The sequence below is a fragment of the Sarcophilus harrisii genome, chromosome 1, assembly GCF_902635505.1.
Source record: "Sarcophilus harrisii chromosome 1, mSarHar1.11, whole genome shotgun sequence".
Lineage (NCBI taxonomy): Eukaryota > Metazoa > Chordata > Mammalia > Dasyuromorphia > Dasyuridae > Sarcophilus > Sarcophilus harrisii.
In genome coordinates this window covers 296,515,180-296,659,358 of record NC_045426.1, presented here as the reverse complement: position 1 = coordinate 296,659,358, position 144,179 = coordinate 296,515,180, and the positions used below count along the sequence as shown (strand labels likewise).

The 144,179-nt window shown below is 34.6% G+C and overlaps 1 protein-coding gene and 1 pseudogene across 2 annotated transcripts; both read right to left on the bottom strand.

Annotated features, from left to right (window-relative positions):
• Positions 1-34,832: 34,832 nt before the first annotated feature.
• VLDLR (very low density lipoprotein receptor) lies at positions 34,833-73,477 on the bottom strand. Of its 2 annotated transcripts, XM_031944027.1 has the most exons (18): positions 73,143-73,477; positions 55,296-55,415; positions 50,958-51,080; positions 48,630-48,752; positions 45,360-45,731; positions 45,111-45,233; positions 44,871-44,993; positions 44,040-44,159; positions 43,801-43,926; positions 42,915-43,086; positions 41,879-42,103; positions 40,545-40,663; positions 39,961-40,100; positions 39,344-39,485; positions 38,866-39,012; positions 36,946-37,026; positions 36,546-36,715; positions 34,833-35,716 (listed from the first exon to the last, which is right to left on the bottom strand). In XM_031944027.1, the coding sequence occupies exons 1-18, from the start codon at positions 73,219-73,221 to the stop codon at positions 35,681-35,683; spliced, it is 2,541 nt and encodes an 846-aa protein (XP_031799887.1). In that variant the 5' UTR covers positions 73,222-73,477; the 3' UTR covers positions 34,833-35,680. The 2 variants fall into 2 exon arrangements, with proteins under 2 accessions (XP_031799887.1, XP_031799879.1); XM_031944019.1 differs by lacking the exon at positions 48,630-48,752 and having other exon boundaries at positions 73,143-73,379.
• Positions 73,414-127,559, bottom strand: LOC116420453 (annotated as a pseudogene).
• Between the last annotated feature and the right edge of the window lie 16,620 nt (positions 127,560-144,179).

The window sequence follows — 144,179 nt, the reverse complement described above, 5'->3', positions numbered from 1 at the left end:
GAGGGGTAAAGGGAAAAGGAAAGAGAAAAGCATAATTTGGGGATAATAAAATGGCAGGAAACACAGAATTAGTAGTTTTAACCATAAATGTGAATGGGGTAAACTCCCTCATAAAGCAGAGGTGGATAGCAGACTGGATTAAAAGTCAGAATCCTACAATATGTTGTTTACAGAAAACACACTTGAAGCAGGATGAAACATACAGAGTAAAGGTAAAAGGCTGGAGCAGAATCTACTGTGCTTCAGGTGAAGTCAAAAAAGTAGGGGTAGTCATCCTGATCTCAGATCAAGCAAAAGCAAAAAGTGATCTAATTAAAAGAGATAAAGAAGGGAACTATATCTTGCTAAAGGGTAGTATAGTTAATGAAGCAATATCAATAATAAACATATATGTACCAAGTGGTATAGCATCTAAATTTCTAAAGGAGAAGTTAAGAGAATTGCAAGAAGAAATAGGCAGCAAAACTATAAAAGTGGGAGAACTCAACCTTGCACTCTCAGAACTAGATAAATTAAAACACAAAATAAATAAGAAAGAAATTAAAGAGGTAAAGAGAACACTAGAAAAGTTAGGTATAATAGATCTTTGGAGAAAACTGAATGGAGACAGAAAGGAGTACACTTTCTTCTCAGCAGTTCATGGAACCTATACAAAAACTGAGTATACATTAGGACATAAAAACCTCAAATTCAAATGCACAAAGGCAGAAATAGTAAATGCATCCTTCTCAGATCACAATGCAATAAAAAATACAGTCAATAAAAAGCCAGGGGAAAATAGACCAAAAAGTAATTGGAAACTAAATCTCATCCTAAAGAATGAATGGGTGAAACAGCAAATCATAGACACAATTAATAATTTCACCCAAAAGAATGACAATAATGAGATGTCATACCAAAATGTATGGGATGCAGCCAAGGTGGTAATAAGGGGAAATTTTATATATCTAGAGGCTTACTTGAATAGAGAAAGAAAAGATCAATGAATTAGGCTTGCAACTAAAAAAGCTAGAAAAAGAGCAAATTAAAAACTCCCAATCAAACACTAAACTTGAAATTCTAAAAATAAAAGGAGAGATTAATAAAATTGAAAGTAAAAAAAAAAAAACTATTGAATTAATAAATAAAACTAAGAGTTGGTTTATGAAAAAAACTAACCAAATAGATAAACATTTGGTAAATTTGATTAGAAAAAGAAAAGAGGAAATCAAATTGTTAGTCTTAAAAATGAAAAGGGAGAAATTTCCACTAATGAAGAGGAAATTAGAGCAAAAATTAGGAGTTACTTTGTCCAATTTTATGCCAATATATTCGATAATTTAAATGAAATGGATGAATACCTTCAAAAATATAGGTTGCCCAGATTAACAGAGGAAGAATTAAATTGTTTAAATAGTCCCACTTTAGAAAAAAGAAATAGAACAAGCTATTAATCAACTCCCTAAAAAAAAAAAAAGTTCCCAGGACCAGATGGATTTACATGTGAATTCTATCAAACATTTAAAGAACAATTAACTCCAATGCTATATAAACTATTTGAAAAAATAGGGAATGAAGCAGTCCTACCAAATTCTTTTTATGACACAGACATTGTACTGATATCTAAACTAGGTAGGTTGAAAACAGAGAAAGGCAATTATAGGCCATTCTCCCTAATGAACATTGATGCAAAAAACTTAAATATAAAATATTAGTAAAAAGATTATAGAAAAGCATTTCCTAGATTATACACCATGACCAAGTAGGATTTATACCAGGAATGCAGGGCTGGTTCAATATTAGGAAAACTATTAGCATAATTGACTATATCAATAACCAAATTAACAAAAACCATATGATCATCTTAATAGATGCAGAAAGAGCATTTGATAAAATCCAACTCCCATTCCTGTTAAAAACACTAGAGAGTATAGGAATAAATGGACTTTTCCTTAAAATAGTCAGTAGCATCTATTTAAAACCCATCAGTAAGCATCATATGTAATGGTGATAAACTGGAACCATTCTCAATAAAATCAGGAATGAAACAAGATTGCCCACTATCATCATTACTATCCAATATTATAATAGAAATGCTAGCTTCAGCAATAAGAGATGAAAAAGAAATTAAAGGAATTAGAGTAGGTAATGAGGAAACCAAATTATTACTCTTTGCAGATGATATGATGATATACTTAGAAAACCTCAGAGATTCTACTAAAAAGCTTTTAGACATAATCCACAACTTTAGCAAAGTTGCAGGATACAAAATAAATCCTCATAAATCATCAGCATTTTTATACATCACTAATAAAATCCAACAGCAAGATATACAAAGAGAAATTCCATTTAAAATAAACTGTTGATAGTATAAAATATTTGGGAATCTATCTGCCAAGGGAAATCAGGAAGTATATGAGCAAAACTACAAAACACTTTCCACACAAATAAAGTCAGATCTAAACAACTGGAAAAATATTAAGTGCTCCTGGACAGGTCCAGCAAATATAATAAAGATGACAATACTCCCTAAATTAATCTATTTATTTAGGGCTATACCAACCAGACTCCAAAGAAACTATTTTAATGACCCAGAAAAAAATCACAACAAAATTCATCTGGAAGAACAAAAGGTCAGGAATTTCAAGGGAACTAAGGAAAAAAAAAATGAAGGTGGCCTAGCTCTACCTGATCTAAAACTATATTATAAAAGCAGCCATCACCAAAACCATATGGTATTGGCTAAGAAATAAACTTGTTGATCAAGTTAGGTTCACAGGACAAAGTAGTCAATAACTATAGCAATCTAGTGTTTGACAAACCCAAAGACCCAGCTTTTGGGATAAGAATTCATTATTTGACAAAAATTGCTGGGAAAATTGGAAATTAGTATGACCCAAACATTGACCCATACTTAATACCACGCACCAAGATAAATCAAAATGAGTTCATGATCTAGGCATAAAGAATGAGATTGTAAATTAGAAGAACATAGGATCGTTTACCTCTCAGACCTGTGGAGGAGGAAGGAATTTGTGACCAAAGAAGAACTAGAGGTCATTATTTATCACAAAATAGAAAATTCTGATTATATTAAATTTACCTTCTTTCTAAATCTGATCTTTCGTGTACAACAAGATAACTGTATAAATATGTATACATATATTGTATTTAACATAAACTTTAACATATTTAACACATATGGGACTACCTGCCATCTAGGGGTGTGAGTGGAAGGAAGGAGGAGAAAAGTTGAAACAGAAGTTTTTGCAAGAGTCAATGTTGAAAAATTACCCATACATATGTTTTGTATATAAAATGCTATAATAAATTTTTTAAAAAAATATTTTATTTCCCTCAATTTATTATTTATTTACATAATTTAATTTTTTTTCAGAGGTCTGAATTCTCTTCCTCCTACCCATTGTGAAGGTAAGACATATGATATCAAGAATATATGTGAGATCATGCAAAATATATTTCAACATTAACTAGAAAAATAAAGAAAAAATATGCTTCAATCTGTAATCAGACTCTATCAGTTCTTTTTCTGGAGATGCTCTGGTGGTGTTTTTCATCATAAACATTTTGGAATTGTTTTAGATCACTGTATTGCTCAAAATAGCTAATTTATTTACCATTTATTAATATGCAGTGTTGCTATTACTGTTCTCCTGGTTCTAATCACTTTACTTTGCAACAGTTCATATCAGTCTTTCTAGGTTTTTCTGAAACCAAAGGATATAGATCTTGGCCCAAGGTCAGGAAAATGAAGATAATATGGTGAGAAGAACAATTAATATATTGATTGACTAAATATATATATATATGTATATATATATATATATACATATATATATATTTTAAAACATCCTATGTATTCTTGTATGTATGCATAATGAAGAAATCCAAGGGAAATAATTTGCAAAATTTCTATTTCCATTGGAAAACCTTACTACTAAGTATTTCTAAAAAGAAATACCAAGTAAATATTGACCTGTTTCATTGGAGTCTCCATGGGCTTTTTTCTTTCTTCTTTCTTTGACATCACGTCAACTATCTAGCCTAGAACTCAACAATAATTCTTACATTTTACCGGATGTGAAGAATTGAATCCTAGCTCTGGCTACTTACTATGTGCCTTCTAGATTTTAGGTTTTTGTCTTTTTTCAGGTTTTTTCATATATAAAATGAGGAGGTTGAACTAGCTAATCCTACTGATGCAGTAGAGTGCTAGGCCTAGTGTCAGAAAGACCTGAATTCAAATCCAGCCTTAGATGCTTACTGGTGGTATGATTTTGGGCAATTCACTTTGCTTAGATTTGCCTTAATTTCCTCAACTATATAATAGAGTTCTTAATAGCACCTATTTCCCAGGCTTATTGTAAAGATTAAATACGATATTTATAGATGCCCTTAGCACAGTGACTGGCATATAGAAAATACTATATAAATGTATAATCTCCTTTTCCTACTAACCCATTCTGAATCTAAGTCTACAACCCTGAGAAAAATGTATTGGCATATTTTGTTTTGATACAATAAATGTTTCCCGGCAACTTCACAATATATATTTACCCTTAAACCAAATGTTAACAGTAAGTAGGAATGTGCCCTTAACTTCAATAGCAGGGTACTAATATTGGCCATTTTAACTGACCAGAATTTCGTTGCCTTTGTGTATTGAATTTATGTTGTTGTAATTGTTATAAATAAAAATTCTTATATAACATATGGTAAGCCATTAGATTTTGATTAGGACCTTATAGGTCATATAATCTAATTCCCTCAGTTTGGAGAGAAATTTGAATGAAATCAATGATCTGGACCAAAAATTAGATATAAATTTTCTATTTGAGTTCAACTGGATGAATTTAAAAAGTTGCAAGCCTTTGTTAAGACTTTTGATTGCATCTTTCTGTAGAGGATGAACATGTCTATTTGCATCTTGTTGAGAAGACATCTAATTAAGACTTAGTTGCTGGGGCTGTCCTCAGGATGAATTAATAATTTGGTCTGTTACTTGGGACCTCCTAAAAGATGTGTTTCACTGATAGGATCTGTCATCAAGATAAATTATTTGACACAAACTCTTGGGAGTGTGGTCATTAATGTGCATCTCTTATCAAAGGAGTCACCCCTTTGTGCTGTCCTAGTAAAAGGGCCTTCCTCAAAGACTCATTCATTATTTTCAGCTGTTCTCCTCCTGAATTTCTTCTGAATAGATTCCTAGAATGGGACAAGTACAATGTTGTTCTGTCCCTTTGGGAGAGCTATTAAAAGTGGATTTGTCAGAAGATATAGCAGAGGTAGACATATGCTTACCTATATGTCCAAGAAAGAGTTCCTGTATATTGCTGTTCCTGAACCTCATTTCCCTTATTTATAGGTGTAATGGTAGAAAGGAATTCCCTAGGGAACATGATCCCAGAATCTGACCTGCAAGTCAGCAAAGGTAGATTTCTTGGGTAATCCCTCTTGAGGGTAATCTTACCCTCAAGAATAATTTTAAGTCCAAGACTTTGAGGATCTGTCCTAACCATAAAAGGGAAATTTATTGAACCATATACCTCTTGGAAAGAGAAAAGAATCACCCATATACCCTTACTCAGATATTACACCACAGATTGAGGATCAAAACTAAAACCTGGGAGAAAGAGACCTGAACTTCACTCTTTTGCTCTGCGTTTTCCAGGTAAAGAAGTTTCCTGTCTCATTATATACTTCATCGATACTGTATGAGGATGTATTCTGATGGAAGTGCATTTCTTCGACAAAGAGAAGATCTAACTCAGTTTCAGTTGATCAATGATGGACAGAAGCAGCTACACCCAAAGAAAGAACACTGGGAAATGAATGTAAACTGTTTGCATTTTTGTTTCTCTTCCTGGGTTATTTTTACCTTCTGAATCCAATTCTCCCTGTGCAACAAGAGAACTGTTTGGTTCTGCACACATATATTGTATCTAGGGTATACTGTGACATATTTAACATGTATAGGACTGCTTGCCATCTGGATGAGGGGGTAGAGGGAGGGAGGGGAAAAGTCGGAACAGAAGTGAGTGCAAGGGATAATGTAAAAAATTATCCAGGCATGGATTCTGTCAATAAAAAGTTATAATTATGGAAAAAAAAGTTTCTTGCCTATTAAACCCAAAATGGAGTCCTTTCTGGGGGAAAGGAAATTCAAATTATACTCACTGCTAATTTGGAAGATTTTTGTGATATTGCAGAAAAGTGGGATCCATCTGAAAAGGAGGGTTGTTGTAGTGGTTGTTTATGAGCTATTGCAGTCCCTTTGCATGCTTCCTACATTTGTTTATGAGTTTTTGTAAGTCTTTTAAAATTTTCTGTATTATCTCCAGGATGAAATAAATGTGTTATTATTGCTATATTTGGTGTTTGTATGAGATCTAGAGGGACTCTTATATCAACATCTGTGGAGACCTAGACATGAGCTGTATGCTAATATTTTCTCAGATTAAACTCTTCGATGGGTGGTATATGAGCCAAAGAGAGAATGATTTGGGGAAGACTTCTCCAATATTAGACCCAATCTACAGAACATAGGATGTAATGATCCTGGAAGATAGGTTATATGAATGCATACACATATACATATGCAAGTATATATAGATATCGATATGAAAACACATATATTACTATATTAACTCAAACTAAGTAATAAAGATTTTTTCCATTAACTTCAGTTTTTCAGCATTTGGTGTTTGATAATAGAAACCAAGCCATTATGGCAGTTTTCTCATGTAAGTCTCAGGAACTTGGATTTGATGATATTTCTGCTACTGAAAATTTGTGATGGTATAGACTGAAGAGGCCTAACTCTTTACTTCAGATCATGCTTGCAGATATTCTCTGTTTCTTGTTCACTTACTACATAATGAAGAATATGAGGGATGTTTTGGGACTAGTTTTTAACAGTTCTTAAGAGTCACTTATTAAATTTTTCAGTGTATTGAAACTTGGAAGGCTATAAATCAAAGTTTGATTTATTTTTTAATTGCCAGCAAAAAAGTGATGCAGATAAACTGGGAAAACATTTCTACATTCAAAAGTTCTGATAAAGGCCTCATTTCTGAAATCTATAGAGAATTGACTCAAATTTAGAAGAATTCAAGCCATTCTCCAATTCAAAGCATATGAACAGACAATTTTCAGATGAAGAAATTGAAACCATTTCTAGTCATATGAAAAGGTGCTCTAAATTACTATTGATCAGAGAAATGCAAATTAAGACAACTCTGAGATAACACTATATACCTGTCAGATTGGCTAAGATGACAGGAAAAGATAATAACGAATGTTGGAGGGGATCCAGGAAAACTGGAACACTAATTCATTATTGTTGAAATTGTGGATGGATCAAACCATTCTGAACAACAATTTGGAACTATGCCCAAAGGATTATCAAACTGTGTATACTCTTTGATCCAGAAGTATTTCTACAACTGAAAATTGAGTGGATGCCCATCAATTGGAGAATGGTTGAAAATTTTTTTTTTAATGATCAAACATTTATCAGAATACAACTATGTTTTTTCCTCAGTGTAGTATCTCACTCTCCTTCCTTTCTGGAGGCCACTAGTTGAAAAGACAACTCTCAGAAAGGTCTTCAGATTACGACTTCCAGTTAGTAAGGTACTACCTATCCCTCTCTCCATTGAGTAAATGGCTTCCTAGGCAAGCCTTTGCCTGGGACAGAAGTCATGTCCTATTTTAATCTTTCCTCTGTTACAGAGCCTTATTTCTCTGTTTGTTCTCTACCCCTTTTCCATATCTTGTGATCAGCAAGAAGGAAAAAGAACAAGTTTCTTCACTGGAGACATTTGTCCTTACTCTCAGTTCCAGCTCAACAACAAACAAAAACCTTATTCTTAGTAGGAAGCAAATAGACTTGAAATAGAGAATAACTATGCATTGTCTGAAGTGGGGAGGCAGTTCCCTTCCTCCCACTTCATCATGAAATTTCAGAAACAGGTTCTCCAAATTCATTAAGGACTTGGTCTTTATTAGTGAGTTCCCCCTTTCGACTTAATACCTTGATTACTTCCATCAAGATACTATATAGATATGTCTTTGTTAGGACCAATTTGTATAAACATATTTATAGTAGCTCCTTTTTGTGGGGGCTAAAAATTGGAAATCAAAGAGATGCTTATCAATTGAGGAATGGCTAAACAAGTAGAGGTACATGATTATGATGGAATACTACTTTGCTATAAGAAATCACAAACAAAAATTTTAGAAAAATCTTGAAAGACCTACATGCACCAATGCAAAGTGAAGTGAGAAGAACCAGGAGGTGGTTGTGTATACTAACAACAATATATGATGGAGAGTTGTGAATAACTTAGCTATTCTCAGCAATACAAAGATCTGAGACAATTCCAGAGAACTAATGATGAAGCATTCTACTGCTATTTTTTGAAAATGGACTGAAGCATGCTATTTTTCACTTTCTTTTTAAAAGTTATCTTCTTACACAAAATGATTAAAATGAAAATGTTTAAAATGATTGCACATTTATAATCTATATCTGATTGCTTTATCATCTCAGGGAATGGAGAAGGTCAGGAGAAAGGGAAGGATAGGATTTGAAACTTTAAAAAAGCTCAAATGTTAAAAATTGTTTTAATATATAATTGGGGAGAAATAAAATAGGTATATTTTAAAAAAATATGTATCTTGTGAGTTTAGTGCTCTTTATTTATAATATCCCAAATTTGTGAGCCTCGTTCAGAGATGAAATTAGTAAAAATACAGAAATAAGTTAGAGCTCTGTTCACAGACTCCATAGATGGCATTCTAGTACAGGATAATCAGAGTCATCAAGACTAGATGGAGGGGATTTTAGGTCCTTGGATCCAAGACAAGATAAAGAATGGCAGAAAATGGAAAAAAAGTTTTAAAGGATGTTTTCTGTTTTTTGGAGTTTAGGAAAGTTGGATTATCATTTGATGAAAACCTACATGTATGGTCTTGAGCTATATTTTCCCATGATTTTTGACATATATGTTTGTTGTCTGAGTTGAGAGACATTCCTAAGCATATAACTTATTATATATAAGCATATATAACATATATGAGACTACAGTTGACAACAGGACACAGGGAAGAATTTTCCATAAAACTTCCTCCATAGTAGTGGGGAACTTATTATTATTCCACTTGACTTTTGGGTGGTTAATTCAATTTAATGTTATCTTAAGTTGAATTCATAGAAATCTAAAATGATCAAGGTGATAGACCAACTATATTTTATCTTGATCAGAACATATCTAAGCATTGTGTCCAGTTCTGGGGATCATTTCTAAGGAAAGGCATCGTTAAAGCTGGAGAGTACCCAGAAGAAGGCAGGCAAGGGAACTTGAAAAAAAGCAAGTGAGAGAAAAATTACTTAAAGGAACTGGGGACATTTTTAGCTTGGAGATAAGAAGATTGAAGGGTGGGGTTGGGTTTCTTCTTTGGGAATTACTTATCTTAAGTTATTTGTGATCCTATGATCTATTTATATATTGTTGACACCTCATGAATATTTGTTGATTGATTTCTTTTTCAAATATTTATTAAGTACTTGCTTTGAACAGAAAATTACTACTAGTTGCTAAGGGAAACACAAAGTTTAGATATGACAGAATCCTAGATTCCTTGGAATTTACACAGATTGCTTTAGTATATGAGTATATAAATATAACACTATAATACACTAGAGAATTGGGTAGGATATGTAAAAAGTGTTATTTGAGTTTTGAGACAGAGAGAGAGAGAGTTTCAGAGAGGCAGAGGGAAGGGAGGGAAGGAGAGGGGGAGGAGAGGGGAAAAGAGGGAGAGAGAGAGAGAATATGTGTGCAACTATTATTAATTCAGGTATCAGGAAAGGCTTTGTGACTTTTCATATTCATTTTGAATTTTGTATGTCAACGTCACCAAAATATTACATATATTTATTTTATTTGGCAAATTGTAGAAACTTAAAAAGGGCAGGAAGGAGGAAGGGAAGAAGAAATATTGAGGTATCTATTTAATATTTTCTATATCACTATAATAACAAATCTAACTTTTTCCAGAATTACTTCATGTTTTGAAAAACATTGTCATCCCTAATTTTTTTTCCTAGAGTCATGAGTTCACAACACAAATTCAAACACAACTGGAGGAGAGAAAGAGCTAGCTTGCCCAATGAATGTGACACAAATAGTAAGTAGAAAAGTTAAGATTTGCTATGCAGTGTACTAAAAAAGCAGAGTTATTACCTTGCCAATAAAGGTCTGAATAGACAAAACTATGGTTGTGAGATTTGGATTGTAAGGAAAGCTAAGCACCATAGAATCAGTGCTTTTGGATTGTGCTGAAGAAAGCTCTTAAGAATTCCTTGGATAGCAAGGAGATCAAATCATTCAATACTTACAGAAATTAATTCAGGCTATTTACTGGAAAGTCAAAAACTGAAGCCAAACTTTAAATATTTTGGCCACAGAATGAGACAATGGAACTCAGTGGAAAAGACACTGATGTAGAGAAAGATTAAAGGCAAAAAGAAAAGGGGATGACAGGGGATGAAATGGATACCTAGTATCATGTAAACATCAAACATGAAGTTGGGCAGACTTTGAAAGATAGTGAAGGATAGAAGAGCCTGGCAAGCTATGGTCCATAGGATCACAAAGAGTCAGACAGGACAGAATGAATTTGAACCAAGACCTTCTGACCACTCACATGCAGAGCCTTTCCACTATTTCATGATGGCATAATTCTTTAATATTACATATATTTATAGAGTAATAGATATAACCAATGCTTCTCACCCACTCTCAAGTCTATCCACTGGAAAACAATATATAGTATCAAATATGTCAAAAATCACAATCTAACTGCATTTTTATATTTTGACCTTGAGGCTAAAATGGAGTAAGAAATGAGGAAGAACTATATGGCAACTAATTCATCCAAGTAGCATTCTTTCCTTGAGATTGTTTAAAATTTTCTCCCTCTTGACCAATTCCTTATGCAAGGAGCTAAGTACAAGTCAGTCATCAATTCAACTTTAGTGATATGATGATGCAATATATAGTGATTTAATGGTGTATTGTGGACTATAAAATTACAGTTTTTCTCAGTTTTGTGTTTTGACTAGTATCCTAGACTTTTTAAAGTTTTTATTTATTTATTTATTTTTTCCTGAGGCAATTGGGATTAAGTGACTTGCCCTTGGTCACACAGCTAGGAAGTATTACCATGTTTCCCTGATAATAAGACACTGTCTTATTATTTTTTTTGGACAGAAAAACACCAGAGGGCTTATTTTCAGGGGAGGGCTTATTTTAATGAACATTGACAGCACAACCAAGGCCTTTGCTCTCCTGTCAGCAATCCATTCACCAATGAGGATCTCCAAGTCAGGATATAAGGGTTGCTGACCTGATCCAGACCTGTGCTTTTTCCCTTTTCCCTCATCCACCTGTTGAGGTTATTATAATCTTCATTTTCTGACCATTCGAAGATCCAAAAGTTTTTCTTTACAGAAAACTGTAAGATTTTTACCATGTGACTCCTCTACAATTGCTTTCTTGTACTCAGCAGTATAGCTCTTCCTTTTTGTACTCATGTCTGGGGGTCAAAACAGACAGAATAATAAAATTATGACCATCAGTCCTTCTTTTCACTCCATAATGCCCCTCAATAATGTTTTAACCCCATCATGCTCCCTGAGTGCTCCTTCTATCCTCCATGATGCCTCCTGAGTTCTTCTTTTATCCTCCATCATGCCCCTTTTATCTTCCATCATGCCCCCTCACTCCCACTTACATATCGGGGTTTTTATGTTGTCCTGCCTCAGCTCTCCTCCGTGGCACTGTTCTCAATGGCGCCAGCAAGCAAATCACTGGGGAAGAACAGGATGACGCGCTCACTGCTGCAGCTCTGATGGGATGCAGCTTGGGAGCGTGGTGTGGGTTTCAGGGGGAGAGGGGGAGACAGTGCATACAGAGGGTACCATAATGTAGCATGTAGTGCAGGGGATCACCTTCACTACAGTAGCAATCTCAATAGGGCTTATTTTCGGGGGAGGGCTTATTTTAGAGGAATCTTACACAATAAGGGGAGGGCTTATTTTCAGGATAGGTCTTATTATCGGGGAAACACGGTAAGTGTCTGAGAGCAGATTTCATTCAACTCAGGTCCTCCTGACTTCACTGCGCCATTTAGCTGCCCCTAATATCGTATACTTTAGCATTATGGTATATAAAATAACACATCCTGTTTTCTTGGGCTCCCTTAGAAGCCAAAGTAAATTAACAACATTTTTTTTTTTCAGGTTTTTCATTAGCATATTGGAATTCAGAGGAGGGGGTGACTATATAATTATATAAAATGTATTAGCTAAGAAGAAATTTCATTACTAATAGACATCTCATTGATGTAATTCAAATGGAAGGCACCTGGTGGTATGGTGGATAGAGTGCCTGTATTCAGGAAGACCTGTCTGGCCCCTATCTTCCAGGGTTGTTGTGGGGATCAAATGTGATAATTGTAGTTATTAGTATACTGTCTTCTTGTTGAGTCATTTTTCAGTTGTGTCCTACTCTTGGTGACCTCATTTGGTATTTTCTTGGCAAAGACCTGTTTGACACTTTCTTCTTCAGCTAATTTTTACAGATGAGGAACTGAGACAAATTGGGTAAGTGACTTGCACAGGGTCACACAACTAGTATCTGAGCCCAGGTATGAACTTAGGAAGATAAAGCCCCAGCACTCTAGGTACTGTGCCACCCCCTGCCTAGTACATAGTGAATGCTATATAAATGTTAGCTACTATATACAGTATATCTGGTACATAATCACATTACCCCGAGTATGTCATTTAGAATCTCAGCTTCTAAAAGATCAAATTGGCAACATTTCTTCCATCCTGAAATAAATTTTTGTAAAGCTATGCTTCAGTATCCCTTAACTGTGCATCTACTTCATCCTTTATGTCAGAAATTTTGCATAGAGTCCAAGCATGAATAATACAAGTCAGGACCTTGGACTCGAAATTTGAGGGTTCTGGCACCATCTTTCTGAAATATAATAAACCTAATGTAGTAGCCCTGGAAAACTTGTTACCCATTCAATCAAGTAATTATTTATTGAGTGCCCACAATAGTCCTGGCACTAAATAAGTGTGACCCAACTTTTCAGTGGGTGAGATTCAGAAGATTAATTAATCAGGAGAACAACAGAACAGAGTCTCCCCATGAATTAACAAATCAAACTTTTAGAAAGATTTTTGAGATCAGGATTTCCATAGCAACATGATTCAGCATCTACTATTGAACACATTGAGGATGATCTTTTCTATACTTAGCTAAACTGTTGTTCAGAAAGTAGACTTAGTTTGCCTCTGGATCCATACTTGAAGACATTCTGTCTTGGCAGATCTTTACATCCTCAGTCAATACTGTGGCATCTAATATCATAGAGAAAACTTTCTGAATCCCCTATTAATTAACTTTGAGTAAAGTAGGAAACATCCCACTCCTATAATCTCACTTTCCTTAAATCAAGACCAAGTCAGGTGGCACAGTACATAGATCACTTGACATAAAGTGAAGAAAATGATGTTTTCCATTTGTTGAAGTTGTGTGGGGCAAGCAATGTGGTTTCTCAGAAACTGCCTGCTAAAGTAAGAGAATTCTTAGGCCTCAGTTTTGCTTTCTTAGAAATCATGTGACCTTGAAGAAACAAAACTTTTTATGTAGTTACCTCATCTCTAGTAAACCCATTATCACCCCACCGGCCATATAAGGGAAAAGTAACTGCAAGAGCCCATCTAGACTAAAAGCTTTGCATAAGAGGATTTTTGGGAGGGGTTGCTTGCTTATTTAACTGAGCCCTCTCTTCTGTGAAATTGTCTTTCCTCGTTCTATACTTCCCAGGAGTCAGGACTGCCCGCTTCTCTTGAGATTCTAATAAAAACTTTCTACCTTCATTTTGAGAGGTGTTTGAGTAGTCAATTTTGGGTTAGGGTCTTTATACCCCACAAAAGTTGTATTCAACTCTCTGTAATCCTATTTGAGATTTTCTTGACAAAGAGACTGGAATGATTTGCCATTCCCTTCTCCAGTTCATTTGACAGATGAGGAAACTGAGGCAAACAGGGTTAAATGACTTGCCCAGGGTCACATAGCTAATAGATGTCTCGAGACCAAATTTGAACTGAAAAGTTTTTCTGAGTCCAACCTTGGCTCTCTGACCATTGCCCAGCATCAGGAAGACCTGAATTAAAAATTAACCTCAGGCAGTTACTAGCAATTTTTTGTTTGCCTCAATTTCCCTAACTGTAAAATGGGGATAATAATAGTGTCTCTATCCCAGCGTTGCTGTGAGGATCAAATGAGATAATATTTATAAAGTGCTTAGCACAGTGCCTGGCACATAATAGGTATTGTATAAATGTTAAATATTACTATTAGAAACAAGTTACATGCTCAAGGAGTCCCAAAGAAAAGACTTAAAAATAAGAGAGATAATAGATGTGGCCCTTTTATATGATTAAATTCTTCTCAGAACCTAAATGCAAGAAAGAACCAAGTTCTTTGGACTTGGAACCATGTCCCAACATGAGTACTTTTTCCCTCATTTTTCTTTTCAGATTTCTTATATATATATATATTTTTTTTTTTTTTTTTCCCATTAGAATATAAGTTTCTTGAGTGCAGTAATTGTCTTTCTTTTTGCTTCTCTCTGCATCCTCAGCATTTATCTCAGATTAACTAGCTCCCCAAACACCAGCCTGGAACCAAAAAAGAAAGGAACATTTCTAACACACATCTCAGATGGGAATTTTCTTATGCAAATAGGGAAAAAAAATCAGGCAGTATTTTTGGAGGTGTCTTTTTACCCCAATTTGGACATAGATTTGGAGAGCCATAGAATCCCACTTCTATCTCTATCTAGTTCTAAAAACTCTCCTTTAATAAATCTCCTTTGCATTTGTAAGTTTTATTCCTGGGTCTCCTTCCCTCTGCTGTAAAGCATTATCATATAATTACTCATTTGAAGTGGCACCCACCGCCAAATGAAGGAACTGAAATGAAGAGGAGAACTGAGCATATCTCCTCACTTTTGAATCCCTAAAACTCAGAGAGCCCTCATTCCTATTGAGGCAATGGGAAGCCCTAATTTACCTGCCTATGGAGCCACTATGTTAAGAAAAATGACTTAACAAGGTGATAGAGAAAGAACAAAATCAGAAGAAGGGGAACATAAGAAAATCGTATTGGGATAATACCTGACTCCTGCGTAGGATAAGTAAACTTGTGTCCATCATGTCTAGGGGTACTTGCATCCACATCTAGTAGAATAAAGGAGGATACTTAGTAAAACAGATATAGTTACTCAATATAAATCTCTATTTAAGGGCTCTATAAATGCAAATTATAATTTTGGATATATTTTGAGAACATTTTCTAAGCAAAAATCAGCACCCATGCTCATTCCCTGAAAAGGCAGTCATTAGGAATGCTTCTTTCATATTGGTTGTTTCAGCATTTTTGTTTACAAAAAAACAGCTCTCCTTTTTATGACTACACTTAGTACATAAGTATACTTAGTCCAGCTTGCAAATTACATATATGTTATAGATATCATAGGTATATCACATGATATTATAGATGTAGATCTCACTCATCTATAGTCTTGTCAGGCCACTCTGCTCAAAGATATATTTCAGTGAAGGTATGGTATGAATCTATCTTCTCTCATTAATGATACATTTACTGGCACATAATAAGGTATAACTTTTGAGGCCTTCAGAGCCACACTTCAGCTTGCTTTGGAACAAGCTTTTGGGTCTCCAGTGATCATCTAAGAGAAATATGATCAACCTGGGAGAAACATAATGAATACATTCCAGGAAGTGGACATTTTGATATTTGAGAGAGGGAAGGTTCAATCTCTACATGAAACTGAGGAATTGGAGTTTGGCTAAAAGAAGAGGTAATGAAAATAAAACAAAACAAAAATACAGACTGCATGAGTGATGTTTTTTCAGAACACCCAGATCCCTAGAAACTGATATAAAAAGGAAACTAAACTAGTTACTGGAATTGAGGTTCACAACAGTATTGATTCAGTTCAATTCCATTCAGCAAACATTTAGTGCTTCCACTTAAAGGCACTGTGCTAGATGACTATGAAATTTTTTTTTTTAAATAGTCCCTATCTTCAAGGAGCTTATATTTTATATTTTATATTGAAGTAAGATGTTATGGGCCAGATTGAAACAAAGATTCTTACAAGGTGTTAAGTAAGTGGAATTGATAAAGACAATGGTTATCTAGTTTAGCATAGTGCTTAATAGTTCTCTAAATTCAGTATGATTGATTTAATCTTACAACAAATAATGGTTTCCTAGTGATATAGTGATTGGTTTAATGTAGAGCATATAAACTAGGGGAGACACAGAGAAAGATTCATCCCATCTCACACCCCCTTGGTGGCAGGGCTATCCTCCTTCACTTCTCCACTGAAACCAAGACTCCAGAAGGCCTCTAAGAAAGCTAGCTGAGCACCAGGCTAAAGAGACAATAAAGACTTTTGCACTTTAACACCTGGCTATCCTTGTGGTGATTAATCTGTTGAAAAGAAGGCTGCTCCAAGATCTCCAGAAAACCACAAAGAACCTTACAGTAAGAAGTTGAATATCACAGAACAGTTTCAGGCTTTTGGTTGTAGCCATTTGAATTTCTTGTTCTGTCATTCCTGTATGATCATTTCATAATGAGATAATTCAATTATTGATTTTGTATTGGCACATTAGGAAAGAGCTCAGATTATCATGCATCAGCTGCCTTCTCTCCTTGTGGCCCTTTTATCCCATGAGTGAATTCTTCTCAGAACCTCCACTATGAGGAAGAACCAAGTTCTTTGGATTTGAAACCATGCTCCAACATGAGTACCTCATTTCACTTTTCAGGTCTCTTATGTATTTTCTTTCATCATTAGAATGTAAGTTTCTTGAGAACAGTAACTTTCTTTTTGCTTCTCTTTGCATCCTCAGCAATTAACTCAGAAAGGTTAAATAATTTTTCCAAAGTCCCAGTTCATAAGTGGCAATACCAGAGTTCAAACTCAGATTACTTCAGATTAGTTATCTGAATTCAATTCCATGGCTCCTTTTACTACAAAGCACTCTACCAAGGGTATGATAAAAGACAGAGTAGGTAAGAGTATGAGTTCCCAAAGTTTCTGCAAACAAAAAGATTAATTTTCTAAGATTATCTAAGGAGAGAAAGAAGAGATGACTCAAGGATGGGGGAATAAGAGTTCTGTGAAAGTTTTCTGGTAAAAGGAGTCCCTTGTTGGAGGACAAAGTTTCCCCTTTTGACTCTGCTTTCTAAGACTGGGAGCAAAGTGCTCACACCCCCACTAAAGATATGATTGTCAGAAGGGAAAGTCATTGTCTGGGAATCAGGTTTAGTTCTAAAGAAAGGGCAACCAGAGATGCCAAGGAATACAAGCTCCTTGATGAGGTCAATTTCTTTCAATAATAGGTTATAATAATGGGGACCAATTCAATTTTCAAATTTTACTGAAAAAATAAAAGAGAATCATGGAAGAGAGGGGAGATGGGAAGAAGGGGGAAAGGGGACCCAATATACAAGTTAGACATATACATATTATCATAGAATAATACTGAGGTAAGTGTGGCATTGCATTGGGAAACACAGGAAACTGGGTCCATTCAGGTGAGAAATCTTGGCCCTATGAGAACAGCATGCTTCCAAGAGATAGGGAAGGGAGAGAGACTCTACAATACCCTTCTGAGAGTGAGATGCATATATATTGACCCTGGTAGCTGCCTGGAGCTGGACAATTTGCATGTCAAGTTTAGAGTACATGGGGGACTTTTGAGGTACACACATATGAGGAGGAAAGAAAAACTGATAGTTGGCAAGATATTATTTTGGAACATACAACTATATTGACCTTAAAATGTTACTGTCAGTATTTTTTTGTCTAATCTTATAGCTCCACTTTTCATGTATAGATTCTATAAATTACAGCCTCTCTCTCTCTTTTTTTTTTTTAATAGCCTTTTATTTATAGGATATATACATGGGTAACTTTACAGCATTAACAATTGCCATACCTCTTGTTCCAATTTTTCACCTCTTACCCCCCTCACCCCCTCCCCTAGATGGCAGGATGACCAGTAGATGTTAAATATATTAAAATATAAATTAGATACACAATAAGTATACCTGACCAAAATGTTATTTTGCTGTACAAAAAGAACCAGACTCTGAAATATTGTACAATTAGCTTGTGAAGGAAATCAAAAATGCAGGTGTGCATAAATATAGGGATTGGGAATTCAATGTAATGGTTTTTAGTCATCTCCCAGAGTTCTTTTTCTGGGCATAGCTAGTTCAGTTCATTACTGCTCCATTAGAAATGATTTGGTTGATCTCGTTGCTGAGGATGGCCTGGTCCATCAGAACTGGTCATCGTATAGTATTGTTGTTGAAGTATATAATGATCTCCTGGTCCTGCTCATTTCACTCAGCATCAGTTCGTGTAAGTCTCTCCAGGCCTTTCTGAAATCATCCTGTTGGTCATTTCTTACAGAACAGTAATATTCCATAATTTTCATATACCACAATTTATTCAGCCATTCTCCAACTGATGGACATCCATTCAGTTTCCAGTTTTTAGCCACTACAAAAAGGGCTGCCACAAACATTCGTGCACATACAGGTCCCTTTCCCTTCTTTATAATCTCTTTGGGATATAATCCCAGTAGTAACACTGCTGGATCAAAGGGTATGCACAGTTTGATAACTTTTTGAGCATAGTTCCAAACTACTCTCCAAAATGGTTGGATTCGTTCACAACTCCACCAACAATGCATCAATGTCCCAGTTTTCCCGCATCCCCTCCAACAATCATCATTATTTTTTCCTGTCATCTTAGCCAATCTGACAGGTGTGTAGTGGTATCTTAGAGTTGTCTTAATTTGCATTTCTCTGATTAATAATGACTTGGAGCATCTTTTCATATGACTAGAAATAGTTTCAATTTCTTCATCTGAGAATTGTCTGTTCATATCCTTTGACCATTTTTCAATTGGAGAATGGCTTGATTTTTTATAAATTAGAGTTAATTCTCTATATATTTTGGAAATGAGGCCTTTATCAGAACCTTTGACTGTAAAAATATTTTCCCAGTTTATTGCTTCCCTTCTAATCTTGTCTGCATTAGTTTTGTTTGTACAAAAACTTTTCAGTTTGGTATAATTGAAATTTTCTATTTTGTGATCAGTAATGATCTCTAGTTCTGCTTTGGTCATAAAGACTTCCCCTTCCACAGGTCTGAGAGGTAAACTATCCTATGTTCCTCTAATTTATTAATAATTTCATTCTTTATGCCTAGGTCATGAACCCATTTTGACCTTATCTTGGTGTACGGCATTAAGTATGGATCAATGCCTAGTTTCTGCCATATTAGTTTCCAATTTTCCCAGCAATTTTTATCAAACAGTAAGTTCTTATGCCAAAAGCTGGGATTTGTCAAAGACTAGGTTGCTATATTTGTTGACAATTACAGCCTCTCTTAAGGGAAGACTTGTTATGGTGGTCTCAAGACCACTAGACTTTTTCTTACAGCAAACCAGTATCTGTCACATTGTAAATGCCTAATAAATACTTGTGGATTTGTTGGCTTGGTGATTTTAATTGACCCCTTCAGATTTAGTAGGACTTTTAGCTGGTGTAAAGAGAACTTGGTGCAGATATATGTTTCAGAACTATACAGGAAATTAAAAAGCACCATTCTGTTAGTTTGGTTTGTAATTCAAGGTTACTTTGGCATCATATTTTCTCAGTTTCTTGAAAATACTTTTCAGTTTTTTTTTCTAATTCAATTCTCCAGGTCTTCAACCAGTAGATCAGAATTCATTGTGATAGATTTCAAAGGTGGTTGCCATGAGAGAGCCTGGTAGACTAGGATTTACCTGGTAGATCTTCAAGCTGGTTGCCATGACCATGTCCTGTTCTTTATAATGCTTTATTCTGGGAGATTTGCTTAGATTTCTAATAGGAAGGAGTGTATTCTCTCCATTATTCTGAAGGAGGACTTTAATAGCATTAAGACATTTCCCACTGTTTGCTTCACTCCGACTGCCAAGTAAACACTTCAATCCCTATGTCCCAATTCCTGAATCATCTTCCCTTTTCCTTTCCTTAGACAATCTTAGGAAATCATTTTTTTGTTTGTTTGTTTACAGAAACTTTGGGACCTCATATTCTCTCTATCTATTATCACACCCTTGTTAGAGAGTGTTTTGTAATAGAAAAAGCCATAGATTTGAATTCAAATTTGGGTTTGAGTTCGGGCATTGCCACTGACGAGCTAAGACTTTGAGAAAACTATTTAACCTTTCTGAGCTAGTTGAGAAATAGGAGTCATGATATCTATGCTAGCTACCTCATAGAGTTGTTATAAGAACTATGGAATCTCAAAAATTGGAAGGAATTTAAAATGTCCACAGGATCATAGCTCTAGAGCTAAAAGGAACCTCAGAAGTAATTTATTCCAACTTCCTTATTTTACAAATAAAGAAACTAAGGCTAAGAGAGATTATATAATTTGGTCAAGGTTGCACAGGTAAGAGGCCAGATTTGAAAAAAGGTCCTCTGATTCTAGAATCAAGTCACTTTCCATATGCTATTCTCTCAGCATCAAGTGAGATTCTATAAAAATTTATTTGTAAGATATATACTTATAGAATAATAGTATTACAGAGTTGGAAGGGATCCCTAAATTTGCCTGATTTAGCCCAAACTCTACACTGTATTTGAAAAGTAGCCATCCAGCTTCTACTTGCAGATTTCTAGTGAAGGGGAATTCACTATATCTAAAGGAAGTCAAATCCATTTTTAGATAACTCTGATTGTTAGCAACCATTTCCTCATGTCAAGCTAGTTGTCTTTGCAACTTCTACCTATTTTTATTACCCATTTTTTCTTAAGGGTCAAGCAAAAACAAGTCCAAGGTCTCTTCCAGATGACAATCCTTCAAAAGTAGTTTGTCCATGGCACAGTCCAGAATAACTATCACTTCCCTAGTTCTAGACATTATACATCTCTTAATGAAGTCTAGGATTGCCTTAACTTTCCAGGTTGTCATATCACCCTGCTGACTCACATTGAGCTTGCAATCCACACTTTCCCCTCAGGAACTTCTTCCCCTAGATAAATGGCTAACTACCCAAATCCTTCTTGTGAAATTGCTTTCTTTACCCTAAGGGTAAGAATCTGTATTTATCCTTATTGGACTGTTATGTTTGCTGTATTCTAGGCTTCTATTTTCTATAGCTTTTAAGAGATAACTTGGTTTTTTTCTCATTTTTTTCCTTTCACCATTTGATCTGATTTTTCTTGTGCACATGATGAATATTGAGATACGTTTAGAAGAATTGCACATGTTTAAGCTATTTTGGATTGTTTGCTGTTTGTGGGAGGGGATGCAGAGAAGGGGGGAGAAAAACTTGGAATACAAGATTTTGTAAAGGTGAATGTTGAAAATTACCTTTGTATGTATTGGGAAAAATAAAAAGCTATTAAAATTATTTTTTTTAATAAAGAGAGGCAAAAATAGATACTGACAGATGTCAGTTCCTCCAGTGTGAAGACCGCGTATTTTAAAATCAGCCGGAGTCAGGAATTCAGGTTAGGGGAAAATCGTCAGTCTTTATTCTCAGTGAAGAAAGATCGGAGGTGGAAGGGAATCGGCAATAGCAATCGGTGCAGCTGAGTCAAGGAGCTAGCTAGACCAGAAGCCACACGACTAGCAGCTGGGAGTATGGAACCAAGGTCAATCTCTCTCAGCTTCTCTTCCTGTCTCTCTCTCTGCCTCCACCCACCAAAATCGTCATTTCCTATACAACACATCAGGACTTGCACAGAGAGTGGGCAGGGACCATTCTTTATCCAATCGTGTATATTAATAGAGTATAGCCCAATTACTATTTAGCCTCACGTGCTTGGGACCTCAGTGCATCAACTCAAACCTCAGCCCATTACACTCCAGCACCCAAGATGTTAATTCATCTAGGCCTAATGATATGAACTCATAGGGACAGTTAGGTGCTCTCTTTATCTCTTTGGGGAACAACTCACCCATTTTTAAATTCTATTCTTTTCAGTCTAAAAATTAGTCTATTTGACTAGCCAAAAGAAAGATCAGTTATTAGGGCAGCTCCACAGTATATCCATTATTGGTTATGATCATTCCAACTATCCAGAATAATTATTACTACTGCTTCAATACATCAAAATAGTTATGATTTTATGCTGTGGATGTTCCTGCCATGGACATAGGTTGAAGCTTTCATAGCCATTAAATGATTTTCAGGGAGTTTAAAAAGATTGCTTACTGACCAGCTTTCATCATCACCAAACAGTGGCTTATTAGGCCAATTCTCTAAGCCAGTGGTTCTCAAACTCTTTTTCTCAGTATCTTTATGATATTAACAACTATTGAGAATATGTCCAAAGAGTTTTTGTTTCTACGGGTTACATAATAGATATTTATCATAAATAGAAAAAAAAAAACTAATTTTAAAGTTGTAGAGCCTCTGAAAGGATTTCAGAGACCCTCCAGGATTCACTGCACCACACTGCTAAACCTTTATTGCTTAGGGATGAACTCTGCGCCACACAGATAAGTATTTGGAACCTGTTGCTTTTTTCTTACATCGTTTGAGCCACTCTCACGAGTGTTCTTTTCCACTCTGAAATTATAACTTGGCACCGGATGACAGATGACTGGTGACAGAGCTTCCAGCTATCACCCAGTTCTTCTACTACAAGTGTAGGAATCTCCTAGGATCTCTTTCTACCATGGTGCTTTTTGTCTTAGGGAAGTTCAGTTGCAGTATCATTATGATTCTTAGGAGCTAGAATGCTCTCTGACTCACTGCCACAGTGGGCAATACAATGCCTTCCTGGCCAATCCCCATCTCATTGTCCAGTGACTCTCAAGCTACTGAAATTGCCTTGAGCTGGGGGAAAAAAGCAACAACAAAAATGACTCCCTGTGACTTTTACTAGGCTTTACTTGCCTGTTATATTTTCTAGATTTGTTGTGGAGGGGTATGCTGGGGGAAAAAAACCTGTCATTCTACCTTCATAATTCCTAGCCCTTATTAAAAATTCTCTATTGTCAGAAATCTAGTTTTGTTATTCAAAATGAGATGATTAGACTTTGGGAAATGAATTCAAACTAACAACTCATAACAAAATCTAACCCCCAGCATATTTGTTTAATTTATAAGGGATGTATTGGGAACATATCCATTATATGTAATGCTATTGTAACAGAAGAATGGGATTCCATGGCATGTTAATTATCCTTCTAGTAAGGAATAACACTCAAAAGATCAATTGGCATTCATTTTGTTGTTTGTCCTTCGTTTTCAAATCATCCCATGACATTACAGAGTGATATCTTGACTCGTGTGAATTGCACTTAAATGAGGCAGAGTTGCACAAAATTGTCAGCTTTACTCTCTTCCAAAGTCATCAAAATCCAGTGGCAAGACAAAAATCAATATGACTGGCTGGCATGTAATTCAATGGATGACTTTGGTATCTCTGATGCCTGATCAAACTCTGAGGGCCCCACAACACCTGCTTCAGTCACTTTCATGGGTGTTACAATAAATTGTTCTCATTAAGCCTTTCCCCCAGGGAAAATCTTCTCAGGATTAGGGTAGACACCTCCCTAACTCATTTGACAGATGATTTACCCTCAACCTGTGTGTTAGCCCATCTGTTGAAATGGTTTATTAGGGTGTTACCACTGCTCATGCTATAGCTTTTTGACTCCACAAGTGAGTATTGAATGACAGCAACGGTAAATGAGCAGCTCTGAAAAACACCCAGAGGTATTAGTCATTCTTGACACCCTATACATTTATGTAGAAGAATCATAATATCATAGATTTAGAGATGAAAGGCACCTTGGAGGTCTAGTCAAACATCCATATTTTATAGACGAGAAAACTGAGGCACATTGAATTCAAGTGACTAGCTCTGCACTACACAAATATAAAGCACTAACCCTTCAAGCTCCTCAGCTATTAAGTGGAAGCAGGATTTGATTCCAGATTCTCTGACTCCAAGTCCAAAATTTTGTAAATGTATTCTTGGAGATTACAAATTCAATATAAGGAGAATTAGCGTTTTCTTTGACAATATTTTCATAGTAGAGTTGTTTGGCAAGTTGCCTTTTTCTGTTTTATATTCTGTTTTATTTCTCTAAGGGTCAGTGGTATTGATTGCTTAAAATCAAAATGCCCATTCTTCTAGACAATGCTAGAGAAATACTAAAAATAATTATCCTTTTGGGTTTTTTTGGTGGAGGCAATCAGGGTTAAATGGCTTGCCCAAGATCACATGACTAATAAGTGTCTACAGGCAGATTTTTTTCTCTCCCATGAACATATCTATTGGAGACTTAATATAGGACAGGCTAAGCACTGGGAATTCAAGAAGAACAAAAACACTCTCCTTGTCCTCAAAAAGTTCCAAGTCTAAAGAGGGAAGATTACATGTCAATAAAAAGGTACATACAGAGTAAATGGGAAGTGATTCAGAAGGAAAACCCTTCTGCAAAAAAGTTTGTAAATTACTTTGTAGATAGTATTATTTCACTTGAGCCTTAGAATAACTTCAGAATAAATATGAAAAGAATTTTGATGTTCCCATTTTACAGATAACAAAACTGTAGTTTCACAGAGTTTAATTGACCCACACAGGGTCACATAGCTATTAGCACAGTATTTGAACATTGATTGTCCTATCTCTTAAATCCTATACTATCCAAAACAATGCTACTTCCCCATTCCTGGCCCATCCTGATTTTTCTTTCCTACATCCCTCAGGAGTTTAGGAGATGGATTCATGCCAGCAAGTTATAATGATAATAGCATTTATATAAGACTTTAAAGTTTGCAAAGTACAATTCATGTCATCCCATTGGATTATAGCCTAGAGATATTAAAGGCAGGGCTTAAGGTGCTAACATCGTCTACATTATAGGAGCTAGCTAGGGTTGGTGGGAGATTGGAGAGAGATGTATTTAGAATCAATCATATGTTAGAGCAGGGAAAATTCTTAGAACTCATTTGATCCAAACTCCTTGTCTTACAGTTGGAGAATATAAGGCCCAGAGAGGGCAAATAACTTGCTTAAAATTGCACAGCTTGTTAGTGTCTATTATTGTCAGGGCTGGAATCCCCCTGACTCTGTTTTTCTTTCTATTACCCTTCAGTTACGTATAGTTCAATGATAGACAGATTATAATTAATCAGATTTGGGGAGGGGATTGGTGGTAGACAGAGCCGTGATTTCATTATTTCCAGTAAGTGGAAAACAATGTGGTACAGTGGAAAATCAAACAAACAAAAAATGGCTTTGGAGTCAAAAGATCTGTGTTCAAATTCTACCCATGTAATCCCAGGCACCTCATTTTCTTTGACTAGAAAATGAGGGAATTGCATAAGATGGCTGCTGATGTCCCTTCTAGTTTTGAGTCTTTAATCCAATGATTTCGGTGTGGAAAATCCCTACATTGATACATACCAACAACTCCTTTGGAATCTAAAGTTGCAGAGAGGTACCTAAAAGGTCCTGAGGGATTAGATAACATGCCCATCCATAGTCATGATATTAGCTGATGTCAGAGCTTTTGAACCTGCTAGGTCATTCTGACATTGAGATTGGCTCCTCTCCGACTCTTGTAATGTTGTAATCAACTTGTAGATAGGCAGTCACAGCTTCTTTTTTATGTTAGATGTCAAATCTGGCTTGATTTATTTAATGAAGTGTTACCATAGGAATTGGTTTAGAGTAGTTCTTAACCTAAGGTCAATTAATTTGTTTTCACAAAATCTTAATAGCTATATTTCAGTACCATTGGGTTTTCTTTGTAATTCTGTGTATTTTATTGTGTATATTTTAACCATTATTCTGAGAAAGTGTTCAGAAGCTTTACTATAATGCCAAAGGTCTTGATGACACAAAAAGTTAAGAACCCTTAGCTTGGGATATTTCATGTAAGAGTCAAAATTGGAGTGGGGGGGGGGAATGGGAAGGATTGAGGGAAGAGGAAATGATTAGTCTTTCTTTTCTTCACATGTTGGAAAAGTCATATGATACAGTTGAGTGATACTATGTAACAGCCCAACAGAATCTTTCTTAAGCCAAATTCCTTCTCCAGTTCTCTGTTCTAACCTACTTCCTCCTGTTCAAAAAATAAATAAACAGTATACTTCCCTTGCAATTTGATCCAGCTGATTGCAATGGTAACTTTCCAGTACTTTCACTTGATTGCATCAGCCCCTGTAATGGGATGATAGCCAAACCACAAGTAAAAGTGCTCCAACTGCTAAAAATCTGTACAAAAAGTCTCAGTTTCCTTATCTGCAAAATGAAGGACCAGTTCTAGAGGTCCCTCCCAACACTTCATGTACAATTTTTCTGAACTTAGGAATTTGTTCCAGTGCTCCAGGGCTCATGTTAGAGGCTCTACTATTGTGGAGAAACTTATTGATTTCTAGAAGTATAACTCCTAAATTTTTTCTCCCATTTAACAGACCTCCCTTTCTGCATAGGGACTTTAGTAATGTTGCCTAGAAAGCAGGTATGGTTTTGTAATGCAAACCACTTTTGGGAGATGTAACAGCATCTAAGGCAGAGAAAAAGGGGTTGGGGGAGGAGGGAGGAAGAAGGGATGACATTTCACTTGGCATTTGTATGAACATCTTAGCATTGACAATTTTTGTGGCATGATTTTAAACAGAGAACATTGTGCACAGTGATTTTCATTGTAAACCAAATCCCATGACATCAAACTTCCAAAATCATTTTCTAGGAAGTGAACTTGCAAATCCCTGGGAAAAGCCTGTTCCTGTAGTAGCTATTCTAGCTCTCTTTTGTATGGCTTATGTAGAACAGCTTAAATATGTGAGGGTGGTAGAGTCCTGTTATAATGCATTATGGTCTAGATTTACATGTCTCATGGAATCATGAGAAAAGAATTGGGAGACACAAGATTCAGGATCAAATCCTACTTTTACCGTATACTATCTGTATGATGTTGAACAAATTATCTGAGTCTCAGCTTCCTTGTAAAATTAAAAAAAAAAAAAAATGGATTACAGTAGATAGCTTCTACAATCCCTCTCATCTCCATAATTCTGGATCCATGAAAGCTTGATATACCAAAGATTGCCTATAAGAAGGTTATTTTCTTTTAACACTATGGTAATTAATGATATCCCCAACATTTTAAAACTTCTTTGTAGCTGACTTGCCTTCTTTTTGGATTGTGATGGCACTGCTTTCTTGGTTCTCCTCTGCCTGATTCCTCTCAGTCTCTTTAGCTTATTAATCTTTCTTTGCATATCCTCTAATCTCATTTTTTCTTTTTCTACTCTCATTTAATGATTTCATTTAATCTCATAGGTTTCATTATAATTTCTTTGCAAATATCTCTTTAGTCTATAGATTATATAGTCCTATTTTATTTGCTTAGCTCCAGTAATGAGTACTTCCAAAGACCTATTGAGCATTATTATTATTGAACTCCCCCAAACACAACCTGCTTCTAAACTTTCCTGTTTGTCAAGGGCATCACCATCTTTTTAGTTACGTAGGTTCACAACCAAATCATTGTCCTTGATTCATCATTCCCTCTCACCAGGAGTAACCAATTGATTGCTAAATCTTGGCTCTTTTACTCCCACAACATCAGTCCAACAGTTAGGGACGTGTGTGTGTGTGTGTGTGTGTGTGTGTGTGTGTGTAGGGATGTATGTGTGTTATGCTAAGGATTGAGAAATAGGAAGAAATGATAGTTCCTGCCCTCAAGAGACTTATGTTGTATAAGTTACTTCAGTAGTGTGGGAGGATTGAAAACAATGTGTCCCTCAAAATTCTGGAGACCACATAGTTCTACACTAGCTATAGCTCTGATGGTGCATAATAGATGATGATATTGCTATTATTCAGAAATTTCAAACTCTTTGTAATCCCTTTTGAAGTTTTCTTGGGAAAAGTACTGAAGTGATGTGCCATTTGCTTTTCAATGAAAAAAACAAAATGAAAGGGTTAAGTGATTTGTCCAGGTTAACATGGTTAGTAAGTTTCTGAGGCCGAACTGAACTCCAAAAGATGATTCTTCCAGACTCCAGATATGGCGTTAAATGCATTGTACCATCTAGCACATGCTAGGTCCTTGTTAAAGTACTAAATAAACCTAAAGCACATATCGGGGAAAGCATGCTTGATTTCACCTCATGAATCTAACAATTTGCTGAATTTGAAGCCTTGAGAACCTCTGGGTTTCTTAGTACTTTGGTGACCTGAATAGTAAGCTACTTTTGATTAACTAGCATTGTAGGATAAACCCACTGAAATCTTATCTCTCTCATTAGGAAGGCAGTTCACAGAGTGCCAAGAACACAGTGTCTGCCATGGGGGAGGAAGACGTGATGGACAATGGCACATAGTCTCTTCATTCCAACTCAATCTTTCTTAGGACTTTACTAAAAGCAATTAAGTATTTCAGTTTGTGTTTACTAAAAATTGAGAAATAGGTAGGGCAGGAGCTTAACTTCTGAAAAAATCTCATTTCAAAATCTATGCTCAGCTAGTATTTGGGGAACAGACTATAAAGAACTATAAAGAACTGCTTTTGACATTTTTGAGAATTCTTCCCACCTTTCTTCACCACTCAAGACAGCTTTCTTCCTCACTTTTCCTTAATTCTACTGGGGTTCTTAGTTATGGAAGATCTCAGGGTAACACTGAACCAACCAAGGGACACTAGGTAAAGTGGTAGGAAAAAGGGTTTGAATGACATTTTGGAGAAGTATGACAGAGAATGGTGATAAAGAAAGGGGTAAGAGGAGAATTCCTCGGAACTGTGATAGCTGATAAAAAGGGTGTTTCAATAATTCTTAATGATCATAAAAAGGTTTTATACTGCCTTCCTGAAAAGCTTCCTCTTTAGTCAAGCAAGTCACATCAGGCTAGGCTATGGTTTAAAAAAAAAAAAATCACAAAAGAAAAGTTTTGGGAGATTCTTAAAAATTGTTTAACATTCCCCCTTCTTCTCCCCCCCCCCCCACAATTACCAGGAAAGGGATGTAATACACCAATTTATACTGGCAATCTCAGAGGAGCAGATGGACTTCAAAGCTAGGCAGTGAATAGAAAAACCTCACTTCTTTCTTTTTGGGTAGAATTACAAAAAGCAGGTTTCTACTGGCCCTAGCTGTGGATGATTTAATTAGTATTCAATGAATGAACGACTTAGTCAAAAGACATTAAGGAGGAAGTATTTTTATTTCTACACCTCTATCTTCAGAATTAGCAATAAAGGGAGAGACTTATGACAAGGTTTTTGAAAAATAGATTTTTATTTAATCATCAGGGTGATTAAAAGGGTTAGAGACTAAAAGCTCTTATCTACAGATCAGCAGCCTATACGTTTCCCAAGTGGGACTATCTAAAGGTCCCAATGTGTGACAACATGGTTTTCTTAGACTGGACTTTGTTTCCAAAAAGCATTGTAGGATTTAGATATCCTAGGATATATTTTCAAGGGGCTATATTTTATTTTTCAACATTTTAATAACTATTTTAACAATTGGTTGCCTTTTTAATCCTATTTATTTTACACACTTAAAAACGTCTTCTGATAAGAAGCCCAAATGTTTAATGAGACTGACAAGGGGATTCATAACAGAAAAAAATGTTAAGAATCTCTGGACTAAAAGATTAATGTTATACGCTATGAATTAGATGATTTTTCTTCTGCAGATGTAGACTGCACATATTCGTAGATGTCATGGCTAAGTTTCAATACAAAAATATGCAGATGAGGGTCCATTCTGAATCATCACATCTGTTATACTAGAACACAATGGTTCATTTGCTATTACTGCTTTCCTACAAAAATCTCCCCAACCCCCAAACTCCCAGACTTGTATGCCATATGGCTAGTTTTTTTTTTTTTTTTTTTTTTTTTTTTTTTTATGATCAATTCCTGTGGTAAATTCATGAGTAAATATACAAGATAGAATTTTATAGCTGGATGAAACTTCAGAGATCATCTAATCATTTCTCAAAATCTACCTTTGGGGAAATTTTATTTTTAAAATTTTCATCTAATAACTTGCTTATTCTATATGGAATCCCCCAAACAGCCAGTTAAAATAACATCTTCCAGGTGTGAAACCTTATTAGCTCAACAAAAATCTAAAAAGTGAACATGTCATTATTGATGTTACAGTCTTTGAGTGTTGCCATATTTGGAAGTAAATTTGGAGACAATCAAGGTTTGCTAAACATGAAACATTCTAACATAACATTACAAATTCACAACTTATATACCCCAAAGCAAAAAGGCATAAAGCAGAGTTTGACTATAAGTACCAAAATATCTGTTAATCACCCTGAGTCATTATTCACAACTTAAGTTTTTATGTTCATCAGTAACAAAGTTAAGCAACATGGGCTATCAAATGTTTTACACCTTGGCTATTCAGATACCAATAAGTAGATACTGTCTATGATTGGAGAAAATAGATAGTTCAGGCAAAGATTTAGAGAAAATGAAGGTTTGATTTTTCTTCTGCAAAATTCTATCTAAAACTCCATTTCAAAAACACTTAGCAAGTGGTCCCCACCAGATCCCCAAACTACCTTTTGTCTTCAACTTGATCCTTTCCAAACATAGCAGAACTGCTACTCAATACTTTTAAGAGTTTTCAAAAAAAGAAGCAAACTAGAGTCAAAGCAATTTATTCTAGCCAGTTGTGATGTCTACGTACATCTATTTCCCCTCTAATAAACCCCTTCCTTCAAATTCCAGTGTTTGGCTTCTGACACTTCCTATGATAAAAAATTAAAAAGAGAATGGGACTCCTTTTGAGATTGATATCACATTCTCATTTAAACAAAGACCCAGAGAGAAAAGATAACTTGCCTTATGTCACCTTGTAAGTCGGTGACAGTGCCAACATTAGAACTGAGGTCTTTAGACTCCAGTTTAAGGTTCTTTCAAATAATTTTGAAAGATCATTTGTGATATGTACTTAGAAACTGAACATTATCTCAAAGAATTTTGTACCAAGGAAAAGTAATGTGTTTGATTTACATTCTATTTTGTGTCTGTAACAGGCATCATGGACAGACAGGAAGGAAATGCAAGGCAACAAAACATAAAATGGGAACTCCACGTTAGATTTGTCCACATCTTTTATTATTGATTCCTTATTGTGAATGGATTCCAGAATAGCATGAGCCAAGATCCTTCTCTCTCTCACACACACACACACACACACACACACACACACACACACACGCCCCTTACTCACTACTTGAGGGAAGAAATTACCTAGTTCCTCAACATGACTTTATTGGTCCCTTTGACTCACTATGGGTCAGGTTGATCCAAGATATAATAATCTTCCTCCTAACTCAGTTATGAGTGTTGAACAGTTGGCTACCACTTGCTTTATCTGCAGCAACTGTGGGGTGATCAAACAGAGGAGTACTTTGCTGCACAGCATTCTAAACTCTCTTCTACCTCTATGCCCTAAAGTAATCTATTTTCTTTATATCAATATATACTTCCATTTAAAAAAGAAACTTGAGACCTTATATACTAGGGATACCTAAAATTTGAAGAAAATAAATAATGAATTTGCAAGTCATGATGCTGAATAGTAATCAAGAAATTCATTACCTTAGAATAATGGTTCTTAAATTTTTGTTCTTGGTATCCTTTATACTACTAAAAACTGAGGAACTGTCCAAAGAGTTTTTGTTTATATGGATTGTATTTATATATTTACCACATTGGAAATAAAAACTAATTTTGAATTTGTAGGCCCCTCTGAAAGGGTTTCAGAGATCCCAGGATTCTTTGGACCACACTTTGAGAACCACTGTCTCAGAACAGTAAGTTGACTCTTTTCAAACTTGGAGATTGCAATTGCAATCAATCTCTCTGGGTGTATACATACATACATATGTGAGATATATTAGTGCTACATATAGCAAGACAGTTAGCTAAAAGTCTGAAGACTTTAGCTTCAGAATAAAGTGAAATTATTAGCTAAGAGTTTCCACTGTTAGCTTTTCAAGTTATATTTTTCTGCCTTTCAAAACTCTGGAAGGCATCACTGGCTACATATGTTTCCCTTCAGGTTGCTTAGTAGAATGAAGGGAACTAAACTGACCTCCTGACTTTCTATTCCTTTCCTAAAGCCTTTTTAGTGTTTATTTTAAATGTTTAAACATTTAATTGCATTCTTTTGCTTGCTGGTTCTTAGTGGGAACTTGCTATTTCTGATAATTACTGAAAAGACATTTAAAAAAAAATTGTATAGAGATTTTCCTTAAGACCAGAGAATGTTAACTTGACAACTAGAGTTAGTAAAGAATGGCCATATAAATGTTTTAAATTTTCTAAGCACATAAATTCAGGTGAACTAGTAGAAGATAAGAGATTGAAAGTAATTTTTTAGAATAAACTTTAAAACAAGTTCCTGTTAATTTGATCCCTTAAGGGAGAAGACAATCAAATTCAGCCCACTCATTTTTGTATGGCCTCATAGTTAAAAATATTTTAATTTTTTTGAAATAAACCTTTATTGTATTTAAAAATATAAAAGTCATTTTTAGCTACAACCTGTATTTGGCCACAGAGCCATGGTAGGATAATCCCTGTTAGTTCAAAGGCAAGCCAATAAGGAACTTAGATCCTTGATCAGGTAATTCTTAATCATTTGCTCAATATATTATGAGCAGCTCTTACCATTTCTTTTGGGTCTGAACTTGAAAGAACAAGGAACATTAAAAATCATAAATAATTCAACACGTATAATTATAACTCAAGAAACTTAGGTTTTCAGTTAGGAAAAAAAAAACCCTTAAGCAGGGCTTAACAGTTTTGTAGGACTTAAAGTTATTTATAAACTGTGCTCAGTTTTATCTTCTTCATTATATCTATACATGTGTGTATATGCAGACAGTATTAACTTGATATAAATTTACAATGCAATCTAAATTAAAACAAATTGTTTTGGGTTAGTACCAATGTTCACTTCCATTAAATGTGGGTAATGCCATCTGACTATTATTTATGGTATATGCCAACAAGAGAGCAACATGGAACATTTGAAAGGTTTTGTAGAACAATGCTCTCCCCAAAATCTTAATTTCAAAATATGTATGCTATGGCAAAAAGCTCAGTTTACCTATCTTTTCAGCTATGAGGCACAACAACAATAAAATCTAGTAAGACTAGAAATATAACCTAAAATAACCCAAAGTGTATGTAGGACCTTGACATGAATATAACATTTTTCAGACATTAGTTGTTCAGTGTCAATCCTTTTCATTAGGTGGCAGTAAGGGTAATTTACCCCACTTTCTCATTCTTTTTATAATCTGGTAACAAATGAGGTATATTAGTAGATTGTAATAGATAAAATGGTAGCCTTTAACCATAACAAATTAGCTACATTGTTCAGTAAAATTTTGTATTCATTCATGCTCATAGTTGAAAAAATACATTTTTTAAGCCTTTTGGGAAATTATCCAAAGTTTTTATTAAGTTTTATAAGAATTTTAATTTTATTAAGAATTACCCAAATTTACAATATTGATTACCTTATATGAAGGTTAGAGTCTGAGAAGAGACTAAACCTAATTGTTCATTTTCTTCTCAATGTTTAAGCATTATATCATGACCCTTAAACAATTCAAGACTATTTCATTACTGCATCTTTTATCTTTACACATTTGACAAGTTTTCTGACAATTTCATCTCCATTTCCCTAAGATTAGTGTCACACTGTCAAATAAATAAAGGTATTTAGTATCAACAAGCTTTTTCTCTAGTCTCAAGAAAAAGCTAATAATTCCTTCTTAGGTCCTTCATTGCCAGGTTTTTAGTCTATTCTGAATTTCTCCAATACTATATACGATGACAATCCATTTTAAAAAAGATACCCAATGTAGTTCTATTCCTTATCTACCTCTCTGGTTCATGATTTTTATTATGACTCTAGGAAAGAGTCTTCTCCTCCAATAGACACATGGATTCCATGCAAAATTAATTGTGTATTTGAAATTAAGCCTCTTAGGATAAGGTAGATTATGTATAAATAAAGACAGGAGGAGACTTCATATAGCAATACAAGAAACTTCTCATCACTTGTCTTTCATGACTGAGAGAATAGACTGACTTCCACTCTTCTGGCCTTGTTTCTCCCAATCATATACTTGAGGAAACCCTCCAATACATCCTGATCACTAGTGACTCCCTAATTAGTCACTGCTAAAATGAAATCCTACTTCTGTAAAGCTTCAGAAAACCAAACTGCTCACCTTGTCCAAGTTGATCAAATAATTTCTGTAATTCTTATCTCATGGATAAAGTAGTTCCTTCACCCCCATGCAAAATAACTCATTTTGACTCCAAAGTTTAAGCATGTGGAAAAATATAACCATTTCCAGGAAATGAGAACAAGTTTTATCACATATTACTAATGAAAAATGGATTAAAAAAAGTACTCCAGAGAGAGTACTAATGAAAACTATTGGCCGATAGTATAAAGAATTCACTTTTTGGTACCGCAGATAAAACTTTAAAGCCAAATTCTCTAGTCTTAAAATGTAAAGAGGCCAAAATCACTTCCAAGAAGAATTTGATCATTTTTTGATAGTTTAACTTCTACTCCTCTCTCTCTCTCTCTCTCTCTCTATTCTACCAGTCATGATTTTTTTTTTTTTTTTAATAAAAGCTTTATACTAACTATATTCAATCCAGGACCATAAGACCTTAAAGTCTATAGACTATTGCGTCTCACAGTAACTAAGCCTTAAAGCTTTGTTTATGCTTTGCCAAATAGACTAAACCCAAGTAATGTCACTTGAAGTGCTAAAATGCACTCCCACCCTACAGGAATAGGCACAAGCCATTGTTAAGCTTCTTGGTTTAATTTTTAGCACTTGAAAAAACAATTGTACAGTGGTTTACTGAACACTGATCCTCTGAAAGCCTCCATGGAGGCCACAAAGATTTCATTCACACATACAAAATTAGTTTACAAATTTTTTTTTGGCAATTTCATTTTAGTAACCCGTTTTCTCCTATTGCCATTGCCCCAACCATTGAAAAAAAGTTTACAATAATTTACATAGAAATATTTTCAAAGTGCTTAAGAATAATGATTGTTCTTCGGGATATTTACAGATGGCCTATACAAGTTATGTACAGGTTGTATACTATAGTACAAGTTTCATTGCTGGAATATGGCTTTCTATGGAAAGTGCATATTTGGCCATTGATGGCAATACTGTCTAAAAAAATTCAAGGGTTACAAATATTTGGTAACCACATCCAGAGCTGAACTAAACTGTGGACAAGAATATTTACAAAAAAGTGGAATATAAAAAGTAGAGTACACAAACTTGTTCCACACAGATATGATCAAAATCTTCCAGATGGTAGGAAGGGAATTGTTTTTCAGCCATTGGTTTGGTTACCATCAAAAAGAAAAAGTCTAAAACTTAGTGTAGATTGAAAGGGCTGTCTCTTGTCCAAGTATTCAAGCTAGGTCATCATCTGTACTTACAACTGATATCTGAAAGGAAAGAGAAAAACGATTACTTATTGAGTATCATAATAAGTCTACATATTATAGACAGCATTTTGTTTGTGAAAAACTTGCTTTCTCCTTTCTCCAGGAAAAATAAATCAGAGAAGGAACAGATGAAACAAGCAAATGTTTAAAAGTACCCTGAGGATACCTGAGGCAAACTAAGCATTATGAAAAAATAGCAAATTAACCATAGTTTCTAATAGAAATGGGACCTAATGCTAACTCTTTGCTACCTATATGGTAATCAACTAGTTATAAAACAGCATATGGTAATTACTTAAGTCATGCTAGAATTCTCCACTAAGCCATTCTGAAGGATGGATCAGATTATCAACCACATTTAATCATGAAAATAGACACACACACACGCTATAGCATACCAATTATATGTATATTATTATGTGATAATATTATTATGTGATGATACATAATGTGTATCATATATATGTATACACATAAATATTTTCATCTAGGTTGAAATACTTAAAAATGACTTGTTCTTACTTTAAAAGAGTATTGAGTGGGGCAGTTAGGTGGTGCAGACATTAGAACACCAGCTCTGAAGTCAGAAGGACCAGAGTTTAAATCTGGTCTCAGACACTTAACATTTCTTAGCTGTGTGACCCTAGGCAATTCACTTAACCCCAATTGCTTCAGAAAGAAAAAAAAAAAAAAAAGAGCATTGAGAGAATATTGCCATACTTATATGCGTATGATATACATGTATAGAGGGAGGCAGAGAAGATGGGAAGCTCACTTTGTGAGCTATAGCTTTTAGGCACATTTAGGAAACAGCTTCAGGTTTACTCACCGCTGGATAAGTGTGACCAACGGAAGTACTATGTCTCCCAATATCTATCGTGAGATCTTCTTCTGTGGTTTTCAAGTAGACCGGATTGTCAAAATTCATGCTTTTCATGTTCTTGTGTTGCCAGTTCCTCCACATAAAGTAACCACCAGTGGCAGCCATAGCCAAAAGCACTAGAAACACAATAATAGTAGCTTAATAAGTGCGAGAAGGAAATATGCATTTATACAGCACCTATTTTGTGTCAGGCACAGTACTACATATTACATGTATGAATATATGCATACATACACATTAACAGGTCAGTGACATTTTTAGTACAAAAACCACTCATTTAAAAAAATTACTTTTAAAATACTCAAATCATACTGTATTTGTTGTATATGTTGGTCATGTTACTTACAGACAGGAAGGATGGCCCAGGCAGCTGAAGTTCCTCCTGGAGAAGCATTTACTTCTGATATTGCAGTAGTCACATTGATTCCTAGAAAAGAAAATACTATGTATGATGTCAATTCAGATGATTTGAGACTTTTGTGCACTAAACAGAAGGTAATTCAGAGACTGATTTGAGAAATAAAAACAATTGAGATAAGTCTATCATTTCTTATATAAAGAAAACTATTAAAACTTTAATATTACAAATGTCAGTCAATACTTATATTAAAGCACCTCTTTTATGCCAAGTACTGTGCTAAGTGCCGGAGAAATAAAGACAAGCAAAAATATCCTTGATTTCACATGTACTTTCCTTTAGACCAGTAATTTTCTTCAGCACTCTCAAGAGGCTCAAGGTCTTATATGTACTAGGGTCTATTTAAGTAGGAAAAAAAAACAAAAAACAAAACTTCATCCTTTATGTCTTACCAATTGGCTTTTAGTTAATATTTGTCAAATTTTTAAAATGAAGCTTCTGTGTACATTATATATAGTTAGGCTTTCTGCAAAGGTTTATAGCCATTAGCCATTAAAATAGGAGAAAGATTGATTTTTATCAATAGAGAATAGTAATTTCTAGGAAGGGTGGTAAAAAAAAAAAAAAGTCATACTTTGTAGTTATTTCTATATGTCTTAGAATTAGGATCATTTTGAGTTACTCAACCCAAAACTTTCAGTATCAGTCTGCAAGTTCATGACTTCTGTTGTAGTGGGGAGCTTTGGTCTCATTCTATTTCAATGCTTCAGTCATAAACTTGATTTACCCAGATCTTAAGATGATGTAATATTGGACAAGCAAGTTGTTTTTCCACTTTTTGGCATGAATTTCATTTTACTTCTTGAGGAGAAGATCAAAACAATCAAATCATACAATAGCATCTAGTCATCAACTATTTAAAAATATACATTATTCATTGAGGCTAAAGTCTAAGAGATCCAGGATACTTCATTGAGAGGAAAACCTAACACCAAACAAATTCAAGAAATTAAGACTTTGCTTACTAGGTAGTTAAATGAAGTATAAACATACTTCATATTCCACTGCAAGCATATCTAAGAAAAGATCCTTAGCATAATCAGTTTATGTCTACAAAAAATTAGCATTATACTCCTTGATTCTACTTATTGGCCATGAGGTATAACTGTGACTAGGTTATAAGTAACTCTCTGACAAATGAAGATTTTTATTAGTGTGTTCAAGTGAACTTAATCTGTGGAATTGTCCAGGCATAAACAAAGATGCATTATTAGATTTTGCTCCAGCAGTAAAACAGTTATGTTAATACTGTATTATTTCTCTAACAATAGTCCACTTGAAATCTGAGCTGACTTGAAAGCTTTAAATCAGTCTGAGATAAAGTTATTCACTGAGATACCAATATGGTTGTGCTAAGAATTTAGGTGAATCAGGATAAGATCAATCCTTTATTATGTTATGCTTAACTCTTGTTTAGAAACCTAGAGCTTAGAAAATATTTATATAAATTATGATGCACCAAAATGATAAATTTAAAGAAGCTGTATACTTGATGCTGGATTTCAGAGCCAAATTCCCCATAAAAGATGCTAATGGATATTTATATAGGGCTTTTACTGTTTATAAAGTACTTATTATATGGGTCTCACCTGAATCTCATACAACAGGTAATATTTATGAAATGGTATGGGTCCTAAGACAAAGGCTCTTAAATATTGTGTACTTTTTATTTTTAATGATTTCAGGTTTCACTTTATATCTATGTCCCAGTAAATTCCCTGAAAACTTGAACATTATGTGAAACTTTTTGTTGTTATTTTTCAGTGAGGGAGCAGAGTAGGGTAGGACAGTTATAGCATGTATTCATCTGAGAAGAAACACTAATTTTGAAATAAAAGGAAAACTCACTTTTACATGCCCTGCCATCACCTTCCAGATAATACCCATTGGGACAGGAACAGGCATATTTTGGAGAATGATCATTAATCTGTGGTGCTGGTAGACAGAGGTACTCACAGCCTCCATTTTCAGTATCTTCTTCACACCAGTTTTTACCTATCAGAAAACAAGATAATCCTTTTAAGTTGTTACCTCTAAGAAATTTAACAGTTTAATTTTTACATCTTAAATCTACCAACAAATTTACAGTAATTACCTTAACACTATTATATTAATTAATATATGCTGTTAATTTAACTTTCTGGAAAAAAATACTTCAAACTTATCAGAACATTAATTTTTGCATGACATAAAAGAATGGCATAATGCATGGAAAGTCTATTTGGGTGTCAAAATTAGAAGACAAACTTCTGATCTGCTTACAAGATCAAATTATCCTGAGTGGTTTTATGGTGGTCATTAAAAGACATAACTTATCTAGAGTTACCTGCTGGTTGTATGAGTTCATGGTATACAATTATATCTTGAGCATCATTTAGGTTGTTAACCAGAGTAGCCAATTCGGACCCTGTAAACTTGTTGGCACCATACACTGCTTCATTTTCACCATCTATCCAATAGACACGGTCCTAGAATAGAATTTTTTTTTAAATTGGTATTATCTGTAAAATTGCATAGAATAATTAAAAATTTAAAAGATGCTAAGTGCTAGAGATATAAAAAAACTTTATTCACAATCAGAATTAACTGAATTTTGATAAAAATAGAGCTATAGAAGAAAAAATTTTTTAATACATCACACTGTGGCAAGTCTGTACTACTGAAATAGATATTAATTCAAGGAAAGACTAGCACTTGAATGAAAATTTTGAGGCATATCAATTTAGGCATATATTAATGTTAGTTCAACTTTTATAAAGACTAGATGAGATTAATATTCTTTTGAATTAAAGTTGATTTATTCCAAGATTTCAAAGAAGTAAAAAAAAAAAAAAAAAGTCTTAAAGAAACTGTGCTTCCCCCTCCAACCCCAATATCATTAAGAATAGGAATAAAAAACAGAAATAACTTGTGAGTCTAGAGTTGAAATACTTTGAGTCCTACCTCAAATATTGTGACAGCAAGAGGATGTGCTAGGAACTCAAGAGACTTGAGTACTATTCTACGATCTTGACCATTCAAATCCACACTGGACAGCATGTGTAGTTTAGAATCGAGCCAATAGAGACGACTTTTTACAAGGTCTAAGTAGGAAAAATGAGTTATATTGTTTGCTGATGCATTCAACATAAGATGAGCCTGGATTACATACATTCATCTGAAGTGTACATATATCTAAATGGTTTCTTCTAGAATGCTTTTTTATAATTTTGAACAACAACAACAACAACAACAAAAAAAAACCCATTAAATGAAACCATTTATTTTACCATTTATATTTGGAAAAGTAGAGTGCCAATATATTATGGAAGCTATGCTACTATTTCCAGTATTTCTAACTTTCAGTATAAAATCTAAAATGATTGTGACAGATTTTGAGTTTATACAACTGTCAACATTCTATCTCTAAAGAGATTATATGAATAAATATCTTTAACATCTTTATAAGGACAAATCTGTTTTGGTGTGATGTGCCTTTGTTTTAGTATCTTGAATCAAAAAGTTAAACAAAAACCCAAGAGACATACCAAGTGTAATTCCATTAGGCCATTGAATATCTACAGTCACCAGTGGCCGCCTGTCAAGTCCATTCATTCCTGCTTTTTCTATTTTAGCTGGTTCTCCCCAGTCTGACCAGTAAACAAAGCTGTAAAGAAAACATTAATCATAAACATCACTGGTTTAGTAAACAGAATTTATGATACTAAGCCTGTAAAGTATCAGCTAACAGTTTTGTATATTATAGGTTATTAGATTGATTTTTGAAAAGTTGATAATTTAATTTCAGTGAATAAGTCCTTTATTTCTATAATATGGAGATGTTTATATTATATATTTGGGCACCCAAGACAATGAAATATAAAATAATGTTCAAAAATATAAAAATTAGTAAATGTACATAAATCATCTAAATATATTAAAATCCATCAGGATTAGACACAAAGGAAATATAATCAATGGAATTTTTCAGATCAAGTATTATTTTAAAAAAAAACACACTTAAAAATATTATGTAGATACTCCTTTCCCAGTTGATTATTCATCTTAAGAGGTTAAAAAATCTGGGTTAAGATATCATCAACTATATGACTTTTGAGGAAGACATCTCTGGCCCTGTCTCTGCAGGCAGATGTTGATCCATGGTAAGGGGCAAAAATTACACACCTTAAAGGTGACTTGTCAAAATTCTAACAGCAAGAACTCTAAAAGTTGTCCAGGTTGATAATTATACGTTATTAATGCTACAAAATGCCAATTCTAAAACTATGGGAAATTATCTTAAGAGTTTACATTCTGGTATTATTACGAGACTTTAGCTGGTATTTTCAGTTTACATATGAAGCAAGAAGAGGTCATTGATGACTCACAATAAATCAGTCAACTTCTACCTATGATATACTCAAGGTATTAATTTTATGCTTTCAAAAGACTAAATGATAAAGTAAAAGAGGTGTTTAAATTGGGAAGTTGTAGGTGACCTTAAGTTGCTGGGGGGAAGATACTTTTTAACATCTTTTAATAAAAGGAACCAAAGTAATATGTGGCTCAAGTCAGTTTTAAAATGAAATTGTTGCTGTACATCTGAAATAAATCACTTGCTAAGAATACCACAATTCAGCTTTGTTATACCAAAAATGAGCATATTTCCAGCCAATGTTAACTTATTAACTTCCAGCTTAGTCCAATGCCTTTCCTGGTTTACCTTTGAAGACTTAGATACTTGCTATTAAACTCATTAGGAAAAAAATTGGTTGTGAGTTACATAGGCCCATGGAGGAACTATGAAATTACTGGTTGTCACCATAATTTACTTTTATAGTGTAGTGTCTAAATAATTTAACAAAAATGCCTAGAAACTAACCCAGACAATGGGTCCACAGCTATGGAGGCAGGCTCTCGCAAATCAGAATTAAATAGAATCTTCCTCTTGGTTCCATCTAAAGTAGCCACTGAAATAGTCTTGGAAGCCACATCAGTCCAGTAGATATTCTTGTAGACCCAGTCAACAGCAATGGCTGCAGGATTATAGACATTGTCGATCATTTTAACATGTCTACCAACTTTGTCACGAGCATCAATTGTGGCACTGAAACAGAACAGGGTCACATGAGATTTGAGAATTGACAAATGAGGACATTTATGCCTCCAGATGGTTAAAAAGTTCATAAAATAGAAGGTAGTATTATATTTTTGCCTGAATTTAACTAGATTAACCATGTTGTAGGGTAGATTTTGGCATGACAACATCTGTTGCTAGAAGCTAACACACTAATTCATTTGACAAGCTATGATTTTCATTAGTAATAATTTGAATCAAATTTTATGATGCAATTTTCAGATAATGACTGAAAAAGCATTATTGAAAAGCTTGATATTACAAATCAAAACATTGTTACTGTAAAATTAGAATGGTTAGTGAGAGTAAGGAATATAAGTTAGTCTTATTGGCAGGGGTGTGCTGATAAATGTTAAAACTGGCTCTTCAGGGGAAAAAAGGATATGCTTACACTTTAAAGTATAATCTTCATTACTAACACAATTGCTTTCTTAAGTTTGGACAATCAATAAAAAAATGTATCAAGTCTTGACTGTAGTATTTGCAAATTTCTGAAGTATAAATGCTCACAGTGAAAACTTTGCCTTTACCTCTCACAAGCCAGTTCAATCTGGTCTAGCACATGCCAACATATCAGTCATTTTAAACTATATCTTTCCTGATTCTATTCTCTGCAACCAAAATTGGGTCCCGTTTTATAGCCAAATATCGAACATATCATATGAATGCCAAAAAGTTTTAAAATCAACAATTTTATTTGGCAGTATCTTACCAACAATCCCAACAGTGATAGAATAACCCATTCATTCAAATACAGTCAAATGAGCACAGGGCAAATTACCTGAAGATTGCTTTTTGGCTTAGATCAGCCCAAAATAACTTCTGAGCAGCTATGTCAGCATCTAGTGCTATGGTATTTCTTAGTTGCTCTACAAGTTGAATGTATTCTTTCCTTTCCAGGCCAATTTTTCTGATGTCCCTACGATTAGTGAAGATTAAACTCGGTTCCTTTCCTGAAAGCAAAAAGTTATGCTTTAGTCTCACTGTGAGAACCTCTTTTCTACAGGGCAATACTAAGCCAAAATACAATCAAAAACATTAAGTACTACCTTCTACTTCAGTCCAAGCTTCAGTTCTAAGTACTTCCTATTTATTTATTTTTAAGAATAAAAGCACTATGGTTTTCCCATTTGAGTGAAATAGAAACAATGCCAACTAGTCAAGATCGAACCTTTAATTCTTCCTTCAATTTGAATTGAATCAAGACTCACATCAAGAAAACACACACACACACAAGATACCTGAAAGAGAAATGACTTTTTTGTAGACCTACCGTATCTGTATATGACAACATTTTCATGTGTTGCTAGGAATAAAACACCAAAACATTTTCCAGCTTACTGATAAAGAAATACTCCATATTCTTGTACCCCAGAACCATTCTATAAACCTTTCCAAGTTCATGAAATATGATAAAGTTTAGACTTTGGTGGCATAAACTGGAAGAATCCAGGCTCTCCTCCATGACACGATTGAAATATCATGCTATTTTTATAGCAAAACCTTAGTTTATGATTCTCCCACCCCATTTGAAGCTAGTTACTGCTTTCAAATAAAATTGCAAAGCAAAATGTCAAGCTAAGACTTTTATATGCTAATTGTACCTATTGAAAGCACTTGCTTACAGAGGCAATCTATGTTAAAACACTACATTGAATTTCATTTACCTACTGCCTTGCACACTCCAGTGGCAAGATCCATTTGATAGCCACGACTACATTCACATTTGTAACCGCCTTTTAAGTTGATACAAATTTGACTGCAGATTCCAGGATTTTGGCATTCATCAATATCTAGGAGGGAAATTTAGAGTTAGTCTTGCTATTTCTATTCCTTACCAGTTATATCTTGATTTTTTTCCCCTTTCAAGTTCCCCACAAAAATAGATTTTTTTTTGGAAGCTTACCACCACATGTCTTCCTATCTATCAGTTCAAATCCAGCAGCACAGTCACATTCATAACCTATAATTAGGTCTTTGCAGATATGGGAGCATCCACCATTGTTAATCAAGCATTCATTTATATCTAGAGAGAAAAACAAACAAACAAGAATTTGGGCTTTACTGCTTGTGGCTACTGATTAATTAATCACTGATCTAAGCATTTATTTGAAAAACCAAATTTGTTCTAATGATCAGTCTAAATTTCTTCATGAAAATAATTAAGTGGCCTCTTCCAGAGGGCCATTTAAGATTTTAAACATCTTAAAGGCAGGATTTTTTTTTTTTTTTTTTTTTTAAGTTTACTGGAGGTATGGCTAAAGATAATGTACAAACTAGAACATGGGGAAAAAAAAAAAAAGTAAAAATGTATGGGCACTGAGAAGTCTTCATTTCTCCTTGTGATTTGCCCTTACAATGATATAAATAGGAATATGTATTTCTTTAATGAAAGATTGTGTCTTTAGGTACACCATGGCAATTAGTGGCAGCCAAGAGACATTTCTAGCAAAGGGAGAATGGAAGGGGAAAGAAAAAGAAACCAGGAATTTGATCTCTATTTTACATAAAATCTATGAAAACCAACCATTGGCTAATGGAACCAAGAATTTACTAACCTAGTATATAAGTGGACTTTCTATCAGACTCTTGGAAAAGTAGGATTCAGCACCAAACAGAAGCAATAAAAGTTGTTATAGGTCTCTCCTGAGAAATTTTAGGAAGACTTGCTCCAAAGCTAATCAACTTTAAAATTTCTCTGCACTTCCATATAGATTCTTAAATTATTTTCACTTACTGCACTCTTTTAGAGGTTCATCACTCCAGTCCTTGCAGTCTTGTTGCTGGTTGCACACTTTGCTGATGTCTATACATTCCCCACTTCTGCACTTGAATTTTCCAGGTCCAGAGCACTGATTGGCTATACATGATCCAGAGAACAGAGAGAGGAAAATACCCATTAGGAGGGTACTGCTGCCACTGTAGCATCCCTCCCACCCCCAATTTTACCCAGCTGTAAAAGAATGATGATGCTTACCATTTTTGCAATTGAGTTCATCTGTACCATCTATACAATCTCTGACCCCATTGCACTGTCTGCTGCCATGAATACAGTTGCCATCTTCACATTCAAACTGGTCAGGACGACATGTTCGTGAAGCTAAGGAAAAGGAAAGAAATGCCTCTAGATGACATACTATCCCACCAGATTAGATTAGTGAAATCATTCCATTAACTTCGATTTTAAGGTAGACATGTTGAAAGCCAAAATAAAGAAACTACTTACGACAGTTTATCTCATCACTTCCATCTTTGCAGTCAGGGTCACCATCACAGCGCCACTTCATATGGATACACTCCCCTGAACCACATTGGATCTCACTGGCTGGGCACTTTTCATGAGGCACAGGTTGGCGTCCACACTGCTCAAGGGACTCATCAGACTGGTCAGAGCAATCAGCATCATCATCACAGACCCAACTAATGGGGATACAGGAAGAAGTGCTACACTGGAACTCATGGGCACCACATGTAGGAGGAGCACAATCCAACTCATCACTCCCATCACTACAATCATCCTGACCATTGCAGACAAAGTTTTTAGAGATGCATCGGCCACTGGAACAAGTGAATTCTTCTGGACTACAAGTTACATTGCCTAAGAGAAAAATGGAATGATCTCTTATCAACATTCGAACTTTATCATCACCCTAACAGCATTATAAACACTAAGGTCTACAGTCATATCAGAATTCAAAAGCTAGAATAATTTATGTTTATTACTAAAAAAAAATTCACAAATTTCTATAGCACTAATCAACAGAAATAAGTGTCAGGAAAACTTCTAAAAATGTAGTTGAAATGAGAAATGAACTGAGGCAAGGTGAAAAGACATAATAAATCCATGTATTATCACAAGCTACCATTTTCTTTCCAAGATAAGAAGGCATTAAATTGTTAAATTATAGAGGCTTATCAACAAGCACAAGGTTTATCTCTGTGGCTAGATCTTCTCTTCACAGTCAACTCCTTATATAGTCATGAATGCCATGTGCCTATAATACCATTTTATTAGAAGAAAAAAAAGTTTCTCTAAAATAACATATCCATCAAGTTGTCAAATACAAAAAGAGGGAAATGACAATTGTTGGGGAGTTACAAGAAAACAGGCACACTAATTCATCATTGGTGGTACTATGAATTATTCTAGTCATTCTGGAAAGCAATTTGTAACTATGCCCCCAGATCAATAACTATGCACATAAAGTGTATCTCAAATGGCGACTCCTCAATAACATTACTAAGTCTATATTCCCAAAAAGATCAAAGAAAGAAGAATCTGCATTTAAAGAAATATTTATAACAGTTCTTTGTCACAGAAAACAACTAGAACCTAATTGGTACCCATCATTTAGTGAATGGAAGAACTATAGTATATAAATATAATGGAATAGTATTGTGCCATAAGAAATACTAAAAATGGATGGTTTCAGAGAAACCTGGGAAAGTCTGATTGAATTGATGCAGAATGAAGTGAGGAGAAAAAAAAAAAAAAAAAAAAAAAACAGCCTTGAAAGTCTTAAACCCAATCCACCACAATTTTAGGGGACTGACCAACTTGACAAAATGAGACAATATTTTTGGATGTGGTCAATGCAGGCATTTTATCTTTTTGACTATTATCTGGTTTTCTTTATTTGAAGGAAGGAAAGAAAATGAATATTTAATTTAAAAAGATAATATTGAAAATAAGTTTATCTGCATTGTGATGTAGCTTTTAGAGTTGGACAGAACTAATAAAATATCAGACATGACATTTAAATTTATGTGATTAGTATAAGTCACTTCACTGGCCCTCAGTGTCTTATAAAATAAATGGATTAGGCTAGATGGCCTCTGAGGTCCCTTACAGCTTCAAATCTATGAACCTAAATTTATAGGGCAGCATATTATTGAAAAGCACTGAAATTAAGAGTGAGAAATGCGTTAAAGTTTCAGATATGATGTTTATTATTTATTCAGAGAAGCAAGTCAACTTGACCTCTTAGTCTCTCATCTTTTATCAAGTAAGACTACTTATACTATTGCAACATGAGAATATTGAGGTAAAGAGTTTGAAAAGTGAAATGTTAAACAAATATGAGCTATTTGGTCAATCTCTTATTTAAATGAGGGCAAAGTAGAGAGTAGGATGATCACTTATATTCCCTTCCTACTCTTTAGATTTTATTATTAGGCCAGGAAGCAAGTACTAACATATAACTCTTTCAAATTTTAGAAACCCAACGTTAGCAGACTCGAGGATTAGAATATAATCTTAGACTCCCCACCCCTCCCCACCCCCCAAAAAGGCATATTAATCCTGGTTACAAGTCTAGTTCATTTTGCAGGAACTTAAGCCAGATAAAAATGAAAGTGTTTAAGTTTTTGTTTTATATAATCATAAGAAATAGGGTGAAAACCACTGCTCTCTTGGGAAGCAATGTCTATTTTTTCAAAAGGGAAACATCTGGCAACTTTGTGGCTTTCAATATGAATTCAGAATGAACCATTAAACTTGACCCCAGGAATGAATTGGAGAAGAAACTCATTAGACTAGGTGCAGTTGCTTTAACCCCAGAAATCTCATTATGTACTTTAAAAAAAAAAAAAAAAAAAAAAAAAAAAGATTAGTATTCCTATTACGAATACTTAGGATTTGTATGCCTATAGCCATAATTAAAAGTTCTCTTAGATTTGTATTGTAACTGAAGAGCTTGGGATCCTACTTACAAGGGGAATCAAAGTTGACTAAGAACTGTTTATTCAACCTAAAGTTTCCTTCATAGCCTCATTTTTAACATATAGTATGTCACTATACATTTTTCAGAGGCAGAAGGTAAAAGAGCAAGAGAAGCTAGGCAAATGAATGAGAACTCAATGAAAAGCCTCTAAGAAAGGAACCTGAAAAAGTGGGGGCCAGGGGCCTGGAAGATGATGGTACTCAAAGTTAGTTTGTTCTGGTTGCCTGCATTAAGGAAACAGGTTTACCATCATACTCTGTGCCAGGCAAGCAAGAGAATGAAGTCAGAGATAGAGATTCTCTTAGAAAAGCAAAAACTAAGACTAACTTGGCAAATTTTAATAGTCAGGTCCAGAAGTGGAAACTTTCATATTTGGAATAGGAAAGAAATTTTGCTTTCTCAACCCCCAATTCTGCCTTGACTGGATTTGGGTCAGGAGTGCACAGTTATTTTGTCAATAGGATAGGCAAGACAGTTTGCTTTCCCAACTTGCTAATGGTCTACCTCAGATATATTTCTTTATTGCTTTTTTTCCTGACTCTAGAAGTATTGGAAATGTATTAGTTGATAGATCTTGGAAATTTCTTAATAAGAGGTTTTAGAAAGGGGCTGTTAAAATCGCTACTCAAAAAAATTTGAATTCTTACTCTTATACCAATAGCCAAGAGCAAGTCACTGAAGAGTTAAGCTGTTTCAGTCACAGATTTTTGTCCCTTTAGCAAAGAATCCTTAGGATAAGCCATTCAACGGATTCAATACTTGTATCTTCTTACCACAGTTTTCTTCATCTTCTCCACTGTCACAGTCGTTTTCACCATCACATTTCCAGGACACTGGGATACACTGAGTTGATCGAACACCACAGCTGATCTCATTTATTCGGCAGGTTCTCATATCTGTTGAGGATACATAGTCTCAAAGGAACCTCAGAACTGTGATAAGCGATACAAGGTGCTGAGGAAGATTACTGTTTCTTAGTACTGATGATGTTCAGTATTCAGTTATCATAAGAGCATATTTATGAAACTGACTGTTCCATCTGAGAAATCTTAGTATTTATTTCCAGTGCTACTCCTTGGGACCCTGATACATTTGACGACCAAGCCCAAAACGTTTCCTTCAAACCACTGTAGGTAATTGTTAGCTTCAACATCTATTAATTCAAACTAAGGGCTTCCTGTTATTTTCTTGCCTCATGTGGCAGTAGTGTGATAGTTTGCTAAATTGAGTCAGGATCCCAGCTGTGCTTCCTACTATATGATCTTGATCATTTTCTCTAACTCTTCACCTAAGCAGATTAGAAAAATACTTTATAGTTCTAAAATAAACAACAATAGCTAGCACTTATATGCATTTTGAGGTTTATAAAATTGCTTTACAAATTTTACTCCATTTAATCTTGACAACCTGAAGGGATAAGTGATGCGATTATTCCCATTTTATAGAGGAAGAAATTAACACAGGTAGAAGTTATTATCTAAACAAACATACTCTATGCCCCTATATCAGTTCTTTGTAATATCCATTTCTTATATTTCTCCAAGATCCCTTTTGCATTCTGACCTCCTTTTACCCTCTTATTCCAAAATTTTTCTAGGCAAAATTCTTTACTCTAATGCCAATTTTCCCTTTTTCTTTCAGAAACATTCCATTTCTATTAAGTTGGGGAGTAAAGAAAGAAAAGATTAATTTGTAAAATTCCTAACAGCACTTAGTCAAAGTTCAGCTGTTAACATGTTAGATGAAAATATCCTCTGAACCAATGGAAGAGAATAACATTGTAGATTCTAAAATTATTTACTTTACAGATTATGCATTGCAGTTGGAATGAATAGGTTTTGCTCAATTGAGTTTGTTTCTTGAACATAGCAAATGGAAAGAGAAGGTAAACTAGGATTTAAAAATAATTAATAATTCACAAGTCAATTGTTGTACGTTTGAAAGTGATAACTCATATCATTAAGACTTGCTTTAAAAAGTTCATTTTGTTTCTGTGTTTTTTTCCCTGAACCTGATAAATAATTTAAATGTCCTTTTTAATATGGCTCTTTCATTAAAGTGAAATATCAGACCTAGAGCTGTGTGTATGGTATAAAATTTGTAAGTTTGCTTTTAGCTATAATATTTTAGTTTTCATTTGCAAATTGTCTTGCAAGTCATGTTTCCTCATTTAGATATTTATAAAGACAATAAACAAAGGTCCTCAGTTATTTTTGTATATACTTTTAAGGAATGCCTATTACTTCACTTTGTCCACTGTGGGATTTGAAATGTTGAAAGCTTTCAGTATTAAATACCATTTCTATAGAGTAATCATAATCAAGAACATGTGGGACATTTGTGCACCTAGTCAATGAGTTCTCAATGGACTTGAGGCAGCAATAGGAATGCTCAACACTACATATATAACTACCCAAGAGAACTTTAGTTTAGCCATAGGCTCACAAACTGAAATGGGGGGAAAACTGGTAAATTATTTGTACTGAGATTAATCAGTGACCTATGTCAATAACTGCTTCCTGGATAATGAAGATCCTTAAAGATGTTGTAAGCAGGAAGGGGGTTGGGTTTGTGAGAAGGGTAAAAAGATAAAATTTTAAACATTGATTTTCAGAAGCAACACTTAACTCTACCATAGCAATGTAGAAAGAAGTTTTCTAGTTCCCAAGTTGAAAATACACCACATAATGGAAGCCATTCTTCCAGTGTTGGAAGAAACTTCAGAGGCCATCTAATTTAACCCATACCTGACCAAAGTTTCCTTTAACATCCTTAATAAGATCATCCAGCCTCTGCTTAGAAATCTTTAACATGGTGGAGTCCTTTACTTCTTGAGGCAATTTGTTTGTTTGTTTGTTTATTTATTTATTGTTATAACTAGGACTTTCAAGGAAGCTTTTCCTTACATCCAATCAAAAAATATTTCTGCATTATTTCTAGTTCTGCCTTCTTTGGGTAAATGAAACAAGCCTATTCCCTCCTATGTGACAGCCCTTCAAGTACTTGAAGCTAGCCCCTTAATCTTCATTTATAAACTCCAAAAAGTGCCCATAAGAACACTGTCACCTTGGCAAGTTAGTCAATCAAGTAGTAGCACTTACTACATTGTTCTGGCCTTTCATCAGATCCATCTTCACAGTCTGGGTCCCCATCACACTGCCATCTGTTTGGTACACACTGGCCATTATTGCATACAAAGTCAGACTCGGCACATGTCTTCTTCACTACAAATAAAATTTTATATTCAGATACAGAGTTACAGAGTCAAAATAATTCAGTAGTCCATTTGTTTGATAGAGTGCAAGGGGCTTCTCTGGAAAACTATATTTTAATCTCTTTAATGCTAGATTTTCAAGTCAGCCAAATAAACCCTTAATTATGGCTGCACGTTACTCTAAACTGGTAAGTGCCAATATCCAAGGGTCACTCTTATCTTTGGGTATATCAGGTATTATTCCTAACAAGGATTGGTCCTATGAAAAATTGCTACATGAAAATATTGGAAACTGAACCTTGCCAGAAGAAGAGAGAGAAAATGTCCCTAATATAATTGCTCTAATATAAGAGATTCTTTTATGAGTTTGGGAATTAGAACATCCACTTCTAAAGAAAATTCGTAATTGGTCATATTTCATGCCAAGGTATTATATTATAGCAAATTTTATAAGTTGTTTTCATAAAAAAGGGAAAAGTACAGAGCAAGAAAAATCCTCAAGATGAATGAGTGACCACAGCAGATAAGGCAAATAAAAGTTAATTATGTAAAATAATAAATTGGGTATTTTAAAATATTAAATACAAGCATCCTACCCAGCTTGTTACAAATTATAACAACGCAAAAGTGGGAGGAAAAATCCCAGTGTTTTGATAGACACTTCCCAAATACTCAAAGCACATTTCTCTAAAACATCCAAGCCTAAGAAAATGAGTGCTACTTCTGCAGCTGAATAATTCTTAAGGATGGAAATGTGCCTTAATTTTATTAGCCTCTTGTATTAGACTTGAATTTATATTTTCTTATACTTTTACTATGATTTCAGTGTATAGTAGTAGATACCACTTCTAAAATAGATCAGCATACTCAGTTCAACTTCTAGTTTTTTGAAAACTACTTAGAAGGAACTTCAAGATTAGGTATAACTTGCCCTTGTCACCAAGAAATATGAGGCAGAACTTCAATCTGGAGCTTCATAACTACAAAGTCACCTCTTTATTATGTCATGCTGAATTTTGCTTCTGGTGAGAATTATTTTTTTTTATATTCACATTGTCACAGTTTTATTTGTATTTCATAACCATAACTTTATCCAAATAGATTCTAAAAACTTCTGGTTTCAGAAGCTAGATAAGGTACTTAATAAATACTATGGAGTTTTTCCAGCTATTAACACCCCTTAGTGGAGCTAAGGAATATAGATAATGGAACTTGTAGCTATTCCCGAATCAGAGTCTTCTCTAATATTCTCTTTTCCACACATAAGTCTAAATCTCCTCAGATTTACTTAGGGAGAAATGGAATTCTTATAAAACTTATCCTCTTTCTGTTAAGTGGTCTTTTTCCTCTCAATATTATTGATATCCTTTGTAACTGTCTGAGGTCACATATCGGCACCTACCACTACAGCATAAAGCAGACTCTTAACAGCCCTCCACCAGTTTAATTCCTTCCTAAAAAGCTTAGACTTGGTAAGAGAAGGAAGTTCAAGTTTGAGGAAAGTGAGTTCAGCTGAAGGAAAGGACAATTATATATCACTTGGTTCTTGATGTCAAGAATACTATAACCTAGACACATAAGAGTTAAGTTGATCCTTAATAATAGGATTTAGATGGCAAGAGAGGGAAATCCTTTTTAGTACCATTTAACAGAATTTAGAAACAGTGGTAGACCAAGTGCTGTATTTAGCATACGAATATCCAAGTCTTTGATCTCATCAATAGCTCTTAGTTACTAAGAAGCATCTATAGTGGCATTTGGAGCAATTATCTTGGAGTTTGTAGGTAACAGTACTGAGACAGTTTATTTTTTAAAATCAAACTGTATTCTGGAAATTCTGTCCTAATTCAACATTTAAGCTTTGAAGTAAGGACACAAATATTGAAGTTCTATCATTCAACTGCAAATGAATTCCTCTTCAAACCTACCTAAAGTCTATTCCTTAAAGCTAAAGGTAAGTTCTACCACCATAAGCTTTCCCATATAAGTGATCTGAGGAAACCCTTTCTGACCTCCAATAGGTGGTCTTGGCAAGAAGACTTATTTTGGATCTTGACCAAATCCAGGTTTATGCTATTCATTTAGAGAAAGAAGATATAGATAACCTCTTTGAATAGTAGTAAGAGCTACCATACTCTAACTACAGTAGTCTGAGTAAATACAGAAAGAGCTCACATTATGTAAATTGAGCTGCTTAATGGATAAACTGTTGTGTATTCATTATCCGAGGGTGAACAAAGGGACTCCAGTTTTTTAGTTTAGGGTTGAATTGAGACCATTTATGACTTCATCTCCATAAGAATGAAAAAAGCCAGTGACTTTCACTCACAGGGACAGAACATACAAATCTAATTCCTTTAAGTCACAATACAGTCAAACTGATAAATGAGAAGAAAAGTTGCTCCAAAGTGAATTTCTTTGGATGGCAAGGAATTTTTTTTTTAATCCTATCATCTTAATTACATGTGGGCAACTGGAAGTCATGTAGCAGATGTATAGGTAGTCACCTCTCTGAAATGAAATATTAGCACTAGATCCATGTACTTCCCCCCTACTCCTTACATTTTATAAGTAGATTAAAGGATATGTGTCAAGGTCATGCAAACCTATTCCTGATAGGGATAAGTCAATGTCAGATGAATAGAGTGGTTGTAGAACATTACCTTGGAGAACATTGGTTTATGGGAGATGTTAGTAATAGGATTAATAGAAGGAAGATTAAAAACTTGCTTATTCTTCCCTACTCTCCTCCCCATCCAGTAATGATCTCTCCTTCCTTAGAACTCATAATATTTTTTTTTTCTAGTGAATTAAGAGCCCTTGATAAAAGCAGTTTTATTTTATTTTATTAAAAAAAATTTTCAATAGCCTTTTATTTACAGATTATATGTATGGGTAACTTTACAGCATTGATAATTGCCAAACCTCTTGTTCCAATTTTCCCCCTCCTTCCCCCCACCCCCCTTCCCCCAGATGGCAGGATGACCAGTAGATGTTAAATATATTAAAATATAAATTAGATACACAATAAGTATACATGACCAAACTGTCATTTTACTGTACAAAAAGAATCGGACTCTGAAATATTGTACAATTAGCCTGTGAAGGAAATCAAAAATGCAGGTGGGCAAAAATATAGGGATTGGGAATTCAATGTAATTGTTTTTAGTCATCTCTCAGAGTTCTTTTGCTGGGCGTAGCCGGTTCAGTAGAACTCATAATATTTTTTAATGAGAATTGTAATAGAAGAATAAGACTAGAATTATGAGTATTATAAGAGCCGAGACCACCATACCTAATCTTTTTCCCAGCAAAGTGTATTGGACATAAATGAATATTTGTTAAAATGTGAAGAACTGCTATTATTTAGAGCCAAGTTTTTATAACTATATTTAAAGCAGTAAAAAAATAAAGTCCAGCATTCTCCAAGCTTTCTCATTTTACAAAGGAAGTGGCTACAAAATCTGGCTTCCTCAAGGAATGAAAGTTGTTACCAAGGAAGATGATGATGACAGAAGATGCTCCTTCTGACTTTAGTCAGAACTTAACAACTTTCTAGGGAGATAGGGGTTAATAGCCTAAGGATTTATCTAGGGTTTGGGAGTTTGAGGATTAGTCTAATAGGACTGTAGCTTCTTCAGAGACAGAATAATACAATAGAAAGAGCTCTGGCATTAGGGCAGAGAATCTGGACTAATTCTGTCTCTGGCACTGCTTGTGTGAACTTGAGTAAATCAGTCAGTTTCCTCATTTGTAAAATGAGTTCAATTAGTTGGTTGTGGTTATGATTTTCTTTTTTCTTCAGAGCCTATGGGTTAGACATATTATGATATCGATTTTCTTTGTTAGAATCTGAGGTAAATAGGGGCCATTTTTTTTCTTTTTTTTTGGTCTTGAGAGAAGTCACTCTCTTCATTTTTTTTTTTTTTTTTTTTTTTTTTTTTTTACCCCCAAAGATCTACTTTATTTTTTCCCTTCTTGCTCAAGGTATTCTGGTTCCAACTGATTAAGAGGACTTCTAGGAAACTAACTTATCTACCATCAATAATTCTAGGAGTTGTTTAGGTACAAGTTTCAAGCTCAACCTGAGTCCCAAAAGATCTTTGATCATTAAGAAATGATTTTATAGAAATCTAAGTCAAGAAATCATTTTTTCAGGAAAATACCGAGTTTCAGTATGATTTGACAAGAGGAAAAGCATTCAATAGATTCTGAGGCTACTTACCACATGAACTCTCATCACTGCCATCACTACAGTCTTCATCACCATCACACTTCCACAACAAAGTAATACAGCGGCCGTTGCTGCACTGGAATTGAGATGACTCACATTTTGTTCTTGTCCCTAAGGTTAGAAAGACTCTTAGCTAAATCAGAATTTTTTTTAAAACTAAGATAAGAAAAGACAGTTTATTACCTTGAAATTAAAGCTGCAGACTGCCCTATGTTCTTAGAAAAGGAGGTTAATATCATTAGAATTATGTAGCAGCCATCCATCTTCAAGTATCCTGAATAGGTCTATCAAGTGCCATTTCTTAGATATTAGTTGGGCAAATGAGTACCCTTTGAGATCTCTGCTCTGAAATCTCCTGTTGAAAGTGGCACTTTCTTTCTAGTTGCTTAGGTTCATATCACAGTCATGTCATTAGTCATTTCCCTCACTCCTGGTATCTTATCCCATCAGTAGACATGTCACTCCTTCTATAATATCTCTTGTACCTGATCCTTTCTCCAACTTCCCATGGCTACCATATCAATTCACATAATGGATTCTTAATCTCCCTTTTCGAATTTGCCTTCCACAAAACCACTAGTCTGATCCTAGTTCTACTCTGCTCAAGAAACTTCAATGAACTTATAACTAAAGCTAAAATGCAAGTTCCTAAAGATGCCACTTAAAAGCCCATCTAATTTGGGCTCCAACGTCTCCTCCTAGGAGAACTGCATGTTAACTTCCTCTTAAGGACTCTATAGTCCAGATAATGCATTTCATGTCTTTATATTTTTGAACAAACATTTCCTTGTTCTTATAAAACTTTCTCTTAACCTTTATTCTACCTAGAATTCTTAGCTTCCTTCAAAGCTTAACCCAGATATCATCTCCACCTTTTCTATTTTCCTTAGTTGTTACTGTTCTCTCCAATAGTATGCTTGGTAAATGTCTAACGAACACCATTTTGGATGGTTGGGGGTGGGAACCAACCCGCATGCATGACATTTAAGTTCAATATGCATTTTTAACATTTTCTCTATCATTTAAGTCTATGAAGTAAAACAAAACAATAACCAGTTTCCAAGGTATAACTGTTTACACTGAAAATTCTTTAGGCCAGGGAAATTGGCACACAATGTCCATTTCAGAACAGTCAAAGAAAATGCCCAGAGCTAAAAGATGGCATGTTTTTCTAGTGGAACAGCCAGGATGCCAATGTCACTGAATCACAGAGTCCATGTTGGGGAATACAGTATAAGAAGATTGAAAAGGTAGAAGGTGGTTATAAAGACTCAATGCCAAACAGAGCATTTATATCTTATTTTCAAGGCTACACACTGGAATTTATTGAATTGGGGAGTGACACAATCAGATCTGCTCTTTAGGGAAAATCCCTTTAATGGCTGAAAGGAGGGAGATGAAATGGAGTAGAAAGACTTGAAACCAACCAGCAGATACAATAATGATCCAGGTGAGGTAATGAAGGCATGCACTAGGAGTGATGGCAATGTCAGAGGAGAGATGGAGGCATAAGATAATCATGATGATGATTATAAGAGATGTTACAAAAGTGAAATTGACAGGTCTCAATAACAGATTAGATATGAAAGGTGAGATAGTGAAAAGTCAAGAATAACTTGTAGATTTTAAGACAGATTGGGAAGATGGTGTTGTCCTCTATAATAGGAGCAGTTCTCCTAGGAGGAGAGGTTGGAGCCCAAATTGGATGGGCTTTTAAATGGCATGTTTAGGAACTTGCATTTTAGCTTTAGTTAGAAGTTCATTGAAATTTCTTGAGCAGAGTAGAACTAAGATCAGACTAGTGGTTTTGTGGAAGGCAAATTTGAAGAGGGAGATTAAGAATTTATTATGTGAATAGAAAAGCCTCTATAATAAGAAAGGTAGAATGGGGAAGGTGTAAGACAATGAATTCAGTTTAAGATTGCTCAATGGTAGCTGGAGATGAAAGATTGAAAATCAGCAAAGAGATTATTTGGCTACATGTTGTAAATTCCTGGAGGTCAGGAACTATTATTTTGGCTTCTCTATTCCAAATAACTTCTTATGCCTTTAATTGAGAGAACTAATTTAAGCAAATAATAATTTATTTGTACAATCCTTAAATGCCATGATTATTAACCTTTCTTCATGTTGTGGCATACATTTGACAGTCTAGAGAAGCCTATGTAAATAATTCTCAGTATAATGTATTTAAATAAAAAAATACATGGGATTATGAAGGCAATGAAAATCTAGTTATTTAAATATTTTCAAAGAAATTTACAAATCCCAGATGGAGAATCCCTACTTTATGCCTTATCAGTATTCTTCAGTGTACCCAAAGATGGATAGGACATATATTGCAATTTTATAGTCAATCACTTGCATTTTCTACCAGAAATCAAATTAAGCAATGGAGATACAAAGAGAGAAAAGACAATCCCTGTCCTCAAAGAGCTTAAAGCCTAAAGATAAGGTTTTATAAATGAGAGTACTGAGATAGTCTTGCCCAAGACTTCAGAGATGACAAGAAGTACTAAATCAGTTATTCTAATTAAATCCACACACTACCCTATCAGATTCTTTTATTTTCCATGGTCTCATACTGAAGTCATAAACACAGTGACTTATTCACTTTTTGGCCTTAATATACAATCTGGCAAGGACTTGTTTACTTTTTATAATGTTTTAGAAGTACTGAGGCTAGATGGTGTTTATTTACCTGCAAGTCTAATTGTGAAATATTTTGAACTTGGAAAAGCCCATCTCACATGGTTTATATCAGAGGTGTCAGACTTAAATAGAAAGAGGCATACTTGTACTATGTAGTGACTGAGAATACCACAAATTGACATTACCTATGTTATATACTTTTTTTGGTTTAACAATTCTGGACTGCAGATTAATCTGGCTCAGGCTCCATCAGGAGTTTTGCAGCTGCAATTTGACAGCTCTGGTCTATATTCAAGGAGGATGTTTCCTAGAGAACAGAGCCCTCAGTGCATGTCATATGCAAATCTTGATGTTTTCACCCTCAAGCCTTCAGTTTACTTTTGCTAACAAGTTACAGGAAGATTATAACCATTCCCAGCATTAGTGTATTAATGTCCCAGTTTTCCCATGATGTAGAGGGCAGTAGATAGTAACCATTATATATATATATTTAACCATATATATATATGGTTAAATATAGATATAAAAAAAGTATACAAATCAAACATTTACTGATAATAAATCATTTTGAGACCCCATATGAGTTCATAAACCAATTTCAGAAGCTGGGAAAAAAGTACTATAGGAGTTGCTTCAAATTGCTACATACCGCTCATGATGACCATGTCTTTTCTCCTATCTTAAAATGTGGCAGAAATGTAGAAATTGTTTTGAATGTGAAAATCCAGCCCCTCTTCCACCATTCCTCATTTTTCTCCCCCTACCCCTATTCTCTGTGTCTGTGCTTTGTCTGATAAAACAAATGCTCTTTAGAATCTCTGGGACCAGTCAGTTAAAGCAAAGTATAATGTGCATTGTTGTTTTTCAAATGCGAACTTGTGCACTGATGTGTAAATTCAATGTTCTTGTTACAGATTGAATAAATGTTTATTTTAAAGATAAAAAACTTATTACTGTAGCAACAATGAAGCTCCATTTTTATAGTAATTTGCTTGGGCAGGCTGTTAAATTCTCTCGAATATACAGTACTTTTTACTCACACATAAAATGGGGGGCGGGGGGGGGGGGAAGAGCTGGCTGGCAAATCTGGAAATCCAAGTTGTAATACTAATTTGTCCTCAGGTCCTTTATCTCAGAAATTATAGACTACACAAGTTGTATGTCATGAACCCCTTGGCAGTCTGATGAAGATTATAACTCGGAATGTTTTTAAAGACATAAAATAAAATACTTAGGAGTACAAAGGCAACCAATTATTTTGAAATGTAGTTAACAATGTTTTAAGTTAATGGACCTCTGGTTAAGAAATCCTAGACATTATTTATTCCCAATTCTGGCATAGGAGATCAATCTCAAATTAAGGATATAATAAGAATAAACAGTTTTAAATTGAGACTACTTTGCACATCTTGGGGATCCCATGAAGTGCTAACACATTAATTTTGGAATGAATTAGATTGCTTTCATTATTTCAATAGCTATAAAATCATGTTCCAAGCTGAAGATTGCGATGAATTTAGCTGAAGGACATTATCTTCCTTCAGGCTCGACACTTAATAAAATTATTAGTGGAACATTAGTTTTTCAAGCTTTTTCAGGTTGCAAATAGTTTGCTGTAAGCTACTGTAAATGATGCTCAAAAATAAATTTTAAAAGGCAATTCAGTTTCTGAAGCAGTTGTGTGAAGCAGGGTTGTCCTCACCTGTTGAAATATTCTTTTAAAAGAACAACTAATTTCAGGTGAAGGGTCACATATTAAAGTAATGGTCACTAAATAGATACTCTCTTGAAAAACTGATTGTGCTTCCTAACTATTGAAGCTTTTACATGTACCTTTCAGATTCTCTCTCACAAATAACTGATCTATCATTATAGTTAGGACAGATAGGAAAGTCTGCAGCAGAAATTCTTAACCAGGAAGTCCATGAATAGATTTTAAAAAATCTATAAACTTAGATAAAAAAAAAAAACAAAAAAACAACTTTATTATTATTATTATTTTTTTTTTACTAATCTCTAACTGAAAGTTAGCATTTCTTTATTTAAAAAAAAAAAAATCTAAGGATTCTATGAAATTCAGACTCCAAAGAAGTTCAGACACAAAAGGGGATAAGAGTCCTAGGAGACTGTATCTTCCCAGCCACAGTTTAGGCTTGTTTCATTAAAAGGACAGAATATGCCATTTAATACTTTATATTTCAGCAAAATCTAATATTCCTATACCAGATGAATTGTCAGGGAACACCAGATTAAATTGAGAGAAGAGAAGCCAACCAATTTAAAGAGTTAGAATGTATCCAGAAAATCTTAGTTTTAGAATTTGTTCTATTTGTCTGGGAATACACGCCTCCTGTTTCCGTGTATTCCATTAGACCTAGCTAGAATGGGAGTACATTGAGTAAAGTTGGAATCCAAATGTTAAAATGTCTTGCCTGCATCAGATTTTTACAACTTCAACTACTAACACTGACCTCCAATGGATCACTATAGGCATTTTATCAAGCAGGTATTTTATAGATAAAAGTTGCTCATCCAGGAATACTTTTACAGAAAGAATTACACAGAAAACTGCCAAGGTATTTAACTAAGTGAGAAGAAACTTGGTGGCATAGTACATAGAACACAAGACCCAGAGTCAGGAAGATCAGAGTTCATCTCCAACTTCAGACACTCAATAACGATACTGGACATGTCAATTAGCTTCTCAGCCTCAGTTGCCTTACATGTAAAATGAACATAATAATAATACCTACTTCCGAACATTGTTGCGAGGATAAAATAGGAATTTGTGAAGTGCTTTACAAGTCTTAAAATGCTATAAGGATTCATGTGATGATGACAATGATCAACCAATGCTTTTCCATCAGGCTCACTTTAACTCACAAGTTAAAGCACCAAGTGCTTAAGGGAAAAAAAAAACAAAAAACAAACAAAACAAAACAAAACAAAAAAACCCAACAAGCAAGGGAGCCACAAATATAAACCAAGCTTACTTTCAACATAGTTACTTTGCCTACTTTTTAAAAATAAATTAGATCAGAAAAAAAAAAGAAATAAAGAAAAGAAGGCATGATAAGAAAAATTATACCAAAGGCCTCTAAAATCTCTTGGTGATAGCTAAAAAATCCGTAGGCATGAGAAAACTTAAGTCAATGGGTGCTTGATTAGGAGTTTTGCACTCCATATTCTTACCTAACAAAGGAAGGGTAGATTTTTATCTATATACACACACATCCACATACATATATGCATATGTCGATATACATACGGATACATACATACATGTGTGTATGTACATACCTATCCACACACCCCCCCCCTAAAGCAGATTTTTCTCTTAAAGGCGTTTCAATGCTGACTTAGTGAATTTCAAACAAACTGAAAACCATCACTGTGGTAGTTGTTACCACATTGTTACCACCACAACATGCATTTCTGTAGCACTTTAAGAGTTGTAAATCACTTCACAAATTCACATTTTTATCCTCACAACAATCCTGGTAGTTGGTGCTTTTATTATCCTCCTTTTACATATAAGGCAATCGAGGCTGAGAAGTGCTAATTGACCTGTCAGTACAGCTAAGTGCAGTAAAAGTAAATGAAGCAAGGAATATTTCACACTAACCCCCAGACACTGACATTGCCTTTTTTTTTTTTTTTTTTTTTTTTTTTTTGTGATTGTAAAAAAATCAAATACATATGTAAAATAGCCTAGGGATATATCACATAGCACACGAAGATTTCCTAAGTGTTTGAATTACACAGCTGTCCTGTCCTCTGTTCCCCCCCCCCCCATCGTATGGCTTTCCAGTAGCTGAAGCACTATTAGACAATGGGACTGCTTCTGGTGAACACATCCCATGTTAACAGTTCACTGGCTTCAAGGAGAACCATGTTGACACAGGCAAACATTGCATGTCTCTTTTTCTCCAACCCCACCCCCCAGCTAAATCTTGCAAGTGCTGCTTGGAAAATTAAGCCCATGGTCTGAATGTAGAGGGGAAAAAAATAAAGTAGCAGATCACTGAAGTCTAAATCAGTGAAAGGTAAACCATATGCTTTATTTAAAATAAAAATGTCCCAGGTCTCTGATATAAAAACCTTAGTTTAGTAGGGGGCATCCTTGGTGATATGTAGAACAATTAGCAAAAAGTCTCTCCTATCTTGGTACTATTTTAAAATCAAATATGTATTCTTATCCTAAAGTTCTATTCTGGCCAGCTCCTTATTTAACCACTTGAATTGGCATAAGAAAAGTCATAAAAGACTTATCTTTTTAAAAATATTTAAGTTTACTTTTATCAGATGATGAAATTTATTATCTTAAAGTCGAGATTTGTTGGATTCTAAAAAGAAAGCTTATGTTTTTATACATTTATACATATTGTTCACAACACATAACTCTTGCATATATTTAGTATCACAGATGATATAATTGTCTATAGTAATAATCCATTGTTACATATAATAAAAATGTGGTTCTAGAATCCTAGAAGCAGTGGGTGTAAGTATAATTTTTTTTTTTTTTTTTTAAAAGAGGCAAACCTAATGGAACATCATAGCTAAGTATCAACTTTTCATATCTCCTCATTGCTGGAACCTACTAAATTCTCTACTGGAAACAGTTTATTTTGGCACTTCCAAGACAACCAAGGGCATTTATTTTAAGCCTTGTTCAGTCCCACTGCTTACTTTCACGCCAATCTTTCTACACAGGATGAAATGTAAATTAGGATTTCTAGTGTCCGAGTTAGCATGTCAAAGCAGCAAAATAATTTTTAATAAGGGGTAGGGAGAAAAAGATTTGAAGGAAAGGGTGAGGTTAAGGGACAGATGCCAAGACTGTTTAAAAACTACTTTATATTCCAGTTCTAAGTCAGGTGTTATAGAGAGAAAGATTGCCCAAAGGTCATTTTCATATTAGTTAACAGAGGTAAGGCATAGCAAATCTTGTCAAGAAAGTTGACTTTTCATTCAGGTATCCTAGATTAAAGTATACTCTTTCTTCCTCCTTAGAAAGCTCCTAGTTTGCTCCCATGTGTCACTATTTATCAAAATAAATGCTGGATGTCTTTTTGAAGGGCAGGCAGAAGTTGGTGACCTCTCAATACTGCCAATTAGAGCAGGTTTTTCCTCTCAGAGATTTATCTGCTGACCTGTTGAATTTATGGGTTATAGTAAGGCTCAGCGGAGGAGGGATAACTTCACCTCAATTCCCAGGCATATTTCCTTCTTTTGTTTGTGAAGAGATCATTTGGATATAGTAAAGCCTTATTAAATTCAGAAGTCACTAGTTAAAGTCAACATTTAAAAAAAGTGATATTTGCTAAGCAAAAAAGGCAAGTTTAGCTTTCCTCACAATTGAAAATAAAAGACGAGAGATGTGAGGAGAAAGATATTAAACTTACTTAAAAGAAATTGCCCACTGTAATGTACTTTCTAGAGCTCCCATGCTGGGGTGCCAAAATATACAGTCCAGACTAGCTCTCTGGAGGATCTTGGGACCATCTCAACTCCTTGGTCTTAGTGGAGGAGTGAAGAAGGCAGGAAACCCACTAAGCTGGTCAAAGATGGAATCTGTTTATTTCAAGTCCTCTCAGTCCCTAAATACCTTAGTATAATTACATCACCACAGCACACTGTGCAAGTGCTAACTATAGTAGCATTACATAACCATAGTACACTGCACAAGTGTTAACTGAAAGCACCCTGCTATTGAAATGTAAATGCCTCTTTACGGTAGGTATCCCTTGCTTCAAGTAGAACACAGGTGGTTATGCCCTCCTTGACTTTTCAAGAAGGGTGAGGGACACCAAAGGGAAGTGGGGAGCCAAATCAGACATTGTCAGCAGGTTCCTTCTGGGCTGAAGGGTCTTATACCTTTACCCAGAGTTCCCCCACTATCTTCGGCCCTCTACAACCCACAAATAGAACTTTTCTTATCTATATTTTCCACAGGCAGAAAGATACTGAAGCCAGTTCTCACAGATTAAGTTTTCAGTGTAAGCATTTACACCTGGGAAATCAGCAAATGTTACAAATTGAAGCTTGATTTTTTTTTTTTCTAGACTTTAGTGATGGAATTAATGCAAATTAAACTTAAAATTATGTCCTGCTTGTTTCGTCTCCTTTCCCAAGTGATTGTTAAATATTTACCAGCAAACTCCTACAACATCTTAAGTCTAGTAGATTCTCTTTTTAGCACTACTTTGAGTCACATTATCACGCTAATGATGTCTTGATGGGTGAATTTTGAATAAGGCAAGTTATTATTGCTCTAGGGACACCAACAGGATTAGTGAGCCTTTTTGGTCCTGGATCATGAGAGATCAAAGCTCTATAATTATGGCTAGAAGATAAAGGGTATGCCCTTATATTGGTCAGTCACATCTTTGTGTTAAAAGCAAAGTATTTGTTTCCAAATATTAATAAGTTTAGACGTTTCTCTCTTAGATACTTTTTCTATTAAACTATGGATGGGGACAAAATTGCCCAAGTGATGTAAACTCTGGGTTTTCTATGTATATCATATTCTATATATACATATTCCTATGTATATTATATATTATAGGTGTCTGGATACCCATCTAATGATAAACTAGTATGGATAATTTAAAAATAAATTCTAGTTCAGATGAGTTGCAAGGGAAGGTTACTCTCTAAGCTGTTTCAGGATCATTAGGACAGAGAATATTTGTAAGGACCATGACATAGGGGTAATGTGTCACTTAAGTAAGGAACACCTGAGTTTGAGTCATGTCTGATATGCTGTGACCCCAGGAAACTTATTTATTTTCTCACTGACCCCAGAAAACACTAATACTGTTGCAGGACAGTTACTGATCTTCATTGCTAGAAGGAATTAGCCCTCCAAAGAAAATACAGAAAAACAAAACACATATTATACTATACTGTTAGGTCTTAAGCTGACATAAATCCACAAATAGAGAATTCCATATCAGCTTTATATCTATCTACTCCAACCCACCATACCTAGCACATGCTTTGCATGTTAGATGCTTAATATCATTCTGGTAGGAAAACCATCTTGATGCTCTTCATTTTAGAATACCTTTGCTAATATTAAGTGAAAAGATTTAGTAGTTTAAAGCAATTGTATGGATCCAGTGCTTCAGTACAAAAAGACAAGTTTCAAGTCCTTATGACAATTCATTAGGGGGAAAAAAGCAGAGGGAGTAATCATTAATCTCCAAGTTAAAACTAAAAAAGATTTAGTCAAAAGAGAAAAATATTGAAACCATATTGGCAGCCATATTAATCAATATTGTTTTAGACTACTTAAAATATCTAGATAGTATAAGACTGAAATATTGTTGTGGGGTAGGAAATGATAACTTGGTGGATTTAGAAAAATATGGAAAAAATCTTATGAAAGATTGTCTTCAGAGAAACATAACATACAAGCATAGTATGGCCTTCCATAAATATATATGGATGTATGTGTAAACATCTGTGTGATTATAGATATCTATATGTGTATATTTGTATACATACAATATGTAAATATAAACTATTTTCTTATTTAATTGTAATCTTAGGGAAGGGAGGGAAGGAGGGAGGAAAAGGAATAAAATAATTGCACAGCAAAACAAAATAAAGGAAGGTAGCAAAGAAAAGATGGACAGCTTAGTTGTTAATGTTGTAGTATGTTATATAGGCTCTTTAAATGAAAATTTATTTCATATTTTGATTCCTCTCATGTGTTATACACATGAAAATTTTTTTCTTTTAAAAAATTGTACTTGTTTTAAATAAAATTTAAAAATAAACTTACAACAATAACTAGCTAGTATTCATCATTTTGTAGAATAGGCAAAATGTATAGAAGTGCATGAATCTAGGAGTCAGAAGAGTTGAGTATGAGTCCTAGTTACACTGCTAATTGTGAAAACCTGGGAAAGTTATGTAACATCTGTGAGATGCTATGCCCACATTTTAGAAATAAAGATAATTGTACTATTTATTGACTTTAGGCACAAAGATCAAATTAAATCACGTGTGGAATGCTTTAAAAGTCAAAATACTAGAAACTAATTATACAAGATTTCCTCATGACAATGACTTAACTTTTATTCTCCTGAGATTCTAAAATCTAACCCCTAAATCTACCTTTCCAACCAAGTCTACTGCTACATTACATTCTCAAATGAAGTAGATTATCCACTCCAGTCTTGGCCATTTCCAACTCTGTGTCCTTATATACTGCTTGCTTCAAGTCTTTTCTTTACTCCAATTCATTTTCCACATAGCTGCCAGGGATTTTCTTAAAGCACAGACCACATCATTTCCCTATTCCATCTCCAGTGATTTTCTTTTACATCTACCACTTGTGTTTAGCATGTAAAACCATCTACATACAACTTGGCCTCACTCTACATTTCCAGCCGTGTAATAAATTATTTCCCCTTCAAGTGTCTGTGACACAGCAACACTTCCTTCTTACTGTTCCCTGAACAAGATTCTCTACCATGCATTTCTGATATCAGCATTTGTTGTCCCCCATGAAACCCCTATATCTTTTAGATTCCCTAATTTCTTTAAGGGCTCATCTTGACTACCACCTTCTATGAGAAGTCTTTCTAATCTCCTTGGTAGTAGTGTCTAGTTCCCTACAACCCTCAAATTACATAGTATATCATATGTCCCTTTCTCACTGACTGTAAGATCTTGGAGGGCATGGATTGTAGTTTCTTTTTTCATATCCTTTAAGCCTAAAAGTGTGATTTACAAGTAGGAGATAAGTGTGTGCCATTATCCTATTCCATTCAAAAAGATTAATATATATGTTAAATATTTAACATATACGAATTCTTATAAAGTGAACTGGGGATAAAAAGTAATACTTATTGTGAAAGAGTTTATAATTGGGAGAAGAGAGGGGATGATTAGATTGATAGATATAGATATTTATATCTATCTACATATCTCACTAGTATAACAGTAAAGGAAGAGAAATTAGGAAAAATTAGACCTCTTCAAGGGATGATTCAAAAAGCCAAAAGCACGAAGACTATATATATCAAAGTAGAAGTTAAATGTTGATAAAAGAAAGTTTTAGATTTTTTAAAGTACTATAAATAATTAGTGAGAATAAAGAAAGTGGGGATGGGAAATTCATCTAATGTAGGGCTTGAGGTTTTTAGCAGTCAGAAATATGGAAGGAAATATCTTATGTGGAGAAAAGTCTATGTGAATGCCCAGAGGTTAAGAAAAAAACAAGAATAGGGAACAGCTAATGGCTTAAATTATTGTGTCACAGTTCCCTTTTAATGTCCTGACCCAGTTTCCCTAATTGTCCTATTCAGTTACTCTGTCTCAGGTTATAACCATTCCGTCTTAATGTTTGATGAGATAAAGGTGTTATATCTTTAGGCTATAATCATTCCTTCTTAATGTTTGACGGGATAAAGGTCTATCCATTTTAGACATCATTAGAATATCAGGAGCCTCTCCAGTACCTCCCTCCATTATGTTATCCTCAGGTTCCTCTCCCCATTAAGTCATCCCCATCCAGGTACCTCCCCCATTATGTCACTGTTCTTGTTACCCTATAAAAGATTCTTATTATCCGACATTCAGTGCTGGATTCTTTGAGACTATAGTCTCGTTCAACCCTGGGATCAAACATGGATCATTTGGTCCCAGTAAATCTCTAATCTCTATCTTGCTCAGTTTCTCCAGCATTACAAAATCTTTGCTAGAAACCAGAATGGTGGAGAGCAGCATGGGGTAGTATAATGAATTAGCAGAATACTGAATTTAAACCTTTGCTATGATCTTGTGAACTGTTGGGATTCATGTCACAACCAGAATTTTAGTTTTCCTCATTCATAAAATGAGGACTTAAAAATGCCTTTATTACAGTCATTTCAGGAAAGTTTTTTGCAAGTCTTTACTTGCATTATGGGTCATTATTAATAAAATTTAAAAAAAGTTATGGGCCATTATTAATAAAAACTATTTTTAAAATTAAAAATGCCAGGTTAAGGTATTTGCATTTTCTCCTATAGATAATGGGGTATCATTGGAAATTTGAACAGGGAAGTGACATGGTCAGATCAATCATTTAAAATCTTTGATAGCTGTGTGAAGTTGTTTGTTCTTCATTCTTAAAGGGAACCATGACATTAAGGACGTGATAGCATGATGTGCAAGAAGTTGGTGTAAGTGAGGGAGGGCTATGCAAAGTCACCAGCCTCATTTTTTCTTCCAAAAGTCATTTGGGCCCAGAGAGAATATCTAAATTAAGATTACTGGAGATGACTCTAGCAATATGAAGACGGAAGAGATCAAAACAAACTTGCTTGGTGGTTCCTGCAAGATGCAGGCCATTGTGGGAAGGAGGGCAAGAACTAGTCTGGTAATGTAAGTAGAGAATTTGCAATCTGGGGGAAATTTTCTCCCTTTCCCCCCAGAATCAATTTAAATTTTACTGACCTATTTAGGCCCAGCCCCAACACTCCTTCTTAAAAGCTTGCTAACAATTGCATTTATTAGTGACTTTCCTCACTTTTCCACTCCCCAGGCACCAAACTTGCTAATCATATAGCCCTTTGCACGTATCCATCCAGTGTATGACTTATTGCTAAGGTATTAGTCAAGAGTCAAAATCCAAATATCCTTAGCTAGTGACCTATTTTATATCCTATGACATAGATACTTAATTTTTTTATTTTTATTTTTTTTCATCATGGACGTCTTTTCAGAGAAGGGTTTTTAAATGAGTAAGACTTAGAATCACAAAGGAAACTGCTAAAATTATAGTTATTAAAATGGTTAAAAAAATATTTGGGGCAGTTAGGTGGCACAGTGGATAGAGCACCAGCCCTGAAGTCAGGAGGACCCGAGTTCAAATCTGTTTCAGATACTTAACGCTTCCTAGCTGTGTGACTCTGGTAAATCACTTAACCCCAATTGCCTCAGCAAAAAGAAAACAAAAGTTCAGATTGAAATCTATCCACAGATTTAACCCTTCCTTATTCAGGGATTATGAACCCTTACGCTAGAGGGACATGCTTACTGTTCTTGCTTCTAAAGCACAGTGTGCCATTACTTGCTACTTTATTTTTAATGCATGATGAACAAAACAAGAACCAGAGGGGACCTGTAGAGGCCACCATGTCCAACTCCCTTATCTTACCTGGCGGACCAAGAAATTAAAACTTGCCCAAGGATTTGCTAGGTTCTCCAATTCCAAAATCAGGGTTCTTCTAACTGCAACATTAATGTTTGATGCTTATATCACTAGTGTCATAGTAAAGGGAGAGAAATTAGGAGAAAATAAACCTCTTCAAGGGATGCTTCAAGAAGTCCAAAGCATGAAGACAATATTTGTAACAAAAAACAAAAAAACCCCCTCGATTCTCCCCTGTGACTAATGTATAGCCAGATCATAAATTAGATACCCTAACTTTCAGCCTCTAGAGAGCACATCTTTAAAGTTGTTGGTGGGCTCTTCTTTGGCTTCAAAGGAAACATTAGGAAACACACAAGCCTTTTCCTTTAGAAGTCCCCAGGCCTTGGAACTTTTGCATGGATAAATAATTAAGACATTTTTATTTCTGATGTGAATTTAAGACAACTAGAAGTATGTACTTTGACATTTAAATTCATCTACCAAATGTCTGGAATACTGATGCCCAAGTGCCAGTCTGCAAAACTTTTATATATCAAATAAGGCCTTCTTCAAAGAAGAACAAAACAAAAAATACCACCTTACCCTTCTCTATCTTGATTCTGTCATCTGACTTTTGTCCCAGATTATGTTTTCAAATCTATAGATTGCCCAGCTGTGGCTATAGGGAGAGTTAACTCTATGATTATTAAATTAGCCTTCTCAAATTTGTAGAATGATTTATCCTGGCAAAGTGACCTAGCAACTTTTTGCATTCAGGCTAGATCTATCAAATATGTATTAAAAAAAACCCTACAATCTTTGATAATTTTTTTTTTTTAAACATTAGTAATTTCTGGATACTCTCCTACTCCTCCATAGTTTCTGATCTTAACTTTTGCTTTGTCATTGGACTTAGATAACTGGAAGAAAGTGTGAGGTTGATGACTTTGTGGAACTATGTCTCACTTCAATTCATAAGCAAGTCAAGACATTCTGCGATCTCACTGGTCCTCTTAGAAACAAAGGAGTAACACCAAGACTTGGTTTTATAACCAGAAATCAAGTCTTTAGAGTATGTAATATTTTGTGTCCAAGATTCCCGCCTAAGGAAAGAAGGGAGGTGTTTCCTTATCCATGTCTCTTCTTTGAAGCCAAAATAGTTTATTATTGATCAAAATTCAGTTTCTGTAAGTCATATGTTGAGAATAATTTTACAGGCTTTCTTTCATTATAGCAGCAATTAAATAAATATTTAGATACTGGCGAGAGATATGGAACAGCCTTTATAATTCATGACAACTGATTTCCTATAAAACATAATCCCTAAAATTTGATGATTTTGCTTGCTGGGAAGAGGTATTAAAACTGGTCTACAATTGTTACTGTAAAATGTTTGGACTTTTAAAAATCTGTTTTTGATAAGTCTTCTCTGCCTGTTTTCTTCTCCTCCCTCAAGATGACTATTTTAGTGCTTATAAAACTGGTATCCAGATTAAGATTACAGGAAGAACACATATCCCATATCATTGAGGCCCCTATATTCCCATTCAAAGGTATTCACATTGCTTTTGACCAAATGAATTCCATAATTTGATAAACTTTTGTCAACCCTTGGAATCTTAAAACTCTGTTCAGGTAGGAATGGGGCACAATAATTAGATATCACTATTTCTTTGTCATCACTAAATGAAAACTATAGCATCCTTATATAGCAAATAAAGTTTTGTTGTGTTTAAACCACTATGACACAGAAAACTATTAAAAATACACAAAATTCATTCTGAGGATGCAGTCTAAGTTTTAATATACTTATTATCATGTCTAGAAATCCAATATTTACTAAATAGCATCACAAGTTTGTTAATATTTGACAGTAGCGACTATGATGTTGAGGTTATTACCCTTTCCCTGATATTTTTGAGGCAAAGTTAAAGATATGTGCCCTTCCCAGACAAGTTGGCTTAAATTTTATAGGTCCCTACTTTGGTAGTTTCAATTATTTAAGAATTCACACTTTAGTATTTTTTATACAAAATACACAATAGTTCCGTTTTAAGAAAGATTTAAGCTAACACGAAATTGATCATCTTCAAATACAGAGTTTTTTAACCTGAGGTCATGGAATTTAGGCCTATAGACTTCACCAGACTGTCAAAGGGGTCCAAGACACAAAATTTAAGAACTTTGCTCTAGCTGTATATGATGGTTTACTAATAATAACGATTTGTGTAGCATCTTAAAATTTGCCAAATGCCTTAATACATCTCCTTATTTTATCTTTGTAACAATACTATTAGGTAGCAGTAACAAACTAATCATTTGCCCCTCTCCCCCATTTAGAGTGTATGTTGGTGACTAATTAAGAGAAAGCCAAATTCTGCAGAGGTTCAAGATGAGATTCAGGATGGGCAAGGTAGGGATAATAGTTTAAAAACAAAGCAAAACAAAACTAGGCAGACAACTTCGCTTTCACATCTTCCCATCCCCAAAGAAAATCCATCTCAAATTCCAAAGTTCTGAAGATGGTATAATATTCACACGATTCTTTTACAAAATCTCACGCAAAATAGTTCAAATTATTACTGTACAAAGTTACAGGATGCATCACACGGAAAAAAAAATTGATAACCAATCGCAGAAGATAGAGGAAAGGGACCTGTCTAGAATACAAGAACGATATCACTTAGAACACTTTAGAGACCAAGTTAAGAGAGAGCAGTTTTGAAGATGAAAGCGATACGATTCAGTTTTTTTTGGTCTTTAGATTTGGAGATCTTTCCCCTTAAAACCCAACCCCTAATTCACAAGTGGCTGATGGCCGAGTTTTGTCTTACTGTCTCTAGGGAGATGCAACCTAGGACCTCACAGCCTCGAGCCGGGGATTCGGACAACCAGCTCCATAGCCAGTAAATGGATAACTTGACATCCCAACAATCTTTTAAAACCCCTTTGCCAGAAGCTCCTGACATGCTTCAAAGGAAGGAGATTTCCAGAGTTGAGGCAAGAGATAGCATCGGTCGACTAAGGTGTGAAGAACAGTCCATAAAATCTCAGTGCCTAGAGTAGGACAACAAACGTATATCACCTTCCTCCTCCCCTCATCCCAAAAGAAACCCTGCCTCATAATTTCGTATTATTTTCTTTTGCTCTTTTGTTTGGAGAGAGCGCTAATCACAGTCAGTAGATTTGGGACTCCCATCTCTGAAAACCTCCTGAGAAAGCTGAAGGGAGACCAGAATTGAATTAAGTCCTACATCTTCCACTTCCCCCTCCCCGGCAATACCAATAAAAGGCCTGAGAGCATTTTTGATCAGAGCGAGAGGGAAGAGAAGAGAAAGGAGGCGAGGATGGAGCTAATGGAAGAATCTTATCCAAAGCCTCTGCTTCCACTCACGTTCTAGGGAGCGACTTGCTCCAGAACCAGACTATTCTAGGGTAGCCGAAAGCAAAATCCACTGTTGCCTCCTTTACAAGAGCAGAAAGAAATACTCCGAACGTGCGCCGGCTCACGGCAGCAGTAGTACTATGCACTAGGCTTGGTAAGACTTCACCAACACCCACTCCCTAACCCCCTCGCCGGCCGGTCCTCCTCCACCCTCAGACAGCTCTGGAGGATCACCAAGAGGCTTTGGCACTCGGCTCAGGCTGGCCTTGCCCTTTACCTCCCTTCTTCCTCTTACTCCTTGGGGAGGAGAGAAAACCATTGTTGCAATCGTGCACAAGCTCACGTTCAAGGAGTCCCCGGAGGGGGGTAAATCAAGGAAAATACGGTTTCTTTAAACCTTCTTTGAGAATGGTAGGGATTTTTATTTTTATTTTGCGGGGGGAGCAAAGTGAGATTTTTAAGTCATCCCTTCTGTCGACCACCTCCTTTTCTCTCTTCCCACCCCCAAGGTACTGACTGACAGAGGGGGCTCTGGGGCGCCGCCAGGGTGGGCAGGGAAAAGACAGAAGGAGAAGGGGTGGCGAGTAGAGATAAGGAAAGGGAAATCACACCTAGGCTTATTTCTCCAGGACCAGCAAACTCAGGGTGCCCCATTCTCACTTACCCTCCACAATGCTGCGCTCTCCAGACAAACACCACATTGCGACTAGGAGCCAGAGTCCCCAGAGCGAGGACGTGCCCATGGTGCCTGGCTCCAACTGCTGTTCTTGGGCTGCCGGTGGTGGAGGTGGTACCGACACCGCTGCCTGGCACAAGTTAGCAGCCCTTGGGAAAGAGGGAAGGGGACAGGGCCTAAGGGAGTGGGGAAGGAAGGGTAAAGGGGGAGGGGAAGAAGAAGGTAAGGGAGTTAAGGGGGAAAGTGGGGGGAGGGAAGAAAAGAGGACGTCCCCCTCCCCTACAACTTGCACAATATTTCCCCCCCCTCCACTAACCAACCCACCTCCCCCTTGCTACTGCAGCTGTGCAAACCCAAGCCTGCTAAACGAAAATAACGCAGGCGATGCAGAGGAGGGGAAGGAAAGGGTGAGGGGGTGGGGAAGGGACCGGGATGAGAGCAGGAGCCAGGAGCGGAGCACAGCGGCGACTGGGGGGGAGGGGGTAAAGGGAGGGAGAAGGAGTGAGAGTGGGGGAGCGGGAGGAGTGGTCAAGGAGGAGGAACAGACGCCGGCAGACTTCACCCCTCCCCCCACGCCTGGCTCTTCTCTTACACGCCAACCCGGTGCCTAAACCCTGTGTATGTATGCGCAAATATGTATGTGTGTGCATGCGTGTCGTGGTAGCTGCTGCTCCAGCTGCCGGGCCCGAGCTGCTCCCCTTGTCCGCTCGTGACTCACTGGGGCCCTGAGTGGCTGCTGGTTGGCTCGCGCGCTGCTCGAGCCTCCAATCCCCCGTGCCTGCCCTAATTTCCTGATCCAGGGAACCTGCTGCTGCTGCTGCCGCCGCCGCCGTCGCCGCAGCTGCTGTGAGCTCCATACAGTAATTACTGTACCCTCCTGGCTGTTCAGACTTGCCGTGGCCAAAACCAGCTACCGATAGTAACTACAGCGGGCAGCGTCAACCATTCTCCTGACTACCACCACCATAACTTTTGCCGGGCTTCCATACAGCTTCCACACAGGTGATTGCTGGGTTTTACCTGCTGTTTTATGGATCAGCAAGCATCCTTCTACCTTCTTTTCCTTTTTCTTGTAGGCGCTCTCTCCGACCCACAAGAATGCTTAGTACAAGTGGTATGGTAGGTAGCCTCCTAGTCCCCCCACATTTTGGGTGATGGAGAAAAAGGGAACCGTCCATTTGGGCTAATCTTGCATGGGGAAGGAGATGCCTGTTCAAAGTACATTTTGGAATAGCAATTTACTAAAAATAAATGTGTCTGAGTTTCTGTGAGCATGTGGTTTGTAATTTTTCTGCAATAGAAAAAAGACTAAAATAACCCAGGCTGGTATGGAGGAAGGTAATTGCTAGTTATGCATTCTCTCATCAAGGATTTTAGTTAATTGCTAATTACATAAAATGATGGTTGGAGGTGCTGTAATTAAAAACTTAACCTTTTATTGAGAGGGGGAACAGATAGATTTGTGCCCGATATACTTTGATACATTCAATTACAAGGCTTTACAAATAAAATGAGTTCTGGGAAGAGCCTTATTAAAATTTTTGGTTTATTCTCTCCTGATTTCCCTTAACTTCTTTCTTGCATGTGACTTGTCCTGCTCAGCTGTGGCTCACAAGCAAAATATTAGCGTTTTAAAGGACAACACACCCTGCAAGCCTTTCATAGAAAAGAGTTCTATTATCAAGACGATCTTTGAGAGTTTAGTTAAAAATAGTGGTGCAATTCTTACTAAGCTAAGCTAACCATTGAGTTCTTTTTGAAACAAGTAATAGTTGAAACTTTTAAAAACATAGTCACTTATGTGGCGTTTGTAGAGTGCCTTTTTTTTTTTTTTTAAATCATGTCAGGAAGTGGGTATTGTGAATAATATACCTAACTGTTTAGTAGATACTGAGAGGACATTTACTTACCTTAATGAAGTTAGAATATTCATTTTGGGGCTGATAAAGATTATGAAGTTTTAATTTCATAGATCTATATAAATTTTTGCTTAAATTGAATGTGGCTATTCTTTCTTACTGTATGTTCAGTTGTCTGTTCAGTTCCTTTTGCCATTTATTTTCTAACTTTTCTCTCCCCACCAATTTTTTTAATGCCTTATATAAGGTATGATTTAAATATTTGCATAACGGTAAATTTTATAGTATACAGTAAAAATTCAGTTTTGAGATGAAAATAGAACATGTCAGGGAGAGACGGGGTTAGAATAATTAAATCAATTGCTTTTAAAGCTTACACATCTTTCTATGACTGATAGAGGTCAAATAGTTTTATATAACTTAAATTCAAATACAACTCTCAATTTCCTAGGGGAAAAGATGCCTAGGAAAGAGACAATTTTGTGAGTTACTCTAGGAATAGTTTGTACTGCAGACTTTTAGTACTTTATCTAAAATTAAATATGCACTAAGGACTGAAATCTGATAAACTACCAAAAAAGAGTTTCTAACTAAACAGTTTCATTTGTTAAAAAATCCTAAAGATGTTAAAGTTCACAAGTCAATTTCAATCTCTTTACTTTGTAACCAAATCCGAAGGAAACAAAGTTTTCAATTTTACTATTGATTTGCTCTGTAATGTTGGAAATTCAATTTGTCTTTTGCTACTTCAGTTTTCTTATATGTAAATTGAAAATCTAGTCCCTGCCCCAAAGCTAACCCTGGAGGATGTACTAAGGTTTATCTAGATTATGGCAAGAAAGAGCTTTGACTTCCAAGGATGATGGCAATACATAAATAACCTGTTATTACCAGATGAGAGACAGATAAAGGTCTCAATTTTAAATGCATGGAAAAAGGTGAAGACTTTAAACTATTGGTTTTGAATTTGACTTTGATTCCTAGCCAAATTCAAGTACATTTTATTTAAACAGTTGATGAATTAATATTGCAAAAAGGAAGCAGTAATTGGGTCATTCCAACCTAACATCACTGTCCTTTTTTAATGAGATTTCTATGTGAGTAGATAAAGGAACTGCTATGGGCATGGTATCTTTGAGTTTCAGGAAGAAAACATGACAACTAAGGTGAATTAAGAACTGGATTAGACTATTTTGGAGATGTAACAGTCTTTGGCTTTGTGGAATTCAATGTTTTTATGAAATTCTATTCCATTAGATGAAATGTTTATCAGATTTGTAGATGGCATGAAGCATTGTAGGAACATTAAAGACACTACAAGGCAGGATCCAAAAAGATTTTGACAAACTACGTTGATGAGCAGAATCCAATAAAATGAATTTGAATTAGGTTGAATATTGAAAATCTTATTTGTGAATTCAAAAAATGTGCTACGAAAATATAGAACATAGAAGACCTGGCCAGCAAATAGTTCCTATCTATACAAGAGATTTTTAGGAGTTAAAAGGGGTGCAACTGATGAGGGTATGGCAACATTTTGAAATGCCAATTTCAATAGAGTGGGATATCTAAAAATAGATTACAAGGGTTTTTTAATGACTGGGTGGTAAATAAATGGAGACAGGGAATGGAAGTAGTTAGGGAAGTTGAAGGTATTCAGAAGAAAGAAGAAATAATGAAATAGCTTTTGAGAGGGGAGCATTATAGGGAATCAATCATCAGTAGGCCAAATGGAGAATAAGCTTCCTGGAATAGTATTCTCTTCACAGGATATTTTCCAAGTATAGACTGGATGATCATTTGCCTATACTATATATCCATAACCCTATAATATAGAGAAGATTCAGATTCAAGTTTGCATTGGACTGGATAACTTCTGAGATCTTGTCCAGTGCTTTGATTCTAAGAACATTAATTAGAATGAGTGCATTCAGTTAATGCACTAACCACATAAATGGTATAAAATATGAAATTGTCGCTGTGATGATCAGTATTAATGACCTGGCCTAGGAATAATGAACTTTCTGTGCTGCCTGATTATTTAAATATGAGTTATTTAGCAGAATTTACTTGAGCCAATTCCTAAATGCATAATATATATTTATCCTTTTCAACCTGTGCCCAAAGACTCCTAAAATGATGGACAAATAAGTGATCTGTAGTTTCAGGAAGGGAAATATTGGTAAAGAATATGCCATTACAGAGTGTTGATAATGAATAATCACATCCCTGTAATCCAAAAAGACCTCATCTCTACAGTACTTCTCCTTTTCCCATCCTCAACCTTTCCCATCCCCTCAATTAAAATAAACAGAATATGGTTAAAGGGTAGCTCTAGCCTGTGTTTGGGTTAGGGCTAATGAAAAGTACTCTGGGTAAATCTTGTCCCAGACTGTTGGACATGATTTGTATATATTATTTGATCAGCAAAAGAAAATTGTCTTAAAAGTTTTCCAGTACACTGTATGTAGGAGGAGAGAAAGTAAGGCAACCAATATTAAAATGTGCTCTCTTGAAGTATCTGGAATGTAAGCATGATTTTAGTGGGATACAGACTTTGTTACACTATGGACAGTTAAAATTCTTTAGGAAAATTTGGGGTTTCTTCAAAGTAATTGTAAGAACTATTCTGATGACTTTTTCCCTCCATGTTTGTTTTTTCCTTCCCACTATATCCATCTTTTATAGTACAGATTTGAGTGGTTTTTTTTAAAAATTTGGCGGTGATGAGGGAATATTCTAGAACTTCGATTTTACTGGTGTAAGGAGATCTTGGTGAAGAAGTCCATAGAGCTCAACAGTTGTTATTAAATTCATTAGTTTTAGAGACTTTCAGGAGAGGGGGGACTAATGGGTAAACTGATTTACCCCGTATTACACAGGACTAATGGGCAAACTGATTTACCCCGTATTACACAGGCAGTATGTATCAAAAATCTAGGTTTTCTTGACTAAAGAAATTCAGTTCTTTATTGGGTCGGGTCACTTCCCTTAAAACGTTGTGTTAATATCATTTGTTTTACTTACTTTCATTTCTAAATATATGATGCTCACAAAGTATCATTTTCAAAACTAAGAATTAAAAGGGAGGTGCACAATTCAGCAAAACCACATCAATCAAATCTGACAGTATATGTAGTAATCCATACTCACAGTGCTTGGCTATGAGAGAGAAGGAAGGAAATTCATCTCTTTATCTCTTCTCCTTAGCCAAGCTTAGTCATTATAATTACAAAGTGTTCAGTTGTTTTTTTGTTGTCATTGTTTCTTCTTTTTACATTTCCATCATCATAGATAATTATTTTCCTTGTCTTGCTTACTTCACTTTGTATCAGTTGATATAGTTCCTCAGTTTATCTGTAGTGAATATCATATTCACTGTTTTTTTCTTTTCTTTTTATTTTCAAAACATATGCAAGGATAATTTTTCAACATTGACCCTTACAAAACCTGGTGTTCCAATTTCCCCCCTTCCTCCCACGGCCTCCCCTAGATGGCAAGTAATCCAATATATGTTAAACATGGCAAAATACATATAAATCCAATATAGGCATACATATTTGTCTTGCTGCACAAGAAAATCTGACCAAAAAGGAAGAAAAATGAGAGAGAAAATAAAATTCAAGCAAACAGCAACAAAAGAAGTGAAAATGCTATGCTGTGATCCACATTCAGTTCCCACAGTCTTCTCTCTGGGTGTAGATAGCTCTCTTCATCACAAGATCGTTGGAATTGGCCTGAATCTGTCTCATTGTTGAGAAGAGCCATGTCCATCAGAATTGATCATCATATAATCTTGCTGTTGCCATGTACAATGATCTGGTTCTGCTCATTTCACTTAGCATCATTTCCTATAAGTCTCCAGGCCTCTCTGAACTCATCCTGCTGATTGTTTCTTATAGAACAATAATAATCCATAACATTCATATACCATAACTTATTCTACCATTCTCCAATTGATGGGCATCCACTCAATTTCTTGTTATATTCATTATTTCTTATGGTTCAACATAGCATTACATTTATGTACTACAGTTCCATTTATGTTCTACATTCCTCAATTAATGAACATCTACTTTGTTTTAAATTTGCTAGTACTATAAGGTGTTGCTTTAAGAATTTTACTATTCTATAGGGCTCTATTTGAGGCCTTTCTATCATTAGTCTTCTTGAGGTATATGCCAAGGAGTGAAATCTCTGAGTCAAAGAGTATGGACATATTAGTTTCTTTAAAAAAAAATTCAAAATTATTTTTCAGAATGGTTGGAGGCATGTATCTTTTAAAAAATGAAATCAGCAGTTAAATTCACTCTTTTTACGTAATGTCCATTTAGTTGTTTTTCTGCCCTTAGCTTTCTAACATAGATAATTCTAGGGTCTGAATGAAATTAAATCTAGGGAGTAAACTAGCATTGAAGTCTGAGACATTTTGGAAAACATGCACAAAAAAGTTTATTGAACAGATGGTGATGGTGGAAGGCTAGTAAGCAAATTTTCCCCTGGGCTCTGAAATGGGTGAAATGTCATAGAAGATTTATGAGGAAGGACTGGGAATATTTCTTTGGAATGCATGAGTGATAGTGTTTTTTTTGAGGGGGAAGGGAAAAGTTGAAAGTGGATTTAGGACTTGGTTTAAGTTGTCATGGACAGATTTTATTTCTCTTTGATGAGGGGGAAAAAATGTGAATTGAATTTTATTTGAAATAATGGCTGATTTTTGTAAGTAGATTTGTAACAGTAAAGAGATTTACAGATCTGGGAAATGCAATGTAACTATGTTTCATCTAAACCTTAAATGAAAATATATCAAGGTTGTGTTATCAGACTAGATTTAATTAGCCTCTTTCCTATATATTATAGATGTTTTTGCTGCCTTTTGTTGTTGTTGGTGAAGGGATTGTCTCTTTGGAAATCAAATAATTGTGTCAAATGCAGTCTTTTTAGGGATACAAATTCTAATGACTACATTCTGTGATTTGGGTTCAAATTACATTGTCCCCCTTTTTTGATAAAAATTATGTAAAATTTGGGATTTTTAGAATATAATAATTTTAATATTTTATGCAAATGAGCTGGTGCTATGGAGCTAATTTTGATAGCATAACTTAATTGCTTCTATGGTATCTTTATGTAGATAAGAATCATCTGTAAATTATGGATCATAGAGCAAGTTTTCAAGCATTTTAAGCATTCAAGGTTTATGGAAGCAGACAGTTAACATTCCTAATATGTTTTCATTCTTTTTGTCTCCCCCCTTCTCCTCCCCTGTCTCCCCTCCCTCTCCACCCCCATGTTTCTCCCCTGCCTCCCCCCTGTCCCTCCCTTCCCATCTCCCCCCATGTCTCCCCCTCATGTTCTCTCCCCCTTGAATCCTATGTTCTCTTCCCCCCTCTCTTCCCCCCTCTCTTTCCCCTCTCTTTCCCCTCTCTTTCCCCCCTCTTTCCCCCCTCTTTCCTCCCTCCCCCCTTTCCCCCCCTGTCCCCCCTTTCCCATCTTCCCCCCCTCCATCTCTCTCCTCTGACCTCTCTCCCCCCCTCCACCCCACTTTCTGTGCCTCCTTCCCTATGTCTCTTCCTTTGTTACTGTTTTTCTTTGGAGTGGGAAGCTAACACTTGATTCAGTATACATATGGAATTAGTTATCTTTTTTTTTCCTAAGGAAATTTGTAACAAACTTAACTTCAGTCATGTTTCTTAATGTGTGTTTGGTTTCATTTCAAATTTACTTCAAAGGATCTGTGATTCCATGACCACTCCTTCCTCTGAGGCAAATCATAAATCTTCTCTGCTTTAGTAAGTAATTCCATGATTTAATAAGTTGGGAAAAAAAAAAGTAAATTTATGTCTGTCTCTCTCTAGTGGTAAACCTTCTAGTGATTTAGTCTTTCCCGATTTAGTAGGTATAACAGAGCTCTGGGCTTGGAGTCACGAAAACTGATTTCAAATCCCTATTTTGACCTTTCTTTTTTGGGGCATAGACAAATGACTTTACTTCTCTGTTTTAGGTACCTTATCTATAAAATGGGCATAATAACATATGACCTATCTCATAAAGGTGGGTTAGTGGCTGCTATAGTACACCAGCAAAATGAAGCTTTTTTATTTCCCCTTTTAATATTTTATTTTAAACAAGTATAAAATAAGGAAAGGGGAAAAAACACTGTCATGTACAGAGAAGATTCAATGAAAAGCAATAAATTTCTATTTCAAGAAAACCTATAAAATAAATACTATATTTTCAAAGCTATCAAGGTTTTTTTTTTGCTTCTCTGTAGGTAATTTTTGTTCCTTCTTGTGTACTTTTTACTTTTTTTCTCCTTCCCCTCAAAGAAGGCTACATTTAACTGCAGAAATACACAAATATGTGTATAAATATACTTTCACTTGTCATCTGTTTCTCTCAAAGTGGATAGCATCTTCCTTCATATAAGTCAAAGTCTTTCCATATTTTTTCTAAATCAGCCAGCTCATTATTTTCCTTCACCACAACAATATTCCAACCCAATCATATTTTATCTGAGATTGTCTATGAAAGTCTTCCCCTCCCCCACTCCATTTTCTCCATTTTTTTCTGTTCTTTTCTGAATAGATTTTATTTATACAAGAAAATTTCAATGTAAAATAATTAGATTATCCATTTCACACTTCAACAATGCTCTCACCTTATAATATGGTTTTGGGTTAGATACTACTAAATCTGTTTCTCTTATATTTTTCCTCCTGCTTTCTTTGAAGTGCCTTTTTTCAAATAAATTTTATTACTTTTTTTTTTAGAATGTTAATTGAGATGGCATTATATAAATAGATAAGTTAGGTAAAATTATCATTTTAAAATTACATTGGTTTTGCCTATTCATGTACAATAAATATTATTTCAATTATTTAGATCTAACTTTATTTGTATGAAAAGTGCTTTATATTTATATTTGTATTGTTCTTGTGTTTTTTTGGGTCAGATATACTCTCAGGTATTTTATACTGTGTAGTTATTTTAAATGATGTAAAATGATATTGGATAATATAAGTCAAACATACTGTAGTTTCTGAATTATTTTTGCCTTCATTGGATGAGATAGTTGCTTTTTTTTCTCTTTCCCTACAATTTTTTTTTTTAGCATCACCTGATCATAGTTCAGTCCAAATTTTTCTTTCAATCCATCGAAATAAAAATGTATCAGAAATACTTGAAAAGTTTTTCAGTTCATTTAGTATCCATTTTTTTCTATATAGGATTATACTTAACTTTGCAAAGTAAGTTATCTTAAGGGTCATAACCCTATCTCCTATGCTCTATGAAATATAGTATTCCAAGACTATGGTCCTTTGAAGTAATAACTGCTAGGTCTTGTGTAATCCTTATTGTAGCTCTGTAATATTTAAATTATTTTCTTGTCACTTCCAGTATTTTCTCCTTAACCAAGGAGATTTAAAACTTGACAATCATATCCCTATAAGTTTTCCTTCTGTGATCTCTTTCAAGTAATGATTAATGATTTTTTTTCCTTCCTATTTCTGCTTTGTCTTCTAGAACTTCAGGGCTTATACTAGTGCATCAAGATTCTTATTTTTTTTTAAATCATAATTTTCAGATAGTTTGATTATTTTGCATCATTTCTCCTCAATTTATTCTCCAAATAAACCTTTTTTTTTTGTGTGTGTGTGTAAGATGCTTTGCATTTTGTTCTATTTTTTCATTCTTTTTATTTTGTTTTGTTACTGTTTTGTCTCTCAGAATGCATTAGTTTGGATTGCTCATTCCCCCACTTCCAATTTTTTCTTAATCTCTCATTTTTTTAAATTCTTTTTTTTAATAGCTTTTTATTTACAAGTTATATGCATGGGTAATTTCACAGCATTGACAATTGCCAAACCTTTTGTTCCAATTTTTCCCCTCATTCCTCCCCATCCTCTACCCCCAATGGTAGGTTGACCAATACATGTTAAGTATGTTAAAGTATAAATTAAATACAATATAAGCATACATGTCCTAACAGTTATTTTGCTGTACAAAAAGAATCGGACTTTGAAATAGTGTACTCTTAGTCTGTGAAGGAAATCAAAAATGCAGGCAGACAAAAATATAAGGATTGGGAATTCTATGTAATTGTTCATAGTCATCTCCCAGAGTTCTTTCACTGGGTGTAGCTGGTTCAATTCATTACTGCTTTATTGGAACTGATTTGGTTCATCTCATTGCTGAGGATGGCCAGGTCCATCAGAATTGATCATCATATAGTATTGTTGAAGTATATAATGATCTTCTGGTCCTGCTCATTTCACTCAGCATCAATTCATGTGAGTCTCCCAGGCCTTTCTGAAATCCTCCTCCTGGTCATTTCTTACCTACCAATAATATTCCATAATATTCATATACCACAATTTATTCAGCCATTCTCTACTTGATGGGCATCCACTCAGTTTCCAGTTTCTGGTCACTACAAAGAGACCTACCACAAACAATCATGCACATACAGGTCTCTTTCCCTTTTTTAAGATCTCTTTGGGATATAAGCCCAGTAGAAACACTGCTGGATCAAAGGGTATGCACAGTTTGATAACTTTTTGAGCATAGTTCCAAATTGTTCTCCAGAATGCTGGATGTATTCACAATTCCACCAACAATGTTTACTCTTTCATTTAATTTTAAAATCCCTTTTAAGGTCTTCCAAGAAATCTTTTTGTGCTTGAGAAAGATAGACATTTGTTACTGAGCTCAGAGCGCTTTTTTAGCTTGTCTTCCTCTGAATATGGACCCCAATCTTCTCTATTCCCATGGTAGCTCTCTGTGGTTGGGTTCTTTCTCTTTTGCGTGCTCATTTTTATTTTGTTTTTAACAGCTATTGGTGTGATTAAATTGTAGTCTTTAGGTATGGAGAATAATGCCCAAAGTCTCAGGTCCTTCTTCTTGTTGTTTTCTGAGATCTACCCTGGGGTTTAACTTTGGACTCTCCTCTCTGCTCCTAAGCCATGGCTAGAGAACTGGTTCACAATGTCTTCCAAATGTGCTTACTTCCTGTGGTTCCTCTGGAGGCTGCAAACTCCTATTGTCCTCTCTTCCCTAGAACTGAAATCTAAAGAGACTCTGCTCTGTTACATGTGCACACAGCCAGTAAGTTCCCTGTCCCTCTGTCACTGAATTCAGTAGCTGTATACTAGCTCCTTCTGCTCCATTCCCTCCTGAGGATCATCCAGTCAGCACAATTGTGCTAGACATACCTCAATTGTGGACTATCCTTCAGTCTTCTCCTATTCATCCATCAGACCCCCAAATTTATCATGAGATGAAATTTTCTAAGGCTGAGGTTACCTGTCTTTTTTTTGTGGAGGAAATTTGGAAAGTTAAAACTTTTCTGACCTGCTCCATTTCCCCAGAATCCTCTTATACAATACATTTTTGAGCCCATATTTGGAGTCTTTCTAATTTAGTGAGACCTGTCAGAGCTTGTTCTGCTAGCATACTTTTGAAAATTGACTATTGTCTTCATAATACAGTAAGGTATTAGAGCAGGTCTTAGAGCAGAAGCTCATTATGAAATTGTTTTCAATATATAGTTTCATATTCCTAGTCTTCTTGCTAATTAAAACTACAGTTATAATGCCAAACATAATTCATTATAGATTCAGATTTGGAATTCCTTATATGTGGAGATGCATTAAGACATTAGGAAGTGGGATATGTGTGTGTTTGTGGGGGGGGTGGTGGTGGTAGTAAGGAGATTTGAAGCCATATATCTATTTGATGGATTTTGTCAGTTTCAGGAGTGCTTTTTAGAATAATAACATAGACAAATGGGTGAAATCCATGAATTTAAACCTGAAAAATTTTTGGAGAAAAATCTGATCTGAAATTGTAGAAAAAAAAGTTTAAGTAGACTTTTTGAAATGAACCATTGATTCTTGGTGTTGGAAGGGACTTTAGTAGTCTTTTAATCCAACATGCATCTAAGCAAGAATACTCTCTACAACTTTTCCAGTAAGTGGTTATGTAGCCTCTATTTAAACACCCTTAGTGATAAGGAAACACCTATTAAGACAGGTCACTGACTTTTGAATGGCTCTGATTATTAGAAAGGTTTTTTTTTTTTTTTTTTTTTTTTTTTTTTTTTTTTAAATCCTCTCTTCTCTCTCTCCCCTATCCTTTTCTACTTCCTCTCCCTTTTTCCTTTTCCCTTGCTTGTTGCGCTATTTTTTAAGAGCGCATGGCATATGAGCCCTTTGGTCTCAGAGGCAAGATAAATGAGGTGGGAGACTCAAAGGGTGTGAAAAGAGCTCCAGTTTATTTTGCCATACAACCTTGTTGATATATATTTTGCAGGCATGATCAGTGCATGGACAGTAGGCAATTCTTAATCACCATTCAGAAAAGCAGCTCATGGGCTTTGCCTATGTATGGTGTCTACCAATGGGAGGAGAGCTAATCCAGCAATTCAGCAGCTCTCTCACAGGAGAAAGGCCCTGTTGAGGCATTCCTGTTTAAGTAGCCACTGGCTGTGACCCTTGGCTTATACTCGTTCCCACGATCACAAATCAATGCTCCTTGCTCAACAAGAACATTTCTGCAATGTGGCAGAAAATTTAATGTGCATTAAGGGTCGAGGGTGCCTTGGTACTCCCTCTCAGCAGAATTCTTTATTCTTGCACCTGCCATTTCCATTTTTCCTCCTCATACTCACTTTGATTCTCTTAACCCTCTTTTCTTGTTTCTCCATCTTCTATCCTTTGCTTTTATTTATAGACTTTAGGACTAAATAAAACAAGTCTGAAAACATAGTTTAAAACATAAACACTTATAATATGCTAGACATTGTTTTAAATGCTGGGGATACTAATATTAGCAAACAAGATATTTCCTGTATTCAAGCAGCTTATGTTTTAATAGCAAGATGCTTCAAGGGGAATATAAAAGGTGAGGTAGAGAAAAGGAAAGACTTGTGAGTCAGTCAATTGGAGCATGACTTAGAAGACCTTGAAATATGAAAACTTAAAATATTTCAAGATAACTATTAGTTCTTCCTTCTCTCTACCCTAATATCCCATCAAATCTTATCTTTTTCCCATATAAAATCCCTACTTTGAGGACTCAGGGCTAGAATTAACCTTAGAAGCCATCAAGTCCAGACCCCTCATTTTATAGATGAAGAAATAGGTACTCTTTTCCATGGTTATGCCACTTGAAGATTGTTATGTCTGAAAAAGGACTTTAAACTAAGGTTTTTTTGGACTCTTAAGTGCAGAGCCCTGTCCACTATAATACATGGCATTGTTGATGAATATCCTTTAATCAATTTTGGTAAGATGTTGATAGAGTTTTGAATCTTTCTGAATAGGCAAGTCTCTCTTTCCCTGGATAGTCTTAGTTTCCTAAGACATAAGGATGTAATTGAAGTTTACTCCAGAGGAAATCTGATCAGGTTTAAAATAGGACTATCCCATCTCTTATCAACAACATTATGTTTCTATTAATGAAGTCCAAGATCACATTATTTTTTTTTTTTTTAGGACCAATAGGATTTTGAGATTTAGAACTGGAAAGGACCATGAAGATCATTTTTGTCTAACTTCCTCATTTTACAGAAAAAGAAAAGAATGCTCAAAAATACAAAATGATTTGCACAAGTCATATAACTAATAAATGGAAAATATTAAATTTGAACGCATGTTCTCAAACTCTAAATCTGGTGTTATTTTCTCTCCTTTTATATATGCTGGTGCATGTTTGCTTGTTTACTAAAAACACATTTTTTTCAAGTAGACTGTTTTGTAATAATGCCCCTCTCATGTAGTACTTCTGAAGTTTAATTTTTATTAGTCTTAAATTTTTTCATCTTATTTGACTAAACCTACTGCTCCTTTCTGGATATTGATTCTGTCATCCAACACATTATCTGTCTTTTTTCCACTCAACCTCCAGTCCATGTCATTCTGAGATTTGGTAAGCACATCATGTATGATTTAATATAAACATTGATAAAGATATTGAATGCTAAGGAGTCAAAGGCGGGCCCTTTTATTTTATGAGATGTTCTACTCTAATATTAGTTCATTGATCAAGATTCATTAACTTCTATGGTGCAATTAGTTTTGGATAAAATGTAAAAATTATCCAATCCATGTTCTCCCATCTCTTTCATAAAAATATTAGAAAAGATTTTGTCAAATGCCTAGACAAGTAACAAGTCAGTCTTAGTGCTCTAGATAACTGTCTAACACTATGAGTATCAGAAAACCTGCACTGAGGGATAGAGAGGGATTTTTCTCACCTGGGAGTTCCCTGTTGTTCAGTTCAATCAGTATGACTTTTTTGTGATTTCTTGGATTTCTTCCACCATCTCTTGAAGTCTATCCAAGTTCATGTTGATTAATACTATCTACTCATCTAATCCTCTGCTATCCTCTTTTCCTTTTGCCTTCAACCTTTCACAATTACTCCCCCCCAGTTTTCCCAACTATCTTAGTGTCTTTTCGATGAGTCCCATCTTCAAAATATTTAAATTTCAGGATTTGACATTCCAATAAATAGCCTGAATTAATTTCTTTAAATATTGGCCAATTTGACCTCCTTGCTGTCCAAAGGACTCTCAAAAGTCTTATCCAGTAACGGTTTGAAAGTGTTGATTCTGTGATGCTCAGTTTTCCTTATAAGTCCAACTCTCCCAGCCATAATGTTGCTACTGGAGAGTTCCCTCTACCATTATAATTGTAGATTCATTCCTTGTGTTCATCCTTTTGAAAACTGAGACACTTAACTCTTTCATTTTGTATCACTTTCCCCATTTTCCATGATTTTTCAAACATCCAAACAAAACACATCAGCAATCATAGTGACAGGTTCTTTCACTACTTTATTGTATGTGGTATAAGTTCGTTCCTAACTAATTGATATCCCCCCCCAAATCCAGCTGAGATAATTGAGGATATTGTGATGCTAAATGAATAACAAACATGTTTCTTCTGCTATCTCTTTACAAAATGTTAAAAGAAGTATCTCTTTTTAGAAAGGGGGGGAGGGAGAAATGGAAGAGCAATTTGCTGATATAGTTAAAGATTAGCTATACTCAAGTAATTTTGGAGAAGCTAAGCTTGCTAGTCTGAAAGATAGAGAACTGAGGCCATTGAAGAAAAAAAAAGGAAGCAATTTCATGGCATATGGTCCCTTTACCTCTAGCAGAGAGTTGTAAGGGAAGAAGGGAAAGAAGGTTACTTTGTCCCAAGAAACCTCGCAGGAAAGCTGCTCATCCAATGTAGGACACTGCATCCAGCATAGTGAGTGAAAGAGAGGTAGGAATATATCCTGACAGCAGAGGATGCCATTTAGGAGTTAAGCTATGGAGATAAAAAGGCTCAGATAATCTATGTGACTTATTCACCCAGCAGAGACACTCAACCCCATAGGGTGAGAATACTGCAAGAAACGAGAATATTTGGATGGTGGTTTTGTTATTTTTGCTTAGTTAATTAGTCATTTTCAATTTTTTTGTGATCCCATTTGGGGTTTTCTTGGCAAAGGTACTGGAGTGGTTTGTCATTTCCTTCTCCAGCTCATTTTACAGATGAGGAAGATGAGGCAAACAGGACTAAGTGACTTGTCAAGATCACACAGCTGGTAAGTGTCTGAGGCCAGATTTGAATTCAGGAAGATGTCTTCCTAATTTCAGGATCAGCACTCTATACTGTGCCATCTAGTTGCCTTGTAGTTTTGTAGGCTTGACTTTTTTTGACCACACATGTTCCCTGTGTATGTAAGTATTATTTATACTTTATGTATTTGTGTGAGAGAATGCTAAGTTTTATGGGGGAAGTGTGTTTTTTAGTTGTTATTATTTTATCTTAATAAATGCCTTTTCTGTAAACTAATTGTGTCTTATGAATGACTATTGAAGGTAAATACAATAGTGAGGAATCCTGAGACTGTTTTAAGATTGTTCATTCACAGGTTAACTTTGAACCTGAAGTAGTAGTTGTTTTCCTAGGGACCCAACATGAAACTTCTGAGTTTTAAGATGTGGAAGGTATCTCAACAAGGGTGCCATGTTAATATATAGGTCAATTGGACTTGATCACTTGTTTGAATATAGCTAAGTGCTTTCTTATCTGCTTAAGTTTCAGCTTCCCCATTAATCATTTTTGTTTTATCTTTCTCTTCAGAATATCATCAATGTTGTTAAGAAAAAACCCCAATAAAATAAAAATGGAAACTGAGGAATTCTGTTTCATTTTATCATTCATTATCCTTATTCCTATCCCTTCATATGGCTTTCTTTGACCTTCTCTTGTGGTCAACATTGGTAACAAATATTAAAGACAATATATTTTTTTAACTATCTCTATTTATTATGATTGGAGTGTCCCTGACATTCTTACCAAGAAATCCTATTCCTTTATGTCCATGCTCAGTTATTGTCTCTTTACTTTCATTACATGTCTTTTAAAAAATACAGTTGACAAAGCAGATTTCTTTATACCATATAGGTCTCCTTAAAGTACTCTACCTTTTCTTCCTTAATGGAAAAAATTGTGCTTATATCTTCAGAAGTTTATTTTAAAGAGTGTTATATCTTTCTTGAACCAACTTTCCTTATACTGTTTGGCTGTGAGCTCTAAGTATGCTTATCTAGAATTCCAGAAATATTTCATATAGAAGTCCAATATTATCATATCTATTAAACTCCAAAATGTAGTGATTATATTTTTTGCCTTGACAACCAATTCCTTTTTATTTTTCAGAATTAGTCTTAGAATGTTACATGTTTTCTTCATTTACTCTATACTTTGAAAGATGGATAAGATATTGGAGGAAGGAATGACAGGGATAGCCAACTACATTTTTCTCTTCTAAACTCAAATGACACTTACTTTAAAAACTTATTTGGCACTTATAGTATATTATTGTGCATTGCCAGTTAAATTTTCACTTGCATGGGCTTATCTTATATTATCTTTATAACCTCCCAATTATACCATAAACTCCTTTTTATTTTATTATTATTATTAAATTTATACATTTCTATGTCTTCCATTCATCATGCTCATTCGACTTATTATTCATTTCTGTGTCTTCTATTCAACTTGTTATGATGTGGAATAGGTAAGAATACTGCAAATAGATTCATTATTCTTATTATGCATGTACTCTTCATAGATTACTTTTATATAGTTTTTAACTGTTTTTTAACTGTAAATGTTCCTCAGAAAGTGGAAACTAGCCACAACTAGACTATTAGGTGCCTTCCTCGTGACTACCTGAGAGGTGGAAAACCATATTGCTAACCTTATTTCTTTAGAATTACCCAAGTATTTTTTTTTTTTTTGACTACTTCATGTGTACACCATTCTTAGTAACTGGGATCCATGTTGGCAAAAGGACTTGTATTGATGGAATATATATTAATTTTTAAACTATTTTTATGTAGAAATCAAAGCTCTGCTTGCTGAGTAGTCATTGACATTTTTTTCTGTTATGGAAATTTCTTTTGAATATTCTTCCAGTGATTTGTCAATTGAATTTCACAAACAAATTAATTTGTGAAGTGTTTAATTTACTGCTAGCCTCTTGTATTTACAGTATGGTGAAAAGAGCATTAGTAATAATATATGTAAAAAGACAATAGATGCAGAATGAAAGTTAAGTGGACAAGAATTTAATTAGGAAGTGCTTTTTAGAGAAATTAAGATTTAAGTGTAATTTTTTAAAGGAACCTAACAGGGGAAAGAGGGAGTATTATGAACCTAAGGCAAACCATGAATTTATCTGCTTGTTAGTCTGATTAGATAGTAAGGAAAAAGGAAGGGAACAAGCATTTATTAAGTGTTCATTGTGTTCCAGAAACTATGTTAAACATTAAAAAAAAAAAAAAAAGCAACTCATTTTTTCCTCTCACTAACACTTAGATAAGTGCTATCATTATTCCCATTTTCCACATAAAGAAACTGAGACAGAGGTTAAATAATTTGTTCAGGCTCATACAAATAGAGAGAATTGAGGCTTGATTTGAACTTAAATATTCCTAGCCCCAGACCCATTGCTCAATCTATTGTGGTAACTCAAGAGGAAATAGGCTAAGGTACCTAATGACAGTGTACTTAACAGTGAAGTCAGAGAACTTGGGTTCAAATCTTGGCTTTGATAATTATTACCAATGAAATCTTCAGTTAAGTTATTTAACCTTTCTAAACATTCAGTTATTCATTTATAAAATGATGAGATTGGATTAAATGGCCTCTAAGATTTCTTCTACATCTAAATGTATGATACTATGAATTTTGAGTACCTAACAGTTGTCGAATCCAATCAGAGGGTGTATACTTCCAAAGCATTGTTGGGTTCTAATTGCTGTCCTAAATTTTTTCTTTAATGTTTTGTTTACTGATTAAAAACAAACACTTGTCACTTCCCAGTTACTCTCTGTTCTATAGAAACATTCCCTATTAAAAAAAAATCAGGTCAGATAAGTAGAATGATTAAGTGATTCTATTTTATTCTATACTTGTATTCACAACCTCTGTACTGAAAGGTGAGAGACATCCTTCTTCATTTTCTTAAGCACTATCATATTCCTTTACCTTCATATAATTTGTTCAGCTTTTGGAGTATCCATATTTTATCTAGGTTTTTGCTATTATAAAAAGTGCTGGCCTAAACACAATCACATATATATACATGCACATTTATACACATGTATATATGTGTGTGTGTATGTGTGTATATATATATATATATATATATATACACACACACATACATATATATAATTTCCTCATTTGACTCCCTGGGTGTATTTGTCCAGTCATGGTATCAGTTAATTAAAAGTTTGTATGGTTTAGTGATTTTTATTTTAGTATAATTCCAAATTTTTTAAATCTAGTATAAATCCAGATGATTTTTTCAGAATAAATGGATGAATTTCAGCTCTTCTAGTCTTATTATTAGTATTATTATTTTGTATCTGCTAATCTAATGAATTTGTAGTGAAATTTGAGTTTTAATTTTCTTTTGTCATCAGTGAGTTGCTGAATTCTTTCAGATAGTTGTTGATTGTTTGTCTTTCCTCTTGAAAACTTGTGTATATCCTTGTACTAATCCCTTAGAGTGGTTTTTGTTTTTATGTTTAAATCAGTTCCCTGTATAACTAAGACTTTAGACTTTTATTGGAGATTACCAAAAAAAATTTCCTTTCATTTAAAAGTTTGTCTTGGATCTAGCTGCTTGTTCATGCAAAACCTTTTAAATTTTATGCAAGCAAAATTGTGCATTTATATTCTTACATCTTTCTTTGGTTAGTTAAAAAGTCTTCCCCTAGCTATAGTAGTGATTTCTCTGCTTTTCCCAGGGGAGCTGAATGGAGAATTAAGAGTTTTGTTTGGGTAGTTGAAGGAAACAATATCCTCACTAATGAAAATTTGCTTGTGTTTGAATTTGGAAGAGATGATTCATCAGTGTCATAGAAAGGAGAATAGAATCTAAAGGCAAAGGAGAAGTAGGGTCAGGCTGGAGGGAAGGGATCTGATGTTATACTTGAGATGTTTTTTTGTCCTATATTTTCCCCTCTTTTTCTTCTGTTTTTCTCTATCACTCTCTCTTCTTGCTCCTCAAAATGTCTTAGTAATAGAGGCTTATTGTCTGTTTTAGTATGATGAAAGTGATAGATTTATATGATAAGAGGAATCTCAAAACAAGAATTTGATAATCCTAATCTCCAATTTGGTGAATATTCAGGAACTTTTTTTTTTAAGTAAGCCTTGTGATGTTCATTACCTATTTAGAAGACTTTTTCAGTTCTTTCTCAAACCATTCTTGAGATAAATAGTTTGGAGAGTAATAGCTATATACTATTAAAAATTCACCCATCTCTTCTTTTTCATTTTAGAAGATAACTGATATCAAACTGTGCATACACTTTGATCCAGCAGTGTTACTGGGCTTATACCCCAAAGAGATATTTAAGAAGGGAAAGAGACCTGTATGTGCCAAAATGTTTGTCAGCCCTGTTTGTAGTGGCTAGAAACTGGAAACTGAATGGATACCCATCAATTGGAGAATGTTGGGTAAATTGTGGTATATGAATGTTATGGAATATTATTGTTCTGTAAGAAACGACCAGCAGGATAAATACAGAGAGGCTTGGAGAGATTTACATGAACTGATGCTAAGTGAAATGAGCAGAACCAGGAGATCATTATATATCTCAACAACGATACTGTATGAGGATGTTTTCTGATGGAAGTGGATTTCTTCGACAAAGAGAAGATCTAACTCAGTTTCAATTGATCAATGATGGACAGAAGCAGCTACACCCAAAGAAAGAACACTGGGAAATGAATGTAAACTGCATTTTTGTTTTTCTTCCTGGGTTATTTTTACCTTCTGAATCTAATTCTACCTGTGCAACAAGAGAACTGTTCGGTTCTGCACACATATATTGTATCTAGGATATACTATGACATATTTAACATGTATAGGACTGCTTGCCATTTGGGGGAGGAGGTGGAGGGAGGGAGGGGAAAAGTCGGAATAGAAGTGAGTGCAAGGGATAATGTTGTAAAAAATTACTCAGGCATGGATTCTGTCAATAAAATGTTATAATTATTTTTTAAAAAAAGAAGATAACTGACATTCCAGGGATTTGATAAAATAAAAGACTTGTTTCTGAGGAAGAAAAAAGTGGGGTAACACACCAACCAAATAATCACAATTTTCAATAGATAATTCTCCAATATGGAGGGTGCTAAATTGTTGAGAGTCCTTAGTGGTAATGCTTCCATGGAGCCTTTATATCTGAAGAAAGAGTCTAAACAAAAACATGTTGGACATTTAGTACACAATGAGAAAAAATCCTGAATTTGTTTGATGCCTTTTTTCTTAGAAAGCTTGATCAAAGTACTCTATTAACATGACCTCATTAGTTCTGAGGAGGAAACTCTAGAATGACTATGAAAGTAATTATCCAGAGAAAAACTGAAGCAGACTAGCTTTGTCAACAGATTGATGGGAAAAGCCACAAATGAGTGGGATTATATGTCATTGGCATTCAAGATTGGTGGTTGTAAAGGACTGTTAACATGAAACCTCTTTGCTTATGTATACTGCGTGGCTGAGCTAGCTTTATAAAGTTTAATTATTTGAATTAGAAAAGATAATTTACAAAATAATCTTTTCTTCCTCCTAATGGCAATGTATATAATGCAGCCTTTACAAGTTAAAAAAAAGTTGTGCTTAGGATTTGTGTTTTTAATTTTGGCTTTTTCTAATAAAGGCAGCATGATACAAAAGCCTCAGTTTCTCCGGCATTACAAAGGGAAAAAGTGTAGTTTTCTCATCTGTAAAATGAGGGGATTAGACCAGATGATGTCTAAGATCCTTTCTGATTCCAAATTTATTGTCCATTGTGCCATAGTGAAGGCCACCAAAGAATATTGGGAAAATATCATTCATAGTATCATCTTCAGAATTTAGATCTGCAGGGACATCAAAGAAATAGCTAGTCTAAAATTTTCTTCTTAGAGATTGAGGATTGAGAACACATAGAGTTGAAGTGATTAATCTGAAGTCTAGACTGCTAACTTGCACTTGAACTGATATGTTAGATTCCCATGGAGATAATTATAGTTTACTACTACAAGTTATAGGCCCCTACCAATGTGCTGGCTTTCATGATTATTAGTTATCCATTAGATGACAACTAACTTTTAAAAAGAATTATTTGTGAAAGTGATATTATAAGAATAATTGATATTACTCACCCTTTACCTGCTTCCCAAAGTCTGTAGCACACCTTATGCTCAGTATATATGAAATCTAGGGTAAAGTGGGCTCAGGCTTAGAGAAACATGTGGCAAAAGGATCACTCACAGCTTCTTATTTCTGGAAGTCTTTTTTCCCATCTTTATGGAGTTTGATTGTGGAAGTTTTCCTTAAAAAAAATATAGCATAGCTTTTATTCTGGACTCCTTGGAAAATCTTGAATCTGCTTTTCTTTAGAATTCCTCCATCAAGTTGCCAGATGCCTAAATAATGCCTGATTTTTTGATCTGGTTTTATTTAGAAACCATAGGATGTAACTGAATTCTCTTAGCCAATCACAATATATATCTTCTGCCCCCCCTTCCTCTTCCTCTCCTCTTCCTCTATCATCTCCCTCATTTTTAATTTTTTTCTCCAGCTAATTTTACAGATGAGAAAATTGAGGCAAACAAGGTTAAGTGACTTGCCCAGGTTCACATTGCTTATAAGTATCAGAAATCATATTTGAATTCAAGAAGGAATCTTCGTGACTTTAGACCTAGTATTCTATCCATTGCTCATCTATTTGTCCCAAGGCTTAGCATCTTATTATTTCAGCTGTGGTCAGGATGATTGATTGATTTATGCCTTACCCTTACAGATAGAGAGCTTGGATTCAGACCTAGGGTATCTAATTTCAAATCCAGGATTCTTTCCATAAAACCATACTGTCTTTTCTTCCTACACCGTTACTATTAGGGATAATAAGGGAAAGAATTTGTGATTTTATATATATATGCATATATATATATACATATACATATATATAGATATAAATCTATATATCAATATATCAGCCAGCCAGCGTATCTTATTATTTGGTTTCTATCTTTAGTAGTATCTGAGTTATATGTAGTCAAGCTGTTTGTTGTTTTTTTTTTTGGTCTCTAAATACTACTTTCTTGTTTGAATTTCCTTAAATTCCCACAGACACTGAGCATTGAAATAAATTCACAGAAAAGGAAACTGGCTTGTAGACTTCTTCATTATAATTTTCTCAATTCAGTCAATTTCAGGGGAAATTTTGCTGGAAAAAATATTGGAAATTATTATGACCAAGTGGAAGCAGAAGGTAATTGCCAGGTTCAGGTCTATTCCCACATTTCTGTATATCATTTCAACTGACCTTGGTGACAGCTGGGTTTCACTGTAATTACATCTGCCAGAATACCCTATCTACCAGATTAGCTAGATGATCAGAATCATTATTTTCCAAACTGCTGAAGAATATTTGGAAAGAAGCATCATTAATCATTTAAATAAATCTGGCACAGCTACAAAATCCTTATCCTGCATTTAGATTTAATGTTAAATATAATTTTTAAACTATCAAAGTGTTCAATTGTACCTTATTTTGTTCAACAATCTCTATTTGGATTCTTTTTCTTTCTCCAAACCCCCCCTCCCCCCATTCAAAACTGTAACATTTGTTTCCCTTTTAAAGTACCCCTTTGTTTCTAATGTTTTATATGCATGGTGGTACTGTGGGAGACTTTGCTTCAAGAGGAGGCTGCAATATTTATTATCATTGCTTCACCCTTTCCATTGATCCATAGGATACACTGTTGCCAGATCAATCTTCTTAAAAAAAAATCAAGGCAATCCAAAACCTAGCTCTTGTCTATTGCTCCAACAATTTTGTAAACTATTCACCTAAATTAACCCTCTGGTACAGCCATAAGCTGGTCCACCAAATATGTTATATTTTCCAAACATGTGAGTCTTTGTGCCTTTACTCATCAGTTGTTTTTCTTCACTTGTATCTGTGCCTTTTCCTTCTTCATGTCCAGGCTACATCCCCCTTTTCTATTTGGCCTTTCCCTATCAATCTTGGTCTGAAGCAATCATTTTCATCTAATTCTGGTGTTCTTGTTCTTCTGATTCATTTGACACAGTACATATTGCCTTTTATTATACTTATTTTTTACGTATATTTTTATTATCGTCACAGGTGATGTCAGAAGAAAACAAGTTTATGACAGGATTAGTCAGGATGAAAGGGCTTCAACTATAAGACCAATGACCTTGTGAAGACCCATATTGTGGCCTATTGAGAGGCACTGGAGGACAGAGGAAGACTTGGGAGAATTAGGTTTGAATGTTGGGTGTAGTCTGATATTCTAACTACTTGATGGTGGACAAATCTGGACTTTGTTTTTCTCATCTATTAAAAAAAAAGGGGGATAATACTTGTATTACCTTCTTTTCTGAGTTATTCTAAAGAAGTTAGTTTTTAAAGCTTAAAATGAAAGATAAATATGTGCTGCTTTTATATTTTAGAAGGAACAAGTATTGTATAGGAATAGACTTAAAGTCTAGCCTCTTAGTATTTGCTCTGGAATAAAAGCTTTAAAGTTTTCTAAATTTCATTTTTCTTACCTGCATTATCCAGTTTACTGAGCTGTTAGGGATAGTAACTGGCACCTGTGATTTCATTTTTGGAAGTAACTCTTGCTTTCTACCAGTGAGAGTAGGCATCTTCTCTGCAACCTAGTCTTAGAGAAGTGTATAGAGGATTGGAGGGTAGGTGTCTTGCTCAGGGTCACCCAGCTTGTATGTGTTAGAAATAAGACTTGAATTCAAGACTTCCTGGCATTTTGCAAGCTACTACATTTGAAGAGAGAAAGTAACCAATAATAGGTAACAAGAATTAGTGTTTGACCTGTGTGATGGCTGAGGTGATTGTATGAGCTTCTCCAAGGGCAAAAATGGTTCCAAATATTCTTTAGGATAGACTCCAGGGAAGAAGAAAATGTGTCCAGGAACATATTATATAATATGTCCCTGATTTGCTATCTTGCCTTCTTAGGGTCTTAGGAGATTTTGTCTTGGGTGAGATCAGACCCTCTTATTTTGGTTGAGCTGAGAGCTTATCTTGCTCTCATTTTCTACATTGTCTGGTATATTTTAATTTGTAATGTCTCTAATTTGTTATTTGCAGATAAATAGATTTACTGGCTATTTTATATTTATGATATTCTTTTATGTAACCAGCATTTGATAGGGAGAGCCAACCCCAAGGATGTAAGCTAAGGACTAGCAATTAGGGAAGCAGAATTTGTTCTGAACCAAAATGGTACCCCTATATACCCTTAGGGAACCAGGAAGAACCAGGCAGAGAGAATTCTCTTCTGAGACTCCTCTTGAAACTTTAAGGAAGGAGGAAGTACCTAGCCATAACCTTTCTCTTACTCCCCTGAAAATAATGGTCTCTTTTGGAAAGGGGAGGATGAAATTCTGGACCTCTCTATCAGTGTTAGACACCAATCTCATGTCTACATATTTAAACAACTCATTTAGATACAAATCTGACCTGTGCTTGTGTTCTTTCTTTTCAGTTAGCAAGCCTTTTGCAGAGTACTTGACACACAAAAAAACTTAATAATTGTTGATGATAGTAAGTTTTCAAATTATATTAGTGTTTGTGCCTGTGAAAAACATGTTTTCTTGTATGACAATAGTATCCTTTATTCTTGATAGTGTTATGCCACAGTTCTTCAGGTTCTCTGGCATTACAGTAGCTGTTCAGCAAACTTTATATGTGGGCAGTTCATTAAAGAACAATGATTATCTATCTGAGGGAGGAAAGTGTTCCATTCTTCCATTCAGTCTTTTTATATTTTCTTTAAATGATAAAATTTAAAAACAAACATAAAACAAAACCTACATCATTTGGAATACATGCCCAGGTCCCCTCAGAAATAGAAACTCAAAGCAAACTAGATCAGAACATTTATTGCTATAAAGACTGTCTTTATATATGTTTCTGAGGGGTAAATGTAAAACAAATCTGATGCAAATTTCTGATTTATGATGTGTTTTTGCCACTGACTATATATAAATTGATTTAGCTGTGCCAGTGGCTCTGTGATCTCTTTGATGGAGGATGTTACCTTAAACAATAAAGATCATAACTACTCATACTTTTGCTCATTCTGTACCTAGATATTTAAACTTTAGAAATGATTGTATATTTGCAAACAAATATTCAGTGTGTTCTGCTATCTTGGGAATGTAAGCTCCCATAGGGAAGGGATTATGTAATGTATTAGTGCTGGGGACACTTTGTGAGAGCAAAGTGTCTTTTCTCAACCCATGAAAAGCAATTGTTATATCCCCTGGGGCTCGATGAAAGCTAGCTAGCTGTTTGTTCTTTAAACACAGATTGCTCCAACCAGGAACCTATATACAATTTTTCCTTTTGACTACTTCTCCCCACTCAAAAAACAAAAAACAAACTTAAAACACATTATTAGATCTGAAGTGGTTTTATGGGAATAGGAATGAGAATGGCTCAAGATTGTCAGGCAAATCATGAAAGCATCTTATTTCCTGCCTGTTCTTGGTGGGGTAGAGGGTGGGATGTCATCCTTGAAGCACTTTTACTATTAACTCTAGTGGATCCCCATGCATAGAAGTGTGTCATTAAATATGAATTTTTTTGATTCCTTTTGTTTTTATATTGTATTTATTTCTAGTGGTATTATAGTATATCTCCCTTTCAGTGAACTTTTTCTTTGAAAGAAAGAAAACAAAAAACTTTGGCAAATCCAACCAGCCCATTTACTTCATCAGAATGTATATACAACATTCTTCACCCATAGCCTCTCACTTCTCCAGAAAAAGGAGGGCATGAGATCATAAATGTAGACTTGGAAAGAACCTGAGAGAGCTTTTAGTCTAGCCTCCTCATTTTACAGGGGAGAAAACTGATGCCTAAAATGATTAAATGAGTTGCTCCAAATTACACAGGTAGTTAAACAACAAAGGTGGGATTTGAACTTGGGTTCTCAAATGCTGAATCCACTGTTCTTTTCATTGTATCATGCTGTCTCTCCCAGAGTCCAGTTTACTTGTTATAATTATGTCATATTCAATTGTATTTTATTAATTTTCCATTTATATTGGTATAAATTTTGCTTACTTCCTTTGCATCAATTCAATGTCATTCCATATTTATCTAAATTCTTCTCATTTTCTGTTTCCGCCACACTTATGTTCCACAATTTGTTTAGCTATTCCTTATTCAATAATTACCTAATTCCCACTGATTTTATACTATAAAAATTTGATGAACATTTTGGTTCATATGAGATAAATTTTGATTTTGACATCCTTGTAGGATAGTGAGATCTCTGGATCAAAGTAGTATAGACATTTTAGAAACATCCCACCTCATCCCCTGAAAAAGTCTAAATTGTTTTCCAGAATGAATCAATTCATAGCTTTGTCAACAGTATTGATGCCATTTGAGTGGTCTAGATTCCTGGTGGTCTAAGGGTTAGTGGCTATAAGAGAGTTATTAAGAATCCCCATTAAATCGGATGCAGGTCCTAGGAGTGACAGAATTCACTCATTCCCGAATATTAGTTGCAAAATGAAAGTTTATGTTAGATAGAAATCAGTTTACCCAGACACTTTTATAGTGGCAGATCTATGGAAAATAAAGTTTTGCACTGACAATGCAGTTCTCAGTGGACAGAAAGTCCTGGCAGCTAAGTAAGCTTACCGAGGTCCATCTGGAAAGACTTTAGTTGATGAAAGCTCATTATATTGGTTGTCTTGGTGGGGGTTGGGAAACCCAAGCAGATCAGAGCCAGTGGGGGTTGGGAGAGCCCAAGTTGGCTCAGATCCACTAGGGGCTGGGACAAGCCCGGATTGGGTCTCCTATCAGAATTCAAAGGGATGCTTTTGACCAGGATTTGTAATTGAATCAAAGGCTCTGCCATCCTGAACTGGGGAGGATATGCCTCAGCCAAGAGGGGCTGGGAATCTGAAAGGAAACACAGATCAATCTGAAAGGAATCACAAATCAATAGGAAATACAGTTTCTTAAAGGGACCCCAACTCACTTCAGTATTATTAATGTGCTTAGCTTTTTGTAGCCCCTCCAACACTGACTTTTGCCATTGTTGCTTTTCTGGATGAAACATCAGAGTTGTTTTGGATTTTTTATTAATTTGAAGCATTTTTCTTTCCTTCTTTCCTGCAATTGGGGTTAAGTGACTTGTCCAGGGTCATACAGCTAGGAAGTGTTAAGTGTCTGAAGTCAGGTCCTCCTGATTTCAGGGCTGGTGCTCTATCCACTCCACCACCTTGTTTGAAGCAATTTTCAATTTTTTAAAAAATAATTTATAATTTTTCTGAGAACTATTTTCCCCTTTGTCCTTGGAACATTGATATAACAGTTTTAACATTTCATATGATCACAATTGTCTTTTATTTTACATGATCTTCTCAATTAAAAAAAATTCTCCCCCTAATCATAATTAAAGAAAGGAGAGAGAGAGAGAAATATGAATATCTTATGTCAGAGAGAGAGAGAGAGAAATATGAATATCTTATGTCAGAGAGAGAGAGAGAGAGAAATATGAATATCTTATGTCAGAGAGAGAGAGAGAGAGATATGAATATCTTATGTCAGAGAGAGAAGAGAGAGAGAGATATGAATATCTTATATCGGGGTGAAGTGATTTGCCTAACACTACAGTGTCTGAGGCTGGGTGTGAACTTAAATCTTTCTGTCTCCAGGATCACCACTCTACACACTGTACCATCTAGGTATTCTAAAGATACATTTATCTGTTTTTCTCCCCTCTTCACTTTAAATAAAATTTTCTTTTATGTACAAATTGAATATTCATTTCAAACATTAATGCTCATCTCAATCTATTTCTTTTTTCAGTTATTTGGATGGGGAAAGGAGTCCTTTTATCATGTTCTTTAGCATTTTTTTTGGCTGAAGTAGGTTCTTAGGTTTATCAGTTTGTTTCATTCTGATTCATGTTTTTCTAGTCCCTTTTACTAATCAATTTCCATTTTGTACCAAAAAGATTTTTTAAAATTCTTGTTACTTTATAATATAATTTGAATTCCAGATGTAGTGGTCCTCCTAGAAGGAGAGAGAATATCTACTCACCCCTCCCCCTATTACTTCACTTTAAATTGTAGACTTTTTGTGATTCATAAATTCTTCTATTTCATCTTTGTGTATCTAACCCTATAAAGATTGCTATAGCACAAAATATGCTAATTACTTTAGTGGCAGTATCACTTTTGTTGTATAGCATGGCTTAACTGAGCAATGAATATTCCTCCAATTGTTCCTTTGTTTATATAAAGGGTTTTATTATTGTACTTATACAAGTCATGAATATGCCTTGGAAGACAGATATTTTCTGAGTTTGTAGTTAATTTAACCCTGCTTTCACAGTTGATCATTCCTCCTCGTTTTGTTATTATGAAAAATATTTGCTTTTGTGGATTTGTATGAATTGCATTGTTTTTTGCATTCTATTTTATTGATTTATTATTTATTTTACTGAGGTTAGCAATTATTTCATATTGTTTCTTTACTGATTCTTTGAAATTTTTCAAATAAGCAATTATGACCATTTGTTTAAAATGGAAATATTTTCATTTTTTCTGCTATTGTTTATGCTTTTGATTTCTTTCATATGCTTCCAACTCCTGGAGCAAGTACCCATTATGTGACAGAAAGTCCCGAGAAAACTGGAAAGCAATGTATGGATTGACATCTCAGATCTATATGTATAGATTAACATCTCAGACCAAGATATGCTTCAAATGGATATGTGATAAATTTTAAAAATCTTATCAAATCATATAAACAAATCGGAGGAACAAGGAAGATATTTTCTTTTTCAGAAGAATGAATATAGAAGATCATAAAAGACAAAATGGACAATTTAGATTGGATAAGATTAAAAAGGTTTTACACAAATTAAAATAATGAAGGTAAAATTAGAAGGGAAATAGTTAAGTGGAAAAATATTTCCAGCAAATTTTTCTGGTAAGAAAAAAAATCCAAAATATATGTGGAACTGATTCAAATTTATAAAATGGAATTTATTTCCCAATAGATAAATGATGAATCTAAGCTATCAGTCATATGAGAAAAAAAGAAACAAATAAAAGTAATTAATAAGAGAAATGCAAATTAAAGTTACTGGGTACTATTTCATACAGATCAGATTGAAAGGGCTGCAGAAGAGAAGAATTTATAATGGATTGTTGATGAAGCTGTAAAGTAGTTTAAAGGGAACAAAACCACAACAATTTGAAACTATTCTTTAAAACTCACTAAACCTTGCACCTATGACTGAGAGAGATATTACTAGTCGGCTAATATGAAAGAGAGATCAGAGAAAGAGTATGAGAACCTCTATGTTTTAAGAAACTTTTTTTTTTTTTTTTGGTGGCAAGGAACTGGAAACTAATGTTGTATCCATCATCTGGGGAAGTGGCTGGAACAATTATGATATATTAATATAATGAGTTATCTTTGTACTTTAAAGAAATGGACAGTTTTATAGAAAGTTGGGAAGAATTCAAGGCAAAAACAAAAGAACATTTTATTCAATGAAAAAGTTATATTGTTATAACATTGAAAAATTCAAGAACTCTGATTATTGGAGTGAGCAACTATGATTCCAAAGGACCAGTGATGAATCATGTTACTAACTTTCTGACAGATATACTTGATTCAAAGTGCAGAAGTAGACATAGTCATTGTGGATATTTGTTTTGCCTTATTTTGTATATTTATCATAAAGGTTTTTTTTTTCTCTTCTTTTTTTAAACCTGGGATGAATAGGAATAGATTCAAAGAAAAAGGAAAAGGAAAAGAACAGTATGTAAGGCCAGAAGAAATCACAGATAGGAAGGAATGCTTTGAATCTCTACATTGTAAATTAGCTATATACTGCAAAATAAAAGTAATGGAAAGTCTCAGTCTCATACACAGTTCTTTCCTTCTGTTCTACAATGTTTATGGAAATAATATTTTTTTGTGTGTACTTTGTAATTTTAGAAAAAATGTCTTTCTCTTATCTTACTGCTGTTGCTAGTATTTCTGGACCTCTGCCAAAAAATAAGGCCTGGAAAATGCTTCCTTGTTTTATCCTCTTCCTTATTAGGAAATTTTCTAGTGTTCTTGCATTGCAAATAATTCTAGCTTTTGGTTTTAGATAAAATAGTTAAAAGTAGTAAAATGATTTTTATATGTTTTTTTTAGCATAAATGAGAGTTGCATTTTTGTGAAAAAATTTGTCTCTATTAAAGTAGTGATGTGGTTTTGGCTGTTTTTGTTTGTAATATGATTATGTTGCATTGTTAATGTTGAGCTCATGCAAACCCTGCTAAAAATTCATCTTGATTATAATGAATATATTTTTAATCTGTTATCTTTTAGCTAGGATTTTATTTGAAATATTTATATTCATGTTCATTAATGATATTGAATTCTAGTTCTTTCCATGCTTTTGCTCCATGGTTTAGGTATTAAGACCCTATTTTTCCCATAAAAAGCTTTATGAATGTTTTATGAATTATTGAGAATATGTGAAATATAGGTATTAATTGTTCTTTAAATATTTTGTAGAATTCATCTGTAAATCTTTTTGGACCATGATTAGCTTTTGCCAACCTTTGGTACTCATGACATTTTCCAGTTTCACTTTCTGAGATTGAGAGTTTTTTTAAGAAAAATCTATTTTATATTTTGTTGGACATTTTGTATTTTTGTAGATAATCACTAATTTCCTCTAAATTATTTATTTTATCAATATATGACTGTTTCCTAATAGTCTGATTAATTTATGCTTTAGAAAGATGATTTTCATCTCAAATATTGAGTCAGAGTTCTTTTTTTGTTATATTTTCAAAGAACTAGCTTTTAGTTTTGTTCTCTAGTTCTCTAATCTTTTAAAAATTGTTCCTCCAGTTTTTTTTAGGATTTCTTCTTTTGTACTTTGGTGTTTCTATTTTTTAAAAAAATTGCATAGTTTATTTTTCATATTTTTCTGTTTTGTTAATGCTTTCAAATTATATATATGTGTGTGAATATGCATTCACACACACATTTATATGTATGTGTGTGTATTTCGTATGAGGGCCAATTTAACGCAAACTCTCAAAATGTTAATTTATTGTAGTAACATTATCATTCTTTTACATAGTTTTAAATTTGTCCATGATTTATTCTTTGAGAAGTTCATTATTTAGTATATCATTATGTCTCCTTTGTAGGTCTATATTTTTTATAGATATAAAGAGAAAGGGGGAGAAAAAAGGAGGAGAGGATTACTTTTTAATTTAATTTAATTTTATTATTATTATTATTATTTTAGAAAGCAAAAAGCTGGGGAAAATTTTTTACTGCCAGTATTTCTGATTATGACTCATTTCTTTCTTTCTTTCTTTTTAATTTAGCTTCTTATTTACAAAATATATGCATGGGTAATTTGTCATCATTGACAATTGCAAAACCTTTTGTCCCAATTTTCCCCCTTCTTCCCCCCCCACACCTTCCCCCAGATGGCAGGTTGACCAATACATGTTAAATATGTTAAAGTATAAATTAAATACAATATATGTATACATGTCCAAACAGTTATTTTGCTGTACAAAGAGAATTGGACTTTGAAATATTGTACAATTAGCCTGTGAAGGAAATTTAAAATGCAGGCATACAAAAATAGAAGGGATTGGGAATTCTGTGTAATGGTTTACAGTCATCTTCCAGAGTTCTTTCGGTGGGTGTAGCTGGTTCAATTAAGTACTGCTCTATTGGAATTGCTTTTGTTTATCTCATTGTTGAAGATGGCCACGTCCATCAGAATTGATCATCATATAGTATTGTTGTTGAAGTATATAATGATCTCCTGGTCCTGCTCATTTCACTCAGCATCAGTTCATCCAGGCCTTTCTGAAGTCATCCTGCTGGTCATTTCTTACAGAATAATAATATTCCATAATATTCATATACCACAATTTGTTCAGACATTCTCCAATTGATGGGCACCCATTCAGTTTCCAGTTTCTGGCCACTACAAAGAGGACTGCCACAAACATTCTTGCATATACAGTCCCTTTCCCTTCTTTAAAATCTCTTTGGGATATAAGCCTAGTAGTAACACTGCTGGATCAAAGGGTATGCATAGTTTGATAACTTTTTGAGCATAGTTCCAAATTGCTCTCCAGAATGGCTGGATGTATTCACAATTCCACCAACAATGTATCAGTGTCCCAGTTTTCCCACATCCCTTCCAACATTCCTCATTATCTTATCCTGTCATTCTAGCCAATCTGACAGGTGTGTAGTGGTATCTCAGAATTTGCATTTCCCTGATTAATAATGACTTGGAGCATCTTTTCATATGGCTAGAAATAGTTTCAATTTCTTCGTCTGAGAATTGTCTGTTCATATCCTTTGACCGTTTATCAATTGCTTGATTTCTTATAAATTAGAGTCAATCGAGAGGATTACTTTTATTGTGTTTTTGTCTATAAAGGAAATCTTTAATGTTTTTGCCTTTTTTTGTTTGTTTGTTTTGTTGCTGAGGAAGCAGTTGGGATTGTGACTTGCCCAGGGTCACACAGCTAGGAAGTGTTAAGTGTCTGAGACCAGATTTGAACTAACCTGACTTCAGCTCTAACCACTGTGTTACCTAGCTGCCCCATATTTTTGCCTTTTTTACATTTATAATTTTGTGTTCTAGCTCTTGGTCTTTTTTTTTAAGGTACCATATGTGTAGAGAAATATGAATATTCTTTAATGTATATACCGACTAGCAACAGAAATTTCAGATCTAACTTCTTCAACAAGCTATTTTATAGTTTATCTTTGTTTATATATCTGTTAGATTTCTCTAGCTCTCAAAGAACATTAGAGTATTATATAATTTTTGCATTACTAGCTATTCCTTTTTTCACTTTATGTAGCATTTCTGTATGGTTTTGGATGCTGTGCCTTTTTGGCATATGCATTTAGCACTGATTTTATTTGTATCTATGAAATGTTTAAACATCGTGTAGTTTTCCTATTTACCTCTTAATTCTATGGAATTTTATTTTTGCTTTGTCTAATGTAATCATCTGCAACACCTTTCTTAGATCTGGTAAATGTTAAATTATGTCCCAGATTTTCATTTTTATTCTGCCTTCATTTTTAGATATATTTCTTTTATATATCAAATTGTTGAATTTTGCTTTCTTATCCATTCTGTTTTTCTCTTTTATTTTGTTTTGTTGAGTTGTTTAATCTTAGATTCTTAAACTGTGATTTCCAACCCCACATGGGGTTTTCTAACTGAATGTAAGAGTTGCAAAATTTTGATTTATTTTTAGTAAATGTTTGATTTGTATACATGTATTATATGCCTATATACCCGAGTTCATGTAAAAATGTCTTGAGTGAAAAGAGAGCATGAGTAGAAAGTTTGACTCTTGTTTATTTCATTCTCATTTAAAGATTTACTTGTATTTTCCTCCACGTATTACTTTCTCATTCTTTTTAAATCCCATTTTTCTTTTAAATCAGCACTTTATTCCCGTAAATTTTCTCCCCCATTTTGTTGCTAATCTATTCCACAAAATTCCTTTTAAAAAAAATTTACCTGCTCCATTCTAAATTCTTGGATTTACTTAAATTATTAATTTCCTTATTTATGTAGTTTCTGCCAATCCTTTTTACCTTTCCCTTTTCCCTTAGAAGCATATTTTCAGGGCTCTTCTTACAGGGATTTGGAAGTATTCCAGTTGGAATTCTACTTATAGCCAGAATCTCCAGACTTGCTCTTCTTCTTTACTAAATGATAAAAAATTTCTTGAATGGAGACAGAACTAATTTTCCTCTTTTATTTATTCCACCTATCATCTATCAGTATGGAAAAGAACCAAGTGATCAAATGAACCCAAATTCAACTCTTGTCTCTGCAACTTTGGACAAATGTCTTATCTTTCTAGGACTCAATTTCCTTTGTAAAATGAAGGGAGGTTGATTAGATGACCTTGAATGTCTTTTGCAGTTCTGAATCTATGATTATCTATTCAGAAAATCTCTATCCTGTTTGGGTGCTATTCAGACCTAAGGAACCTATCAAATTTTCGCCTTACTTGAACTTTTCGGGAAGACCAATATATTCTTGCATAGAAGATGACAAACTTTTTGTTTGGCTGACCTCTCCAGCAGTATTTATCAAAAAGAAAAAGAAATGACCAAAGATTGAATGGTTTTACCTAAAGTACCCATTAAAATATTAAAGTATCAGTATTCTACTGAGTTACACTTTTGTCTCTAGGTGCTGCAATTTCATGTTGAGCTAAGGAGTAGTAGGGATAGTGATTCAAAATTACTCTTTCTCTCAAACACTTCAGTTTTCAGATAGCTGAAAACAATCTTCCAATGAAGACTCAAAGAGCCTACCCATAATCCATTATTTAACTAGCAATTGAACAAGTGCATGGTTTTCTGTAAAACTTGGTATTGAGCACAAACTGACATAATAACATCTGATTTGTTTATCAGTAGAATGGCTTCATTCATTGTGTTCTAGAAAGAAGTAATTTTAGAGAAGTTGGTAGTAGCAGTGATTAGAGAGGCAACATGGAGAGAGTGATGGACTTGGAATCACAAATATTAATTATTAATATTAACTTTGTGTTGCTGTGCAAGTCACTTCTATCTCAGTTTCCATATTTGGAAAATGAGAATATTGTGTTTCTTACTTCACAAGGCTGTTTTGAATACCACATGCACTAATGAATCTTACTTGCTTTACAAAACTTTAAGTTGCCATTTTAATGTTTTGGTAAAAATAGGAGGAAAAGGAAAAAAAATATTGTTATATCAATTCATTTGACTCTAGCACCTAAGAAAACCAAATCACTTGGAATTGCTTAGGAAGTTCTGAGGTTTTTTTTTGTTTTGTTTTTACTAGGATAAACCAGCATTCTGGAAAACCCCACTGATGCTTCAAGAGAGGCAAAGTAGCATAATGGAAAGGGAATTAGCCTTGAAGACAGGAAAACCTGGATTCTAGTTCAGCTTCTGACACATACTGATTGTGTGATCCTGAGTAAGTTATTTAACTTTTTAGGTTCCCAGGTGACTCTTTAAAACTTTAAGTTGAAGAGAAGATCCTGACCTGCATTGGTAGAGGAAATTTCTCATCCAGGGAATTCCCTGTGCCAGAGAAATCACAAATCGTGACCCTAATGTTGATTCAAGGTCTCTTTTTCTCCATCAGTCTTTACGTGCTGAAGAAAATACTTCCTACTTTTAAAGTAAGTGGGGAAAGAGGACTAATCACACCATCTTGGTATTTTATGGGCTTTTGACAGATGGGGGGTGGGAATCAATTTGATTTTCAGTTGCATGTACAATTCAACTTTTTGAATGGTCCCTGTCTATAATTTGGATGAGGTAGGGGGCCTATCCTTACCAGGTACTTAGAATTAGTGCATTTTCTTCAAACATCTGCTGTCTTGCTCCCAGGATGGCTCACAGCCAATATGAGTCAAAAGAAGTTTGGAGAAAAGAAGTGATTTAGAAAAGATGTTAGAAAGCACCACTTAATTAACAGCCTGATTAGGGAAGTATTTATGGATAAATTATAGAAAAATCCTCTTCAGCTTTTTCTTTTCCTTAATGGGGGGAACAGAAAGAAATTTGACCTTCATATGGATCTTTCCTGAAGTTAAAGAAACAATTGTATTAGGAATAACAGTGGTTTTGGTATATGCATGTGTTTTATGTCATTCTTTTGTGTCCAGGAATTGGAGTTTTCCAGTGGTTAATTCTGAACAGAAGTACACATAAATGCTTGTGTAATACCTGTCTCTTGGTTGTCAGAGAGCATTTGAAAATTTGATAGGTCACAACATAAAATTTGGAACTGAGTGACAAATAAAAAAGTCCCTTAATCCAGTTCCTCCTAATGAATGAGTAACTTTGATAACATGCCTGACAAATAATCACCTGATTTATGCTTAAATATCTTCAGTGATGGAAAATAACTGTCTTCTGATATTTCCCATTCCATTTTTTTAGAAACTGTCTTTTTCCTTCTCCCCCCACCCAATCCTGAGTACAAATCAACCTTCTTGTAACTTTTATCCATTACATCTAAAACCCTTCCTGAGTTTGAATCTCTCTGTTTCCTCCAAATAGTTCTCACATGATGCAGCTTCTACTCTTTTTGCCATCCCAGATGCCCTTAAATTTGTCATTCAATGCCTTTTTAAAATATATAATGATCAGAACTACATAGTCATGGTCTGATGTTAGAATATAGTACAATAGAACCCTATTTCATTCAGCAAGCACATGTTAAATACCTACTACTGGAATATTAAAAAAAAAAGATTAAAAGGAAATGGTCTCTAGATTCATGGAAGTTATTTTAATTGGGGTAGGTGGGAGGAGTAGACAAAAGATTCACAGATAAGTAAACAAAAACCTAATAAATTACTTTATTTTTCTTTTGTATGTCAACAAATGTGAACCTTGAGTCCAAAGAGATGGAGGTGAGAAACCTTGCTCAAGGTTCTGAATTAAGGATAAATCTCCTAACTCTAGTGTCTAGTGATTATCAGAACAAAGAGTTCAGAAAACGATTACAGTGTCTTTTGTCCCATCATCTGGTATTCCCAAATGCCACTCTTATCACAAGATGTTTTCTGCACATTTCTCTTACTCTTCCCTCTACCCTCCAAAGAAAAAGTGTGGGAGGGTTTGATTAAGGGGAGAAATATTTAGGAAGTAAGAGGTATAAAACTATGGTGCTTTCTATCTCTTCACTAATGGCTATAACCTTGCTTCCTCAGACCATACACATGGACCTGAAAAAAATAATTAAAGAGAGAAAGTTAAAGGATACTGATATTTTCATGCTTCATTAGCTATAGGGGAAGAGGGTCAGGAGGAACCCCTTTTTTAATATGGAAAAGGCACCCTGATAATAGGGAGCAAGCAATGTGGTATTTTACTTCTACTGATCTAGTTTTAGATATTGAGATATATTATGTGTGTCAATGAATAGAGAGCCATCTTCAGGAAATCCTGGACTTAAGGAGCAGTGGCAATTATGGGGAATTCATTTAATTTCACAATGTACTAGGTAACTCCCTAAGAATATAAATTACAAAGTACATGTAAGTCTTCTCTAGTAAAGTTTCTTCACTGGGAATTCCTTTTGCCAATGAAATCACAGATCTCTTCTAAAACAAAATCAAGACTTTGAAATTTAAATCTTTGTCTAGTCAACTGCTTTCTAGCTGTTTTTCCTTACTCCTTAAATTAAAAAAAAAAAGTCAATTGTACCACTGTAGGACTTCCACTTGATGGACTTTTCCCATTTTTCCAAGCAGTTTGGTTTTGTTTATGGATGTTAATTTAAACATCTGATTTCCTAGGTATTTATACCATATATAAAACCTGCTATTTACTATTTACATCTTCATCTAAATCATTGATAAAAATCTTGACTAGAATAGGACCAATTAACAGCTTTGTGGAGTTCCATTAGAGACTACTTTGATGGCTGAACTTGAACCATTCATCATCATCATCATCATCATCATCATCATCATCATCATCATTATTTTTTTTTGAGGAGGTAGGACCCTGGTAAATTAAATCTGATAAATTAAAGTTAACTATAGCCATCTAATTCTCCCAGACTTGAAAGACAGCATGAGCTTATCAACTTCTCTACTAATTCAGACATATTTAATGCTATAAATAAAACAATTTTGCCCTCATATGACTAAATCTTAATTAATCCATACTGGCTAATAATGATTGCTCTTTTTCTAAATACTAAAGAGTCATTCCTTCCATCTCTTTGGTGTTCCATTATAGTACTTTTTTCTCTTCTAGGCATAGACATCAAACTTACTAGCTTTTAGTTTGAATTCTCTAACTTTCTTTTGGGGGAAGAAGAGGAATCAAGACAACATTTGCCTGTGTCCATTCTTATAGTGCTGTCATTCTCCTTGATTCTTCAGATATTGTAGAAAGCATTTCAGCAATCTCATTTGCAAGTTTTTTCGATATATTATAGTCTGATAAGGTCAAGCTTAAGCTTATCAGAGACAGGTGGCTATTATAAAGCCTTCTTTTCACTTACCTTGATGATCAACTGTAGTAGTATTAGGTTTAGATGTACTGATTCTCTTTGGTTGTATTTGTTTTCCAAAGGCTGTGCTTCTCCACAGGTTAAAAAAAAAATCTGAACAGGAAACAAACCAGAAAGTATGGATGGAAACTAGTGTTTTAAAACAATCATTATAACAAAACAGTTTATGAGTACTTGTTGTTCATAATGTTTATATAATCTTTATTGAAGGTGGTGCTCTGATTTTTCTGTATGAATGTATCATCAGCAAAATCAGTCAATTAATTGACTTTCATTTCTAGTTAGATGGCAAAGTAGAGTACCTGGAGTCAGGAAGATTCATCTTTCTGAGTTCATATCTGGCCTCAGATACTTACTGTGTGACCCTAGACAAGTCATTTAACTCTGCCTGTTTGCCTTGATTTCTCATTTGTACATCTGTAAAATGAGGTGGAGAGGAAATGGCAAATCACTCCAGTATCTTTTTCAAGAAAACACCTTATGGAGTCACAAAGAATTAGGCATGGTTGAAAAATAATTGAACAATAACTATCCTTTGGAATGATGGATGAATGGGTTCAAATACATTGTTCTAAATTGAGGATGGAAAAAGGCCAAGATCTCCCACTGCATATGGGCCATTGCCAATTGTTCTGACTTATATATCTTGCCACTCCTGATAACTCTAGAGAGTACAGAGTGAGTTTGATGACTTTGCACATCTCTGCCTCACTTAAATCCAATTTACTTGCAAATCAAGATATCACCCTTTTCATGCCATTGCTCTTCTTTGGTAGTGGGGACAAAGTATGAACAATAACAAAATGAAGATAAGAGTGACTTGGGACTTTCCAAGAAGTTAATCCCTTAATGATGTTAACCCTTGTCTTTTCTGGAAGGATGATCCTGGAATAAATTTTTCAAAAGTGAAAACCAGGCATATCTTCAAATATAACAATCATTTTAGGCTTATAGTTTTTGTTTCTTTTCAAGAAGGTAAAAAAAAAAGTGTATAAAATATTTTTTGGTTAAATAAAGCATTTTTCCCTGTCAAAACAAATAGATTCTGAAAGCCTTTGTTACAATTTGCAATATGTATGTGTGCACAACACACATACACACATATGTATATACAAATAGCTCTGGCATCAGCTTTGGTCTTTCCCCTCCTGTATTCCCCATGTTGACCTGAGCAGCCTAGTGAGTTTATAGAATTTTGACTTTAAGCTCCATAATTTAAGTGTCCCTTAAGTGGTTAATAGCTGTTATCTGAAGCTAGTACCAAGACCAAAGTCCACATAATAAAAAAAGTAGGTTGTATTCTATAAAAAATCCACAGAAAATCTACAATATGATTAAAGGGAATGTCTTGAGCATCTCACAAAGGGGAGAGGGAGGGAACTACCACGTGTTTTGAGTTACCACACTTTGCCACATATATTTTCCAAGCTTGAGCCCATTTTCTCTTGGTTTCTATATGGTGAGAAAGTTTGTGTCAATTGTACCAACTACAATCTACTATAACTAATTAGATCTGGCTACCTAATTCTTAGTTGAAAATAGGTTAGGGGAGAAGTACTTTAGTGGGATTTGTAAGCTATATAACATTAAAAAATAACCCTGTCTCCATTGTGCCATCTTGATGCCAAGATATTAAAGCAGATATTTATATAGTTTATGTAAATCAACCTTATTACTACCATATCATACTTTGTATGTTCTTACCCTCAACTCTGCTTAGTATAGTGCAGAGCACATAGTAGATGTTTAATAAATATTTACTGACCTGAACCCCTCAGGGCTATCTTTAGAACCCCAAGAGATTTAGAGTGGCTAGTCTCCTCTCAGAGAAAGTTTTCCAGACTGTGCTTAAGTTAGACTGAAGGAAAATAAAAGGGTATATGAGATACTATTGCTTCTCTCTCCCCAGCCCCCACTAAAATAAAAGTATCTTTAAATTCAGGACTAGTGGGAGGAGGGTTAACATCAACCTAGCTTAACCTTCTATCTCCTTGATAAATGTACTTAAGTATTTGAAAGGACACAATGAAATTAGAAACCTTCAATTGATTTAATTAAGTAACTGAAATTAATGAGTGTATGTGTGTTGCCTGCAGTTAGAGATTGCACATTTAACAGTTAAAGAAAGTAAGCAATCAATATAGCTTTTGGGATTAGGTTTCTTTTTCACTCCAGCATTGGAATTTGTCTATAAACAATTGGTTTTATTAAGGGAATGTTCAATTTTACAAGAAAGAAATCTATTTAAATTAAAAAAGTGGATTGAATTTTCAAGATCTACCATTGATAAGCTATTGTCAGGTAGGAGTGATCTCATCAGAATCAGAAATTGTAAACATAATACTATACCTTTTCCTTTACCAATCAGATTAGACATAGGGTCAGAGATTTAGAGCAAAATGGGACCTCCTTTAGTCCTTTTCCCATCCTGTCCATTTGTGTTTTGGGGCTCATTTTACAGATGAGGAACTGAGACAAACAGGGTTAAATGACTTGCCCAGAAAGTTAGTGTCTGAAGCTGGATTTGACTCCAGATTCTAATCCACTGTTCTATTTAGCTCCCATGGAAGGGACCTTAACATTCAGCTAATGCCAAGAACATGCTCTTCATTTTATAAATGATGAAATTGAATCTCAGGTGAAATTATCTGTCTATGGTCTAGTGGTGCCTACCTCTTGGGATTATTGTAATAATATAAGTGGAAGAAGTGAGGACAAAGGTAGGTAGCAGAGTGGATGAAGTTCTGGTTCTGGAGTCAGAAAGATCTGAGTTCAAATCTGGCCTCAAACACTAACTGTGTGAATCTGGGTAAGACACTTAAACTTTGCCTTCTCAGTTTATTCATCTCTAAAAGGAGCTGGAGAAGGATATGGGGTCTCCAAAATTGGACATGATTTAACAAAAATATTCTACCTCTAGATTATCTTTTTTTTTTCTTCCTCATGATACTAATGTTTCAGGAGATCTTTTTTTTTTTTTTTTTTTTTTTTTTTGCTTTCTTTCAGGTTTCTTTCATCATGTTTTTTCAGATTTGTTTGTGGGTTCAGTGTGGTAAGAAGTAGTGATTCGTGAATGGTCAAAAGAAAAAATTTAGTATTTTCTGTTTCATTAGCTTTGCAAAAAATTTGATCATTTATTTCCACATTTATCAAATACCGAAGTGATGTTATTGTGCACTCCAGAGAATATTAGCAATTAATAATTGGGTGCTTATACTATTCATAACACCTAATTTTGAGCAGATTTTGTTTTCTTTGCCTACTCTTAATTTTTGATATTTAACCAGGGTTTAGTGAGGTTTTTAAATAGATAAAATAAGCATTTGTCAATCCTTTGAAGATGATATACTAATTTATATATTGGAACTTCATAGCTTAATGGTACCTGAGAAGTCATCTAACCCAATTACTTCATTTTACAGGTGAAGAAACTGAGTCACAAAAATGAGTTGCATAAAGTCACCCTAGAACCAGGCTTTAAACTATTTCTGCTATATCACATTTCCTTCACTTACTTGCTGCTGTGGGGAAAGGGGTTTGAGAGATATGAAGAAAATCCATAGGTTACCTCTAGAAGAAATTACCATATTGTACACCACTAGTGGAATGTTTCCTGGAATAACAGCAGAACTATTATCTAATACTACTCTTCTTCATGTACTCTGTCTTCCAAGTAAATTGTCATTAATTTTTACTTCTTCTTTATTATCATTTCTTTCCCCATTCTAGGCTTTTGCTCAGGCAGAATGGATTACCACCATTTCTGCTTGTAGAAGGTCTTCCTGTTAAGTCCTTCCAATTAGGTGCTACCTTGACTATATCTCATGACTTTAATTTAGAAGATTTTTCCTTATAGCTGACAAAAATTGCTGTGATTCCTTAGAAATAATAACCGTAGAAATAAAAGTGGTGACATATCTTTCTGTTTCTGACCTACCATATACCCAAATTTCATCACCTTTGAGCAGTGCAGTATATTTTGAATTCTAGGACCTCAAGCAAAATATGAAGTGAGGCCTTTACATTTTTAAAAAGTTAATTTGTTTATTTACTAATTTATTTTTTACTGAATGCCATGAAAAGGGCCTCTTTCCTTTTTAGTATCCTCACTTGTAATTTGGTTGGTAAGAAGTATCTACATCTACAACTCATTTGTTTGTATGCCAATGTGACACTGAGACCCTCATTATACTCTAGTGACTCTGGCCTTATTTTACCCACATCCAGTACAGCCTGTGGACACTTAATGAAATGGTTTAAATTACAGGGTTATGCAGGCCATTACCCTAAGTCATCAAAACAGCAATTAACTCATCAGCCATGTTATTGGACCAGCTGTTTGTCTGAGACACTATATTAGAATCCAAACTACAGTATGTTTTGTCCCGCCTAAGAATGAGCTTTCATGAGGCAGAACTAAATGATGGTTAGGCCCTATCATAAGGAGAAAGGTAATGAAAGATTTTTGTTTGATGGCAGAGAGGTAAAAAGGGGAAACCTTAGGGCTTAAATTTACAACTACTAATTATAGATAAAAACCCATTGTCTTGGTGGGGATTCATAATGTAGAACATTGCATGTGATATCTTTTTTTTTCTTTTTTTTAGTACATTGATTAGATTTGCTTTTTTTCTCTTATATTTATTTTAAAAGTATTTTTTTCTTTATTAGGTATGGATCCTTAGGAAGGTAGAGGGCAGAAAAAAGGAAATTCTAGCTGATGTGAAAATCAAAGATATCAATAAAATGTACTTTTAAAAAACAGAACATCCATTGTATTTTTTGTTACTTTGATCTTACCTTGAAGTAACTAGAACGTAAAAGGATTTATAATAGTTAGGTATGTTCAAGGGTAAAGTTAGCCTTTTTGACTACAAAAGTTAGAATTTTGGTACATCCTGCTTCTTTTCCCTGAGCATTTTCAGATATATTTTGTTTTGTACAATAATTTCATTCCTAAAGAGTTGTGTGGAAATTTAATTTTCATAACCATATTCCTAGATTAAAAAGTATTCATGCAGTGCCATGAAAGCAGTTATAGGTATCTTATCTGAATTTTTCATCTCATGGTGTTCTGACCACAATTAGTATTTACTAAATATTTCTTTAATTGGTAGAGGCCTTGCGATGAAACCAAAGAGCTGGACTTGGCCCTAGGAAGGCTTGGCTAAGTATGTGTCTTGCTCCTGACTCATACTAGTTGTAAGATCCTGGTAATGTCAGTTAACCTTTCAGTGTTCCAGGAAGCTCTCCAAAAATATAAGAGAAGGTGCTTACTAAATTTTAAGTGGAAATTTCTTCATCTAGGGAGTTCCTTATAGCATGAGAGGACAGAATCAGTCATTTCCTTTGTTGTTATTCAATAGATCTTTTTTTTTTTTTTACATTTTAAAATTATGATTAATTACCTAGTTTTTTAGCTTGATAAGTTTGGTTTCCAATATTCATTATTTTTTTGTTTGTTTTTTTGTCTTTCAGGCATTTGGGGTTGTCAGCATCTCTGAGGCCAAATTTGAACTAAGGTGCTCTTGATTTGAGGGCCAGTACTGTTTCTATTGTGTCATCTTGCTGCCTCTCATGGTTTCCCCTCATGTCTTTTTAAATCAGGGATCTTCTATTCTTCACTAATAAAGATTCAAAGGCCACAAAACATATATTTAACTAAATAGAGAAAAAGCAAAAAGTAAAGAACAGGATATAGTTGATGCATAATATTTAGAATGCATATGTATTATTAATTTCAAAATCTATTATGTTATTACTATAGTTTTGGATAATCAAAATACTTTTTCCTTCTCCTCCCCAACCCCAACACCTACAGATCTATTTGGGGCCTAGTAAATTAATTCTTGCATCATAAAAATATAGAGTTTTCCACTATCTTTATACAAAGTAAAACATTTTGAGATAATGTTGGGTATTGTCTTTAAAAAACACTAAACTTTCAAAGTAAATTATAGTCTAATATTTGAGGAATGATGCATCTGATATTTATCATCCTCCTTTGAAAATTTGCAGATAAAATTTTATCATTAAATGTTTGTTCTAATGGCTTGTTGTTCAGTTTTATCTGACTTTCTGTGACTCCTTGTGTAGTTTTCTTAGCAAACATATTGGAGTATCTTGCCATTTTCTTCTCTGGCTCTCCTCCCCTCCTCTCTTTTTTAAATAATAGCTTTTTATTTTCTAAATATATGCAAATATAATTTTCACCATTCACCCTTGCAAAACTTTGTATTTCAAATTTTTTCTCCCTCCACCGCCTCCCCTAGATGTAGAAGGTCTCAGATAATGTGGGAATTCTGGGCTGACAATGTCTGGTTTGGGTGCCCACCTCCCTTTGGTGTCTCTTACCCTTCCTGAGAAGTCAAGGGGAGCTTGACCACTTGTGCTCTACTTGAAGCAAGGAATACTTACAGTAAAGAGAGGCATTTACATATCAATAGCATGGTGCTTATAGTTAGCACTTGCTCAGTATGATGGAGTGATTTTCTAGTTGGCACATGCTTAGTGTGCTGTAATGATGTAATCATACTGAGGAATTTAAGGGCTGAGAGGACTGGAAATGAAGACACTCCATCTTTGACCATTCTGGTGTCTCCTGCCTCCTTCACTCCTTTACTAAGACGAAGGCTGATCTTGAGATTCTCCAGAGAGCTATTCTAGACATTACAGCTAGATAGCAAGTAATCCAATGTATGTTAAACATATGCAGTTCTCCTATACATATTTCTACAATTATCATATTATACAAGAAAGATCAAAAAATTGAGAAAGAAAACAAAAAGTAAGCAAACAACAAAAAAAGATGAAAATACTATGTTATGATCCACATTTAGTTTCCATAGTCCAATTTTTTGGATGCACATGGTTCTCTCCATCACAAGTCTATTGGCATTGGCCTGAATAATCTCATTGTTGAAAAACATCCATCTCCATCAGAATTGATTGTTGCATAATTTTGTTGTTGTTGTGTACAGTGTTCTCTTGATTCTATTCATTTCATGTAGCATGAATTTATCTCTGTTTTTCTTAAGTATTTCCAAATCTTGTGAATATGCTACCACTACAAGACTTATCTTATATATTTACAGTTAACAAGAGACATCAGGACCTGTCCCCATTGTTCATAGGAGAAAACTACAACTCAGTAAAAGCAAGTCATCTATGTCAGGTCACACAAGGAGTAAAGGAGAAGGCCTATAGTTTGAACCCAAGTTCTTGGACCAGCTCCAGTGCTATTTCCTCCTTCTAAATGTATGCTTGTATTATTTTCTTTTCCAGCATTGCCCAGGAGGAAAAAAAAATTAAGAATTAATTGTAGAAAGGACATTTTTAATCCTGTCAATTTAGATAATGATTCAAGCCTTCTGTTGAATCCTTCTTATTTTCCTTGCAATCACTCAGATAAAGTCCATTTCTGTTACTACTAAATGCTTTATTACATGTGAGAAACAAAAACAGAAGTTTTTTTTTTCACTTGTGACTGAATCCAACTTAGTCTTGTATTTGAGATTTTATTCACTGATTTTACAATGCATTAAACTTTTATTAATTATATACTTTATATATAGCATCATGTTGAATGCTGGAAGCAAGAGAAGAGGGAATACAAAATTCAGATAAGACATATAATCATAAGATCAAGGCTCAACAGCTGGAAGGCTTAAGAAACAGATTGAGGCCTATTGAGGTTTTACATAGGTAGTAAGCATCAGAAATAAGATTTAGTGGTTTGTAGAAACTCTTTTTGTAGTGGCAAGGAACTAGAAACTGAGTGGATGCCCCTCCATTGGAGAATAGCTGAATAAATTATGTTATATAAATGTAATGAAATATCATTGTTCTATAAGAAATGATGAGCAGGCTGATTTCAGAAAAATCTAGAACTAATATGAACTAATGCTGAGTGAAGTGAACATTGTACACACCAACAACAAGATTATGTGATAATCAACTGGGATGGACTTGACTCTTTTCAACCATGAGGAAATTTAAGGCAATTTCAATAGACTTGTAATAGAACCATTCACATCCAGAGAGAAGATGATTACATATGGATCAAAGTATTTTCACTTTTGTTGTTGTTTGCTTTTTTTTCCCTTTCTTTTTCAGCTTTTCCCCTTTTGTTCTGATATTTCTTACACATCATGATAAATGTGGAAATATGTTCAGAAGAATTGCACGTGTTTAATCTAAATATATGTAAATATTGGTGTCTAGAGGAGAGGAGGGGGGATAAGGAAAAAATTGGAACACAAAGTTTTGCAAAGGTGAATATTAAATTTTTGTATTTTGAAAAATAAAGTTATTATTTTTAAAAAATAAAGAAATATGATTTGAACCTATATTCTCAGAATCCCAGCTTCTAGCAGGGAGACAAGGCAGCAACATAGATGACACAGTATTTCATAATAAAGACACTAGAGACAAAGCATGGGATGAATAGAGAACTGGACTCAAGTTGTGAAGATTTAAATGTATTGCTTAGTTTTTGGAACATTAATTTGCGTAACCTTAAAAATTTATTCCACTTCTTGATGTTTCAGGCAATTTTTGAAGTCTCTAAGTTATTAAACAGTTACCAATATTCTTTGGCAGAGGAAGTTTTTTCATCTGGAAACTCTATGCTGTTTAATTAAAGGTCTAGACTCTTCCCTTCTACTCTCAATCCCTAAAAGGAAAATAGTCTCAAAACTTTCTACCTGAATCCTTGAGGGAATTCTCTTCCCACTTGTGGTACTATTCTTTCCTGCTAGATCATCATCTTTTAAGGCCTTTAAAATTCAACTATAGTTTATATTATTAACCTTGATGAACTTGATATTCAAACCAAAACAATCTACTCACTGTTCTCTGAACTTAGTACTGAATTTCTCAACTTACTTTGTGTTTATATAGGCTTTCCCCCCATACCTGGAATGAATTTTCTCCTCAGTTGCACCTATTAGAATCCCTGGCTGCTCTGGAGACTTTGCTTATGTGCCACTTTTAATGGGAAGCCTTCATTGATCAGCTTAATCCTTGGTGTATCTTCTCACTCCTCAAGTAGTCATAAATATATAGTTACATGTTACATGTAAATGGAAAGAAAATGTTTTAAAATAACTTCACATGTACTTACTCAATGAGGGGAGGAGTGGGAAGGAGAAAAGAGAGAGAAACTGGAATTCAAAATTTTAAAAACAAATGTTAAAAAATGCTTTCCATGTAACTAGGGGAAAAAATAAAACACCAAACATAATTAAATTAAATTAATTATGTATTATTTAAATAAATTGAATAAGTAAATGTAAATTTAATTAAAAATTAAAGAAAATAAAAAAAAAACAAAGTGGGGAAAAACATGTAAATGGAGAATATAAGCTTCTTATGGGAATGTTCTGTTTACTTTTTTTCTTTGGTCTATGTATCTCTAGCTCTGACACCTTTATTTATTTATTTTTTATTAAACTTCCTGACTGTATGTGTGGGCTTAGTGCTGAAGGACTCATGATTTGGGAACAACACAAAACTTGAGTTTTAAAGGCAAACGGTGAAAACAAGCAATTGATGCATAGGAAGCTTTTTACAATGATAAGGTGAACAAGACCAATGAAGCACCTAATATTACAGCAGCCACTCTGCAAACTTGCATGTATTGCACTTCTCACTTTTTTCTCTACTCTGCAAAACCAAGAATGTGCAGAGTTGGTAACAGGAAAATGAAAATGAAGTTACTAATAAGATACTGTGAATTCTTTCACAAAAAGTTTAATTGAATATGGAAGATTGATTATATTATGTCCTTAAAAAAATGCTTGGTAAATTGAACTGGAAGTTTTTTTTTCTTTTTAATAAAGAAACTAGTCCTGGGCTTTAAATAATAGAAAAGAAACCAGATATGAGAAGGAAAGAAATTATTCTAGGCATAAACAGCAAACTGAGCATACATACACAGATACACACATACAAGTGAATACAGAAAACTATGTTGTCTTGGTTTTTTTTTTTTTTTTTTTTTTTTGTTATTGGAGTCCAAATGCAGATTGAAGTCTATTTTTTAATTATAGTTTTTAATTTACAAGATATATTCATGGGTAATTTTCAGCATTGACCATTGCAAAACCTTTTCTTACAATATTTCCCCTCCTCCCCCTCCACTTCCTCTCAGATGCCAGGTAGACCAATACATGTTAAATATGTTAAAGTATATGTTAAATACAATATATGTATACCTATCCATACAGTTATTTTGCTGCATAAGAAGAATCGGATTTTGAAATAATGTACCATTAACCTGTGAAGGAAATAAAAAATGCAGGCAGACAAAAACAGAGGAATTGGAAATGCTATGTAGTGGTTCACACTCATTTCCCAGAGTTCTTTTGCTGGGTGTAGCGGGGTCTATTCATTATGGAACAAATGGAACTGATTTGGTTCATCTCATTGTTGAAGAGGCTACATCCATCAGAATTGGTCATCATATAGTATTATTCTTGAAGTTATAATGATCCTGCTCATTTCACTCAGCATCAGTTCATCTAAACTCTCCAGGCTTTTCTGAAATCATCCAGCTGGTCATTTCTTACAGAACAATAATATTCCATAATATTCATATGCCATAATTTATTCAGCCATTCTCCAATTGATGAGCATCCACTCAGTTTCCATTTTCTGGCAACTGTAAAGAGGGCTGCCACAAACAATTTTGTACATACAGGTCCCTTTCCTTTCTTTAAAATCTCTTTGGGATATAAGCCCAGTAGTAACACTGCTGGATCAAAGGATATGCACAGTTTGATAACTTTTTGAGCATAGGTCCAAATCGCTCTCCAGAATGGCTGGATGTATTCACAATTACACCAACAATGTATCAGTGTCCTAGTTTTCCCACATCCACTCCAACATTCAGCATTATCTTTTCCTGTCATCTTAGCCAATCTGACAGGTATGTAGTGGTATATTAGAGTTGTCTTAATTTGCATGACTTGGAACATCTTTTCATATGGCTAGAAATAGTTTCAATTTCTTCATCTGAAAAATGTTCATATCCTTTGACCATTTATCAGTTGGAGAATGGCTTGATTTCTTGTAAATTAGAGTCAATTCTCTATATATTTTGGAAATGGCCTTTATTAGAACCTTTGACTGTAAAAATGTTTTCCAGTTTATTGTTTCCCTTGTCTGCATTAGTTTTGTTTGTACAAAAGCTTTTCAATTTGATATAATCAAATTTTTCTATTTTGTGATCAATAATGATCTCTAGTTCTTCTTTGGTCACAAATTCCTTCCTCCTCCACAGGTCTGAGAGGTAAACTATCTTATGTTCTTTTAATTTATTCATAATCTTATTCTTTATGCCTAGGTCATAAACCCATTTTGACCTTATCTTGGTATACAGTGTTAAGTATGGGTCAATGCCTAGTTTCTGACATACTAATTTCCAATTTTCCCAGCAGATTTTGTCAAACAGTGAATTTTTATCCCCAAAGCTGGGGTCTTTGGGTTTGTCAAATACTAGATTATTAAAGTTATTGATTATTTTGTCCTTTGAACCTAACCTATTCCATTGATCAACTAGTCTATTTCTTAGACAATACTAAATGGTTTTGGTAACTGCTGCTTAATAATATAGTTTTAGATCTGGTACAGCTAGGCCACCTTCATTTGATTTTTTTTTTCCCCCCATTAGTTCCCTTGAAAGTCTTGACCTTTTGTTCTTCCAGATGAATTTTTTGTTATTTTTTCTAGGTTTAAAATAGTTTTTTGGGAGTCTGTTGGTATAGATAAATAAATAGTTTAAATATTTTTCATCTTTATTAAATTTGCTCAAATTATCCAAGAGCACTTAATATTTATCCAATTGGTTAGATCTGACTTTATTTGTGTGGAAAGTGTTTTGTAGTTTTGCTTTTATAATTCCTGACTTTTCCTTGGCAGATAGATTCCCAAATATTTTATATTATCAACAGTTATTTTAAATGGAATTTCTCTTTGTAACTCTAACTATTGGATTTTGTTAGTGATATATAAGAATGCTCATGACGTAGGTAGGTTTATTTTGTATCCTGAAACTTTGCTAAAGTTGTGGATTATTTCTAATAGCTTTGTAGTAGAATCTCTAGGTTCTCTCTCTCTCTCTTTTTTTTTTTTTATTATAGTTACTTTTTATTGACAGAATCCATGCCAGGGTAATTTTTTTTTTTTTACAACATTATCCCTTTCCCTTTCCGATTTTCCTCCACCTCCCCCCCTCCCTAGATGGAAGCAGTCCTATATTTGAATATGTCCTAGTATATTAGATACAATGTATTAAAGAATCCAAACAGTTTTTTTTTTGCACAGGAGAATTGATTCAGAAGGTAAAAAATAACCGGGAAGAAAAACAAAAATGCAAACAGTTTACATTCATTTCCCAGTGTTTTTTTTCTTTGGTGTAGCTGTTTGTCCATCATTGATAATTGAAACTAATTAGGTCTCTTTGTCAAAAAATCCACTTCCATCAGATTACTCTTCATACAGTATCATTGTTGATGATATAATGATTCTTGTTCTGCTCCTTTCAAACATCAGTTCATGTAATTCTCTCCAAGCCCCTCTGTATTCATTTGCTTTTTCTTCAGAACAATAATATTCCATAACATTCTATCGAAAACCCAACCATTCCAATTGTGGGCTCCACTCAGTTTCCAGCTTCTAGCCACTACAAACAGGGCTGCCAAAACATTTTGCCAATATGGTCCCTTTCCTTCTTTAGTATCTCCTTGGGGTTAAGCCCAGTAAAACACTGTGGATCAAAGGTATCACAGTTTGATAACTTTTGGGCATAATTTCAGATTGCTCTCCCAGAATGATTGGATTTGTTCACAGCTCCACCAACAATGTATCAGTGTCCCAGTTTTCCCCATCCCTCCAACACTCATCATTATTTTTCCTGTCATTTTAGCCAATCGACAGGTGGTATGTATCTCAGGTTTTCTTAATTTGCATTTCTCTGATGAATAATGATTTGGAACATTTTTCATATGAGTGGTAATGATTTCAATTTCATCATCTGAAAATTGTCTTTCATATCCGACCATTTATCAATTGGAGAATTTGGTTTCTTAAAATTAGGTTGGCTCTGTATATATTTTGGAAATGAGGCCTTTATCAGAACCTTTCTTGAAGATGTTTTCCCAGTTTTTCTTCCCTTCTAATCTTGTTTACATTAGTTTTGTTTGTACAGAAGCTTTTTAATTTGATGTAATCAAAATTTTCTATTTTGTGATCAATAATAGTCTCTAGTTTGTCTTTAGTCACAAATTTCTTCCTCTTCCACAAGTCTGAGAGATAAACTATCCTATGTTCCTCCAATTTGTTCATAATCTCATTCTTTTATGTCTAAATCATGGACCCATTTTGATCTTATCTTGGTATACGCTGTTAAGTGTGGGTCCATGCCTAATTTCTGCCATACTAATTTCCAGTTATCCCAACAGTTTTTGTCAAATAATGAGTTCTTATCCCAAAAGTGAGGATCTTTGGGTTTGTCAAACACTAAATTGCTATAGTTGACTGTTCTGTCTTGTGAACCTAACCTGTTCCACTGATCAACTAATCTATTTCTTAGCCAATACCAAATGGTTTTGGTGACTGCTGCTTTATAATATAGTTTTAGATCAGGTACAGCTAGGCTACCTTCATTTGATTTTTTTCATTAATTCTTTTGAGATTCTTGACCTTTTATTATTCCATATGAATTTTGTTGTTATTTTTTTCTAGATCATTAAAATATTTTCTTGGAAGTCTGATTGGTATAGCACTAAATAAATAGATTAGTTTAGGGAGTATTGTCATCTTTATTATATTCGCTCCACCTATCCAGGAGCACTTGATATTTTTCCAATTGTTTAAGTCTGACTTTATTTTCATGGAAAGTTTTTAGTAATTTAGCTCATATAATTCCTGACTTTCCTTTGGTAGATAGATTCCCAAATATTTTATGCTGTCGACAGTTATTCTGAATGGAATTTCTCTTTGTATCTCTTGCTGTTGGATTTTGTTGGTGTAGGTTCTCTTATACCATCATATTATCTGCAAAGAGTAATAATTTGGTTTCCTCATTACTTACTCTAATTTCTTTAATTTCTTTCTCAACTCTTATGCCAAAGCTAGCATTTCTAATACAATATTGAATAGTAATGGTGATAGTGGGCAACCTTGTTTCACTCCTGATTTTATTGGGAATGGTTCCATGTGGGCTTCCTTTCAGAGTGCTCCTCTCCGACCCCTGGGAATGTTCCCAAGTAACTCTCTCAAGTGGCTCACTGGAGCTGTATTTATGCTGCTTCTCTGAGAGTGGGATTGTGAGATATCTCCCACCATGCACTCTGGCCCTAAGAGCTTCAAGGGAGGTGTGAATTCAGATATCTCTTTCTAAACCCTGAAATCTCCCAAACATGTGAACTCCAATGAGTACTTAAATACTTATGATTTCTCTAAAGGTGTGAACACAAGCATTGTTTCTATCAGTTGTACTTAGTACCTTGTTTCAAGTTCTGGCCTAAAATATGTCCTTCTAAGATCAAATCAATCATATTGAACCATGCTAAATTAGATAATTATTGTCTCTATCAACTCTAATGGCTTAACACTTTGTAAAGATTCAAACATCTCCCCTTTTCTTTTGATTTAGAACATAGGTGGTCATGACCTCCCTGACTTTTCAAGGAGATAAGAACCCCAAAAAGGTGATCATGGAAGGCCCTGACTGCTCAAAAAAGGAGTAAAAACACCATTAAAAAAAGGTGGTTACGCCCTCCCTGACATTTCAGGAAGGGAGATGAAAACACCAAAGGAAATAGAAAATCAAATCAAATTAGGGGGTTTCTAAAGGGGCTCACTGAAACAGGTATGAAACAAGGTGTACATAAATCCATCAATATGGGAGGCATTACACATAGTTATATAAGCATATAGCAATATAACACAGGCTAGTAGTAATGTAACAAATAACATGAATTAACATGAGAATTTACACATTTACACATTGTCCATTAGTTCATGTGCCAGGAATTCAATAATTCCTATAAGCTTTGAAGTAAACAATTTTTCATAACATGAATCAACATACAGAATTGTACATGTCCAGGGACTTGTAAAAGTCCTAAAAATAGTCTAAAAGGAATACATTGTCCATTAGATCACGTGCCAGGAATCCAATAATTCCTGTAAGCTCTGAAGTACTGCAATAGTCTCATCAACAATTTTTCATCTTAGGAAATTCAATGATTCCTGCTGAAACAGTCTCATCTTGTGTCAGGGAATCCAATGATTTATGAAGATTTTAAAGTTATTTTAACAGTCTCATTGCCAGCCATGCTCTTTCAGTGTCAAATGTTTCTTAAATCTTCTCCTTTGTTTTGAAGAACTTGAAACAGTCTCATCTTGTGTTAGAAATCCAATGATTCCTGAAGATTTTAAAGTTATTTTAACAGTCTCATTGTCAGTCATGCTCTTTCAGTGTCAGATGTTTCTTAAATCTTCTCCTTTGTTTCCAGATTTTTCTCCTTTTCTGTTTCTCTCTGATGGACTGGAACATTGAGCCCATACCCAGCCGTCACTGGCAATGGGTGCAAAGCAGGAACAGAAACATCTTGTTTCCTGAGAATGGATTCCGAGTGCGGGAGGAAGGTGTGAACTCACTCCTCGGGGGGTAGGCCACGACAAGTAGGAGGGCCACTGTGGTGGGCCTGGAAGTCTAGGGCATGGGCCTTGGCGGAGCCGCCACAGGTGCAGATCTTGGTGGTAGTAGCAAATATTGAAATGAGAACTTTGAAGGCCAAAGTGGAGAAGGGTTCCATGTGAACAGCAGTTGAACATGGGTCAGTCGGTCCTGAGAGATAGGCGAGTGCCGTTCTGAAGGGATAGTGATGGCCTCCATCGCCATCAGCCGATCAAAAGGGAGTTGGGTTCAGATCCCCGAATCTGGAGTGGCAGAGATGAGCGCTGCAAGGTGTCCAGTGTGGTAATGTGACTGATCCTGGAGAAGCCGGCAGGAGTCCCGGGGAGAGTTCCCTTTTCTTTCTTTTTTTTTTTTAATTAAAGAAAGTTTCTAAAGATCACCCCTGGTCAGCATCAAGTAAGCATCATCTCAATGTACTCATTTTTAACTCCATTATGTAAAATTAATTGGTCTAGTGAAATTCATATATAAAGCAAATATTCACCTATAGGATAGAAGTCTGCTAAATACCAATTGTCTGGTACAAGACTTTTCTTGTGATTTCTTGAATGATTTATATAATTTATAAATGCTGTCCTTCTTGAGAGTATTTTCTGTGCATGGTTCAAAAGCTTAAACTGAATAGTAATTCTGCCAGGGCAAGAGCCACTTCATTTCTATATTTTTTTCTGTTCTAATTCTAACCCTTCTATTTATTACTCCTGTGAGTTTGGGGGAAGTCACTGATACTTTCTGATTAAGCCAGGAGCAATAGCAACCTAATATGAAAAGATCCAGAAATACTTCTCATTCCTTATTTCTTGATTACTCTTTACATGGGCTTTACTTCAAAACTAGTTGCTTGGCCTCTACACAAATTGGATCCTTCTTTCCCCTTTCTCACCATGAATCTATTTCCCTTTATTTATTTATTCATTCATTCATTGATTCATTCATTTATTTATTTATTCATTCATTTATATATTTTTTAATAACTTTTTATTGACAGAACCCATGCCAGGGTAATTTTTTACAGCATTATCCCTTGCACTCACTTCTGTTCCGATTTTTCCCCTCCCTCCCTCCACCCTCTCCCCTAGATGGCAAGCAGTCCTATACATGTTAAATAGGTTACAGTAGATCTTGGATACAATATATGTGTGTAGAACCGAACAGTTCTCTTGTTGCTCAGGGAGAATAGGATTTAGAAGGTATAAATAACTTGGGAAGAAGAACAAAAATTCAAGCAGTTTACACTGATTTCCTAGTGTTCTTTCTTTGGGTGTAGCTGCTTCTGTCCATCCTTGATCAACTGAAACAAAGTTAGATCTTCTCTTTGTTGAAGAAATCCACTTCCATCAGAATACATCCTCATACAGTATTGTTGTTGAGATATATAATGATCTCCTGGTTCTGCTCATTTCACTCAGCATCAGTTCATGTAAGTCTTGCCAATCCTCTCTGTATTTGTCCTGCTGGTCATTTCTTACAGAACAATAATATTCCATAACATTCATATGCTGCAATTTACTCAACCATTCTCCAATTGATGGGCATCCATTCATTTTCCAGCTTCTGGCCAGAGAGTTCTCTTTTCTTTGTGAAGGGCAGGGCCACCCTGGAATGGGTTCGCCCCAAGAGAGGGGCTTGTGGGCTTCCTTTTAGAGTGCTACTCTCTGACTCCTGGGAATTCCCAAGTAACTCTCTCGAGTGGCTCACTGGAGTTGTATTTATGCTGCTTCTCCGAGAGTGGGATTGTGGGATATCTCCCAGCATGCTCTCTGGCCCTAAGAGCTTCAAGGGAGGTGTGAATTCAGATATCTCTGAAATCTCCCAAACATGTGAACTCCAATGAGTACTTAAATACTTATGAGTTCTCTAAAGGTGTGAACACAAGCATTGTTTCTATCAGTTGTACTTAGTACCTTGTTTCAAGTTCTGGCCCAAAATATCTCCTAAGATCAAATCAATCATATTGAGCCATGCCAAATTAGATAATTATTTCTCTATTAACTCTAATGGCTTAACACTTTGTAAAGATTCCAACAGTTCCAGTTTATCCCCATTATATATGATGCTTACTGATGGTTTTAAATAAATGCTACTGATTATTTTAAGGAAAAGTCCATTTATTCCTATACTCTCAAGTGTTTTTATTAGGAATGGATGTTGGACTTTATCAAATGCTTTTTCTGCATCTATTGAGATCACATGGTTTTTGTTAATTTGATTATTGATATAGTCAATTATGCTAATAGTTTTCCTAATATTGAACCAGCCCTGCATTCCTGGTATAAATCCTACTTGGTCATGATGTAATACCCTGGGGGTGATTTTCTGTAATCTTCTTGCTAATATTTTATTTAAGATTTTAGCATCAATATTCATTAGGAAGATTGGTCTGTAATTTTCTTTATCTGTTTTTGTGCTACCTGGTTTAGGTATCTGTTCTACATCTGTGTTATAAAACGGATTTGGTAGGACTCCTTCAGTCCCTATTTTTTCCAAAAGTTTACATAACATTAAAGTTAATTGTTCTTTAAATGTTTGGTAGAATTCACATGTAAATCCATCTGGTCCTGGGGATTTTTTTCTTAGGGAGTTGATTAATAGCTTGTTCTATTTCTTTTTCTAAAGTGGGACAATTTACTTTCTCCTCTGTTAATCTGGGAAGCCTATATTTTTGAAGGTAGTCATCCATTTCATTTAGGTTATCAAATTTATTGGCCTAAAGTCTGGCAAAGTAACTCATTATTGCTCTAATTTCCTCTTCATTGGTGAAAAGTTCTCCCTTTTCATTTTTAAGACTAACAATTTGATTTTCCCCTTTCCTTTTTCTAATCAGATTTACCAAAGGTTTATATATTTTATTGGCTTTTTTTCATAAAACCAACTATTAGTTTTATTTATTAATTCAAACTTTTTTTTTTTACTTTCAATTTTATGAATTTCTCCTTTTAGTTTTAGAATTTTAAGTTTAGTATTTGGGGGTTTTTTTATTTGGTCTTTTTTTAGCTTTTTAAGTTGCAAGCCCAATTCATTGATATTCTCTTTCTGTATTTTATTCAAGTAAGTCTCTAAAGATATAACATTTCCCCTTATCACCGCTTTGGCTGCATCCCACAAATTTTGGTATGAAGTCTCATCATTGTCACTTTCCTGGGTGAAATTATTAGTTGTGTTTATAATTTGCTGTTTCACCCAATCATTGTTTAAGAAGAGATTATTTAGTTTCCAATTAATTTTTGACCTATTTATCCCTAGCTTTTTGTTGAATGTAGTTTTTATTGCATCGTGATCTGAAAAGAATGCAGTTTCTATTTCTGCCTTTCTGCATTTAATTTTGAGGTCTTTATGTCCTAATATATGGTCAATTTTTATATAGGTTCCATGAACTGCTGAGAAGAAAGTGTACTCCTTTCTGTCTCCATTCAATTTTCTCTAAAGATACCTAACTTTTCTAATATTTTATTTACCTCTTTAATTTCTTTCTTATTTGCTTTGTGGTTTGATTTATCTAATTTTGAGAGTGCAAGGTTGAGATCTCCCACTGTTATAGCTTTGTTGTCTATTTCTTCTTGCAACTCTGTTAACTTGTCTTTTAGGAAGTTAGATGCATATATACCACTTGGTGCATATATGTTTAGTATTGATATTGCTTTATTGTCTATGCTACCCTTTAGCAAGATATAGTTTCCATCCTTATCTCTTTTAATTAGATCAATTTTTGCTTTTGCTTGATCTGAGATAAGGATGACTACCCCTGCTTTTTTGACTTTACCTGAAGCATAATAGATTCTGCTCCAGCCTTTTACTTTTACTCTATATGTATCTCCCTTCTTTAAATGTGTTTCCTATAAACAACATATTGTAGGGTTCTGGTTTTGATCCAGTCTGCTATCTGCTCTGCTTTATGGGAGAGTTTATCCCATTCACATTTACCATTAAAATTACTAATTCTGTATTTCCTGCCATCTTATTATCCCCAGATTATGCTTTTCTTTTTCTCAGCCCCCTTACCTTCTTCCCCAGTAATAAACTTGTGGATACCACTTGCCTCACATAATTATCCCTCTTTACATTCCCTCCCACCCACTTTGAATTCCTTCCCCTTTCTTATACCTTCCTCTTATTACTCTTTTCCTTTTCCCTTTTCCTGTCTCACTTTTTTAACAAGGTGAATTTTCTCTGTAAACCAAATATGTCAATTATTTTGTCTTTGAGCCAAATCAGATGAGAGTAAGATACATACAATGTTCCTCCTCCTCCCTAAATTCCCTCAGATGTGATAGGTTTCCTTTGCTTCTTTGTGGGATGTAGTTTCCCTCATTTTAATCCCTTTCCCCCTTTTTCTGATACTATCCCCTTTCCATTTCTACTTCCCTTTTTTATATTATATCAGTAAAGTCAAATTATGCATGCACTCTTTATATATGCCCATTACAGAAACACAGTTCTCAAGACTTCTTTTTACCTTTTTCTGCTTCTCTTGAGTCCTATAGTTGGAGGTAAAATTTTTTGTTTAGTTCTGTTTTTTTTTTTTTTTCATTAGAAACAAATGGAATTCACCTGTTTCATTAAATGTCCATCTTTTTCCCTAGAAGACAATGCTCAGCTTAGCTGGGTAGTTTATTCTTGGAAGCATTCCATGTTCTTTTGCCTTTCGGAATATCAGATTCCAGGTCCTTTGATCCTTTAATGTGGAAGCAGCTAGATTCTGAGTAATCCTTCTTGTGGCTCCTGGTATTTGAATTTTTTTTTGGCTGCTTGTAATATTTTTTCCTTAGTCTGGTAATTGTGAAATTTAGCCACAATATTCCTTGGAGTTTTTATTTTAGGGTCTTTTTCAGAAGGTGTTTGATGAATTCTTTCAATGCCTATATTATCTTCTGATTTTTATGAAATCTAGGCAGTTCTTTTTTATGGTTTTTTTGTAAAATAGTGTCTAGGCTTTTATTTTCATCATAATTTTCAGCAAGTCTAATAATCCTCAAATTATCACTCCTACAACTGTTTTCCAGATCTGTTGTTTTTCTAAGTAGATATTTAACACTTTTTTCTTGGTTTTGCTTGATTGAGTCTTGATGTCTCAACGAATCATTCATTTCTCTTTGTTCAGTTCTGATTTTTAATGAGTTATTTTCTCTATTAGTTTTTTTTTAACTTCTTATTGTGTATGTCCAGTTGAGTTTTTAAATGAGTTATTTTGCTGTATGGAATTTTTTTTCCATTTCACTAATTTTTTTTTTTTTAACTGAGTTATTTTCTTTTTCTAATTAACAAATCCTACTTTCCTGGAGGTTCTTTATCTTTTCCAACCCACAAATCCTACTTTCCTGGGAGTTCTTTATCTTTTCCAATTCACAAATTCTGTTTCCTTAGGAGTTCTTTACCTTTTCCAATTCACATTTCAGGAAGTTGTTTTCTTTTTCCACCTTATCAAATTTTTCTTTAAGTGAGTTATATGTCTTTTCTGTGCTTTCTTGCAGAATTTCTCTTTCCTTTCCCCAAATTCCTTCTAGCTCTCTTTTAAGATCTTTTATAATTTCTTCTAGGAGAGCTTAGTGTGATGGGGATCAGGTTACGTCTTCCTTTGGGGTTTTGTCTGGAGACTGTATGCTATTAATCTCCTTGGAGTTGAAAACCTACTCTCTTTCTGTATAGAAGATATAGATGGTTAGTTTATACTTGATTTTTTTTTATTCATTTTTAAAAAAAGGCTTTAGGGTCTGCCTTCAGGACAAGGAGGTTACCAGCTTCATCTGTAGAATAGGGATAGATATATGGACAGTAGCTGTCCTGCAAACGGGCTACTGAGAGTGGCCAAGCTGCAGAAGTGCCCTGGGAAGAGCCCTGCACCAGAAGTGTTTTTGCCCTGAGAAGCCTAGCTGTGCTGTGGAAGTTCTATTGCCCTGGGCAGAGCCCTCCTGCTCTGCAGATTTGTGGCTGCCCTGGCAGAACCCCCTTCTCTTTTCTCCCTCCCTGCAGATTTGTTGCTGCCCCTGGAAGAGCTTCCTTGCTGTGCAGATTTGTGGCTGTCCCAGATAAGCTCACGCTTCAGAATGCGGCTGCACAGTGCTATGGTCCATGCTGAGTGACTTCCGATGCTGGGGGTGGGTATAGCCAGATCCTGTTAGATTCTGGCATTTTTTGGAGTACACTGTATCTTTGGCCTTTTTGTAACTTCTCTGCTGATCTGCTTTGTAACCAAAGCAAAGCAGACAATGTGTGGTAGAGTCCTCCTTGCAAAATCTCCACCCAAGGAAACTGCCCCCACCCTAGTCTGCTCAATGTGCTAGACTCTGAATTTTACTTCCCTGCTTGTGCTGGCCTGCTCTCACGGATCAGGACAAACTTTTTCTGGTGATCTTCAAATTATCTTCAGCTGGTAATTTGTTGTACTTTCAATATTCATGCATTTTATCAGTCAAGCACTGTTTCTGAGGCTGAATTTGGTACTTAGTAGTCAGGGTAGGAGAGGAGCTTAGAATGAAGTATGTGTCTTCTTTGCCATCTCGGCTCTGCTCCCAACACTATGTAATCTTGATTGCTTTATGGCAGGCAGTGGGTAGAGACTATGATGATACAAACTGGCCTTGATTACCAGACAGAAAAGTTCAAATTTATTGATTAGTTCATAAGGATCCAATGAAGAATTGTTAGCTTTGGAGTAATATTACTTATAAATAAGAAAGATTATTCTTTCAGGAGTGTGAGGTATGAAGAGAATAGATGCAGGAAGATATGGCAAGGGACTCTGATGTCAGTCTTAGTTCAATGATAAAGAGGGCTGTGTTAGGAGACATGGATGTATATCTCTTCTAGAAATAGTTTGGAGAGTTGTTGCAAAGAAGGAATTGACAAGACCTTTTAATTGAGTGGATATAAGAGATGAGGGAAAAGAATGTCAGAGATAACTCCAAGGTTAAGAACATGGAAGATAGAGTGATAAAGCCACTGACAAATAGTGGCATTGGGAAGAGGGATATGTTGGGAAAAATAATGAGCTCAATTTTGGATGTGTTCAGTTTTGAGATACTATTGGAATATTTAGGCAATTGGGTCACTCAGTGTATAGAGTGCAGGACTTAGATTAAGAAAGACTTGAGTTTGAATTTTTCCTCAGAAATTTACTAGTTTTATGACCCTGGACAAGTCATTTAATCTCTGTTTGCTTCAATTTCCTTATCTCTAAAACGAGGTTGATGATAGTACCTACCTCCCCTGTTGTTGTGAGGATAAAATGGGATAATATTTACATAGTACTTGTAAACCTTAAAACACTATGTAAATGCAAATTATTATTATTAATTTGGAAATATCCAAAGGAAGTTGGAGATGTGATCTTGACACTTAGATGAGAGGAAAGGACTTAGGGATAAAGATTTTAGACTTAGGTATATATAGTGGTAATTAAAACCAGAGAAGAAAATGAATTATAAAAGGGAAGAGTTTAGAAAAAGATTAAGGCTAATACACTTGCAGAACTTTCATATGAAAAAGAATAGAAAGGTGATTACAAATCAAAAAAGAAGATAAAGGTGAAATTGGAGAGGTTAAAATACCATCAGAGTACATGTTGAACTTAAAAGAGATATTATTCACAAGAGAAGATAGACAACATTGTATTGAGGGGAAGTATAAGAACTGAAAAAACAAACCACCACCACCACCACAACAGAAGAAGCCATTCATTTAGTCACAAAATGGTCACTTGAAACTTTAGAATAGATTAAATAGAGTGTGAGGAGTTTAGATGCCCCAGTTGTTGAAAGCCATACATTTTGCTTAAAGCTTTAAAATATCAATTATGTAATTTGTGCAGTAATATATATGTGTGTATTTATACATGTATGTGCATATTTATATAGCTATTTCAGCAAAGATATAGATTCTACAGGAACAATAAAGATAGAACCAAGAAAATGTTATGTAGTAATAATATTTATTAAATTAATTAGGGAAGGATGGAACAAATAGGCACAGTGGATACACCACTGTCTTTAGTGACTTTGGGTAAGTCTTAGGAGTTCTGTTTGTCTGTTTCATCATCTATTAAAATAGCACATACCCCACAGGGTTGTTGTGAGGATTAAATGAGATAATAATGCTAAAGAACCTGACTTAGCACCTGGCACATAGTAAGTGCTATATAAATTTTAGTTGCTATCATCATCATCATCATGATGTAATGAAGTTAAACAAATATTTAGCTCATCTATTTTGTGCAAGATACTATTGGGTGCTGGAAATGTGAACACAAATTTGAAATTGTCTCTTTCCTAAAGAAGCTCAATTTCTATTAGTGAGAGATTGGGATACATCAATATAAGGTTAATTGAGTAGGGAGAAAGCATTAAAAACAAGGGTTAAAAGTCAAGAGAATATTTAGTGAGGAAGGCTACACCTGAACTAAGCCTTGAAGGCTTAATATGTAAGTATTTTGAGAGCTAGAGATAAATTCCATGAATGAGTAGATGCCAGTAATAGAGAAGGTTTGTAGAAATGTGGAAGATGGATTCCTGAACTTGAAGAATAGCTAATAGTTGACTGTAGTTTGAACAGAGCTTGCTTAAAAAGGTATGAAAAGAAAGGTAAATTGGAATGACATTGTTGAGAGCCTTAACAGCTGGATTGAGAGATTTGTATTTAATTCAAGAGGAAGTAATGGATTATAGAGAAAGTTGAGTTAGAATATGACATAGAATCCTGCCTTGTGAATATTATTTTGGCAGCTAGAGGAGGAGGAGAATTGATTTTCAAAGGGGAGAAACTGACTATCAGGAGATTTTCATAGTAATACAAACAAACAATAACAGAAAATGGCTTGAACTAGGGTAGTAGTTCTGTGACAAAAAAGGGTGACATTTATTAAATGGGTACTATTTATTTGTGTTAAGCACTAGAATTCAAATATAAGCTAAGAGAAAGCTTAATTTGAATGGGGGAAAGGGGATGTGAGTGTCTGGAAACTGCACGTAAGAGGAAATTAAAAAGGAATTGGGGTGGGCAGGAAAAAAGTGCTTAAAGGTATATTAGAGAAAGTCCATAGTCTGGAAAGGAATGTAGAGGTGTCTGGTCTAATCACTTTCCTTGAAATGGAAATGGTTCTGAGAGGAACCAGCTGGTCAGAAGAAAGGCTACAGAGATGGAATATACTTTCAAGGTAAGAAGTCTATGGTTGGAGTGAATTTTCATGGTGAGAAGGCTTCTGTGGCATGTAAAAATAGTTTAAAGAGTCTCAAAATTACTTCCTGGAGAGGAATGAAGTTGAAAAAAATATTGTGAGGATAAAATTGAGAATATAGGGTAATCAATTGAATATGAGAGTGAAGAGATAGAAGAAAGAATGAAGGAAGATAATTCTTAAGTTGCAAACCTAGGTATTTGGAAGATGATTATGCCCTTGACAGAAATAGGGTGATTTGGAGGAAGAATAAGTTTAGAAAAGCAAATCACAAGATCAGAGATTTAGAGCAGGAAGAGAAAGACTTGAGTTCAACTTCTTCCTTTTACAGATGAAAAAACTGAGGCATTGAATAGTTAAGTTATCCAGGTTCACATAGCTAGCAAATATCTGAAGCAGAACTTGAATTCCTGCGTAGAAATCTTACCCATTTTATCATGCTTCTTCTCTAATTGAGTTTGGTATGCCTACAAGACATCCAAATTGAGATGCCTAATAGACAGTATTTTTGCTAGAATAGTAGGTGATAGAGTGTTGATTCTGATGGACAAATATCTGCAAACGGATTCAATATTTTTATGCAAAATAATTTCCTATCTTATACAACAATAATAAGAGTTTTCTGTTTAAACATTTTAAATATGATTTTGTTTTTACATATTTGTAAATATGTAACTTGTTTTCTAACTGGAAAAGATATTCTGTGTTACTAAATATGTATCAGAATTTATAGCCCCACATCACTTTTGGGCTATTGCACATTGCTTAGATCACACAACATCTGAATTGAATTGGAAAAATTGTAAATTATTGTACAATTTGATGTTTAAAATGTAGAAACTAAGACAGAGTTTGCTTATAATTGAGACAAGTAAAATGACTTTCTTTTTTTAGAAATAGTTGGTTTATTGGGCCATGAATACATAGATACTGAAGACATTATCTTAGATGATAGGCTGCTAGCTTATGCCTAATGTTTTGACTTTGACGATAGGACTTAACATTGCACTATCTTTATGCTGTTATCTAGGATTTTATATGTTTCCTGCTGAAACCTGGGCAAGAACTTGAGAATATAAATGATGAGGATGAAAGTTCAAATAGAAAGGGAATATTGTGCATATGCTTCCTAGGGATGGTCTGCCTTCTTTCTTTGCATTAAAAAAGAATGAGGAATTTGGAAATGACACTTGAAGCCAGGATCAGCTATGTGAAATTTATAAATCTTCAAGCTGAACAGAAGCAAAACTTGAATGCAAAAGAAGTAATACTATTCTTGCTCAACACTATAATTATTGGCTAATCTCAGAGCCCTTGGGAAATAGATGGGTAATAGTTATCTTTCGTACTTTACAGATGAAGAAGCTGGCAAAAATAATTAATTTTCTCTGCTTCTAAAGCTCTTACTTAATCTGCATTTTGTCTTTTTCCCCTTAATACAAGCTTTTTGTTTTTATTGGTATTTAAGTGCCTGGTCCTCTTTAACTTTCATCTTTAACTTCTGGTGCTGCCCTTTAGGGATATTCAGAACAAGCCTAATCCTACTCCCATATGATACCCCTTCAAATATCTGAAGACAATGATCATGTACTCTCCAACTCTTTGACATTTAAAAATCCTCTCACCATACTGCTCACCCTCCTTTGGAACATCCCAATTTATTAACATTCTTCCTATATAGTGATATCAAGCACAGAATACAAGGACCCAGATATGTGGTTTGACCAGGGGGCAGAATATATTAGAATTAATACCTTCCATGTTGTGGATAGAAATATCATTATGAATTTTAGTTCACCTTTTTTTTTAAGTTGCCTTATCACATTGTTGCTTTATTGATCTTTTATTCTACTAACAAGCCCCAATTTCTCTCTCATAAACTTGCTTAGACATTGTCTCCTTCATCTCATACTTGTAATAGCTCTGGTATAATGGGACTGAGAAAATAATTTGGATCCAGAATATCTAGATTCTAGGTCTGACAGCTCTGTAAACTAGGGCAAGTTATTTTTTCCATCTGGGTCTATTTCCTCATTTAACATTGCCAAAATGGGAATAGTTAGATACATAATCTCTGATATCCCTTATCAAATTCCATGAATTTTTTTTAACCCCAGTGTAGGACTATATATTTATCAATATCATAGTATTTATAATTTCCATCTTATACTATTTAGTATCATGGTCTTTTTGAATGTTTATTTTGTTATTCAGTGAATGAAATATCTTAACCAGTTTTAGCTTTCTAAAAAAAATGATAAGCATGCCATCTATGCTTGCATCCTACTCATTAATAAAAATGCTGAATATCATTAAGCCAAGAAAGGATCCCTGGAGATCATTCTTTCAAGTTAAAAATCAATTCTTTCATTACTCTTTTTGGATTCAATTATTCAACCAGTGCTGAATCCATTCAACTATGAAATAATCTAGTCTGGTTCTCTCCCTCTCTTTCTACATGTATAGCATGAGAGATTTTTCAAGTGCTAAAATCCAGGATATCTGTCTGTGATTTTTCTGTGATCCATTAATCTAATATCATTATATTAAATGGTGTGAAGTTAATCTTATATGTCCTATTGTAGTCAAGCTATATTGGTTATTAATAATTATTGGTTTCTAAGTGTCCACATAATCATCCCTTTCCCACACTGTTCACGTTCATCATTTCCTTCTTGTGTATCTTGCTGTTAAATTTGTTAACCTCTGAAAGAGCAATGTTAGTAAATCAACAGGGGGAGAGTGTATTGCATTATCTAGCTTCATATTCTGCTTATGGTACTTATTAGCTGCCTCTTGTGGATTTGACTTTATCATCTATAGATCAGATATAATTACCTATAATATTATAGAACATAGTAGTTAGCACTAATGTTAAATATCAGTGAACTCCTGCAATTTCTAATAGAAAGTCTTAAATTCTGATAAGATCCCTTATATAAGGACCCTTATAAATGACTATCCTGGGAAATAAAGTAGCAATAAAAACACTAGTTAGATAATCAAGTCAAATCATGCTATTACTTTTCCATTTGAAACTTCGCCACCTGAAACTTTATCATTTACATTTACATCATTTACAGTTGGTGGTTTTTGTCCACTTCGACCAGCATAGTGGAGAGAAAACAGGAAACAAGATTCCTTGAGTGACTGTGCTGCTATGGTGCTAAACAGACATTCTTTCATTATCTCTGAGGGAGCTTCTGAGTGGCTAAGTTATCCTAAATATCCTTGCAATAAATATGTCTTTTCCTTTCAGAGTAAACTCAAAGATGACAAGTGCAGATATAATTGATTTATGGGATAAACATACTTGCTCCCACAAAATTTGTGTGACAATTAGATGAGACGTTGTTCATAAAGCATGTTATAAATTTTAAAACACTATATAAACATAATCTTTTTTGAATTTCAGGTAGCTTTTCCTCTAAAAATTTGGTAATTTTGCAACTGTGTATATGTGTAAATTACGTGTGTGTGTGTGTGTATAACATATATATATGTATATAAATTCATATATAGTGAAAAGAAAAAAAAAAGATTCCAACATTACTAAAGAAACTTTTGTTGTTGTTATCATAGGGAATATGCTCTGTTTTGCAAGAAAGATGATTATTCTGTGCAAACCAATTAATTTCCTTTTAGGGAGATTTATTGCATTTTAACCTCCTTTTTCATTTATTGCTCTTGTTGAATAATCTTATGTAATTCAAGCCAGTGCTTTAAAATTTGCATTTTTGCTAATATGAAAATATTTTACATGATTACATGTGTATAACTTATATCTGCTTGCTTACCATGATGGGGGGGAGGGGGTAAAGGAAGAAAGGAGGGATAGAAATTGGAACTCAAAACCTTAAAAAAAACCAAACAAACCCTGAATGTTAAAAAAAAATTGCTCTATATGTAATTGGAGCACACTTTCTTTCTGCTTGTTTATAAGAGTCTTACAGAGTTCTAGAATTTGTAAAATATATCTCTGGCTGAGATAATCTTGGAGTTCTTCCATGTCAGCATCCTATGTATTCTTTTGATGTTTCAATTGATAGACTTATCTGTGATCTGCACTAGATTATCACTACTTCTTAGAAATAATCTTGCATGATTCTTTGACATATTGTGTTTATGGGTTATTTCTTTATTCAGAGATTCAAAGATCAATAGTTTTCATTCCAAGTACTCTTCTCCATGATATTTTGGTTTAAAGATATCTGGAATACTATTCTGTCTGGGCTGTTTTATTTTGCTATATTTGTTCTGACATTATATAATTCTTCCCCTTCCCCCCATTCTGCTAAGTTTGCTTTGTCATTATTTTTGTTATGTTTCTAAGTTGTTGAATGTTATGTTTGTCTTTTTTTTTTTTAACTTTGCTTTGAAAGAACTCATTTTAATTCTTATAGATGATAGGTCTTCCTTTATATTTCTTTTTTTATTTTTCAAAGCATTGTGGAGATCCTTGTGTTCAGACCTCCCTTCTGGGAGAGGAATCTTTTGTTGTTGCTGTAGTTTTGTTGTTTTTTTTCTTCTGTACATTTCTCCTAGTATTGTGTCTTACCATCATTTTGTCTCCATTTTCTTCTTTTAATGTTGTATTCCTTTTTTTGTTTATTTCTTCATTTTTAATTTTCTTTCAAGTTTTCCCTTTTGAGTGTTTCTTTAATTTCCATTCTCTTTGGGGAGAGGGATATTATTTCAATTTATTTGACACATTTGTTGCAACATTCTGGTGATGAAGGCAGGCTGGACTAATTTATAACCATTTGGCTATCTTGATGGAATTCTTATTCTCTTTGACTTTTTAAGATCTCATACAAAGCTTACCACTTAAATTTTCCAATTCATTCAATATTTAGGACAATTGTACTTAATAGGTCATTAAGGGTGCTCTTATCACATCTTCATTTTTGTTTTCAATTCCTTGTCAAAATTAACATTTTTTATAACACACTTTATAACAAAAATACTTTATATATATTATCTCATTTGATCCTCATAACAACCCTTTGAGGTAGGTTGTATTATTATCTTCATTTTACAGATAAGGCACAAAGAAGTCATAACTTTTTCTGAGATCACACAGCCTATAAGTGTATAAGGTAGGATTTCAACTCAGGTCTTCTTGACTCCACAGTACCACATTGCTGCTTAGTTGTTTTTGTATTGTGTTCCCCAGACCCAAGGTGAGGTTCCTTGGTGAAAAAAATCAGAAGTAAAATAAGAATTGAGTAGTAAGGCATTAGCTCTGGTTCAGACCTTAACTTGTAGGGATCATTTTCTAATCATCTGTTTATATATATATATATGTGTATGTCAATTTACAGCACAGAGAGATAATCCTCAGGGTAATAAAACTCAATATAAACATCTACATACACTCTTAACAATGGTGGAAAGGAGCAAAATTGCTAATGCTGAAATTAATTGGGTGTTGTTTTAATTAATTGTTCCAATTAGTCTCTCTCCCTTTTTTCAGTTGTGCCTTTCCATAACAATGTCAGTTGCGATGTGTCTGGAAATAAAAATTGCTTTAATAGTCAGGTAGTCTTTGATTAAAACTTTAACTATTTGTAATTAGTTTTTTCCAATAATTTCATTATGACCATGGGATGCATTTTAAAAATTATAGGTAAGATTTTTCTCTCATTAAAATGATCACTCAGCACTCATTTTCACATATTTATTTGCTAAAAATAATTTGATTTACATAGAAATAGGAATAAATTTCATTAGTATAGCAAATTTCCAGATGAGAAAACTCATTCTACCAACTCCAAGTGAACCTTTTTCTTGCTATTTGCAGTTGTAAAGAATTGTCTGGAGCAGAGATATCAGAATGTCTTATTGCAGCTTAACCCAGTATAATTGGGAAGTGTTTATTAAAATAAATAAAAATATAAAATAACATAGATAATGTTAACTTGTGGTTTTCTAAGTCAATATAGGTCTTCAGGGAGTCATTTCTGTTTGAATTTTACACAAGTGGCCTAGAGTAGGGCTTCTTAAACTTTTTTCACTTTGCAATCCCTTTTTGCCTGAGAAGTTTTTATGGCATATAGGTATGTAAAATAGGTATACAAATCTTCCAGCTCTTAAATACCATTTTCCTTAGGTGCTGTCCACAACTGAATTCATATTAAATATGAAATAGAGAGCTGAAGAACACAGAAGTGGGAGATCTATAGAGTTTGTCACCAAAACATGTGGAAAGAATCAATCAATCAATATTTATTGACTATTAATTGTTAGGGCAGTGGATGGGAGTACTGGTCCTGAAGTCAAGAGAAGCTGAGTTCAAGTCTGATCTCAGACACTTACTAGTTGTGTGACTTTGGGCAAGTAGCATTCACTGAAATTTATATCTCTAAAAAATAAAAAATTCTGAAAAAAAATTAACCCATTTGCTCCTTGAAACTATTGTTTCGGGGATTTCTGGCCAAGATGGCAAAGAGGAGGCACACAGCTGTGTAAGCTTCTCATTTTCTCTCAGAATTCATTTCATGACAAGCCTCTGAATTAATGCTTTTCTTAAAAAAAACAAAAAACCCCACAAGTAGTTACCAAGAGAAGACATCCTTGAGATTTGACAAGAAAGGTCTGTTTTTGCTCGAGGGTGGGACAGTTTTAGATTGGGGCACAGGCTGAGGACAGGCAGCTCGCAGCCGAGCAGAGTGGAGGGGGTGGGGTGTGATCTCAGCCGTCTCTGTGGGGAGAGCTTTGCTACAGGATTGGATACTTTGCCCTGGCAGCAAGTCAGTAGCCCAGCTGAGAAGCTAAAAACACCAAAGGTGAAGAATACAACCCCAAACAGCTGGAGTTTCCTGGGACCTGGCCACCCCTCCCCCACAGTGTCTCGCGTAGTCTTAGAGCGCAGGTGCAGCACAGTCCTGCTAGTGCCTCCTTGCTGCCCCCCACAGTCTGTAGAGGAAACTCGGTAACACCACCCAGCCCCTCCCCTCAAAATAGCAGATTCCATTTGGGGTTTTTTTCTTTTTTTCTTTGCTAGTTTGTCTCTGATTCTTCTCTGACAAAATGAACAAAAAAATGAAAAGGACCTTAACCACTGACAGCTTTTATACGGATAGAGAGCAGACTCTAAACCCAGAGGAGACTAAAAACAGACTGTCTCCAGGTGAATCCCCAAAGGAGGAGATCATCTGTTCCTCAGCACGGATAAATCTTATAGAAGAAATTAAAAAGGCTCTCACAAGAGAGCTAAAAGAAAAATGGGAAAAGGAGAGGGAGGCTTGGCAAGAGAGTCTGGAGAAGTCATCCAACTCATTTAAAGACGAGTGGATAAAGAAATCAAATCCTTGAAAAATTGGATTAGTGAAATGGAAACAGAAAATAGCTCTCTAAAAATTAAAATTAGTGAAATGGAAAAAAATTCCAGAGAACAAAACAACTCAATTGGATAATTAGAAAAAGATATTAAAAAAGTGAGTGAAGAAACTACTTCATTGAAAATCAGAATCAAACAAATGCAATTGAATGACTCGAGGAGACAACAAGAATCAGTCAGGCAAAACAAGTTTAATACTGGGAAGGGGGCTAAGAGGGAAAGAAGGGAGA

What these genes read in the sequence shown, in the direction of transcription:
- VLDLR (XM_031944027.1), bottom strand. Translation starts at nt 73,221, where the DNA reads ATGGGCACGTCCTCGCTCTGGGGACTCTGGCTCCTAGTCGCAATGTGG. An exon ending in AGAGCGCAGCATTGTGGAGG is followed by an intron (nt 55,416 to 73,142) that starts GTAAGTGAGAAT and finishes TTCTAACCTTAG; the next exon opens with GGACAAGAACAAAATGTGAG. An exon ending in AGAAGATGAAGAAAACTGTG is followed by an intron (nt 45,732 to 48,629) that starts GTAAGAAGATAC and finishes TTTTTCTCTTAG; the next exon opens with GCAATGTAACTTGTAGTCCA.